The sequence below is a fragment of the Sphaerodactylus townsendi genome, linkage group LG15 (assembly GCF_021028975.2).
Source record: "Sphaerodactylus townsendi isolate TG3544 linkage group LG15, MPM_Stown_v2.3, whole genome shotgun sequence".
Lineage (NCBI taxonomy): Eukaryota > Metazoa > Chordata > Lepidosauria > Squamata > Sphaerodactylidae > Sphaerodactylus > Sphaerodactylus townsendi.
In genome coordinates, this window is record NC_059439.1 from 32144763 (window position 1) to 32285978 (window position 141216).

The following is a 141216-nucleotide window of genomic DNA, read 5'->3' on the forward strand; positions in this document are numbered from 1 at the left end:
ATCTGCTGAGTCAAACAAAAAATTAGGGCAAGAAGAAAAACACAGAGTGTTGAAACCTGTATTTACATGGTCCATGCAGTACTAAGGATGTATACAATAGGAAAAAAATCAACAAGGTGGATACTCATCAGCTTTACCAATGGATGATTCCAGTACAATCTATTTTAGCAGACTAAGACAGAAACAGAGCAGAAACAAAATGCAAATTGGTGGCGGCATTTGCTTTTGTTTGTGGTCTGTTATGTTTATTATAAAAAGGCATTTATTATCATTAGAATGCTGAAAATAAAAAAGAGAACTAAATAAGTGAAGGGGAATGCAAAAGATGCTCCAGCACCACAGCCTGGTCTGTGAGCATCTAGCATCTGTCTGTTTCAATTCTTTTCTTTGCAGAATGTATCAATAGTATTTTTGCCAATGTGCGGTAGTAGCATGCTTCAAAGCTAGTTTCAAATTTAATCTTCGTGCTTCCCAGATCATGTGAGGCCATGGCTGCACAAACTTGTACCTGGCGAGACTGGCCATAACACCACAGAGGTGAAGGTGTTTCCCCTCCTTTTGCATTTTTTCTTCTGAAGGTTTAGGCAGAGAGTGGCTTATTGCAAGGGCGCCCCCCCCCCCTTTGTTTTTCTTTCGTTCTTGGGAGGAGGACTCACCCCGGAGTTGTCGCTAGAAGATACTGGTATCAGAGCCGCATATTCATGAGAACTGATTCAAAAGCATAAAGAGAGGCCAGTAAAAATGTTTTAGCATGGGGCAAAGCAATATGCAGAGACCTCCAGTTGGGGAAATTCTGAAGTATCCCAAAAAAAATCAGCTCGGGCCGCGCACAATATCCATAGTTGTAATACAGTCTGGAATAAGCCACTGGGCATTGTGTATCTGCAAATTCTGAGCCAAATCCTTTTGCAATGCTATCGCTCTGTATACAAACAGGAAAAAGTCCTTATGAGGCACTTTGCAGCTCACGTATAGGAGCACTCACAAGGGCACGTTGACAGCCTGAAAGTTGCTGTAGCCGGCTGTTCATATTTTCAGAACAACCAAAGCTCTAGCTGATTAGCATTTCATATAGAGGGGTATAGCCGCTTGGCTTTTATAATTAGGAATCTAATTCCTAATATACCCAGCCATTTTTCAGGAATTTCAAGAGTTTTTTCAAGTCTCAGGTAACATTGAGTTTCTCCACTTCTAGTTGGTTCTTGAAGAGGTGGGGTGATAGCTAAGGACCTCTTCTTGCTTACTATAGTAGGGGAGAAAAGGAAACCACGAAATATATTGTCTAGGTGTCTGTGCTTGGGGAGACAGTTTGAAAACAAAATCTGTACAACTAAAGAATGGCTGCTTTGTTGCTGGGGACGTACTTTGAGAGACAAAGTCTGAGGTTAAAGATTAATAGGTTGAAACATGGTCATAATGTTTCTTTCCTTCAACTTCACAACAAGGGTGATCAGAATGCTGTCTGACATGCTTTGCTGCTCAGAAATATTGATTCAGGAGAATCTTCCCCTCCGCACTGAAGAGAAACATTCTTTTTTTCGACGGTGCGCCCAAAGGCTCCTCCTTGGCTGAAGGAAAAAAAACTGAGAAAACCAACTCAGAACGAGCTTGTAAGCGTCTTGGGCTCTGAGGTCTTACTAGAGCCCTGCCGTTCCTTTGGGAGAGAGAACAACTTTTAAATTCCTGGTTTTACACTGCCACTGGTAAAAAACACAGCAGGCTGTGTTGTGAGTTGGATCACCATAGAGCTTTGGCGGAGCTCTCACTGTCAGATAAAGGCTGACTAATGGAGAGAATTCCTCATGCCCCGTCCTGGCTCTGGTTTCTGTGCCCAGCAGGAGAGCCTATGATGGAATCTATAGAGGGTGTTTAGAACGCTACTGGATTTAAAAGAGCGGTTGTAAAACTCCTCCAGGTAGTGGTGGTAACTTCACCACCATCCAGTTCAGGAATCACTTCTTAGCTTGAAGTGAAAATAATCTTTCACCTTAGGACAATTGGTTTTCATGTCTGATACTTCTGAGCTTCGGCCACAGCAGATGAAGGGAAGTCTGGAGTTTCTTTTAACAACATCCAATATATACATATATTCTGCTGCATCTTGCTGAATCGGACCATGAGCAGCAGAGAGGCGTCGTTTTCCATCTGCCTCTCCCCAGCCCTGTCGGAGGAATTTGCTGGAAGGAGAGGAAGAGAGCATCCTCTTAATGACATCTTCCCCTGTTCCCTTCCCGTTTCTCCCACTTCCTGACTAATGATGAGGGAGCCGCGGGGCAGTCCTGCATTGTCTGAAAAGCGGACAAGCGCGGAGTCCCTCCCTCGCCCGGCTGAACTGACAACAGGGGAGCCAGTTCTAGAAAGGACTGAGGAGTGGGAAGAATCACGCCAGGATTAGCAAAAAAAGTCCGCTTTGGTGGTGGTGGGAAAAGCCCATCTTTGTCACACCCGGGGGCCAACCGAATATGAATTCAGGAGGGTGTTCGCTTTCACCATCAATAATGAGGATCCAGGAGGAGTCAAGTAAAGGCAGACTTTCGACTGACCTCCATAAATGTTCCTTAAGCAAATATGCTTCCTTTTTCTTTTGTCTGCGTTATTTAAAAGGATCTGATACAAGGACTGGATTGTATACAGATTAAAGGTGCCCTCTGGGGCCAAATATTTCCCGTCTAAGCGATAAAGAGTCAATCTTTCTGCCGAAGACATCTCAACTTTTCTTTGCCTTATGTTTCGCGCTGGGGGCTAATGCCCACTCAATTATAAATTACACAGGACAAAGGCTGATCCGTCGACTGGAGTTCAGCGTATCTTTCCCTCTGGTCTTGGAAAACCAAACCATAGTTTAGGATGAACTCTCCACAGCTCTTGCAGTCCTTTTTACTTATGTGGATTTTGACAAGAAAAATCCTCCCCAAATGTCTTAAACTGATAGTTAGTTTAGGTGATTTTCTTTCCTTCTAGGATCGTTACACTTTTGAGCCACAAAGGGGTCACTTTCTAACGTCTCGGTTGCAAAGGAATCAAGAGGACCTCGGATATCGAGGGCTTTGGATTTATTGCTGACAAGACAAAACAAGAGCTATTTTTATTTCAGACATAGACTACAGAGCATTTAGACTGACACACACAAAACACAGATAATACTAACACCTGTCTTGGCCGGAAGATGCTGGTTCCAGAAGAGAGGCAGGGGTGGGCCTAACCGGCAGCCGGCGGCTCCTCTGATTCTATCATACTTTTTCCTGGAACTGTGAGCCAATGTGGTATTCAAAGCCTTCCTACACACCACCCAAAGCAGGCCCGGACAAAGCGGTAGCGCTCCCGTTCAGGGGAGGAAGCAGAGAAAGACCACAGAGGACCCCAACTCCGGGGAAGTTTGAAGCACCATCTGTTACCACGGGAATGCGTGTTTACTAATAGTTAGCTAATAAGCTTAAGCGACAAGGACTTATTAAATAAATCATTTTGGCCCGGACCCTCAGAGGTCTGTTTTAGAAATCAGAGGTAGCCCTGGTATACAAAGTCACAGTTCTTATATAGGATAAAGACGGCTGATGCATCATAAATGTTGCAAAAGCCAAACCCTGTATCAATTCATGGCGTTTCAGTATTCCCATCATTGTTAATCCTTGTTTCATTTAAAATAGCATTCTTAAGAATATAGTTTCTCACATGAAAGCGGCTCTCTTTCTTTGCTTTAATTCTGCTTTTACATCGGTTATTTTTCTACACACACACTTTCTCATTTCATTTGCTTGCTATAAGTAAAAGTATCTTTTCTTTGGAATGTGGGAAGAGGTAATAGGGCTGTTTTGGAAAGCAAAGTACCTTTTACTATTTCTGAGCCATAATTCTGAACACTAAAATGTCTTCAAGAAAACTTGCTTAAGTTACATATAAGTATACTTCAGTTGAAATAATCATTTAAATGCTTTTATTTCTATTTTTTTTTTTTCTATGTCTGTGCTTTAGTTGAAGATATTATTTTCTTGAGCCTTTACTTGCACACAAGCATTAAAAGTATCTTTTCTGGAATGGGGAACATTGAATGCTTTTTCTTAACAAAGACAGTTTTTCATGATTCTGTGAAGTGACTTTAAGCTGTATTGCTGCCAGAATCTTTTTCTCGCCGTTATTTTCCTAGATAATGGGAGAAGGAAGAAATAACCTTCTAGTAAATCTAAAATCCATTTCCTTTTTTCTCTTTTCTCTCTCTCTTTCTCTCACTTTCCTCTCACTTTCTCTCCTTTCTATTTCCTTACTGTCACTCTTTTTCATCTGTGCCTACATTCCCACACCTCTTTTCCTAATTTCCTAATCACAACAGCAATGAGGTAGGTTATTGTAGAAACAACTCAAGCCAGTGCAAGTGGGTAAATCTCTCACAAATCACCCCCAGCAAAACATTTACCAAACAAATGTCAGCATCATCTCTCACAAAAGAAACCCTCCAGTGGAATCCACCCCAAAACAGCATCACTTTCAATGGTGTTTAAACTAGGGAGCCCAGATTCTTCTTTTAAAATCCACCCTAAAGAGGGAGAATCCTGGGGTTCAGTTAAAATAAAGTGAAAATGATACTGTTGAAAGTGAATACCTGAGCAGCATCACTTTTGAGGGTTGGAGTTCAGATGAAACAAATACCAGCTTCAGCGAATCTAGAGAATTGGGCACATTCAGACAAAAAAGTGTCGATTATGTCACCCAAATGAACAAAATGCAAGTAAGAGTTACTTGGGCAATTTGGAGGTATTTTTGGTGTTTTTTCAGCCTGTAGGAAGGGCATTTTTAAAGCTAGTGGCACCGTGAGTTCAGGGCATCATCCAGAGACTGCCCTGATAATAATACCACCGAGTTTGGCGATGTTTGGTTCAGGAAGCAAAGTTATGGATGCTGATAGGTCACCCTATCCCCATTGTTTCGGTGGGGCTAGCAGGAGATGAGGGCTACCCATTTTGAGACCATAACTTTGGTCATCTGAACCCTAACTTCCTGAAAGCAGGTGGCATCATAGAAACAGTTACCCGGGTGATACCCTGAAAGTTTGGTGTCACTAGCTTTAAAATTCACCTTCCACAAGCCCAGGAAATTTTACTTGAGATTCTTAGTTTGCAGTAGTGACGCCATTGCTTAGCCAATAGAGGTGCTAGGCAGAACTGCAAATTTTAAGATGAAGCACCAGACTTTCCAAAGGTGGCTACGAAGCCTACGATAATAGCATCCAGGCTTAGAGACCTTTGCTTCTGAGGGACCAATTTATGGGCCTCCAAGGCTTATTTTGTTTCAGCTCCTGTACATGAAGCCTGCTGGCTTAGTTCTCTCAGAACTTCTCAGCTTCATTACCACCCCAAAAGCAAAAGCTCAACAAGCTTGGATGCTGTGCCCAAAACCTCTTAGGCCACAGCAGAAGTCCTGGCGCCTATCTTCAAATATTTCAATGGTCAGTGCTTACACTCAGAAATTCCCCAGAATCTGCCAGGCTTTTCCAGCAAGTTCTGTATGGTGAAACATTATTTTTCCCACCATGAAAGGCTTCAATGGGGCTTTTCTGTTATGCCCAACTGGCTCTGTGGTACAAGTTTCAACAGGGGAGGCAATGTGGTAGTGGTCTTGCTGCTCTGGGTGGGGGCACTTATTTCCTGCAGGGCTGCTGGTGTGAGTCTCCTGAAAGGAACCAGCCAACTTTGCTAAAGTTTGCCAGGGATGGCTGAATGCTGGGCATCCGGGTTCATCTTCAACTGGTGCCCACAGCATTTTCCTCTCCCACACACATTTTAGCAAATTTTGTTGGTTCCTTTCCAGGCACCCTGGTAAACGGTAGAAAACAATTGGGATGAGGGCACCTTTGGGGTCATAACTGCCCTGGGGCAAATCACCAAACCTGGGTGGTATCATCCGTTCGATCTCTGGATGGTACCCACCAGTGCCATTGCCACTAGCCTTAAGAATATTGCCCCTGCGGGCAAAATGTAAACACTAAAAATTTAAAACACACAAGCGATTCTGAAATGGGGCACCCCCCAGAGTGACCCGAATGGGGGGCGCCTGGGGACATAGAATTTGCCCTGTCCTAAACGAGTATGCCACTGCGTATTATGGCTGTATTATGTGATACTTTGTTAATGTATACTTGCTGTGTGTTTTCTCTCTCAAGTTCAAGTAAGGATTCAACATGTTTTGCACTTCCTGAAATTAAGCGGCTGGTCTTTGACAGTCTTATTCTAATTTGATGCTGCACAATCCATTTCACTGCAACTTTGTGACAGGATTATATATACCAAATATACCTGTTGCCCTTCAGCATCTACGGTGGGCAGACTTCTTTGCCAGATTCAATTTCACCCTTCACTTTTCCTGGCAGGCTGTCCCTTGGAGTCCCAGGAGAACTATCATCGAAGGATTGGGTGGAAGCTTGCCTTTTTTTGCTGAATTGCTTATAACGAAATGCAGTTCATATTAAAACGAGCAATGCCTTCAAGGTGAATGCCGGGCAAGCAGCCAAACCTTTCCCATTTTTGGCCCAGGAGGTCATGGAGTCAGAGGAATTGCAAGAATAGGTGGGCAAAATCTGTTAATCATGTACCCCATCCAAAAAGCATTACATGAGATAAGTCCTCAAAGAAGCAAGCTGATAAGCAGAATTAACCGTGCGACTTTGGTGGGGAGATAGATTGTATCTGGCAATGAAGAACTTGCTCAGGCATGCAAGAAACTGGGACATAAATTCATGGGACTGTTCAAAATTGTACGTAAAATCAATTTATTTATTTATATTTATTTATTAAAATTTGGTATACGCCCCATCCTGAAGGGCTCTGGAAGCGATTGTACAACATCAACATAAAAATACAACTTAAGAGAGTAAATAACAACCAATAAATACCTAACATTAAAACTCAGCCCATAAAACCTAAAATATTAACCCAATTTAAAACGGAATTGCTACATAAAATTGAGCCACGGCTAAAACCCTTACTTAAAATGCTGCAGCTATCCAGCTGGACTTGCCAAAGAACAGGAGAAAGATCCACCCTGTGTTTCATTGTAGCTTATTGTGGAAGGCGAACCCTCCCGATATGTGGCATCCACGATGCGAGCCTTCCCCCCCATTCGGGTGGGGAGCGGAATCCACCTGGAAGTCAAGGTGGTCCTGGACTCCCAAATTGATCGAAAACAGTAATAGTACCTTGTGTCCTGGACTAATGTCCCTGCGGCTTGTAATGAGTGGGTGGACGCGGTCTCAACGTATAGTTTGATAGGGCACTGTCTAGGCTTTCACCTGGAATAAGACTGGGACTTGCAAGGGCAGGCAGGGAAGGGTCTTTGGCATCGAGATGTATGTTGGCTGCGTTTTACCTGCTTTCTCATTCCCCAGCATGTAACAACCCTTAAGGTGCCCAAGTGCTGGCTCAGACCTTATCTTTGGCCTTGAGAAAGTAACAAGTTGCATTCCAGGGCTGTTCTGTCTCACTTTGGTTTCTCTGCTTTGATATGGGAGGCAAGAAGAGAGGGGGGAATTCCCAGAGGGTTAAAAAGGTGTACCAAAAAGATAGTTCTCAGAACTGGCATTCTTAAGCCATGCCATCTGATAAAGCAGTGATGGTGAACCTATGGCTTGCGGGTGCCAGAGGTGCTTGCAGGCCCTCTGTGAGCTACGCACAAGTTAGATCATGTGGGGCCGGAAAATCACACACGCACAGCTTGTATCTAGGAGCTGTACCTGGGCCACTGAGCACGATGTGTGCGCACCACGGTGAGCAGGGAGGACACAGATGGCGGGCCTGGTGCCTGTGCTCTGGGTGGCTGCTGCCTGGGGTAGGGGGCACAGAGGAGGCAGAGATGCTAGAGAGGCACAGAGTGGTGCGCGTAGGACTTGCTGGAGGCTACAGCAGGCTGGCCCCTGCTCGAGCGGGTGGGGTGGAGGAAGAGGGAGACAACCGGTTTTTTCTAAACTAAAAGCTCAGCATTCAGGTTAAATTGCCGGGTTGGCACTTTGCGATAAATAAGTGGGGTTTGGGTTGCAATTTGGGCACTCGGTCTCAAAAAAAGGTTCGCCATCACTGTGATAAAGGCTATTGATTTGAAGAACACGGAGTCATTATTTGGGCCCAGATCTGGGGCTGGACAGTGACCCTACAGTACAATGGTCTTTTGATCCTCCGGGTGGGGAAACCAAAAGGCACCTCAATCTCGGGTCCTTTTCCCTCCTATTAAACTCCAGACCAGCTGATTGTGCAAAGATTTATTGTAAAAGTTCAAAACAAAGAAATAAAACATAAATGCGTTTAGAAATTTCTCAGCTGAATGCTTCTTGTGGATCTCTTAGGACCACTGCAGCCAAGAGGTTAACTTCCTTAAAATATCCCATGATAAAGTCATCATGCCGTTGTTCTCTTACTCTCCAAGAGAACTTCCCCGGTTGCCATGCGGCTACCCAAAAACCTTTGAAGTGCCTTTTGGTTTCCGCACCCGGAGGATCAAAAGACCATTTTATCAAAGACCCTTTTTTACCATGTAGGTGTGATTCTGCTAGATGTACAGTACTATTGCATCACATCATGCCACTCTGTGCTAAAATCTTGATTCAATACCAAGAAAACAGGACTATTATAACTCGCTGTACACTGGCCTTCCTTTGGCCCTGATCCAGAAATTAAAACTCGTTCAGAATGCGGCAGCCAGGCTCCTGTCAGGAGTGCGTAGTGGAGACCAGATTACTCCGGTCCTGTATCAACACCATTGGCTGCCGATTGAGTTCCGGGTCAGATTCATAGCAGTAAAGTAGGTGGAGTATATATACCTGTGGAATGTCCAGGATGATAGAAAGAACCATTTGCACTGGTTAAACGGCTAAATGTTATGAGAAAATGCTACTGTAGCACCATTGCCTTTGTGAAAACCACAACACCCATGGATTTTGGGTTGCTCATAAACTGTGGTTTCACTGCAATCTTGTTTGTTCCCACCAAGATCTGAATTGTTTGCATCTTTTCTTTTTTTGCTCCATCCATCCTGAAGACGAGTTCTGATACACGCAAAAACTTACTGACTACTTTGTGACATTTTAGTTGACCCTAATAATTAACCTCATATTACTTTAGGATCTCTCCTAATTCACCATCATGGCTGCCCAGGCTATTTTAGCTGCTCCTGGTATAACTGACAAGCTATTGGTTCTGGTGGGTTTTCTGGGCTGTGTGGCCGTGGTCTGGTGGATTTTGAGCCTAACGCTTCGCCTGCATCTGTGGCTGACATCTTCAGAGGTGTATCACAGAGAGAAGTCTGTTTCTCACTGTGTCTAAGTGAGAAGGGAAAGTATAGTGTGGTATATTGTCCATGTCCCAGGGTGGGGAACCAATCTGTGATACACCTCTGAAGATGCCAGCCACAGATGCAGGCGAAACGTTAGGAACAAACTCCAAGAGACGACGGCCACACAGCCCAGAAAACTCACCAAATTTTCAATTGAATCGACCATGGCGAATGGCTTCGACAATACATTGACAAGCTATTATTTTGAATGCCACTATTTAAAAATATGTTACATAGGTAGGCAAACCACCTCTGTCTATTGCCTCGCAAACCCTATGAAGTTTGACTGCAATGTGATAGTACTTTCCACTACTACTATAACTGAATAATATTAAACATATGAAGCCACCTGTATTTAGACTGTAGCTGCTCTGCAGTAACTCAGCCACCCCAATTTGTGTATCTTAAGGTCCCGCTCACCACAACAATTCTGGGCTCCTGGAAGATATGCATGTGTCCATAAGCATCGCAGAGCTCTTATGTGGCGATTACAAACATCATCAATTCTCACAAAATCAAAGATGTCATGGGTAAAGTAGTGGCAGAGTAATTTTCCAAGGTATATATAAGCTCTGCCCCTCTCTCTGAAAAAAAAAGTCCAATTACTGCATTTTGCTTTATTCATCACCCGGTACTTACAGTATTTTTCATATGTAGAAGAAGAAGAAGAAGAAGAGTTTGGATTTATATCCCCCCTTTCTCTCCTGCAGGAGACTCAAAGGGGCTGACAATCTCCTTGCCCTTCCCCCCTCACAACAAACACCCTGTGAGGTGGGTGGGGCTGAGAGAGCTCCGAGAAGCTGTGACTAGCCCAAGGTCACCCAGCTGGCGTGTGTGGGAGAGCACAGGCTAACCTGAATTCCCCAGATAAGCCTCCACAACTCAAGCGGCAGAGCTGGGAATCAAACCCGGTTCCTCCAGATCAGAATGTACCTGCTCTTAGCCACTACGCCACTGCAGAAGGTGAATTACGTTATCTTATTTTGTCCAACCTCACACCAAATCCTGTGCAATAGTAATTTATAGTTCCCATTTTACAGACAGAGGGGCGTACAGGGCACAGATGGGGTTAACAGATGGCCAGATTATCACAAGAAGACCAGTCTGTATAAATGATGAAATTTATTTATGCAACAGCTGCATGACATTTGAAAAAGCTTCACCCAAAGGACAGTAAAGCAGTACCCTACCCATTCATTGGCACCACTATTTTAAAAAGTATGTGTGCATTTAAGGACATCTGTGTGCAGAGCTGACTGTAGGGAAACAAGTTTTGGCGAACAAAAGATGGCAACGACCCTTACTTCAGAAGCAAGGAATTTCTTGTGCACGTTAACTCACAGAATGGCAATAAATAATAGTCTGCCTTCAACATAAACTAGGTATCCTTGTTCCATGTTCTATGTTGGGGAACCGTTCCCTACCCCATCATCTTCATTGTGATAATGTAAGATACAGAAGAGTTTGAGGACAATACTAGAAGACCACTGATTCTCCTAACCTACAGTTTTCCCAAATAAGTCCTGTTTCTGGCAAAGTGGAGGGTACAACTCACTGCATTTGGGATTCTTTGCTTTTCTTTGAGGCACTGTGTTACTTATCTTTTATTATATCTATTAAACCCTTTCAGTCACAAAAGCAGATTCGGCCTCACTTTCCAGCATGTGCTTCCTAGGCTAGTTTTCACTTTTAGTCTCCCATAGGGAAAAACAATCCCAGCTGAAAGCTATACCGATTACACTATGCTATGTTAATAATATTGCGGCTTAAGGATGCAGAGTCATTCATGAGCTACAGACAGACTGTGTTTCTAGGGCACTTGGGGGTCCAGCTGAAAAGGGTGAGCTTTGTTATTTCATGTTAAAGACTTCTTGGATGCATTCCAGTGCCTGCTGTTTGGGTCCAGTGCTGTCAGTCCTTGGGAAAGATCAACTTGAGGAAGAGCACCAGTACTTTTTTAGCAAAACCGTTGAGTTGAATTATTTGAACACAAACTTCCCAAACCAATCGAGGCTGTGATGCTAGCATCAGGCTAGATCGCCATGGTAAGGAGATAATACTTTAGAATACTGTTTAAAAGGGTGCCATTTCCAAGCTGTGTCTATATTTTGAAACCTTCTGTTTGAACTGACATCAGAAGAGCACAAGGAATAACAAAGTTTTTTTGTTTCATGATCACGACATCGCCCAAGCCCTATAGGTCGATGGACTGATCAAAGTGTTCTTGGTGACTGCTGCCTCCAGCTTCACAGGGGACCTTACAGAAAGGACACTGCTTCCCACAGCCAAACACTGCAGCAGAGGAATTTCATCCCGAGGCTTGAATGGAATGTCTGAAAGTATCTCTTCAGTGCTCATCTTAGAGAAGCTCTAAGAGATATCTTCTACCGCACAATAGCAAGGGATACAGGCCTGTATACTCGGCTGAGAAAGGATGCAGCATTGGTAGTATTGTTGAACAGGATGAGTTCCAGACCATCCTTGGAAATGACGAGCTCTTCACCCAATTCCTGGCAAAAATGCTCCAAGAATTCAGCCAAAGTCTCAGTTTGGTTTTCATATATCTCCAGAACTTCTATAGCTTTCTTCATTGCAGTAGACAGAATTCGACGCTCCAAGATGCATAGTCCTTCTCTCTGTCTGAAATGGTCTAAGAGGCGTGTCTGTATCCAAGATTTCACAAACATCTCATATGTGTTTATATAGTTGACATAGTCATCGAATTTCTCCTCTTCTAGTAATGTCCTCTGAACTGTGAACTGAAAGAAGCTCCTGCTTCCATACTGGAGGGATTGCTGGCTGCTGAGAAGATCATCTACTATATCAATCCCAAGTCTCTTGAGGAGGTGGTCCACCAGAGCTGGTCTCAGACACAGATTGCAAAAATCCTTGGCTCTTTTCTGACAAGCGTCCTTCTCATAGTACAGATCTTTGAAGGTGGACAAATACTGAGGTTTGAGCTTTTCTAGACATTGGTGAGGGTTGTTTGCCTTGAAGTATTTGGTATGCATCTCCTGAAAAGCATCAGCTGCTTCTCCTAGAATGAAATATTTCAGATCCATTTCAAAATGAACGGTACAGTGCTTTCGAAAATCTTTTTCTTCAAGCATTTGGTTGATCAGTCTCAGCAACTCACAGCAATACGTTTCATCATAGTCTCCTTTTGTGTTGACTTTCTCCATGACATAGCTCTCACAGGTGCAAATCAGGGATTTGACCTTCTCCTCTAGTTGTTGTTTATAATCAATGAATAGACCTTTTAATGTTCTCATGAATGATTTTTCTAGATGATACTCTTTCTAGCGAAGAATTTCTGCAGGGCGGCAAAGCTGGTGCTTCTGCCAGTGCTGGTTAGCCCGGCGACGCTTGACGAAGGTCGCTTTCTCTGAGCTGATGGTGAATATCTGCATAAATTTTACGATGCATGAAGTTACTAGCTGGCAATTCCAGTAAGCTCTCCTTCCACATTTTCTCAAATTCCTCTTCCAGTTCAAAAAAAGTCAGCTTGCACTCTTTCCTTTTACACTCTTCCAGGAGCTTGTTTACCTTCTCTTGCATGGTTTTCACATATGTAGCTTGAAGACTGTCTATCTTACTCCGTGCCTTGCGTATGAGAATGGCCTGCTGAAGCTTATTAAAACAATAGTTTTCCAGCTGCTTCTGGAGACCTTCAGCGCTTCTGATGAAATCTTCTCTATACTTTTCTATAAGATGCAGGTTCTGTCGGTCACTTTCAAAATAGTTTTGTATGCACTGTAATATCTTTTGCTGGCCATTGCACAATTTCTGATCAGCCTCGAGCCTCAACTTATCTAATGCATCGGAGTCAATATCTTCTAGAGACTGATTCTGAATTACGGTATCAGCTTTGGCTACATACAGATGCATCTCCTTCTGGAAATTCCATTCCCATTCTGAATACTTCACCGAGAGCTGGTTGTAAGCATCAGCTACGCAGACTGTTCGCGCCACGAAGCTGAAAGATAAAATTTTTCATGCTTTACAGCATTCCTGAGGCTTCTCACCCATTCAAGAAACTGGGGATGTCTTTGGAATATCTGTTTTGAAGGAGCAGGTCTTCATAAATTCTGAACAAGAGATCTTTTTCTAAATCTGACACGCCTCTCGCCAGGGTATCCATGTTTACTGGAGCCATGGGTGGGACTCCGTGCCACAAACCAGGGATGTACCAGGTGTGTTTTTCCGGATTGTAGTCCATAACATCTGAAAAGGAAACTTCCCTGAATTGTTTCTCCATTTTTGCTGCAGCTCTGGTCATTTCGTTGAGCTGTTCTAGGAGACGTTTCCTGTCCCTCATGTTTTGATCATGGGCCGAAACATCACTGACGTTCTGGTGGACGAATTGGCAATTGGGTTTGTGCCCAGTTTCCTCCATCCTCAGAAAAGCATGGACTACAATTTGTAGGATGTCCTTCATCTCAGTGGTATTCTCCATGGCTAGGTTCACAAGAGTTATGTCACTCAGTCCGATCACTAGGGTGGCCAACTCATTGTCATGTTCATAGCTGTCTTCCAATTTGGCCAGCTCGGGGGCTTTCAGGCCTTCTGTGTCGATCACCAAGATGAAATCACAACTGGAGTTCCTGCTGCTGAAGTTCCCCTTCTGAGACTCTTAGGAGGGTCATGAAGGCCCCTCGGGTACATCGGCCACTGCTGACTGCAAACTGCAGCCCAAACATAGTATTAAGAAGGGTGGATTTGCCAGTACTCTGGACACCCAGTACTGTTAGAACCTTCATCCTGGATTTGCCCCCTAATTTGGAATGAAGGGCAGTCAAAACATCAGTTATCCATTGCAGGGGGATGTTCGATGCATCTCCATCCATCAGCTCCATTGGAAATCCTTCCAGCATCAGGTCAGCAGCGATTCCTGGTAAGTGCACAAACTGTCTGTATCTTTCAATTATCTTGCCTTCCTTCATCATCATGTACTCTGCTTCATAAAACTGCCCCAGCTCACGCATGAAATGTTCCATGCCTAAGGAACTGGCGGAAATTAATTCATCCAGCTGTGCCAGCTGTCCCGGATCATTTCCAGAATTGTGATAAAGTTCCTTATACTCCTCTCTTAATTTTGACAAGTTTGCCCTAGCAACGGAATCCAGGTTGAACTTCAGCCGTTTCAGAAAATAATGTTTCTCCTTTGAGTGAAGGTGTTGCATTCCATTAATAAATTTAGTTATTCCAGTAGTGAGGTCACACTGATTCTGCTCGTAACGTAAGGCTATCAGTTTCTCTCTGAGCTGAGCCTTGTAATCTTCAGCGGAGGTATCCGCTTGCCTTTTCATCCTGCACAGTTCTTTCTCCACTTTGGCCAGGTTTTTCCACAAGTCCCCCTGAAGTTTCAGCATTTCCTTCTTGTAGACCACAACATCTTTTATTTCTTCAGTAATTTCACTGGCATGTAAAATTCCATTTTGACAGGTCTTTATGTCTTCATCAGTCTGGATTCCCAGCTCTTGGCTGACCTTTGCCATATCTTCTATACTGATCACCTTTTGTGGAGAGTTAACAATGTTCTTTATGGTTGACCGGAACTTCTTCACAAATTCTGTGGTATTTTTGTTCTTCTCTTTCACCAATTTTTGTGATTTGGTCAGGCTCAGCAATGGTGCAAGTTTGTTCAGGAACGTCAGCATTTCCCTTGATTTCTCACCATCAACATTCAAGACAAAATAATATTTAGAGGCCGAGCCCTGGAGAGTTGCCAGCATGCCATACTGTTTGTCAGACATGTTCTCTGTAATGATGAACACGGCTGATGAGACTTCTGTCAAAAAGCTGAACTGTGGCCAGTATGACTCAATGTCCCCCCGGAGATTCGTAAAGGCCACAGGCTCAGGGAAAAGATCTGAGTTTTCCCTCCCTCCAGGAAAATACCAGGAGATTTCTACCAGCCCATCACTGATCTCTCGTGGCACACTCCCACACTCCATATCCCTGTGAACAAAGAAGTCATGGTGTTGCTGAGGGGAGCTGAGGACCTCATTGAGAAGCTTAGATTTGGAGAAGCTGGATCTGCCCATCCGCACAAAAGAAATGGTAGGCATGGATGTTTGTACCAGGCTCTCCTCTCTGAAGCCTCTCTTCTCTACCAAGCAGTGAGGCCTCCATTTTCTCACAATGTCCCGTAGGGCCCACAGCATAAAGATGTGCTTGGGAGGCGGCAAAATCAAAGGGAGGGCAAACTGACACATGGACATTTTGAGAAAGATCTCCTGATGAAGGAAGCTATCAGAGCAAAACAAGACAGCACAAAGGACATCAAGGGGGTTTACAGAATCTCCAGAGTCCATCCCCCTCAGAAAAAAACCCTCATCATGAATATCAACCTCTTCATCTCCAGCTTCCTTATCCTTTGGTACAAGATCTGTATTTCTGGCTGTTCCACTGAGGGCTATCAGTTTTCTCAAGAAGTGCCAAGGTAAATCTTCCAGTGTCTGAGGAGGTATAGTTGTGAGGCTGTCTGGGTTGATTTCCAAGACTTCTCCCATGGTGAATTTCTTATTGCTTCTCTTGTGGAGACCCAACTTCATCAGGAAGCTCTCAACTCCTGTTGTGAAAAAGAAGGGGAGTTGTTACTTGTGAGGAATGAAAACTTTGTAAGAAGGAAATGTGCCTGGGGCAGGGGAAGGCTGAGCAAGAGAGGAGAAAGTAAGAAGCATTTTCAGATAGAATCAAAGAGTTGGAAGAGACCACAAGTGTTGGATGTTACAGCCTTGCATGCAGCAGCAGCACAGAATTCTGGGAGATCTTAGTGAACATTCTAAAAGTGACAGTTGGAAAACCGTTAGCTCTTTGCCTCTGCTGAGGAAAGAAGTTTAGTGTTCTGTTAACCAAAGCCATGTAAAAAGCCTCTGACTAAATGTTCAATATTGTAAACAATACTTGTTCTGGTAACCAAATTGTAACCAAACAATGAATGTATCTATATATAAGTGTTATGTTTATGTATATAGTCTCTTTCTATCTCAGTATAAGTAAAGTTCTCTTGTTTATGATTTCTGAGGTAAAAAGGCTGGCCTTTACCAAGTTAACTGCTCTTATCATAAAGTGGCACACAAATATAACATTAATAAAATTAAAAATAAAATAAAAAAGCTACATTCTGCTTGCTATTCTGCAAACAGGATTGTATATAAATATACCTGTTGACCTTCAACAAAGGCCATCAAGTCCAGCCCCCAAATAATTGTGAAAGTGGATTGAATGTGCATTATTCTGCATGTGCAGAAGAGCCCAAGGAAGAGAGGTGTGAGCAGTGGTGGGATCCAAAAATTTTAGTAACAGGTTCCCATGGTGGTGGGATTCAAACTGTGGCGTAGCGCCAATGGGGCTGGGCGGGGCACGACGGGGGCGTGGCTGGGCATTCCGGGTGTGGGCATTCCTGGGTGGGGCTGTGGCAAGGATGCAGCCGCTGCGCCAGTCCTTGGGCGGGAAACGAATGCATGCAGGCGCAGGCTGCCACGCACGCCGGTGCACCTCCTGCTACTGCTTCAAGTTCTGCACGCTACTGCTGAGAGGAGGGGCGTAACTAAAAATCACGTGGCAAAATCACCAATTAGTAACCCCCTCTCGGCACACACAAATAATTAGTAACCTACTCTCGGGAACCTGTGACAACCTGCTGGATCCCACCTCTGGGTGTGAGAGACGAAGCAGGAAGGAAGGAAGTTTCCCTCAGAGCTGCAATCTACACATAAAAGGGATCATGTCAGAGCAGTAAAGAAAGGATGCCCAGAATCTTGACCTCTCTATCTGGGAGATCTCTGGGAGATCTCAGTGAACATTTCCAGTCAAGTCCCCCTCTATCATCAAGGCAGGAGAGCACATAGTCCCTCACTTCCAATAACAACTATGTAAGAATGAATGTTAGCAGCTGTTTTACCAAGGGCAGGTTTACAGTATAATGCTGCTTCATTACTTGGGTTTTTATTGAGGAACTGCCAAGTTAATATTTGCAGTAGCTAACAGGCCCGGATAAAAATGTTTAATGGAATGGTATTTACCACATGATGCTATTTTTTTTGTATTATGTTGTATTTATGGGTTTTATTTTATGTATTTTATCTATGTTGTAAGCTGCCTTGAGCTCCAAAAGGAAGAAAGGGGGCTTATAACTGTTTTAAATAAATAAAAATAAAAATTTACTTGCATGCCAGAAATAGCTTCATTCCCAGACATTCAGCCTCTACGAAAAGGACAGGGCATTTTTCTCCAGGCAAGCTGGCAGTCCTAAGCTCAAATGTCCCCCCAATTATCAATTTTTGAAGTGAAAATTTCTCCACCTTTCAAAAACTGTAGCAGTACAGTTTTAAAAGCCGGATTCAAACCACCAATTAAAAGTTGCATTCAATCAGCTTTATGTAGAAAGTGTTAGGCACAGGGCAAGGCCCTGTCCACAGAGCAAAAGCTCTGACCGGTTACAAAAATAACCCTCCAAAAGCTTCTTCAGTGTTCAGAGATTTGTTGTTTTCATTCAATTCTGCGCAGAAGAGGGAACTCTCCTCTGTTAGCAACAGGGAAGAGGTTCAAGGGGCTGTTGCTTGCGTAACATAATTTATACCCTCTTACAAACATCCCTCCTTGTCTTCTGACCATTGGTTTGAGTCAAGAAGACGTACAGACCTGGTCATCTCATCCCACCTTTGACCACACCTTGCCCATTCCCATATTTGGTGAAACTTCAGTCAAAAACACCTTGCGTAAAAGGTTTCTAGAACAACTACTGGTTTCTATTTTACCTTTATCTGTATTTGTGAGCTTCTGCTAATTCCTCATCTCCTTGGTGGGGCCCTGTTTTCCCAAACCACCTGAAAAACTCAGGCTCATTCCGCACATGCAGAATAATGCACTTTCAAACTGCTTTCAATGCTCTTTGAAGCTGTGCAGAATGGCAAAATCCACTTGCAAACAGTTGTGAAAGTGGTTTGAAAACGCATTATTTTGCGTGTGCGGAAGGGGCCTCAGTGACAGGCTGCCCCATGAGTTTCGTTCCTTCCAACTAAAGTAAGCTTCTGAAGTGCTTGGTGCCCAGTGAATTACTCTCATATAACTTGTATGATTAAATACAGTGGCTTCAAACATCATAAACTATATGTCCATGTCAAAAGGAGTATTCTCCTTCACCAAGGCCTGGACTTTGTGAAACGTTGCATTCTTAATCAAATGTGCAGTCGAACTATTATATCACACCAACAATGATGCAAACTAGCTCAGGGAAGCTTTATTCTTTGAAACGTGGAGGCTAATGTTCATAGAATGATATTATTTGGAAATGTAAAAATAAACTTAACAAGGAAAGAAAAACCAGTAGCTGGATTTTGTGGCTAGATGGCTGGAGTGTCCTTAAAATTGATTGTGGTTTAGATTCTACAGCCTCCAGAGGGCGCCCAGAAGACGCTCCTGACCCAAAGACTGTCATTGTTGATTCTAACATTCCTTGTAAGAAAAAAGGCACCTTTTAATTAGGATGATGCAAAGTTTTTTTGAGCAGTTTTGTTACAGAAGCATATTTCAAAATCATACCACAATTCACGAAGTTATAGCAATCTTGTAGCAGCACTGCTTACTATGCAAACTGATAATGTTGGCATCATGGTTGGTGTGAAATAATCGTTAGATGTCAGACTGCACATCTGATTAAGAATGCAACATTTCTCAAAGTCCAGGCCTTGGTGAAGGAGAATGCTCCTTTCTACAAAGAACAGGGTGACTGATATAGTTTGGAAACAGGCTTCCTTTTTCATTTTCATTTGCACAATTATAAGAACACCTTAACAGGCTGGTTTTGGCGACCGGTGTGTAAGATCTGCATTTCCTAGACTAGCATAAAGGGACCAAGAACCATGGAGCCTGCAGAGCCGGCACAACATAAAGGCACAGCGTCAGACTAGAGTCTAGGAGACCTGAGTTCAAATCCCCACTCCACCATAAGGCACACTGGATGATGTTCAGCCAGTCATTCTCTAGCAACATAATCTATCTCACAGGGTTGTTGTGTTGATCAAACGTTGACTAAACAACCATGTCTACACCCTAAGCTTGGAGGAAGGTGGACGTAAAAATGAGAGGGGAGGGAGAATAAAACGAATGTGAGGATAGAAGCAGGAACGCCAACCAACACAAGAAATGCCAATGAAAGTTAGGCTCATTCCACACATGCAGAATCATGCACTTTCAAACTGCTTTCAATGCTCTTTGAAGCTGTGCAGAATGGCAAAGTCACGCACAAGCAAACCGATTTGTTAAGTGGTTTGGCATTATTTTCCGTGCACTGTTGTGGAAGAAGCGCTGAAAAAAGATATAATGTACCTTCAGAATCCTTGGCTAATAACTCTTCATTCCCTTTCTCCACTTCCACTTCCATATTCTCTGGCCCACTGTTGACCAAAACCTCAGCAGGACAACTATTTTCTTGCTGTAGGTGTGAGCATGCTAGCAGGGAGCAAGCAAAAAGAGTACATTAAGAGCTACAGACAGGTGAACTGCTCAGTTGGCCTACCCCCCACCCCCAATACACACCAGAAAACCAAGATTTTGGTCTGCAGTCTGGAGATCAGTTGTAATTCCTGGAGATTCCCATTACCCCCCTCCCTGAGGTTGCAGTCCTACCTACCAGGGATGGCGTTTTGTAGTACCCTAGAGGCCCTAACCATGGCTACACTACCAGGAGGTACATAACTTCTCATTCAAAACATTAATTCTTTCTTAACTTTATAATTTTATGTAATTATGACAGCCCAGAGGCAGCATTAGCCTCTGAATACCAGCCTGGGGAGGCATTATCAGGAAAGGTCCTGGCCCGCCTCTCCTGTTTGTTGGCCGCCCACGGCAACAGGTTGTATAAAAGACTTGCTTTGGGCAGAGTTCTGTTGCTGCCCTCACTATTGGATAGAGAGTTCTCTACCCTAATCACCGCAGCCAAGAAAAAGTGTCCCCCCCTGTATTTGCCTATACCATTTGACAGCGAGACCGCTTGGCACACTGCCTGTATTGCTTAATAAACCGGCGTTCAAGGGAGAGCGCAATGCTAAGCCAGGTTTAATGTTATGCCTTCTGCCTTGTTGCATGGCAGATTTAATAAGCAAGAAAAGGCTAAAAGATTGTGCCCATATAACGATGGCTCAGTTGAATCTCTGGCCCACCAATTACTACACTGTCGCCGATTCAAGGAAGTGGATCCAGAATCTGCAGATCTTACTCCTTTACATTTACCCCATCTCCCTGATTTAATTAGATTACACTACTTGTTGGACGTACCCTGATCCTTCTCCTCGCAATGATAGGGGCAGACTTTCTCCTGGAAATTGCCAAACGCCTGTTGATTTGTGGCCTAACATTTGCTTTCCTGCTTATTGTATATGCTTTTAAATCCATTCTTTATTATTGTTGTACTGTTGTCTATGCCAATAAAGGCTTGCTTCTGTTGCTGACCTCTGAGCGGATCCAGAGGGGATGATGAAAGGCCAAAAATAAATGTGCTGATGAGGGAAACCAAACATCAGCATTATACCAAAAAAAAAGGGGGGGGGGAGGGATTGGGCCTGTAGTTCATTAAAGGGTATGGTGAAATCTCACATGAAGGGAAAAAAATCACCCAAGTTGCATCAGTATGAGCCTGAAATGAAAGTATTGCTCAGAATTAACAAAGTTCTTCCAGGGTCACTTTGGCAAATGCAGAAGAGGTCAGATCCCCAATGTTGCATTTGTCCACGTCCATTCCTGGTTACGTGTACCTCCACCAGTCTTTCCTTCTTGCAGTTGTCTTTCCTGCTGTCAGAATTTATACTACAAGCTCCTTGGGGCAGAAATCTGCCTTATTCATTTATACCACACTGGAAAATACTTTGGGAACTGACAGGACCTGAACAAACCCAGCCAGGAAGAGGAGCCTCAGCCGGGTCAGACAGCTAATTCCCCACACAGTTTTCAGAGATTTGAAAACGGAAGGGAAGAAAGGTGCAGGCGGGTTGCGAGATTGAGCAGGAGAATTAAGACATCTCAAAAGAGCCGTGTCCTGCACAGAACAGCAGGAGGCGTCTTGCGGACGACTTGGCCAAAAAAAGTCCGCTATCGAGTGTCCTCCAAAAAAAGACAGCTTGAGGAAATAAGGTGTCCTGAGGACATCTTGGCAGAAAAGCTGTGCAGAGTGCCTTCTTAAGATGCCCCTTTTCTTGTGTCCTCAGGATGTCTTATTTGGGCTTTGTGGAACAGACCAATCGGCACCAAGAACAAAGACATGATGATTAGGAAAGGAGCTGATAATAAAACAGCAAGGATTGTCATGCCCTTATATATAGCAGTAGGTGCGAGGCACTTGGAGTCCTGTGTTGTTCAGTTCTGGTCGTACATCTCAAAAAGGATGTGAAGAGATAGAAAAAAAGTGCAGAGAACCATGGCGAGGATGATTGAGGGACTGGAGCACCTTCCCTATGAGGAGAGGCTGCAGCGTTTGGGACTCTTTAGTTTGGAGAGGAAGCGTCTGCGGGGGGATATGATTTAAGTCTATAAAATTATGCATGGGGTAGAAAATATTTGACGGAGAGGATTTTTTCTCTCTTTATCACAATACTAGAACCAAGGGGCATTCACTGAAAATGCTGGGGGTAAGAATTAGAACTCAGAAAACGAAACACTTTATCACACAATGGAGTTTGGAATAATAACCACAGGAGGTGGTGATGGCCTCTAACATGGATATAACTTTTAAAAGAAGGGCTTGGACGGATTTATGGAGGGAGAAGTCGATCTCTGGCTACCAATCTTGATCACTCCTTGGTCTGAGATGGCAAACTCTTAGTAGACCAAGGTGCTTAGGAGCAGCAGCAGCGACAGAAGGGCCTTGCTTGCACATCCTGCTTACGTAGGCTCCCAAAAGGCACCTGGTAGGAGGCCACTGTGAGTAGCAGAGTGCTGGACTAGATGGACTCTGGTCTGATCCAGCAGGCTGGTTCTTATGTTCTTATGATAGAGTTTGGTCATCTTGGTTCACAATCTTTACTTCTCTCCATCCCCGAGCTAACACCAAAGGTTATTCTATCCTCAAAAGAAGCGAGGTGCTGTGTTGTGTCCCGGGCACATGCAGCCTGGTGGGAACTACACTTCCTGAGTACCTTGCAAGCCCATTCTCTCTCTCTCCCCCCCCCCCCCCCGGAGGTCTCTGCAGGAGTTAGGGCTAGCAAGGTCTAATGGGGAGTGTAGTTTCCACCAGGCTGCTTTTTCAAGCTGAACTAAGATAAACAGGACACGGGGGCAGGCACCATTTTGCCCTGGGCACCATTTTCCACACCTACACCACTGTCAGCCAGTCATTTTCTAGCAGCCTATCCTACCTCACAGGGTCGTTGTGACGATCAAATGGAGACTAAAGAACCATGCCTACACCCTGAGCTTCTTGGAGGAAGGCTGACATAAAAATGAGAGGGGAGGCAGAATAAAATGAAGGTGAGGATAAAAGCAGGAACGCCAACCAACACAAGACATGGCAACGCGCGTTAGAAAAGATTCCTGTACCTTCAGAATCCACGGCTGATAATTCATCCTTCGCTTTCACCGCTTCTGGATTCTCTGGCCCACTGTGGACCAAAACCTCAGCAGGACAACTATTTTCTTGCTTTAGGTACGAACAGGCTAAGAGGGAGAAAGCAAAAAGAATGCATTAAGAGCTACAGACAGATGAACATTTCTGTTCAGTCGGCCTACCCCCCGCCCCCCATACACACCAGGAAACCAAGGTTTTGGTCTGCAGCCCGGAGATCAGTTGCAATTCCTGGAGATCCCCAGTACTCCCGTCCCTGAGGTTGCAGCCCTACCTAGCAGAGATGGCGTTCTGTAGTACCCTAGAGCAGTGGTGGGATCCAAAAATTTTAGTAACAGGTTCCCATGGTGGTGGGATTCAAACTGTGGCATAGCGGCAATGGGGCTGGGCAGGCCACGGCCGAGGCATGGTGAGGTATTCGAGGGGGCGAGGGCATTCCTGGGGCGGGGCTGTGGCAAGGACGCAGCAGCTGCGCCGATCCTTGGGAAGGAAATGAATGCACTTGGCGCGGGCGCTGCCACGCACGCCGGTGCACCTCTCGCCAGGCTGGTTCAAGCCCATTGTGCTACTGCAGAGAGGAGGGGCGTGGCTTCAGAGCCAAAATCACGTTGCTTGAAGTCCGCCAGTGGTAACCCCCTCTCGGCACACACAAATAATTAGTAACCTACTCTCGGGAACCCGTGAGAACCTGCTGGATCCCACCTCTGCCCTAGAGGCCCTAATCATGGCTACACTACCAGCAGGTACACAACTTCTTATTCAAACATCAATTCTTTCTTAACTGTACAATTCTATGAATTATAAGAATATGGTGAAATCTCACATGAAGGGGGAAAAAATCACCCAAGTTGCATCAGTATGAGCCCGAAATGAAAGTATTGCTCAGAATTAACAAGGTTCTTCCAGGGTCACTTTGGCAAATGCAGAAGAGGTCAGATCCCCAATGTTGCATAAATGCATTTGTCCACGTCCATTCCTGGTTAGGTGGACCTCCACCAGTCCTTCCTTCTTGCAGTTGTCTTCCTTGCTGTCAGAATTTATACTACAAGCTCCTTGGGCCAGAAATCTGCCTTATTCGTTTATACCACACTGGAAAATACTTTGGGTACTGACAGGACCTGTACAAACCCAGCTGGGAAGAGGCACCTCAGCCAGGTCTGATATCTTATTCCCCACACAGTTTTCAGAAGTTTGAAAATGAAGGGAAGAAAGGCGCAGGCGGGTTGTCGGATCAAGCAGGAGAATTAAGACATCTCAAAAGAGCCGTGTCCTGCACAGAACGTCTTGCGGACGACTTGGCCAAAAAAAAGTCTGCTATCAAGTGTCCTCCAAAAAAGACAGCTTGAGTGAAAATAAGGTGCCCTGAGGACATCTTGGGAAAAAAAGGCTGTGCCTTCTCAAGATGCCCTTTTTTGCATCCTCAGGAGCAGCAGTGGCGTAGGAGGTTAAGAGCTCGTGTATCTAATCTGGAGGAACCGGGTTTGATTCCCCCGCTCTGCCGCCTGAGCTGTGGAGGCTTATCTGGGGAATTCAGATTAGCCTGTGCACTCCCACACACGCCCCAGCTGGGTGACCTTGGGCTAGGCTTCACAGCTTGCCCGGAGCCTCTCTCAAGCCCCACCTACCTCACGAGGGTGTTTGTTATGCGAGGGAGGGGGAAGGCAAGGAGATTGTAAGCCCCTTTGAGCTGCTCCTGCAGGAGAGAAAGGGGGGATATAAATCCAAACTCTTCTTCTCTTCTTATTTATGCTTTGTGGAACGGATCAGGAATTAAATGGCTCAGATCCAGTACCGAGAGCAAGGAAAATGTCTGGTAATCCTGGTTCACAATCTTTACTTCTCTCTGCCCCCGTGCTAACACCAAACACCATTCTATTCCCAAAAGGGGAGGGAATTGATACAATTTACAGTCAAATCCTAGTTCAAAGCCCACTGAGTTCAGACACGTCCTGAAAGCAGACTGGTCAACCTTTGGGTGGTAGTTGGAGATCTTCTGCTGTTACAATTGATGACACAGATCAGAACACTGGGAGAAAATGGCAGCCTTGGAGGGTGGACTCTGTGCACACTACTGTGCACACTACATTAAGGTGACCAGATTGTCACCTTTGTAAACCGGGACCTGGGCGGGCGGGAAACGGGAGCGCCCCAGAAGGCAGTGCGCCCCAGAAGGCAGTGCGGCAGCCTTCCAAAAATTGGGACGGTTCAAAAAACCCACGGGACGCGGGACAAATTGTTTTAAGGCGGGACTGTCCCGCCAAAAGCGGGACGTCTGGTCACCATAAGCTACATCCCAAACTCACCATTTCCTGGAGGCCACAGATCTGGAGGCAGATCTGGAAAGAGGCTCCTGATGCCTTCTAGGAACCGGAAGCAGGTCTGTTCCCCCTTCAACTGGACTCTGACCAAGAGTTTGCGGACCTTCTCCTTTGGGTCCAAAAGCTTATCCAAAGTGTCGTATTCACCCTCTGAGATAATGCCCTGGGATGCTATGTCATCCAAGATGAGATCAGGCGCTCTTTGTAGGAAGGTGATGAGCTTGTCGCGGCCCCTCCGGATTGTCTCGAAGGCCATGGGTGGGGGCCGAGGCAGCTGCCCTGTTAAAAAGAAATGTAAGCACATATAGCTTTAAAGAATCTGTTTCCCTGGCCCCTTCTGCACACACAAAATAATGCGTTTTCAAACCACTTTCAAAACTGTTTGAAAGTGGATTTTGCTATTCCGCACAGCTTCAAAGAGCACTGAAAGCAGTTTGAAAGTGCATCATTCTGCATGTGCGGAATGAGCCCCTGTTCAGAGAACGGTCACCCTATTAAAACTGCTAAACTCTCAGGAACATCATCTTGCCCCTTTTTACAATTTGTTTAAAATAACATATTCTGTCTAATCCAGCAATTTAGATAAATCCGCAAGGTTATGCAGTTGCAAACTTAATGTGGTCGAAACCCTGACTCACCAACTCTTGCACTGCACCAGATTTGAGAACATCAGATCTAAATATACCAACTTACATTTTTTTTCTTCCAATCTGGGCTGCCTGATCTGACTAGGTCATCTCTATTGCTAAACAACTCGGACCCTGGTCTTTGTGAAGAGATCGCCAATTTCACTGTGGAGATAGTTGAGAGTTCCCAGTAGAACGTATTTGTTGTGCTCCCCGTGGGGCCTTTTATCTATCATGTATTCACGCAATTGTTCCCTATTTATGTAACTCTTTCTGACTATGCCAATAAAGGCTTATGTATGTAATCCAGGGATCCCCCAAACTTTTTGAGCCTGGGGGCACATCTGGAATTTTTACATGGGGTGGTGGGCGCAAGCACAAAATGGCCAGGGCAAAAGCCAGCTTTGAAGGGTGGACTCCACGGCATCATTCCCTGCTGGGATCTCCTGTAATAGCAGAAGCCAGCGTGGTGTAGTGGTTAAGAGCAGGTGCACTCTAATCTGGATAACCGGGTTTGATTCCCTGCTCTGCCACTTGAGCTGTGGAGGCTTATCTCGTGAACTAAATTAGTTTGTGCACTCCAACACATGCCAGCTGGGTGATCTTGGGCTCGTCACAGTTCTTTGGAGCTCTCTCAGCCCCGCCCACCTCACAGGGTGTTTGTTTGTTGTGAGTGGGGAAGGGAAAAGGAGAATGAGTCTCCTTACAGGAGAGAAAGGGGGGGTATAAATCCAATTCTTCTTTTTCTCAGGCTTCACTACCAAAACCTCCAGGTACATCCCAACCCAGACCTGTCTGCCTTACTGTCTTTTGTCCAGGTTTTCTCTCTCCCAGCATTACACATAAGTGTAAATCTGTCCCTTCCGTTCCCCTCTTCCGAGCACTGTTGGGTGCCTGCACAGAGCCATTTCCTAACAATGAGATGAGAGCTCTACCATTATTAAGGAACATTACCACTTCTGCTGGCACATGTTCTGGCTCCCCTGCCTTGAGGGCACACCCATAGGATAGATCAGTGATGGTGAACCTATGGCACGGGTGCCAGAGGTGGCACTCAGAGCCCTCTCTGTGGGCACGTGCAAACAGAGTTCATCATGTGGGAGGGAAATCAGCCCCCCACAATACTGAACACACATCTAGGCTGGTCTGGAGCCACTGGGCTCGATTATTAGCATTAAACCTAAGACCTACTTTTGGGGAAGCAGTGTAGGTAACCCTGTTAAGCGCTGTTAAACCCCACTGATTTTCATGCAAAGAACTAAAGTGCGATCCTTTACCTGGGAGTAAGCTCGGTTGCTGGCAATGGGGCTTGCTTCTGAATAAACCCTCCTAGGGTCACGATTCACCGGTTCGAAGAGTTGCACGGTTGCTTCAAAGCAAAGCCAACAACTACCACCAAGCTTACTCCCGAATAACACAAGCCTCGGAGCCAACTGTTTTTTCTAAACTGAAACCTCAGTATTCAGGTTAAATTGCCGTGTTGGCCCTTTGCGATAAATAAGTGGGTTTTGGGTTGCAATTTGGGCACTTGGTCTCGAAAAGGTTTGCCATCACTGGGATAGATCCATTCATCAACAGGACTTTGGGGACCTCTTGGAACTGGAGATGTCTTAAGGACCTGTATGGCGTTTTGATTTTACAGGGCAGAGCGCTGGTAAATGGGTATTATAACTGGCAGAGGGGTTTTTTTTACTAGCTGTATTTCTAACACCTTGGGCCCCAGCAGGTGGAAAAGTCATGGAAGGACTCCATTCCACCACCACCCCGGTAACCATCTCACTATAGTTGAGCACATACCTTGTGGGTCTTGGATTGTGAATTCCCACCTCCCTCCACTACCAGAGAAAGGACATTTTCCCCATGAAGGGGTACCCCTGCCAATGCGTAAACCTAAGCAGAGTCAACAGAAAGAGAAGGTGCGGCAGAGAAGAATTCCCATGAAGTTCGGTGATGTCTGGCTGGTTTTGTGTTTGGAAATTCACCAAGTCAAAACACTGGCAATGAGCCTCTCTCTTATATAAGCGAGTTTTGTTGTTTGTTTGCTGCAACAACTATCTCCCTGATGATCATACACAGCTACTGTGGCTCCAGGGAAAAGGAGTGTGTCTCACTGTACCTGCGGCTCTGGGAAGCAATACCAAACTGCTCCCTAACCTGTCACTGAATCTAGCAAGTCAAGCCAGTTGGGATGGGCACCTGGGGAAAGCAGTGTTCCCGGAGTCAAAGCAAACAGAAGTTTGTTTTCCCCTCACTCAACATTCTAGGAAAATGTTTTGTCTTCTGAATTTCTGCTTGGCGCTCAGCTAATAAAGGCACAGGTGCCTTGCTGGTGGGGGGGGGGGGGGGGGACGCTGGCAAATTTGCTAGGCAGAAACGAAACACAGGCCTGGCTTCCTACCGTTATACTCAAGAAAGATCTGGTTGGTTACCAGAGCTGGGTGGCATAACAGGCAGAGGGAAGGACAAGTGTCTTGGAGAACCGGGTTCAAATCTGTGGACAGCCACAGGAGTCAGCTGGGTGAACGTGAGCCAGCCACACGCTCTGAATCCAAACTATCTCACAGGGCACAGAGGTGGGATCCAGCAGGTTCTCACAGGTTCCCAAGAGTAGGTTACTAATTATTTGTGTGTGCCGAGAGGGGGTGACTAATGGGTGATTTTGCCACGTGATTTTTGCCTTAGTTACGCCCCTCCTCTCAGCAGTAGCGCGCAGAACTTGAAGCAGTCTAGCAGGAGGTGCACTGGCGTGCGTGGCAGCCTGCGCCTGCGTGCATTCGTTTCCCGCCCAAGGACCAGCACAGCGGCTGCATCCTTGCCACAGCCCTGCCCAGGAATGCCCCGCCCCCGGAATGCCTGGTTATGCCCCCGTCGTGCCACGCCCAGCCCCATTGGCGCTACGCCACAGTTTGAATCCCACCACCATGGGAACCTGTTACTAAAATTTTTGGATCCCACCACTGCTTACACCCCACTTTCCTCCCCAATGGAGAACCAAAGCATCTAATTTTTGTTTGTCTCTCTTCCTCCATTTTAAGTTCACAACAATCCTTTGAGGAGGGTTAGCGGGAGCAACCCAAGTGTACCCAGAGAACTTCACGGCTCTCCCGGAACCGAGCCGAGAACTCTAACCACTACACTGGAATTCAAATGGTTTAAAGTAAAATAAATACTCTAAGGTAAAAACATAAGTACCTATCACAGCTAGGTGTTGTTCAGAATTTATTTAACACCGGGGCCTTGCAGCAACGCAGCTACTGATTGTATTAAACTTATGATAAAATCCCTTTTGACTCAACAGGCACAAATTCATACAAAACCTTTTTGAAAGATCAGTCTCAAAATTCTGTCATTGTCACGCTAGAGAAACATGTTCTGTTTGGAAGACAGAATCCATGCACGTTATATCTTTCGTATGTACCCCAATGTTGGTGGGAAAGACAGACATTAAATACCAGTAGGGAATGAAAAACCCACCCTCAAATTTAATCCATGAGTTTATATTTCAAATGGACGTGAGGTTACAACTAAATGGAGCAACAACAGAGAAACAACATGGTAGGAGCATAGAACTTCTTGCTTTGAAACCCCCCTCCCAACATTTCATTACCTCTTTATTCTTGACAAAAAAACTAACAGCAACTTACCCAGTTACCTTCAGATGAGGAAATAAATGAAATCAGAACTCTGCTTTGGCATCAATCTGTAACAGGACATAAGCTGTATCATTTCCTCAGAAATGAAACAGAAAGCTTTCTTATTCCTAGACTTGTTACATTTCCTGTTCTCTTGTACCCCAGTGTTGGTGGGAAAGACAGACATTTAAATATCATTAGGGAATGAAAAACCCACCCCCAAAATTTAATCCATGAGTTTGTATCTCAAATGGAAATGAGGCTGTAAATAAATGGAGAAACAACAGAGAGCAACACTGTAGGACCATGGAGGTTCTTCCTTTGAAACCCGGCCCCTCCCAACATGTCATTACTGGTAGATCTTGTTCATTCAGGAACAAGATCTACCAGACCCCAGCCACATAGCCAGAGGTGGGATCCAGCAGGTTCTCACCAGTTCCCGAGAGTGGGTTACTAATTATTTGTGTGTGCCGAGAGGGGGTTACTAATTGGGTCCGCTTTTCCATCTCCACACCCTCGCCTCCCTGAGAGGCATCCTGCCTTTGAACGTGAAGGTTCCATATAGCAATTGCGACTAATAATGTAACTCCCTGATCTGGGTTAATCCCTTTCAGGTACTGCAATTCATTGAAAGGCCTTTCGTACCTTTTATCTCACCAGTCTCTATCAAAGAACCTGTGTGTTTCACCATTGCTGTGTTCAGATTTGTGATTTGGGGCATTTTCTATAATGATTTAGAAATGACCTGGTGCAAAAACATTTTTTGGGGTTATGGTGGGGTGGCTGCCCATGGGGGGGGGGCATCCAACTCATATTTTGCCCAGGGCTCAGGTTTGCCTAGGTACGCTTCTGCCCCCTTTGCTGAGGGGGGGCTGGCGAGGGAACCGGTTACTAAAATTTTTGGATCCCACCACTGCACATAGCCCGGAAAACCCACAACAACCAATTTTACTACTTCTTTATTCTTGACAAAAACTAGCGGCAACTTACCCAGTTCCCTTCTGGTGAGGAAATAATGAAATCAGAACTCTACTTCTGCATCGATCTGCTACAGAACATAAGCTGGAGCATTTCCTCGAAAATGAAACAGAAAGCTTTCTTTACTCTTAAGAGTTTCCAGACCTGATAGGTTTCCTGTTCCCTTAACAGAAGCCTGCTCAGCAGAAATTAACCCATTAAACTCTCGTGGCACAAAACTGGACCTAATAACTTATTAAATGCTACCTTATCCATCTAATGTAAGGAGGGCTAGTTTCAGGGGCTCAGTTTTGCCCTTCAGTGACTGGACACTTTGTAGATATGTCACTAGCAACACATGTACATACACACAAACACACAGACTTTTCCCAGGCTTGCAAAGGCTAGTGGTTTTTGTTGGTAATTCTCTCTGGTAAGAGACACCTTTTTCATCACAGCAGATAACATGGAGGCTAAACACAGCAGAACTTATCTAGGCTGGCAACAAAAGAAACGAGGACCCAATTCATAGTTTCTAACTAATAAGAGGAGTCTTTATTAGTGAACTCCATTCTGGATAGAACAGTCAAGAAATGGGTTATCTATCCTAATCTAGCTGGATGGAAAGAGATGTCTTAGTCTTTCTTCCTCCATTTTATGTTCACAACAATCCTTTGAGGTAGGTTAGGGGAGCAACCCAAGTGTACCCAGAGAACTTCATGGCTCTCCCAGAACCGAGCCGAGAACTCTAACCACAACACCACACAGGAATTCAAATGGTCAAAGGTAAAATAAATCCTCTAAAGTAAAATAAAAGTAAAAATATAAGTATCTACCACACCTAGGTGTTGTTCAGAAAAATTTTTTAACACCGGGGCCTTGCAGCAACGCAGCTACTGATTTTATTAAACTTATGATGAAATCCCTTCTGACTTAACAGGCACAGATTCATACAAAACCTTTTTGAGAAATCAGTCTCAAAATTCTGTCATTATCACGCTAGAGAAACACGTTCTGTTTGGAAGACAGAATCCATGCACATTATATCTTTCGTAAGTAAGAACATAAGAACATAAGAACCCTTTTGGGTAACATAAGTACCCCAATGTTGGTGGGAAAGACAAACATTAAATACCAGTAGGGAATGAAAAACCCACCCCCAAATTTAATCCATGAGTTTATATTTCAAATGGACATGAGGCTATAAATAAATGGAGAAACAACAGAGAAACCACATTGCAGGAGCATAGAACTTCTTGCTTTGAAACCCCCCCTCCCAACATTTCATTATCTCTTTATTCTTGACAAAAATTAGCAGCAACTTACCCAGTTCCCGCCAGATGAGGAAATAAATGAAATCAAAACTCTAGTTTGTCATCAATCTGTGACAGAACATAAGCTGTATCATTTCCTGGGAAATGAATCAGAAAGCTGTCTTAATTCCTAGAGTTTCCAGACCCGATAGGTTTCGTGTTCCCTTAACAGAAGCCTGCTCAGCAGAAATTAACCCATTAAACTCTCATGGCACAAAACTGGACCTAACAACTTATTAAACGCTACTTATCCATCTGTGAAGAAAGTGCATGTTCCTTTAAATTTACTGAGTGATGATTTGCCTTGCATATGTGGTTTTATGAGGCAACCATCTGCTCTTGGGTGCTGTGTGGTTTCCAGGCTGTATGGTCGTGTTCTAGCAGCATTCTCTTCTGACGTTTCGCCTGCATCTGTGGCTGGCATCTTCAGAGGATCTGAAGATGCCAGCCACAGGCTCAAGCGAATCTGTCTGGAGGCTGTCTGTTCTGGAACATGGCCGTACATACAACCACATACAACGCAATGATCCGACCGTGAGAAGCCTTCGGAAGCAATACATCACAGTCTTGCTGGAGTGCGTACACAATGTGACCCTTTGGCGCCCATTAAGGTTGTAAACTGTGGTGTTGTTCTTCTGATCACACTTGCCCTGGTCTTCGTCCCCATGTAGCAACAATAAATCCTTCCCCTCATGGATTGTGAGAAAGACACAAAGAAAGGCCAGAGCCGTTGGGGAGGCGAGCATCCCCCGCAAGGCCAGCGTTGTGATAGACAGCCACCTGTGGCTGCCTCAGTCATCCCTCTTATCTGCAGTTGCCAGCATCAAAGGAAACCAAAGGAAGAGAATGGTCTGTTAACATAAGAGAGCAGAGCCCCATCCCTGAGTAGGTGTGAATGCCTTCACCTGAGGGCATTCCTTTGATGGAAGGAGAAGAAACATCCTGACAGGTGGGCAAGAAAAAATATAGCCTCACCGGCCTGTCCTGTGTGTGTAGGGGTGGTTTCAACCCCAGGATTTTGCAAGAAGATCCTTGTTTAATGATTTTTGGAAAAACCCGGGTTGAGAGGAATATAACGGGCTTAAGTTGTTTGGGGGAAGAGACCTGTGTGAAGTTCTTCCACAAAATGTTGTTTGTAACGTCACAAAGATATCATACGTGTGCTGTGCGCAATTTCCCTGTGGGCTGGAATGGTGGAGAGCGAAGGGGAAGCTGGAAAGAAGGAAATTCGGAAATTCCCCGAGGGCAGCAATCTACTCCTCAAAGGGATCATGTCAGAGCAGTAGAGAAAAGGGTGTCTTGACCCCCTCTAGCTGTCTGATTCACTGATAACTCCCTCTCTGTCACTGAGGCAGGACAGAGCACAAAGGCCTTCCCTTCCAACACTTTTTGGGCGCCGTGCGTGTTACTTAAAAGGTACGCTTAGGGCAGTGATGGCGAACCTTTTTGAGACCGAGTGCCCAAATTGAAACCCCAAACCCACTTATTTATCTCATAACAAAGTGCTCCAGCATGGCAGAACATTTAACCCCTGAATACTGAGGAGTTTTTAGTTTAGAAAAATGGAGTTGGCTTTCCTAGGAAACGATGGCGTTACTCGGGAGTAAGCTTGGTGGTAGTCGATGACTTTGCTTTGAAGCAACCGTGCAACTCTTCCAACGGGTGAATCATGACCTTAGGAGGGTTTACTCAGAAGCAAGCCCCATTGCCAGCAACCAAGCTTACTCCCAGGTAAAGGATCGTGCTTTAGTTCTTCACATGAAAATCAGTGGGGTTTAATCAGTGGGGTTTAACAGTGTTACCTACACTGCTTTCCCAAAATTAGGGCTTAGGTTTAATGCTAAAAAATTGAGCCTAGCAACCCAGGCCAGCCTAGATGTGTGGGGGGGCACTCTGTTTGCGTGTGCCCACAGAGAGGGCTCACCCGTGCCATAGGTTCGCCACCACTGGCTTAGGGTTTCCAACAATTAAACTGATCCCTCTCTAGCTGCCCCTTCAATATCAGCTGGATTAGCGGCAAATACCAGAAGAGGTGATTTAACGCCGTGCCATGATAAACCTCACCCCTCTGTTTCCACAAGTTGTTAAAACCGCAAGAGATTTCCAACTGCCCAGCTGGTAAAATAAAGATCAAGAGAATTCCTCTTAACAAAGCTTCCCCACTGGTCCCTGCAACATTGTGGGAGCGCAGGTTGCCTACTCCAGGTTGGGAACTTCCTGGAGGTTTGAAGAAAAAAGAAAGAAGAAAAATTTGGATTTATACCCCCTCCCCTTTTCTCTCCTGCAGGAGACTCAAAGGGGCTTACAATCTCCTTTCCCTTCCCCCCTCCCCACAACAAACACCCTGTGAGGCGGGTGGGGCTGAGAGAGCTCCGAAGAACTGTGGCTAGCTCAAGGTTACCCAGCTGGCATGTGTTGGGGTGCACAAGCTAATCTGGTTCCTCAGATAAGCCTCCACCGCTCAAGTGGCAGAGCGGGGAATCAAACCCGGTTCCCTAGATTAAAGTGCACCTGCTCTTAACCACTACACCACGCTGGCTCTCAACCTCAACTGGGTGTCAGCAGACTCGTCGTCTGCATCTCTGCTTTGTAGCAATCTCCCAAAATGGCCGACCCTGCCAATTGCTATTTTACCACAGAGTTCTGTTGTTGAGACAGGGTGTACCATTCCGACTTGGCTGGAAGCAATTCATTCCCTAATTCAAAGGCTCTACTAATCACTCGAGTACGACCATCAGTCCCTTTTCATCCAGTGTGATCAAAGCAAATGCCACCTCGCACCTGGGCCAGGTAGCAAATGTTCTCAGGTGCAACAAGAAAGCTGGCACACCCTGCGGCTGGCATTTGCGATGCCAAAGAGCCTGGCGCTGTGTACTCTTCCGGGCTTGTCTCACACACAAAGCTACCGTGTGGTGCTGATACATCTTAGCTCTCATGACAGACCAATGGCGAGGGATTGGGGCAGATCTGCAGAACTGGATAACAGCTTGGAACAGTGGCGTACTGCCCATGGGGCCTGGGGGCATGGTGCCCCAGGAACGTGCCGGTGCAGGGGTGTGGCCGGGGAGAGGAGGGGGCATAACAGGGGTGTGGAGGGGCAGGGATGGGCAGCACCACAGCAGGGGGACAGGGAGCGTGCATCCCCCGGGCGCAGCTCCCCCTTGCTCTGCCCCTGCCTTGGAATGTTCCCCTGCTTGAAAATACAAGACGGCGAGGTAACATAATCTTATTTTGAGCTGTCACCCACCATCCTGGGAGCAGCAGTGGCGTAGGAGGTTAAGAGCTCGTGTATCTAATCTGGAGGAACCAGGTTTGATTCCCTGCTCTGCCACCTGAGCTGTGGAGGCTTATCTGGGGAATTCAGATTAGCCTGGGCACTCCCACACACGCCAGCTGGGTGACCTTGGGCTAGTCACAGCTTCTCAGAGCTCTCTCAGCCCCACCTACCTCACAGGGGGGGTTTGTTGTGTGAGGGGGGGGGGAAGGGCAAGGAAATTGCTCAAGCCTTTTAGTCTCTCCTTACAGGAGAGAAAGGGGGGATATAAATCCAAAACTCTTATTCTTCTCTCTTCATCCCTGGCCATCTTTCTCTAATTGTTCAGCCTGAGCAAATTCAACTTCTTTCTTCACATAAACGGGAGTTAATTTGTCAGTTGCAGGAATTAGTCCCCTTCCGTGCAGGCAGAATAATCCACTTCCTATCCATTTTCACAATTGTTTGCAAGTGGATTTTGCTATTCCGCACAGTTTTAAAGTGCATTGAAAGTAGATTGGGAGTGCATTATTCTACATGTGCGGAAGGGGCCTTGGCGTGGCTTGAACCTTGCGGCCAGACTGAGCAGATAATTCGCTGCTTTGTCCGCCAGGCGATCCCCTTTCTTTCGCAATGCTTGTGTCCTTTTGTGAATGCCCCCTGCAGTATATGATTGCTACTTCCTCTTAATAGCGGAGCCAGAGGTGAATTTGTCCCACTTCTGGACTGTGTCTGAATTAAAGATTAAACCCTGTTTTATTCCTGTGTGAGTTAGGTAGAAACCAACTGTATTAGGTAGGAAATAGGATTTGTAAGTTTCTCTGTACTTGTGACTGCATGGAACCGCCTTGGCCCAAGGCAGGAATCCATCTCGGCCTCACCTGAGCCCACCCTTTTCACGTGCAAAGGTCTATGATGGACGCGAACAAAGGAAGATCTCGGAGGAAGCGCCTCGCCCTGCCTAATCCCTTCAGCCCAGCGGGCAGATGCAAGGGGGCTATGCTATAGATCATCAAGCTCTATGCTTCCTGACCCCACGGACACCTGGGGAAACAGCTTTGTGTTTTCCACGTCCCAGTGGATATGCGATCATGCACCCTCTCGCCCTACTCTGGCGCGAAATCCCAGAAGGGGATGCCTATCGAACTCTGATTGGTTCCTGTATGTTGCAAACGAATTATTGGTTACTTTGAATTTTGCTAATGAATGGTGGTGGGCTGTCTTGTATTCTCCCGGGCTCCCGACGGGAGAAAGTGTATTTAAGATGTTGTAAGGCTGCTAGGCAGCGCCATGAGTCCTTAATGGAGCAGGAGGCAATTTACTGTTGTGACACTTAGGTCGGCATCTCAATAAAACCTTTCTTTATTATACTCGTCGTGTCGGGTCCTGTTTGGGTTCCTAGACGCTGCCGAGATCTGGGTACCTTGGAGCCTGTAGAAAGTTACCTGAGCAGCGCGGTAACACTCTGGCAAATGAAGAGCTTCCCGTAATGTAGTGACTAGATCCCCGTGTCATATTGCAGCCCCTCCCATAGTAAATACTCCTCTCTGAGCCCACAATTTCACCAATGCATTTGGTAAAACGCCAAATGCATAACAGGAATCAGTGTAAATATTTACTCTCTTGTCGCTACTTAATTCTAAAGCTCAGGAAAAAGCATTGCCTCCGCAGCAGCCTTTGCCAAGAATGTGGGAGGGTGGGAGGCTGACTCCACAATCTCACAGAGCTTTGCAACAGGAACTTTTTAAGGCCTGGGTTGGTTCCTCTTATCTTATTATCAGTTCCCACCCCAACTTTACCCTCAGGTGCTTGGCTAGAATTCAGATTGCCACCTTATCTCCATATGCCAATGACACCTGCATTCAGACAGTCATATATGCTTGCAAGTTCTCGGGTGCAGTGAGGACGTTGGCACAGCCGACAGCTGGCATTTGTGATGCCACGGGTGGCTCTATTAGGGGCCACGTCTCTCCTGTGCTGCGCCAACTGCACTGACTTCTAGTGGAATACCGAATCACCTTCAAGGTGTTGGCATCGACCTTTGAGCCCCTTTGCGGCTTGGGGCCCTCATACCTTAGGAACTGTCTCTCCCCTTACATCCCTACTCAGCCTCTGCATTCTGCAGAGGCAAATTTGGCCCCTCAGTGATGTGACTACCGTGTTTCCCCGAAAATAAGTCAGTGTCTTATATGAATTTTTGCTCCCAAAGATGCGCTATGTCTTATTTTCAGGGGATGTCTTATATTTCTGTGTTCTGTTCGTCGGGCATGCTTCCAAACAAAAACTTTGCTACGTCTTACTTTCGGAGGATGCCTTATATTTCGCACTTCAGCAAAACCTCTACTACGTCTTGTTTTCTGGGGATGTCTTATATTTGGGGAAACAGGGTAGCCTCAACCTGGGCCATGGGAATAGTTCCATGGGAATGTCAACTCAATGCATGGCAGCTGTGAAAAAGGCAAACTCTATGCTGGGGATAATTAGGAAAGGAATTGAGAATAAAACTGCAAAGATTGTCATGCCCTTATATAAAGCCGTGGTGCGACATGCACTAAGATTACCTGTGTCCCAGTTCTGGTGCCCGCGTACAAAAGGATATTGAGGAGATAGAAAAAGTTTGGAGAGGAGATGGCTGAGGGGGGGGATATGATTGAAGTCTATAAAATTATGCATGGGGTAGAAAATGTTGATAGAGCCAAATTTTTCTCTCTACTCCTGTCTACTAGAACCAGGGGCATACATTGAAAATGCTGGGAAGAAGTGGGACTAATAAAGGGAAACACTTCCTTCACTTAGTGTGATTGAATTGTTTGGAATATGCTGCCACAGGAGATGGTGATGGCCACTAACCTGGATAGCTTTAAAAGGGGCTTGGACAGATTTATGGAGGAGAAGTCGATCTATGGCTACCAATCTTGATCCTCTTTTATTTGAGATTGCAAATGCCTTAACAGACCAGGTGCTCAGGAGCAGCAGCAGCAGCAGAAGGCCATTGCTTTCACCTCCTGCATGTGAGCTCCCAAAGGCACCTGGTGGGCCACTGCGAGTAGCAGAGAGCTGGACTAGATGGACTCTGGTCTGATCCAGCTGGCTTGTTCTTATGTTCTTATGGGCCAGGGCCTTTACTGCCTTGGCCCCTGCCTGGTGGAACGCCCTCCCTTCCACCATCAGGGCCCTGAGGGACCTTGAGTGGTTCCGCAGGGCCTGCAAAACAGAGTTGTTCCACCCGGCTTTTGGTGAGGCTGGTCACTGATGTGCCATCCCTCCCCACCCCCTATGTACTATCATACCCGGTTGTTACTGTTGTTGTGCCCAGACGACCCCTCCCAGGGGCGGGAGATGGAGGCCTTCTTCTTCGTTGCCATCTGTTGTTTGGTTTTTACTATGATGCTATGTTTAATAACTTTAGGTTTTAATTAGAATGTAATTATAGGGTTTTTCATGCCAATTTTTTTTCCACCCAGAGCCCTCCGGCGGGAGGGCGGTAAAACAAGTCTAACAAATAAATCAAACAAATGAAGTTGTAATGCGCTGTCTAGCAGGGCAGAAAGATGGGATGTAAATGTTGGAAAATAAAAATAAAATAAATGTAGGAATCCCAGAGAGTCACAGAATGAGTTCTTGATTGGGGTGTGTAACAGCTTTTTTTAGGAGAACCTGGCTGTCTCGCCAGGAGAGGCACTTAATAGCATATGGTACCGATCGTGATTCACTAGGGCAGTGATGGCGAACCTTTTTGAGACCAAGTGCCCAAATTGCAACCCAAACCCCACTTATTTATCGCAAAGTGCCAACCCGGCAATTTAACCTGAATGCTGAGGTTTTAGTTTAGAAAAAACTGGTTGGCTCCCTCTTCCTCCGCCCCACCTGCTCGAGCAGGGGCCAGCCTGCTCTAGCCTCCAGCAAGTCCCACGCACACCGCTCTGTGCCTCTCTAGCATCTCTGCCTCCTCTAAAAGCCCCCCTCGGGCAGCAGCCACCGTGACCACAGGCACCAGGCCCGCCAGCAGAGTCCTCCCTGCTTACCACAGTGCGCACACGTTGTGCTCAGTGGCCCAGGCCAGCCTAGATGTGTGTGGGGGTGGTGTGATTTTCCACCCCCCAAATGACGAACTCTGTGTGTGCGTGCCCACAGAGAGGGCTTTGAGTGCCACCTCTGGCACCCGTGCCATAGGTTCGCCATCAGTGCACTAGGGTGATATAAGATGGAACCTCCTATATCTCTGGCTGCTTCAGGCGCTGAGAAAAAAGGGACCCCTGAATCTCATCAGATCTTGGGAGCTAAGTAGGGTCAGCCCTGGTAATTAACTGCACATGCTCAGAAGCTCTATTTTTAAACAGATTTTTAATCATTGTTTTGATATGTCTTTTAAACAAATGGGTAATTTGGAGAAGGTCAAAAGATATTCGTTAACCTTTTTCTCCCCTCTGAGCAATTATGGGGCCTCCTTGTGCAAGAGTCTTTATACCAGTAGATTCGTGTTTACAAAACAAGACACTCAAACCGCTGGCATTCACGGTCAGTTCAGACCTTATTATCAACAGTTGTTCTGAAAAAAACAATATAAAAACAGCCCCTTTCTTCACTTAATCATTAAAAGCTGCCTCGGTTTGTTTAAAAAATTTCAGATAATACGAAGGAAAACCTGAAAAAATAAAACAAAAAGCTGAAATGAGAAAAAAACTTATCTAAAAATTGGAAGAGCTTGTTCGTGGGCGTCAGCTCAACTCAGCACGAACCCGTTAACCTTTTTTCCCCTTTTATTTTTGACATATGTATCCCCTGAGGAGGCTCCATACAAAATGCATAGGAGTTTTCCAACAGATGGGAATGAAATTGTCTTCCTTCTGCACCATTGTTTTTCTTTGCTCCTTCCGCACACGCAAAATAATGCATTTTCAAACCACTTTCACAACTGTTTGCAAGTGGATTTTGCCATTCCACACAGCTTCAAAGAGCACTGAAAGCAGTTTGAAAGTGCATTATTCTGCATGTGTGGAATAGAGTCTCTTTGCTCCATTTCCACACATGCAGAAGAATGGACTTTCAATCCACTTTCAACCCACTTTGCAGCTGTGTGGAACAGCAAAATCCACTAGCAAACAACTGTGAAAGTGAATTGAACGTGCATTATTCTGCATGTGCGGAAGGGACCTCTGTGAAGAATATGTATTTTTGCGAAATTTCATGTATTAGCTTAGCATAAGAACAGCCATATTTTGTCAAGGATTTTTGTAAGAGTTGAATGGATCTCTCTGTGTCTGTTCTATTAGTAGATTCAGCCGGCAGTTTTGACGCCTAGCTGTCCGAGGTCACGATGACCGTGGAAGAGATAATTGAAGTTCCAACGTTCACTCGTTAGCTCCTGATTTATGGCACCTAACCTAAAATTCCTTCAGCTGCACTAATTAGTAGAGGTCTTTTGATTGGAGGGTTTGGACCATGTGATACCTACCTTTCCCTATAATGCTTAGATTATTCCAACTTAGAGATTCATCTATCTTTGCTTAGAATATTGGCTTGTCTTGATGTTCGATTTCCCATGCCTTTTTTGATTAACTTCTCTGTTCCTTGGCTAAGTATGATTTTTCCTGCTTGCTCCTATATAATGAAGGCAGTGCTATCTTGAACTGTATGGACCTGACAATATTGGCTTTTTTCTGTATTATTATTATTATTATTAGTTTCAGCTTTTCAAATTATTTTCTGCACTATTGGTGAAATTCTGATATTGTTGTTATTAACCTGCATTTTTTTTGCTGGAATAGATACAAAAATAATTTTTATTCAAGTGAACAGTGCCTTTTTGGTTCTGAAAAGAACTCACACATTGTGGGACTGAAGGGGAGTGCCCCTTTGAGTTTTGACAGTCTCCCGTAGTGTAGGAATTAAACTGTCCAACTAAGATCTGTTAAAAGGGTTGTGAAAGGCTGGGACTCTGCCTTGTGCGTAATTCCACTCTGAATGAATTTCTCCCCCCCCCCTCCGCCCCCTTCAAGAGCACTCCATGTTGATAAAGATCAGCCAGTGGCATTGTGTAGTATTGTTATCTTTAATTACTATGAAAGGAACCAATAAAAAAAACCCCACCACCGTGTTCGAGATGTTCACACCAAATTTTCTGTTACACTTCACTTTCCGTTGTGTGACCTGCATAAAATCCTGTGAGGTCTATTGTGTGTGTGGTTTGTTTTTCTTTTAAGCAGCAAGTTTCTCTGCGTAGGCAAAAGTCACTGAAATTAACAATAACTGTTCACATTTTTCTGATACTAACACACAAACACGCATGGGTACATGGGCAATGGAAGTTTCTGTAGCAGATGCAGATATTGCTTGAGTGGTTGTTTGTTGGGGTGAGCCAGCAAACCTAGCAGAGCCTCAAACATAGCACAGGAATGCCTGCACCATTGGATGCCCTCTGGGCGCGTCACAAGACCCCCATGACTCACGGTCACAAGATGCCCCACACAAAGGGACAAAGGGTCACAAGACCCCAGGTGTGTACTTGACCCAGACAGGAACGTTTCCTCCCGCACATGCGCAGCCCCCGTGAGTCATTGTATTGTGCCACCTTCTCCCGCTCTCCCGCCTTCCCCCAAAACCTAATAAAAGGTGCCAGGGACCCCAGCTCGGCAGATTAGCCCCGACTATCCTGCCGCTGGCTACTCTCCACCGGACCTTGATATTGCTGCGTCTCGCCTATTCCTTGCGTCGCCCGTAACAACTTCAGTTGTTTTCTTCCCTTCCATTCGTTTCCACAAGGAAAGCTAAATACACCCCTTAGCACAGGGCACAAGAATATCTGGAATTCGCTGAAAAACTGATGACTAGAAAAGCAACTTTCATGACTACTCAACAACAGTTTGGCGCTCCCTCTGTCCTCTTTCCATTACAGCTTGGAGGACCCCAAAGCTCAGGTTCTTCCAGAGACTAACTATACTAAAGAGAGCCAGCATCATAAAGCAGTTAAGAACCACGAACTCTAATCTGGAGAAACAAGTTCGATTCCCTGCTCCTGCACGTGAAGCCTGCGGGGTGACCATGGGCCAGTCACAGTTCCCTGAGAACTCTCTCAGCCCACGTGGAGGCCGGCAATGGCAAACCACCTGCAAACTACTCTTGCCTGGAAAATGGCCCGCAGACACACAAAGGCCCCTTCCGCACGTGCAGAATAATGCACTTTCAATCCACTTTCAATGCACTTTGCGGCTGGATTTTATTGTGTGGAATAGCGAAACCCACTTGCAAACAATTGTGAAAGTAGATTGCGTTATTCTGCACGTGCGGAAGGGGCTAAACATACTCCGCGTTCTCTTTTTGATTGCAGAGGGACCGCATCAGCACTTAACAGGACATATAGACTTGTGGGTAGAGATTTACTGGCCCAGTTTGAGGTTCAATCACACAATGGCATCGATTATATCACATGGATTACATTATATTACATTACATGAAATTTGGCAGCTTTTCACCCGTGTGAGGAATGCCCGGTGGCCACACAAGCCGAGGCAGGTTAGTTGCCTTAGCTCCCGTGCCCAAGGGGAATGATTCACGGAGCTCGTATCTTGCATGTGGGATCGTTCCCTCGCCTTCTAGGAAACCCTTGCCAAATGCTCTCATCAGGCAGCCATCCCTGCAACTGAGCCAGATCGCTACCGATATTGGCAGCCAAAATGCAATTTCAGCAGGAATTTTGACCTCGCTTCCCTGCGGGAGAACGATGTGATTTGCCAATTCGATAAGGCGAGGAGGCAACACATAGCGATCAGCGATATCTCACAAGGGAGAGGCTTTTTATGCGGTGACGAATGTCAGCTGGAACTTCTTCCAATTAAATGCAGTGACGGATGTCACTTGGAAGCTGACGCCCTATTTCATTTCGATTTGTGATACCTCAGGGGCTGGTTTCAGGGACGAGGCCTCTACAGGCAGAAAGAGACCACGGCCCACATTTTGGAGACTGGATAGTCTGGGCAGCCGATGTGGAATAGGGCTCATTGCTGGACTGGGGCCAGAGAGACCCCAGTTCGAATCCCTGCTCAGCCAAGAAGGGTGTTTAAGTGATCTTCAGCCAGTCACTTTCTCTCTCAGGAAAACTTACCTCACAGGGTCATCATGTGGATAAAATGTGAAGGTCAACAGGTATATATATAATCCTGTAAGCAGAATAATGAGCAGAATGTAGCTTGTGTGCCATTTTAAATAAGAACAGTTATCTTGGTAAAGACCAGCCTTTTAACCTCAGAAATCATAAACAAAAGAACTTTACTGATACTGAGAGAAAAGATAAACATAGCAACACTTAGATATCAATCCATTTACAGTTCATCATTTGGGTTACAATTTGGTTACCAGTAACCAGCATAATTTACAGTATTAAACTTTCAGTCAGAGGCTTTTTACATAGCTTTAGTTAACAGAACACTGAAAAACATCTTTCCTCAGTCAGAGAACTACAGTCTCCAACTGTCACTTTTAGAATGTTCGCTGAGCTCTTTCAGTACTGTATGCAAGGCTGTCAAATCCAACAAAATGGAGGAGAGGAGACCTACCCATGCTGACCTGAACTTCTCAGAGGAATGAATGGACAAACCTGTAACAGAGAATTAACCATTTACGGGTCTCTATGACCAGTGAACAGAAAAAAACGACAGATCGAATCTTTCACTTCGCTTATTTTACAACCAAATGACAAAAACCGCAAATCAGAAAACGGCAGCAGAAATCTCATCCAGGCCTCAGAAGCCTTGCCCCGTCTCATCAAATCTTGGAAGTTAAGCAGGGTCACCCCTGGTTTGTATTTGGAAAAAAAGATCACCAAGGAGTACCAGGGTTGTGACCCAGAGGCCAGCAACGGTAAACCACCTCTGAGGTCTCTTGCCTTGAAAAATCGGAGGGATTGCCATAAATCAGCTGCGATTTGACAGAAAACAATAAATAAAATATATCTATTACTCATTTAACAAAAAAAATGAAAAGGTAGTGAGTGGTGAGGAAATGGTAGGTGTAAGGGGGGAAATCGCCCAGGATAGAGCGATCTCATCAGATCTTGGGAGCTAAGCAGGGGCAGCCTTTGTAAATACTTGGCTGGGAATCCATGGGAATCCAAGGAAATCCATGGTTGCTACACAGAGCCAGGTAATGGCAAACCACCTCTGAACCTCTCTTGCCTTGAAACATCTATGGGGTCGCCATAAGCCATACATAACTTGAACTCGCTTTCCACCCACCAAGGGAAAATGTCACTGGATGGGGTAGAGGCAGTGGTAGGATCCAAAAATTTTAGTAACAGGTTCCCATGGTGGTGGAATTCAAACTGGTGTAGCGCCAATGGGGCTGGGCGGGGCATGATGGGGGCATGGTCAGGCTTTCTGGGGGCGGGGCATTGCTGGGCGGGGCTGTGGCAAGGACGCAGCCGCTGCGCCGGTCCTTGGGCGGGAAACGAATGCACGCAGGCGCAGGCTGCCATGCACGCCGGTGCACCTCCTGCTAGACTGCTTCAAGTTCTGCGCGCTACTGCTAAGAGGAGGGGCGTAACGAAGGCAAAAATCACGTGGCAAAATCACCAATTAGTCACCCCCTCTCGGCACACACAAAATAATGAGTAACCTACTCTCGGGAACCTGTGAGAACCTGCTGGATCCCACCTCTGGGTAGAGGGGTCAGAAAATGTGTGCCTTCCCACCTACACTGTAACTTTTCACTTTTTTATGCGGTCTTCCCAGAAAGATCGTACCAAAGCAGGTTTGGGAAAATGCGCTGTGACGTAGGCCGGCTCCCTGAAGGAGGACAAAGGCCAGCATCTATTGCAGCAAGCCATGCGAAGATGATGATTAGGCGCAATCACCGTTGAATGAATAATTCCCAAAGCATTTCGGATATCTCCATTGGGGGAGCATCCCTATCCCAAAACACTCAGCGTCAGTCATGATCCGTGTCACTGAGGGACGCATCCGAGGCGGGGCTCGGGAGTGCCCTGCCTCAGGTGGAGCACCGCATCATCCTACCTAAGAACTTTTTTCAAAAAGTAGATTTTGAAACTTTGTGGTCTGAGACCACTCAGCGAGAGAAGGTCGCCTTGATTTCAGAACAGGAACATTTGGGTTGGGGAATGGCCTCTGGCTCTTGCTCCAAGTGGGATAGCGCTCCCAACGCAACTGCACAGCTCTGCCTTCGCAAGAATCTTCCTGGTTTGGATTTTTCACAATCGCTTACAGACATATCATGATGCTGTCACTCTTTTTTTAAAAAAAAAATTTTCCTTTTAGCTCAGCATGAACATGGAAAGGAGCTTAAATGGGGCAAAGGGCAACTTAACGGAGTCACTGTGTTTATTTTAAAGAAGTCAGAAAACGCTCCTGAACTTGATTTCTTCTTACTCAATATATAATTTCCTGGAGCGAACAATTAAACAGAACGTAAAAAGACACACACTGTGATGTAACTTCTGGATATATGGTGTATGTTGCTGCAACCTGTGACATCACCTCCAGATTACATCACTTTTCACCCCTTTCTCTAGAAGCAGGGGATCAGAAGTGAGACCACTATAATGGGGAATATGGTCCCCCTGGTTGGTTTTAAGTTAATCACAGATTTTGCCATCCATTGTTTTCAAGCCCCACCTGATAATGTGGCGTTATTGAATGAGGAAAAGGAACGATCCCTTCCTTTGATTATTCTCATTGTTCCCCCATCCTACACTGCAACTTTTATTGCCTAGACTTTACTTTGCTTGCTGGTGCTTTTTCTCCCTTTTCCTCAATGTTTCTGCCTTATCTACCTCTCTCCAGAATGTGGACATCTCGGCCTACGAAAACCAGTGATTCTTCTGCCTTTTCTTTCACGTATAGGAAACTCAGCCTGTATTGGCTAGTGACTGCCCCATCAACCATGTATTGACTAGTGACTGTACCATCAACCATGTATTGGCTAGTGACTGTACCATCGACCATGTATTGACTAGTGACTGTACCATCAACCATGTATTGGCTAGTGACTGTACCATCAACCATGTATTGGCTAGTGACTGTACCATCAACCATGTATTGGCTAGTGACTGTACCATCAACCATCAACCATGCAATCTCATAGTGTAGGAAAGACCAAACTCTATATTCTCAGAAGGGTGTGTCTTTTCTCAGTAAACTGACACACCTTGTGAGTGACCAGGCTCCCGTCTATGAAGCAACGGGGACTTAACCATTTTAGAGTGCATGAGCACAGCATTGCAGTAGGGGGTGGGCTAGGTCCCCGTCACCAGCTTCTACCAGGGGTGGGGTGGGGGATGAGGGGAGCAGTGCCAGATTCAGGTTGGGAAACTCTGGGAGATCTGCAGGTGTATCTTGGGGCAGACTGTGACCTCAGTGGGATGTACAATGCCTTAGAGCAGGGGTCTGCAACCTGCGGCTCTCCTGATGTTCATGGACTACAAATACCATCAGCCCCTGATAGCATGGTCAATTGGCCGACGATGAAGCGAATCCATGAACATCTGGAGAGCCGCAGGTTGCAGACCCCTGCCTTAGAGTTTACCCTCCAAAGCCGCCATTTTCTCCTGGGAAACTGATCTCTGTCGTTTAGAGATAAGCTATAATTCTGGGGCGCTCCAGGTCTTAGCTAGAGGCTGGCATCATGCTGGCATCAGACAACATGTAGATTGGGGTGCTGTGTGGTTTCCGGGCTGTATGGCCGTGTTCTAGCAGCATTCTCTCCTGACGTTTCGCCTGCATCTGTGGCTGGCATCTTCAGAGGATCATCTTCAGAGGATGCCAGCCACAGATGCAGGCTTAACAGACTCCCTTAACCAATACAACCTGTGACACGTGAAAGCCTTCGACAATACATTGAACATGTAGATTTTTTTGTCTTATTTACAACATCCAGAAAACAGTGATGTAACACGAAATATTTCATGATTTAATAACTTTTAGATATACTCCACGATACAGACATTTTGGAGAACTGCGATTCGGTTTGGTAGGAAGAGACTAGGTATCTGCACACCCCTTGAACCTGATCATACTACTAGGGTACTTGTAAGTCTATGAGGATGCCCTCGGATATGGAGTATTTTTAGCTCCATGGGGGTGAAACCCAGAAATGGTTGCTACTGCAGGGCAATACTGGTATCCAACCAAACGCCAGTGCAAGGGGGAAGCCGGGGGGCTTTAGGGTGGGGAACATGGTGGCCACGGCCTTGGACTTATGCCGCTCATAAGGGTGGCATAACTCCATGTAGCCTTCTAGAGGGTTTTCAGGCATTCAAGGACTTGTTTTGTTTTAGCTGTTTCCAGAGGTGGGATCCAGCAGGTTCTCACAGGTTCCCAAGAGTAGGTTACTCATTATTTGTGTGTGCCGAGAGGGGGTGACTAATTGGTGATTTTGCCACCTGATTTTTGCCTTAGTTACGCCCCTCCTCTCAGCAGCAGCGCGCAGAACTTGAAGCAGTCTAGCAGGAGGTGCACCGGCGTGCGTGGCAGCCTGCGCCTGCGTGCGTTCGTTTCCCGCCCAAGGACCGGCACAGCGGCTGCGTCCTTGCCACAGCCCCGCCCAGGAATGCCCTGCCCTGGAATGCCTGGCCACGCCCCCATCATGCCCCGCCCAGCCCCATTGGCACTACGCCACAGTTTGAATCCCACCACCATGGGAACCTGTTACTAACATTTTTGGATCCCACCACTGGCTGTTTCCCCACACTACCTGAAAGCCTTCTGGAGGTGACAGGGTGGTGCAGCCATCCCAGGTCGCTTCATGCTTTGTACCGGGCTGTCTATCTGCCCTGCCTCCATTATACGTGCAAAATCCTGTCTGAATCCACCCTGAGCATGCCAAGGAAGAGGCTGGCAAAACGGCCATAAATCCTTCCTTCCCCCCCTCCTGTCAGGTCAGCAACGCTGTCAATTAATTGCCAAAGCATACCGAGTCCCAGTGATGACTAACAGCAAGTTCTTACACATGCACAGAAATGCCACATTGTGCAAGCCCGGCGAGGTGTGACGGGGCGGAGTGACCCAGAGCGCCTCCTCCCGCAATAGGCACGGGAGGCATATAAAACGGGGTCCCCGGGGAACTGGCAGACGAGAAGAGGACGTCTGCAGGGATGGCAGCCCAAAGAAACGGCGGAGAGTTTGCCGGCGCTGCTGTGCTGTTGATGTTGGTCGTGACAGGTGAGTTTCCACCGGGCAGAGCGCCAGGTTGACGGAGTGTGGACGACCCTGGGAAGGAGCAGGTGGACGGGATGGCAGGGTTGAAATTATGGATGGGGTGGGAATGTATTTCCAGCTGTCTAAGAAGAAGAAGAGTTGGATTTATATCCCCCCTTTCTCTCCTGCAAGGAGACTCAAAGGGGCTTACAATCTGCTTGCCCTCCTCCCCCCCAACAAACACCCTGTGACATAGGTGGGGCTGAGAGAGCTCCGAAGAGCTGTGACTAGCCCAAGGTCACCCAGCTGGCGTGTGTTTGAGTGCACAGGCTGATCTGAATTCCTCAGATAAGCCTCCACAGCTCAGGCGGCAGAGCTGGGAATCAAACCCAGTTCCTCCAGATTAGACTGCACCTGCTCTTAACCACTACACCACTGGCAGATAGACAGCTGGCTAGGTAGAGGTTGAAGACGATGCCGTCCTGTGCAAAATTTACTCCCGTCTGAGCGCCTGATGGAAATCCACCAACTCTGCTTGGCCAAGTTCCTTCTCGGCTTTATATCCATGTCTCAGATATTATCTGATGTGGATAAAATATACCTTCTTCTCAGATTTGGATCCTTACATGTCCTATAGGGTTGGCCTTTTCGCACCGGCAGCCTCGAAGATTCGATCTCAGACTATTTGGAAGGAAATAGTATGATCGAAATTTGCACAAGAAGTGTTAGATTCTAGCTCAGATAAATTGGAAAGGTGAATTGAGAGGGACTAAAGGTCCATATATTTCATTCTTAGTTGGTAAAACTTTTATTGTATATCATGTTAATGTATATGTTTTAATATTGTAAAATGGCTCTACAATAAAGCCTTGCTGTACTAAGTACAAACTCTGCTTAGGACTGAACTATGACAGGCAGAGAGAGAGAGAGAGAGAGCAGAGAGAGAGACGGCGGCCAAGAAACAGCTATGATGATAGATAAGCGCGGAGGCAGGTGGAAAGGCGTGAAATAATTGGAAGGTGGACAGGTAGACATTTGGAGTAAAGGGCTGGGCGGAAAAGGAGAGAGAATGTTACTTTCATAATGTAGGCAGAGAAGAAAGTGAAAATCTTGAGGCACCTTCAGAGCTCTTATATTCCAGCATTAAATTCTAAAAAGCTGGAGCAAAGATCTTGGAAATGTGCTGAAGTTTACAAAAAAACGTTTACGTGGCAGTGAAAGTTTGGAAGGTGGCCCAAGATTCCTCTTTATTCTTACTACAACAGAGCAAATGGGGCTACCCTCTGGTTTCTGGCATGGAAGCAGCTCTTTGCCCCGCAAATGAGAGGGACCTAGGTCTTGATATCGTTCCTGGCAGCCAGATTCTCCAAACTGGAAGGCTGTTTCTTGCTTACACTTGCTGTTGGAGACAAAGGATTCGGGGTTACCTTTGAACGATGAAAGTCCTGGCCAACGGGAATCCGAGAAGTTGATTTGTTTTAGTAGTAAATTTGCCCATGACAATCTGAATTATAGATATAGATAGATATAATTGTAAATACACACATAAATGCACACACACACATAAATCCACTCTGCCAAAGTTTAGAAAACAATTAGCAGTGATTATAGAGGACACACCAGTGAGGCTTCTGGTTAAAAACTCTTGGCTGATGAAGAAGAAGAAGAGGAGTTTGGATTTATATCCCCCTTTTCTCTCCTGCAGGAGACTCAAAGGGGCTTAGAATCTCCTTGCCCTTCCCCCCTCACAACAAACACCCTGTGACGTAGGTGGGGCTGAGAGAGCTCCGAGAAGCTGTGACTAGCCCAAGGTCACCCAGCTGGCGTGTGTGGGAGTGTACAGACTAATCTGAATTCCCCAGATAAGCCTCCACAGCTCCGGCGGCAGAGCTGGGAATCAAACCCGGTTCCTCCAGATTTGATACATGAGCTCTTAACCTCCTACGCCACTGCTGACAGATAACATCTGCCTCTCCTTCTTTCTGAAGAAGGGAACTTTGATTCTCAAAAGTTTATATTCTAACAATCTTGCTGGTTTCTAAGGTGCTATTGGACTCAAATCTGGTTCCTCTCTCTCTCTCTCTCTCTCTCGCTCTCTCTCTCTCTCTCATACAATCTCTTTTTAAGGAATTAAGCTCTGATTATATGGCATTGAGCTAGAGGGGAAGGAGGGTAGCGTTGCCAAATGACCAAAAAGAAACTCACCCTGACCTGCTCCTGTGCCTTGTCTCCAGCAAACACCATCACGAAATGTTCACAGACCTCTGAGTTCAGCATCATCACTAGCCAATGCCTGTGGATCAAGTTATTATTAAAAGCCCAGGAGCCAGGGCTAGTTGAAAAACTGGAAACCGGGTGGGGAGGAATCGGAAGGAAACACTTCCCTTCAGATCTAGTGTCACAATAGGACAGAGGAACGGCTGATGTTGGGGGTTGCCCCTATGATTCATATGAACTCCAAGCACAGGGGCACAGACCGCAGGAAGTGTTTTGGAGTGGGGGGGGGGCACTGTAGCCTTTTTGGGCAACGCAGTTCAATAGGTTCCTATCCCTGGCATAACCATGCAGAAAGAACTGACCAGAATCGTCATGGTGGCTACTTCGTTCTCTCTCCTTCCATGCCCTCAGCGGCTGTACAATGTGCAGAAATTCAACAGGTGTAGAGTATGTCATACACGGAAAGCTACTCTTGTTGAATTGTTCAGGAACCTCCCCAGTTTTGGTTGGTGGGAAGCTGTACCCCATAAAGCCTGCCATGAATAGGGCTGGCAAATTGCAGTATATGGGGACAGAAAAGGAATCCCCTCTCCCGTTTTGGATGGGCTGTTGATTCTACTAGGATCGGACCACAGTTGTTTGACAATGGAGGTGTTTTTTTAAAATCGTCATGTGACAGGATGAAATCCAACAGATGTAGCTCGCAGAATCTCAATTAATGGATGCAGCCTTATCAAAGAGAGCCATCAGCCAGGGCTGGGCAAGTTACCTTTCTCCTACCTTTGAGGTTCTCCATCTCCCTCCTCAACAGCCTAAAAGCTAAAGTTGCCAGCTCTGAGAAATGTCTGGGGAAGGTGAGATTTGGGGAAGGGAGGGACCTCATTGGTATATGACGCCATAAAGACCACACTCCAGGGCTGTTGTTTTCTCCAAGGGAACTGATCCAGGTAGCCAGGAGATGAGTTAAAAATTCCAGATCCCCGAGCCCACCTCGGGACTGACAATCTTACCAAAAGCTTTTTATTGGGAAACCTCTGAGGGCGAGAGGAAACCCAGTTGGGTAACCTGTGAGTTTTCTGTCACAATCAGGGCTTTTAAAAAAGGAGACTGCATCCTTCTCCCCCTTCGAAAAAAGATCCTGGAGCCAATGATCCCCACCTTAGCTGAAGCCCTTGTTCCAAATACCAGACGTGAACGTGTTTCGTGCCGATTAGAAACAGCGTTTCTCTGAACATGTGCAGAGTGTCCTTTGAGGAGCAGCAGTGGTGTAGGAGGTTAAGAGCTCGTGTATCTAATCTGGAGGAACCGGGTTTGATTCCCAGCTCTGCCGCCTGAGCTGTGGAGGCTTATCTGGGGAATTCAGATTAACTTGGGCACTCCCACACACGCCAGCTGGGTGACCTTGGGCTAGTCACAGCTTCTCAAAGCTCTCTCAGCCCCACCCACCTAACAGGGTGTTTGTTGTGAGGGGAAGGGAAAGGAGATTATGTAAGCCTTTGGAGTCTCCTGCAGGAGAGAAAGGGGGGATATAAATCCAAACTCCTCCTCCTCCTCCTCCTCCTCCTCCTCCACCTCCTCCTCCTCCTCCTCCTCTTCTTCTTCTTCTTCTTCTTCTTCTTCTTCTTCTTCTTCTTCTTCTTCTTCTTCTTCTTCTTCTTCTTCTTCTTCTTCTTCTTCTTCTTCTTCTTCTTCTTCTTCTTCTTCTTCTTCTTCGCCAACCTTGCCACCACCGGTCTTCACCCAGAAAGAGCGTTGAGGCCGGCTGATTGGCATCCAATGGTGTGCAAGACTCTGGAGGCAGCGCCTGTAACCTGTTTTCAACTCCTCCGTAAGAAGTCCTTAACCAGGAGGGGAAGAAATCATGACTGACAGGCTGTGATTAAAGGCGCCAACTGTCTGGACTCATGTACCAGACTAATTGCGGTGTGTCGGCACCCGTCTGTACACACAGAGAGGTTTCCTCCCCGCCATCCCAAGCTTCTGTACATCTCAGCAAGAAGAAGAAGAAGTTTGGTTTTATATCCCCCCCCCTTTCTCTCCTGTAAGGAGACTCAAAGGGGCTTACAATCTCCTTTCCCTTCCCTCCCCCCCACAACAAACACCCTGTGAGGTGGGTAAGGTTGAGAGAGCTCCGAAGAACTGTGACTCGCCCAAGGTCACTCAACTGGCATGTGTTGGAGTGTACAGTCTAATCTAGTTCACCAGATAAGCCTCCACCACTCAAGGTTGGAATCCCAATATTACTGGGATCCATTATCAAGATCTATGGGTCCCTCATACCATCGGGACCCATTATCCTCCTCCTTCTAAGGGGATTAGGTTCAGGTGGGATGCCATCTTGGGATATTATAACTGCTGTTTTATTATTATAATTTATGGATATTTATGATGTTTTTATGTGATTTTATGTTGTACACCGCCCAGAGCCCTTCGGGGATGGGGCGGTATATCAGATAGATAGATAGATAGATAGATAGATAGATAGATAGATAGATAGATGAATGAATGAATAGATAGATAGATAGATAGATAGATAGATAGATGAATAGATAGATAGATAGATAGATAGATAGATAGATAGATAGATAGATAGATAGATAGATAGATAGATAGATAGATAGATAGATAGATAGATAGATAGATAGATAGATAGATAGATAGATAGATAGATAGATAGATAGATAGATAAGAGGCAGAGTGGGGAATCAAACCCAGTTCTCCAGATTAGAGTGCACCTGCTCTTCACCACTATGTCACTGCTGCTCCGAGAGAAAGAGGCGGAAAAAGTATTCAGGCTGAGGAAAGCCCTATCACTTCTTTGCGATCTCTACAGTTCGGGCAGGTGTTCAAGGCACAGTAGCCCGGCCAGCTGCGGAGAAGGCAAGCGGTAGCTTGGGAAAGAACCTGGGTGCGGTAGCAAACGTCAAATTAAGGATGTTGACTGTGTGTATATGTATTATGTGGCACCTTGGCCCATTGCCTAATGGACCTGCTCCTGTTGGTTTTCTGCTCAAAAATAAAACGGGCACGGCAGCTTCCTTTTCGTCGGAGCAGCTGGGGGAAATTTATCTCGGCGGAATCGCTTGCCCCGAGGAAGAGGTTCTGAATCACTGTTTGCTAGAGAGCTCTGCTCACCAAGACTTTCTCTTGCAATTATGCAATCGTTCCTTGAGGCAGAAGGGAGATGTGCCTGGGTAGGAGATGGAATATCGTCACCCAACCAACCACAGATTCTTGGATATTTGGCCCAGTTCACACAGGACAGGAAATGAGGTGGCCCACACCTGAGGTGGTAGAAGAAGAGAAGAAGAGTTTGGATTTATATCCCGCCCCCCCATTCTCTCCTGTAAGGAGACTCAAAGGGGCTTACAATCTCCTTGCCCTTCCCCATCCCCACTCCAGAAACGCCCTGTGAGGTAGGTGGGGCTGAGAATGCTCTGAAGAACTGTGACTAGCCCGAGGTCACCCATCTGGCATGTGTTAGAGTGCACAGGCTAATCTGGTTCCCCAGATAAGCCTCCACAGCTCAAGTGGCAGAGCGGGAATCTGGAAGGGGGGATATAAATCCAACTCTCCCCTTCCCCTTCCCCTTCCCCTTCCCCTTCCCCTTCCCCTTCCCCTCCGCCTCCGCCTCCGCCTCCATGCCTCCCGCCCTCCGCCTCCGGCGTGGTCGGCATGTCAGCGTCCAGCGTCAGCGTCAGCGTGGTCAGCGTCGGCGTCGTGATCTTCTTCTTCTTCTTCTTCTTCTTCTTCTTCTTCTTCTTCTTCTTCTTCTTCTTCTTCTTCTTCTTCTTCTTCCTCCTCTTCTTCTTCTTCTTCTTCTTCTTCTTCTTCTTCTTCTCCTCCTATGCAGTGGCATAGGAGGTTAAGAGCTCGTGTATCTAATCTGGAGGAACCCGGTTCGATTTCCAGCTCTGCCGCCTGAGCTGTGGAGGCTTATCTGGGGAATTCAGATTAGCCTGTACACTCCCACACACGCCAGCTGGGTGACCTTGGGCTAGTCACCGCTTCTTGGAGCTCTCTCAGCCCCACCTACCACACAGGGTGTTTGTTGTGAGGGGGGAAGGGCAAGGAGATTGTCAGCCCCTTTGAGTCTCCTGCAGGAGAGAAAGGGGGGATATAAATCCAAATGACTACTCCTCTTCCTCCTCCTCCTCCTCCTCTTCCTCTTCTTCTTCTTCTTCTTCATCTTCATCTTCTTCACATGCCCACAATCACAGGTCTTTTCATTCTTGCCAGCTTTGTGTAAGATCCAGAAGCGAGACACAAGGAAATGTAACAAGGAAATGTAACCATTCTGAACTTTTTTTTTCTTTTCCCCAGGTCTTCCGCTAAGATCAAACGCAGCAGGTATGTGTTTTGAGCTCGACCCATCTCCCTGGTTGTTCTTTTCTTAAGCCTTCATTAACTAAACAGTCTAGTCAGGATAATAAAACACACAATTGCAGCTGAAATCCTCTGAACATTATTCGGAGAGGCAGGGGCCAGTATATTTTGGGACTTTGCTTTGTCTTGCGAAGTAGTCAAGCTTGGAGCTGATGAACACAATGCACATTTTACAGAATTCCCCCGGCCTGAACAAAGGAAGAAGAGGAGTGGTAGTTTGGATTTATATCCCCCTTTCTCTCCTGTAGGAGACTCAAAGGGGCTTACAATTTCCTTGCCCTTCCCCCCTCACAACAAACACCCTGTGAGGTGGGTGGGGCTGAGAGAGCTCCGGAAAGCTGTGACTAGCCCAAGGTCACCCAGCTGGCATGTGTGGGAGTGCACAGGCTAATCTGAATTCCCCAGATAAGCCTCCACAGCTCAGGCGGCAGAGCTGGGAATCAAACCCGGTTCCTCCAGATCAGAGTGCCCCTGCTCTTAGCCACTGCTCTTAGCCACTACGCCACTGCTGCTCCCTATATAAATTTTGTGACAGGGGAAGGGAAGGCAGATCAGGGCCACTGCTGAATATGCAGAGAGCTGGACTAGATGGACTTTGGTCTGATCCAGCTGGCTTCATAAACACAGGATAAGAGTATTATACCATGAATTATTTGTACCCTGTTCTTCCAAAATGGCTTAAAGCGGCTAAGAACGTTTCAATCCTATCGATAAGAATGATCAACCACAAATGAAAATCAGATGAGAATTCAAATCAGCAAAAATCCCAGTGGCCTGAAATTACACAGGACTCAAGGAACAGCGTAGCTCAGCTTGAGAGAAAAGTTCATCTCTGGCAACCGAAAGCTGGTGATGAAGCCGGACGTTAGAGGAGAGGGGAAATCCAGATGTAGGGGGCTCGTGTCAAGAGAACCCAGAGAAGGGATTCTGAGGCCCCTTCCGCACATGCAGAATAATTCATTCATTCATTCATTCATTCATTCATTCATTCATTCATTCATTCATTCATTTATTTAAATTTATAGACCGCCCAATCCCCAAGGGGCTCTGGGCGGTGCACAACACTAATCTATATACAATATGTAAGACGGAGCTATTCCACCGGGCTTTTGGAGGGGCTGGCCGCGGTTCTATTGCCCCCCACTGAAACCAGAACTAAGCTGCCTTTTCCATCCTGGTAGGGCCCTGATTCCATCCTGGGCCCTGCCTCTCCTCCCTTCTCCTTTGGCCTTTAGACCGGGCCCCTGTGTGTGTGTTTTTACGCAACCTTGTTGTTTAATCTGTATTTATTGTTTTAATTGCTGCTGAATTTTAATGTTAGATTTTATGTTATATTGATTTACTGTTCTGGAAACAGTCATGTTGTGAGCCGCCTCGAGCCCTTCGGGGATGAGGTGGCCTATAAATTTAATAAATAAAATAAAATAAATAAATATAAAACAAGGGTCACAATAGTGACCATATACACTAAAATCCATTAAAACCATTAAAACCATTTAAAGAGCGGTCAAAAACAATAACAATAGTAATGGCGTCCCGTAACCCAATTCCTTTCAAACCACCCCCAAAAAGAAGGGAGCGGCCGGACTCCGCCCTGAAATTAACAGTAAATATACAAAAATAAATTATAAAAGATAGGGAGCAAAAGGGCCAAGGAGCAAAGCAAGGAAGGGGGGCAGGGGGCACACCTCAGCGACTGGACACTCCAAAGGCCCGGCGGAACAACTCAGTCTTGCAGGCCCTGCGGAATTCACCAAGGTCCCACAGGGCCCGGACAGCTGGAGGAAGAGTGTTCCACCAGGCCGGGGCCAGGGCTGTAAAGGCACTTTCAATCCACATACTGTATGTAGAATTATTTATGCCTAATAAAGGTTTACTGTACTGTACTGTACTTTCAATCCACTTTCACTGCACTTTGCAGCTGGATTTTACTGTATGGAACAGCAAAATCTACTTGCAAACAGTTGTGAAAGTGGATTGAAAGTGCATTATTCTGCATGTGCGGAAGAATGAGAAAGCTTTTTAAAACTTGCTTCTGTTTGAGTATCCTGGCTTCCCCCTGGAGAATCCTGGCCATTTTAGATTGGAGAAAGAGGTAGGGGCTGTCTGCAAATTGTCTCTTGAGAAATTCTCTACAAGTCAACGCAAATGGGGTCTTCGGGGAAAACCGTTAATGCTCTTTTCAGTCTGTAAATATGAATGTTTCTGACCTCCTTTCTCTGCAGGTCTACTCTGTGGCAACCAGAGGCCAATTCCACGAGTGGCAGGCGGCGTGAATGCCCAGAGTGGGGAGTGGACCTGGCAAGTGAGCCTCCAGAACCGTGGAGAGCATATCTGTGGTGGAAGCGTCATCGGTCATCGGTGGATCCTGACCGCTGCTCACTGCTTTTTTGAGTAAGTCCTTTTTGCATGCCTTTCGATCCTCCTGGGGACTTGCCTCTTGGAATGCATTCATCCTGGGGTGCACAAGCTAATCTGGCTCACCAGATAAGCCCCCACAGCTCAAGTGGCAGAACGGGGAATCAAACCCGGTTCTCCAGATTAGAGGGCACCTGCTCTTCACCACTACACCACACTGGCCTCTTCCACACGTGCAGAATAATCCACTTTCAATCCACTTTGTAGCTGTGCGGAATAGCAAAATCCACTAGCAAACAATACATTTCTTAGAACCTTGCAATAGCAGCAACTGTTGTTGTTACTTTTGTTTAAAAACATCGTTGTTGATTTTGTAAATGAATGGTTTAATGATATGCAGAGACTGTTATCTGGCAAAATATTTTATTAATTCTTCTTCACGCAACGTGTGATTGGTGTTTGGAATATGCTGTCCCAGGAGGTGGTGATGGCCACTAACCTGGATAGCTTTAAAAAGGGCTTGGACAGATTTATGGAGGAGAAGTCAATCTATGGCTACCAATCTTGATCCTCCTTGATCTGAGGTTGCAAATGCCTTAGCAGACCAGGTGCTCAGGAGCAGCAGCAGCAGAAGGCCGTTGCTTTCACCTCCTGCATGTGAGCTCCCAAAGGCACCTGGTGGGCCAACGCGAGTAGCAGAGTGCTGGACTAGATGGACTCTGGTCTGATCCGACAGGCTCTCTCTTATGTTCTTAGGGCCATTGCTTTCACCTCCTGCATGTGAGCTCCCAAAGGCACCTGGTGGGCCACTGCGAGTAGCAGAGTGCTGGACTAGATGGACTCTAGTCTGATCCAGCAGGCTCATTCTTATGTTCTTATGTTCTTATGTTCTTATGGATTGAAAGTGCATTATTTGGTATGTGTGGAAGGGGCCGCTGACTCTCAATTGAGGCAGAATTTGAATCAGGGACTGTACAGCTCCCACTTCTAGCTAGGAGAAGACAGCGGCCCTCTTTAACAGCAGCAAAAGGATGCCATCAAAATGGTACCCAGAGACATCTCACTAGAGGTGAGTGGGAAAAGCGTGTTCCTAGGAATGATTGTTAATGGGGAACGACACCAGGTGAAGCACAATGCAGAGTAAAAATGGGGCCTGTGCAATGGTGGGATCCAAAAATTTTAGTAACAGGTTCCCTTGGTGGTGGGATGCAAACAGTGGCGTAGCGCCAATGGGGCTGGGCGGGGCATGATGGGGGCGTGGCCGGGCATTCCGGGGGCGGGGCATTAATAATTTCTCTGTTACTGTAAAAAACTGTTACTGTAAAAAAAAAGTTCCTAATTTCGAGCTGGTATCTTTCTGTCCATAATTTAAACTCATTCTAGCAAGTCCTATCGTCTACTGCCAACAGAAACAACCACTTCTCCTCTAATTGGCTGCCTGTCAAATACTTAATACTTTCAAATACTTAACTTTGTTTCTAAAAATGAAAAGAGAAGGAGACTTTCCTTAAACAAGGAACTTTACCATATTACTAAAACATGTTTTTTTTTAAAACAGCCCAACAGGGAGAATTATCTCCCGTTTTCTACCTTCGCTAACCAGCCACATAGGAAACAACAGGACTTTATGATTTTTGGACCTAAGGGAATTTCTGACGGAAAAGCGGACCCAATTAGTAACCCCCTCTCGGCACACACAAATGATTAGTAACCCACTCTCAGGAACTGGTGAGAACCTGCTGGATCCCACCTCTGGGCCTGTGCCTATCTATGCCAATTCTGGTGCTCTTTAGGGCTCCTCCTGGCATATCCTAGGTTGATCAGTGGGAGGACTAAAATGTTTCTCTCTTTCTCTCTCCGTTCCCCCGCACCCCCACCACCACCACAGGACGGGGTACAAAATAATCCCAGCGGATTGGAAGGTGATTCTGGGCCGTGTGAGACTGACAGGTGACCCATTCAGGGGTGAGGAGCGTGACGTCGCTGAGATAATCATCCACGAGAACTACACCAACTACATGAAAGGCTATGACATCGCCCTGGTGCGGCTGGCGCTGCCCGTGTGGTTCGGCCGGGATATCTCGCCCATCTGCCTGCCCCGCGCAGACCACCAGTTCGCCTTTGGGACGCAGTGCTGGGTCACCGGCTGGGGCGACATTGGCATGAACAGTGAGTGAGCCAGCGGTGAAGTCGGGGAGGGGGTGAAGTTTGCGGAACGGTGGGGATCGGAATTGGCAACTCATCTTCTACCACTCAGCCTAGTCAAGTTTGAGGCGTCCCCTGAGGTTGAAGGAAGCCTTCGACCTTTGGAGAGCAGTAGAGAGCAAGTCAGTGTTCCTAGAAGAGCCAAGCAGAGACCACCTCCCAAATCAATAATGTAAACTTGGAGGTTTGGCTAAAAAAGAGGGTTCGGTTTGCATGCCTTGATTTAGAAGAAGTTGGATTTATATCCCCCCCCCTTTCTCTCCTGTAAGGAGACTCAAAGGGGCCTACAAACTTCTTTCCCTTCCCCCCACACAAAAAACACCCTGTCAGGTAGGTGGGGCTGAGAGAGCTCAGAAGATCTGAGACTATCCCAAGGTCACCCAGCTGCAGTGGTGGGATCCAAAAATTTTAATAACAGGTTCCGACGGTGGTGGGATTCAAACAGTGGCGCCTGCCAAGCATTACAGCATCTCTCCAGTCCCTATTGGCTCGCAGGGAGGTTGCTTTGTAGCAATCGCAGGCTTCTCGGGTACCTACAGAAAAAATTAGTAACCACTTCTAGAGAAGTGGTGAGAACTGGTTGGATCCCACCTCTGCCCAGCTGGCATATGTTGGAGTGCACAAGCTAATCTGGTTCCCCAGATAAGCCTCCACAGCTCAAGTGGCAGAGCGGGGAATCAAACCCGGTTCTCCAGATTAGAGTGCACCCACTCTTAACTACACCACATTTTTAGCCTGTCCCTCCTCCAAAGGGTTGAGGGTAGCCTAGACGGTTCTCTCCGTGCCTCCCTTTTATCATCTCCTGAAACCCACAGAGAATGACAGGTCCAAGGTCACCCAGGGAGTTTCCTGGCGAGTGAGGGATTCGAACCTGGATCTCCCAGGGCTCAGTCCAACACTTCAACGGTTTGCCCCGTTCTTCACCACACTCTGTCTTTCCTCTTTCTGTGGAACTTCTGATCCGGTGGGAAAAAAAACTGTGAAGAGCAGCAGTGGCGTAGGAGTTTAAGAGCTCGTGTATCTAATCTGGAGGAACCAGGTTTGATTCCCAGCTCTGCCACCTGAGCTGTGGAGGCTTATCTGGGGAATTCAGATTAGCCTGTACACTCCCACACACGCCAGCTGGGTGACCTTGGGCTAGTCACAGCTTTTCGGAGCTCTCTCAGCCCCACCTACTTCACAGGGTGTTTGTTGTGAGGGGGGAAGGGCAAGGAGATTGTCAGCCCCTTTGAGTCTCCTCCAGGAGAGAAAGGGGGGATATAAACCCAAACTCTTCTTCTTCTAATCCCTTGTGCAATTGACAACTTCCTGACTCTAGCAATGGATGGGAGAATTGAAGGTGCCGGCCCGGGCATGGTCTGAGAGCTCAGGAAACAGCAGTGTAGACTGAGGTGAAGCAGCTGTGAATGTGGTCCATCCCAGACCTCTGGCAACCCCCTTGTCAGATCAGGATAGCACCGTAACGCATCCAGACACGGCCGTGAATCCGGAGGAGGATTCTAAATGTTCACTCTCCTCTTCTCACAGCTTCTCTGGCAGACCCCATGCACCTGCAGGAGATGGCCTTGGACCTCCTGTCGAGGGACACCTGCAACTGCATTTACAACAACCTTCGGGACCGGAAGATCGTCCAGCCTGCTTTGCCGCGTATGGTGTGCGCCGTGACCCCTGACCGCACGAAGGGGCCCTGCAAGGTCAGTGGGGAAAAAACCTAAACAAACCTTGTGCGGTTCTGTCACAGAAGAGAGAAGGGTGTCTGGTGTTTTGTGTTTTGTGCTGGTGGGTTCGCAGCTGGAGCTAACCAAGAACAAACCTTCACTTCCTTTTTAACCCCCCCTCCCAAGTTTCTAGTCCTTAAGGTGGCAGAGGTGTAGGCTGTGTCTGGGGAAAGAATCTGAAAGAGGATTGGGAACGGTTGCCAGTCCACAAATGTCAAACTCGCAGCCCTCCATACGAACATAAGAACATAAGAACTAGCCTGCTGGATCAGACCAGAGTCCATCTAGTCCAGCATTCTGCTACTCGCAGTGGCCCACCAGGTGCCTTTGGGAGCTCACATGCAGGGTGTGAAAGCAATGGCCTTCTGCTGCTCCTGAGCACCTGGTCTGCTCAGGCCTTTGCAATCTGAGATCAAGGAGGATCAAGATTGGTAGCCATAGATCGACTTCTCCATAAATCTGTCCAAGCCCTTTTTAAAGGACACCTAGAATAGGTGTCAAACTCACGGCCCTCCAGTTGTTATGGACTACAGTTCCCATCATCCCCTGCCAGAATGAGCAATTGGCTGTGCTGGCAGGGGATGATGGGAGCTGTAGTCCATAACATCTGGAGGGCCACGAGTTTGACACCTATTCTAGGGGGACAAAATCAGGAAACCAACTTACCCATGAGGCTGCAGTTCATATATTACACATATATGAGAGGGAGAGAATTGTCTAGGCTACCCTCAACTCTTTGGAGGAGGGACAGGCAACAAATGTGGTGTAGTTTAGAGCAGGTGCACTCTAATCTGGAGAACCGGGTTTGATTCCCTGCTCTGCCACTTGAGCTGTGGAGGCTTATCTGGTGAAACAGATTAGCTTGTGCACTCCAACACATGCCAGCTGGGTGACCTTGGGATAGTCACAGTTCTTTGGAGCTCTCTCAGCCCCACCCATCTCACAGGGTGTTTGTTGTGAAGGGGGAAGGGCAAGGAGATGGTAAGCCCCTTTGAGTCTCCTTACAAGAGAGAAATGGGGGGATATACATCCAAACTCTTCTTCTTCTCCCAAAATTACAGCTGCTCCCAAGAGTATGGAGATCAGTTCCCCTAAGAGAAAATGGCTGCTCTGGAAGGTGGACTCTTTGGCATTAAATCTCCTCTCCTCCAACCCTCCCCAGGCTCCGTACCCCTATTTGCCAGCAATTTCCCAATCTGGAGTTGGCAGCTCCACTCCTAAGAAAGGAGTGATTGGCTAGCAGCTGTGCCAGGGTGCACCAAATGCTCTAAACTCCTCCCTCTTTTCCCCAGGGTGATTCAGGCGGCCCGCTGGTTTGCCTGGAGGACAACCGATGGTTCCAGGCTGGGATCATGAGTTTCTCCATGGGCTGCGAACAACTTTATAGCCCCATCATCCTGACAGAGACCAGGGCTTACGCTGGCTGGATCCAGAGGCACGTCTTGGGGGCTTCATTTGCTAATCAGGCCGAGCCCCGGCCCAATACAACGGACCAATACTTGTGTACAGGTATGGTTCCTTATCAATGCCTATTTACATTCTGTGATTTTTAATAGTCCAAGCATCAAGCGTGGAACCCAGACACCTTCTCTCAGGGTCAGGGAAAGGCACACAGACTGAGGATTGTGGATTCGTGGATCTATGCCAAACTACACCCTTTTTGTAGAATATTCCCATTTCCCCAGAATGTCTTAAAAGCAGCTTGTAGAAGAAGAAGAGTTTGGATTTATATCCCCCCTTTCTCTTCTGCATGAGACTCAAAGGGGCTTACAATCTCCTTGCCCTTCCCCCCCTCACAACAAACACCCTGTGAGGTAGGTGGGGCTGAGAGAGCTCTGAGAAGCTGTGACTAGCCCAAGGTCACCCAGCTGGCGTGTGTGGGAGTGCACAGGCTAATCTGAATTCCCCAGATAAGCCTCCACAGCTCAGGCGGCAGAGCTGGGAATCAAACCCGGTTCCTCCAGATTAGATACACGAGCTCTTAACTTCCTACGACACTGCGTAGGAATCGGAATAGATTTTAAGGAAACGTTACTAGAAAATTATCAGTCGTATGGAAAAGATACTCTGGGAAGAAACCCCACACGTCTAACAAAACAGTAAACTTTCTAAAGTATGATTGCTCAGTTCCAAAGCAAAGCCGTAATAAACCGAATGGTCGAGTTTCTCCCCCTTGTGGCAGATGTTTGTATTGCCCATACAGCCGATAATTGAAACTGCTTAATTTGACACATGATGGAGTCGACAGGAAGATTGAGAAGGGAGGGGTCGTCTCGATATCGACCTCTAGCATTTTGAAGCACTTCAAAGGGAACTAGCACAAACCTGGAACATTAACAGCAAACTAGGGCAGCTGACCAAGTATAGCCTGTTTCCTGACATTCAGCAGGAAACAGGTGGCAGTATTTTGCCCCAACTGGAACGTCTGGCTAGTCTACAAGGGCCGCCCCATGTAAATACCCGAACAGTAGTCAAGTGGTGGTATCAAACCCATTTGAGGCAGCCCTCTTCTCTCCATTTGTATATCAATGGGTTTGGGTTCTCATCGCAGTTTACGGGATCTGGTTGGCTGTGGGGAGTGGCAGGGAAAGGCATTGCTTCATATTTTACACTGATTTCCAGGTTGTGGGACGCTGAAACGAGACGCTCCTGGCTCAGGGGCAGAGGGGCTCTGGCCATGGTATGTGAGCCTGGAGTTCAACGGGCAGCATGTGTGTGGAGGCACCTTGATCTCGGAAAACTGGGTCGTGACGGCTGCGCAGTGCTTCATTGGGTGAGCAAGGAATGCTGGGTGGGGGAAATGAGGCATGATGGGTAAATAGCAGTAGTCGTGCCACTCTGTGCTAAAATCTTCATTCCGTGCCAAAAAAAGCCAAATTTTGCAACTTTGAATTGAATTGAGCACTTACCAGGGATGCTCTAGGCCAGAGTCTCCATGGTGGTCGATATCAACCTTGGGGGGGTTGCTGGGACTATCCAAGGGGTCAATAAATGCCTAGGGGTCAAAAGGGGATCTATAAACACTGGGGTCGATTTTGAACCGTTGGGTTCAAAAACTGACACTTGTTTAAGAAATAAAAATGCATTAAACAATACAATAAATTTAAACAACAATTATAGGAACAGACACATAAACTGAAGAAGGAATAACAAGCCATAAAGGTGAAATGAATCTGATCAAGAGACAGGAATGAAGGGAAACGGTGAAGGAGTTTATTCCTTTAAAACAAAGAGATTCATTATTGATAGTAATTATTTGGTCATTTATTTATTTTACATGCCTGAGGGTTGGTCAAGGATTCCATGTGGGGGTCAAGGGTCTAAAAAGTTTTGGGGACCCTGCTCTAGACCAATCCTACATTTGGCAGGGGTTTGGACTAGATGGCCTCTGTGGACCCATCCAATTTTATAATTCCATGATTCAATTATGGAGCAGCAGTGGCGTAGTGGCTAAGAGCAGTGGCTAAGAGCGAGTGAACTCTGATCTGGAGGAACCGGGTTTGATTCCCAGCTCTGCCGCTTGAGTTGTGGAGGCTTATCTGGGGAATTCAGATGAGCCAATACACTCACACACACGCCAGCTGGGTGACCTTGGGCCACTGGCGTAATGCCCATTGGGCAAGGTGGGCAGCTGCCCAGGGCATCACCTTGTGGGGGGGCATCAAAATGCTGGGTTCGTTTTTGGGTATTTTAGTGGTTTTTCATTTTTGGCCTGCAGGGGGCGCAGTTTTTAGGCTAGCGGCACCAAAATTTCAGGGTCTCATCAGGAGACTGCCCTTATGCTACCCCCCAAGTTTGGTGAGGTTTGGTTCAGGGAGTCCAAAGTTATGGACTCCCAAAGGGGGTGCCCCTATTCCCCATTGTTTCCAATGGGAGCTAATAGGAGATGGGGGCTACAGTTTTGAGGGTCCATAACTTTGGCCCACCTGAACCAAACTGCACCAAACCTGGGGGGTATCATTAGGGCAGTCTTCTGATGAGGCCCTGAAATTTTGGTGCCGATACATCCAAAAATGCGCTTCCTGCAGGAACATCCCAGAAATTTGCCCAAGAATCTTTGTTCTGCATTGAGTTTTCTGTATTGCTGTCCATGGGGGTTGCTGGCTGGGGGGGGGACATTTCTGAAGGCACAGTCTCAAAACTTTCAGGGTCTAATCATGAGACTGCCCTGATGATACCCCCCAGGTTTGGTGCAGTTTGGTTCAGGTGGGCCAAAGTTATGGACCCTCAAAACTGTAGCCCCCATCTCCTATTAGCTCCCATTTGAAACAATGGGGGATGGGGCACCCCCTTTGGGAGTCCATAACTTTGGACTCCTTGAACCAAACCTCACCAAACGTGGGGAGTAGCATAAGGACAGACTCCTGATGATATGCTGAAATTATCGTGCTGATATGTCTAAAAAGGCACCCCCTGCAGGCACCAATGTCCTGGTGCAAAAAAAAATTTGGTCGTGGTGGAGTGGCCGCCCATGCGGGGGGGGGGGGGCATCCAACTCAGGTTTTGCCCAGGGCTACAGTTTGCCCAGGGCTGCCTCGTTACGCCCCTGCCTTGGGCTAGTCACAGCTTCTCGGAGCTCTCTCAGCCCCACCTACCTCACAGGGTGTTTGTTGTGAGGGGGGGAGGGCAAGGAGATTGTAAGCCCCTTTGAGTCGCCTGCAGGAGAGAAAGGGGGGATATAAATCCAAACTCTTCTTCTTCTTCTTCTTCTTCTTCTAAAGCACGGTGGTGTACATTTGCATCATGACTTCTGCCTCTCTTTTGCAGGCGTCAAGAACCTGCGGCCTGGAAGGTACTGCTGGGTGAGAAACAGGTTGGGTTAAAACGTGGGTGGCAAGCCAGGAGAACCCTCAACCACATTGTTCTTCACGGCGCCTACTTCAACGCGACAGAAGGTCATGACATTGCTGTGGCCCAGTTGGACCACCCCGTCGAATTCAACGACCGCATCCGGGCCATCTGCACCCCATATGAAACCCACAAGTTCCCGTTCGGCTCTACCTGTTGGACCCGGGGGCGGATAGTTGGTAAGCGGAGTGGGAGCAGGACAGAATGTGTCCATTCTGTTCTGGAGGGAACCAGATTTAATCCCGGAATGAACTGATCATGTTAAGCTGATTTATGAAACTGAGGCTCCTTCCGCACATGCAGAATAATGCACTTTCCAACTGCTTTCAGTGCTCTTTGAAGCTGTGCGGAATGGCAAAATCCACTTGCAAACAGTTGTGAAAGTGGTTTGAAAACGCATTATTTTGCATGTGCGGAAGGGGCCTGAGTTGTTTGCAGTATGTTGGATAACAATAGGTTACATCCTAAAAATATACAAAGCTTGAATGCATTTTAAATCATTGAAAATATCCTTAAAACTGAACATGTTTCGTGCCAAAGGCCTTCCGCAATGGTAAAAATTGCAAAACGCACACTTCATAAAATGCAATCATTCAAAATATCACAAACATAACAAATCCGACCCAGCTGTATAAACCCCTATGAATGCATTTACTATGTTGAAGCCATAGACTGTAACATTACACTCATGTAAACACAAGCCAAAACAGTAGAGTACAAAATAAAACTTGAAATAAAACTTTAAATACCACAGCATGAATACCATAGTTCTTACATCTGGTTCAAATCTCTTAGCCAGCAAGGTTGGAATTATAAGGTGTGTTTATAGCCACCTTCAGGAAGCTGTTTGTCACAAGATGCAAAATGAAACCTAAATCATCTCAACAATGAAAGGTGGAATGTGTAGCTAATTAATTTTTATGTTTTGAATTATTGCTTTTTATAGTTTGTGTACTGTAGAGCTGGAAAGGAAAGGGCTATAGAGACAGCCCCTTTACACATTTATGGATTTATGGATTCCATCGCGGCCCCGGCCTACTCCCTCCCTTTCGTTTAGCCTTAGACCGGGCGCCTGCTTTTAAACAACTTTTGTTTATAAAACCTTGGTTATCTTAATTTATAGGTTTTTGCTGTTTGTAATCGCTGCATAGGTTTTAATGGGTTTAGTGTTTTATGTTGTTGATTTTATGCTGTTGATTGCTGTTCGGTAGAACAGTTGTATTGTGAGCCGCCTTGAGCCCTTCGGGGATGAGGCAGCCTATAAGTCCAATTAATAAATAAATAAATCACCTATCACAAGGGAAGATTGTGAAACCCTCCACATATCAACCTGCGTATCCTGGCCCTGATATGTTACAAGCATAGTGTATATTGCATGGCAGAGCAGATCATTATAGGCTGCTCAAATGAGTGAGCCAAGCCACATTTCAAGGAAAGAGATCCACTTTCTCCTCCTCCTCCCTTTCTCCTTTAGGATCCCTAAGGAACTTGGCATGGGTGGATATTACCAGCCCAAATAGGGTCATTTGGTTAGATCCAAATGACAGATCCTTCCATTACCTCCCCCCCCTCCACTTCATTTGGATACATGTCCACTGTATGTTGCATTCTGCCTCCCACTGTGGAAGTCCCTGATGCTTCAGAAGAAAAGGACAGGTGGCAAAGAAGTCCGCAGAGCTGAAATGGTGGCACGATTTGGAGCTACACCCACTAACCAAAGACATTTCTCCATGTTTGTCCAGATGAAACCCATGCGCCAGGTACTCTAGGGGGTGTGGAGGTGACAATCCTTGGTCCCCGAACATGCAACTGCCGCTACAACGTGACCAGCGATCCTGGGCATGAAATCCCTATCACCTCCGAGATGCTGTGCGCAACGCCCTTCAAACGCACCATGCGTTGTGAGGTAAGAAACCATCCACTGAGCTGGCGATCAGGAGAAAGCAAAGGGATGTTCTTGCCAATGGGACGTCTCTTCTTCTTTGTTTTATTTCATTACGTTTATACTCCGCCCAATTCCTGGGCTGAGGGCAGCGTGCAAAAATAAAACAAAACCAACGCACTGTAAAATCACAAGGTAGTACTACAATGCAGTGCAATCTTCAACAATAATATATTTGCTTCTTAAAACCAGATACAGATGGCCGCATTTGTAATCCCTAGGTGCAGTGGTGGGATCCAAAATTTTTAGTAACAGGTTCCCTCGCCAGCCCCGCCCCCCAGCAAAGGGGGCAGAGGCGTACCTAGGCAAACCTGAGCCCTGGGCAAAACCTGAGTTGGATGCCCCCCCCATGGGCAGCCACCCCCCCACGACCCCAAAACATTTTTTTTGCACCAGGTCATTTCTAAATCATCATCACATTATAGAAAATGCCCCAACTCACAAATCTGAACACAGCAATGGTGAAACACACAGGTTCTTTGATAGAGACTGGTGAGATAAAAGGTACGAAAGGCTGAGAATCCATGAATTGCAGTACCTGAAAGGGATTAACCCAGTTCAGGGAGTGACATTAGTCGCAATTGCTATATGGAACCTTCACGTTCAAAGGCAGGATGCCTCTCGGGGAGGCGAGGGCGCGGAGATGGAAAAGCAGACCCAATTAGTAACCCCCTCTCGGCACACACAAATAATTAGTAACCCACTCTCGGGAGAACCTGCTGGATCCCACCTCTGCCTAGGCATAACATTTCTCTCTCCCTGCTATCCACTATTTATTAAGGGAGGAGATGGCGGGAAAGGCAGAATGATCCAACAAAAATTCAGGTGATGCTGATAGTAACAATATATAACACTTGTTGTGGGTGTGGGCGGCCGGCTACAACAGGTGGAATACTTACTCGTGGAATAATCTCAGCAAGGAGATCCTCAAACTTCCCCTCCTTTCCCAAGCCGGGGGATACAGAAACCACACTGTGGAGCTGTCCAGACTTGCTGCGGTGCTGAAATTATTATTCTTCAACTGCATTAAATTTGATGGCTCCTGCTATCCAGAGAAATTCCACTGAGGAACTTGGTGGCTTCATCCGCCTGTTCTCCCACCTCCTTCCATCCCCGGGACAACAGAACAGAACCCAGGAATTCTCCTTGCACCACCCCACTCTGCTCCTAGGATGACAGTTTCGGCTTAAGGAGTTCCTGAGAGCCAGCGTGGTGTAGTGGTTAAGAGCAGGTGCACTCCAATCTGGAAAACCAGGTTTGATTCCCCCGCTCTGCCACTTGAGCTGTGGAGGCTTATCCGGTGAAACAGATTAGCTTGTGCACTCCAACACATGCCGGCTGGGTGACCTTGGGCTAGTCACAGTTCTTTGGAGCTCTCTCAGCCCCACCCACCTCACAGGGTGTTTGTTATGGGAGGTGGGAAGGAAAGGAGATTGTAAGCCCCTACAGGAGAGAAAGGGGGGATATAAATCCAAACTCTTCTTCTTCTTGCCACCTTATCTCCGTTGAATCCAACTTTCCCACCGGAAGAATAGTTGGTTTTTATCGCCCACTCTTCTCTACCTTGAAGGAGTCTCAAACCTGCTTACAGTCACCTTCCCCTCCCCACAACAGACACCATGCGAGGTAGATGGGGCGGAGGGAGTTCTGAGGGAACTAGGATTAGCCCAAGGTCACCCAGCAGGTTTCATGTGCAGGAGCAGGGAAACAAATCCAGTTCATCAGATAAGAGTCCACCATTCTTACGGAGGAAATCAAACCTGGTTCTGCAGATGAGAGTCCACCGATCTTTATTACAACACCACGCTGGCTCTTTGGTCTTGTGCTGAAAATCATTAGGAGCCGTTCGACTCAGTGGTCCTACTGGCTTTTAACATGGAAGTGAATGTATACCTTATGTGTATTGACCATTAAGGCCCCTTCCACACATGCAGAATAATGCACTAATGGTAAAATCCAGCTGCAAAGTGCACTGAAAGTGGATTGAAAGTGCATTATTCTGCATGTGCGGAAGGGAGACTACTGAAAAGAAAAGCTACTATTGGCGTCGACTGTTCCTATGAAAAAGGGCTATGTAACCTCCAAAATGCTGTGATTTAGATATTAGTCATTTCAGAAGATATTATTTCCTGCATCCCTAAGTATTTGCACAGTGGCAGATAGGAAGGCGTTCCAAAGAGTGATCACTACTGCTCAGAGGATTATCGGCTGCCCTCTCCCCTCCTTGGAAGAACTCTATAATTCCCGAAGCCTAAAGAAAGCCCAAAATATTCTGAGAGACCCGTCTCATCCAGCACACTCTCTTTTGGAACTGTTACCATCCGGCAGATGATACAGGTCTATCAAAACTAGGACAAAGAGGCTTAGAGACAGCTTCTACTCTAGACCTGTGGCTATGCTAAACTCCGTGGCTTCGTGTTGATGCGTTTGGGGCTGTGTAGGGATGGGTGGAGGAAGGGGAAAGTGAGGATGGGGTATGAGTCTGAAATTGCGTGCATCGAGGAATGCTGCTGTAAATTTAGTTGTGCGTGCACAATGACAATAAATGCTTATGCTTATTTGCACACACAAATTTTGCACCTGAGTCGTCAACTTTCCAGCATCTGTCAAACTAAAAGGACCCCTCTTCTGCTTTTGGACCTGCAGGAGTCTGTCGGGGAACCTCTGATTTGCAACGAAAAGGGCTCCTGGTTCTTGGCGGGAATCTCCAGTTTTGGCAAGGGTTGTGGGACCGTGATCCGCCCGGGCGTTTACTCGGCAGTCGCTGCCCACCAGCAGTGGATCATGGAAACTGTGTGGTCTGCTTACTACAACAAGCAGGTGCCTCCGGTTCCAGTTGCAACGGATGACGATAGCTGCCCGATCCTTAAGCCTGCAGGTAAGATTGAGAAACCCACTGAATTCTGAACCTCCTAGCACTGGGGGCTTATTTATTGGAGTTGCAGAAAAAGAATGCAGACCCTGCCTTCCTCTCCTGTAAGAAGAATAGTTTGGATAGATATCCCCCTTTTCTCTCCTGCAAGGAGACTCAAAGGAGCTTACAATCTCCTTTCCCGTCCCCCCTCCCACAGCAAACACCCTGTGAGGTGGGTGGGGCTGAGAGAGCTCTGAAGAACTGTGACTAACCCAAGGTCACCCAGCTGTGTTGGGAGTGCACAAGCTAATTTTGTTCACCGGACATTCCTCCACAGCTTAAGTCGCAGAGCAAGAATCAAACCTGGTTCCCCTGATTAGACTGCACCTGCTCGTAAAACACTACGCCATGCTGCCTTGAAGCAGCTTACAAACTCTTCCTTGTCCCCTCCTCACAACAAGACACCTTGTGAAGTTGATGGGGCTGAGAGAGGTTCAAAAGTACTGTGACTGTCCCAAGATCATCCGCAGGTTTCATGTGGAGGAGTGGGGAATCAAACCCGGTTCTCCAGATTAGAGTCTGCCGCTTTTAACCACTACGCCATGCCGACGGTCAAAGAGCATTGCGGCGCAGTGGCTGCTGCTTCTCCAGGTTTGCCTGGGGAAGGCAACTGGCATTGCCCAATAGTATTCTCCCCAGCAGAGGTGGGATCCAGCAGGTTCTCACAGGTTCCCGAGGGTAGATTACTAATTATTTGTGTGTGCCGAGAGGGGGTTACTAATGGGTGATTTTGCCACGTGATTTTTGCCTTAGTTACGCCCCTCCGCTCAGCAGTAGCGTGCTGAACTTGAACCAGTCTAGCAGGAGGTGCACCAGCGTGCGTGGCAGCCTGCGCCTGCGTGCATTCGTTTCCAGCCCAAGGACCGGCGCAGTGGCTGCGTCCTTGCCACATCCCCACCCAGGAATGTCCCGCCCCTGGAATGCCCAGCCACGCCCCCACTGTGCCCCGCCCAGCCCCATTGGCGCTATGCCACAGTTTGAATCCCACCACCATGGGAACCTGTTACTAAAATTTTTGGATCCTACCACTGCTCCCCAGCCTCCTCCTATTGCTTTAAAGTTGATAAAACATCTCCTCCCGAAGCAACACAGAGAAATGAGTTTGCTCTGCCTTTTTCTTCTTCTGCAGGAGCAGGAAACCGATAGCGAGACGCGTGAAGACCAAACTGGAGACCCGAGACTTGGCGGGAGCAAAATTCTGCTTCTCTCCTCCTGCCTCTTGCCTACAGAGACTCTGGAAAGCGGCGGTAATCTCCAGCAGCCATGCGTCGGACTCCTGGGAAGGCGCTCTGGGTAGCTTCCGGCCCAAGATCCAGTCCTTACAATTTCAGAAGCGATTAGGTGGCCGTTTTCTGCATTTGTGGAGGGGAGGCAGTTATCAGGCCTGATTGCCACGTTACCCAAAAGACACCAGAGACCCTCCTAGATCAAGCTCAGCGGGGCGCGGGGGGGGGGGGGGAAACTCCCCCAACTGTGACTGCTGCTCAAGTTATCCCCTTCCCCATTTTACAGACAGAAAAACTGAGGCTCATCTACTGCTTCCATGGAGTATGAGTCGGTGCAAGAGTCTGTCTACTGCCGAGGCATATTGTGAGGGATAGAATTATATTGTATGATGTAACCCCGCTCCCATACCTGTCTGCTCTCATGGGAAAACCAGACCCGATGAACCAGCCTCGGGGGCTTGCCTCGAGGTGATCTGAACTGGTTTCACACTGACGTTTAAGACCGAATTGTTATGTATTGATCCACTGAGCTCGCCTTTTGCAAGCGCAAGGATGTGTTTCAGCTGCCCCTGAAAACTTTGTCCCCAAGCCGGTTCTAGTACACCCGGAGGCAAGAGGGCACTCACAAATCCAACAGTCCAACCCCGTCTGCAGCCCAATTGCTCTGTGCTGGAGGACTTGGTCAGGCAGACAGACTAACACTACACCGTTCATTCCTATGTATGTATTGACGAGTCACAGCTGACTTATAGCAACCCCCAGCAAGGGGCTTTCGGGACATGCGAGAAACAGGGGTAATTTGTTATTGCATTTCTCTGCAAAGCCTTCCTTGGTGGTCCCCCATCCAAGTACTGACATTGTTTAGCTTCTGGAATCTGATAGGATCTGACTACACCAGGGGTCGGGAACCTTTTTTACTCAAAGAGCCATTTGGCTCGCTCGCCCCCCACTTGCCCCCAGCCCGCTTGCCCCCACTAGCCCGCCCGCTTGCTTGCCCCCCCGCACGCCCCCTCCTCTCTTGCTCGCCCCCCCTCACTTGCCCGCCCGCCAGCTTACCTGCTTGCCTTGCCCGCCCGCTCCCTTGCCCGCCCGCTTACCTGCTTGCCTTGCCCGCCCGCTCACTTGCCCGCCCGCTTACCTGCTTGCCTTGCCCCCCCCCCCCGCTCACTTGCCCGCCCGCTTACCTGCTTGCCTTGCCCGCCCACTCACTTGCCTGCCCGCCCGCCCGGCCACCTGACTGCTTGCCCCCCTCGCTTGTTCGCCCCTGCCCGCTCGCTCGCTCACCCCCCCACTCACTTGCCCGCCCGCTCGCTCGCCGCTTACCTGCTTGCCTCGCTTGCCCGTCCGCCCCCGCTCACTTGCTCTCTCACTTGCTCACCCCCGCTCTGCTCGCTCACCCGCTTACCTCGTTTCCTTTAATTTCCGGGAAGGGGCAGCCACGCAGGGAGCCTCACAAGAAGCTGTGAAGAGCCGCTTGCGGCTCCCGAGCCGCGGGTTCCCAACCCCTGGACTACACCATGCTGACTCCACCACCACCACCACCCCCCCGCATTCTGTCCTTGTAAAGATGGCTCCGAGTCTACTAAATTTCAACTTCCTAGATCAACGCGGAAGCATCTTAAAAACTTTAGCACCTCTATCAGTGGTCAGACCCCCTGTGCTACTCAAAAGTTTTTAGTGTTTAAACATTTCAATGACTCTGCCTGACTGGCAGGCTGAGACACAGGGACTTGCCTGGGGCAGCCCCCTCTACAGGATTCTTGGCTAAAAGGCTTCAGAGCGGAGATGTAGATGGAACGCGTGCAGCCGCATCTGAGCCCAACACTCAACCCATACCCTGCGCCGGCTGCTCTCAAACCTCAGCAATTCTTACACATTTATTGCGGCTCTCAGAGCAACGGCTGACGGGGCAAGGCCTGGAAATCCAGACCGCGTGTTGTGGGTTCTTCGACCATCTTGTTTTGGTTGATTTCAAACTGTAAGACTGACATATCTCTGATTGCATGCGTGTGTATATATTTATTTTCATGCTCACTGTACGGAATAAATTATTTGAAGGAAACGAGCTCTCTGGAGACTTTCACGTGATCGATGGTTAAGGGAACCTAAAACCAGCGTTGCTGCATACCAGTTAGCTGGGAAATGCTCCAGGTGACCAGAAGTACAAAGTTATAACGAAGGATCCACCAGTAGCTACTAGCTGTGGTGTTTAAAGGGAGCATCCATATTTGGAAGCAGGGCCGGAGGCGACATCAGCAGAAGGCCTCTGTGGGCTGTTTTTGGATTTCTAGAAGACCTGGTTGGCCACCAAGTGAGACAGGACACTAGGTTTGCTAGTCTGATCCGATAGGGCCTTTCCTATGTTCTTCGGGGCCACTCCCGCAAAGCATTCATGTTGTGGTCTACAAGATGCACCCACCAAAACTGTAGGTGGGCTGATTCTCGGAGCAGTAATGACCGCTCGGTGCATCTCAAAACACAAAACAAGGCCAACTGCTTGGAAGCAAAGCAGTTTTGGGTTTTAAGACCTGAGACAGACAAGTGGCTCGGCCCCATCGGAGAATTTCTGAGGGTGGAGAAGGGGAGAACCTTCACCAATCCATTCTTCCCCCCTGGAGATCTCTGGCTCCTTCTCTCAAACTGGGGCTCGACTATCCCACGGGAGCGACCTTTCAGGGGGACCGTTGGGGCAGTCGCAAAAGGAAGGAGGTCTGAAAGTTCCACTCAATGGAGATCCCGCCCACCTGAGGACCCAAGCCAGACACTTTTATCCCCTTTGCTCAGAATCCACTTCTGGTAACCTTGATAAGTTGATGTGGCTAGATCTGGAAATCACTAGGCTTGAGGGGGGAAAAAAACTCCTGTCCAGATTCTTGATTAACCTCTCTGCCTTTAAGAAGATACAACAGGAAGAGTTTGGATTTACACCCCACCTTTCTCTCCTGTAAGGAGACTCAGGGTGACTTACAAGCTCCTTTCCCTTCCTCTCCCCACAACAGACACCTGGTGAGGCAGGTGGGGCTGAGGGAGTTCCAAAGAACTGTGATTAGCCCAAGGTCACCCAGCAGGAATGTAGGAGTACAGAAACACATCTGGTTCACCAGGTAAGCCTCTGCCAGTCATGTGGAGGAGTGGGGAATCAAACCCGGTTCTCCAGATTAGAATTGACCTGCTCTTAACCACTACACCATGCTTAAGGCCTTGGAAAGGTAACATGGACAGCTCAGCCAGACAAGCAGGATGAAGGAACTGTGTCTACCATATCCAAAAGGTACAAGAGTGCGCCGACAGGTGTGAGGACTGTTTTGGGGTTGGAGAGACGGGACTCCCTCGCAGCACCTGGTGCTGGAGGAAAAAGCTCCTGAGCGGAAACTTCATCCTTGAGACCAGCCGTTTCCACACACCTGCTCGTTTGGCACGAGATCCGGCTTTCTAGGCACGGTGGCAAAGGCCCTTTGCTGGCGTTTGACCCAAAGAGAGAAAACCCTAGATGTTGCAATGACTATGCCCGGCCCACTCGCCTGGAGTCTCTCTCCTGCAAACTCTCCTCTTGGGTCAGTTACTCTACCGGCCCGCTGTGACTATCTGACTGACACCAGGCTTTCAATTTGGGTCTCTCTCTTGCATTTAAAGATAGCCCAAGTCTGGATAACCAAGCGTTGCGTTTCTGGAGTTGATATGCCCTTGGGTGCAGCACACGTGAGGAAAGAAAACAAGAGAGAGGAGAAGAGATGGCGGGTCTTTTTTAAGAAACAAAGAACAATTTATTTGCAGAATTATTCAGTGTCTCACAGCTCATGTATGGACACCAGACACTGCAGGAAATGTATTTTGTCCTTTGGGAGGGGGGGATGGACAGAGAGTAGACACTTGTATCTCTGACCAGGGCATGGTTTGGTAGGGTCGTCTAGGGGAGCCAAACTCCTAAGCAGGGGAACGAGCCCCAGTGGATATAGGGCAGGTGCCGCTTCCTCCCATACATAAAAAATACCCTAGTTGTAGGAACACATCCACTAAAGGACATTTAGTTAGATACTGAATTATGATAGTTTTTCAGGGGGGGGGGGGAGAGGGGGAAAAATACTGCAACCTTCTGGAAAATCGATGAGGGGGTCCTTCCTTACCCAAGAGCCCAAATGTACATTTTTGGAGAACAGGGGCATAAAACAGGACTTGAAAATGTAGTACATTCGGGTGTCAAAATAAAAACCTGGGGTTGGGAGAGAAGGCGTTTCAGCAGGCTATTGAAAAGAGATCTAAATATACGACCCCCAACCCCCATTAATTTTTTTTATTACCCAGCTATGTTAGAAACCCTATAAAATGTTCACCACAAATGGGAGACATGTCAACTACTTAAAAATCGCTAATCTTTCAATCGAGTGGAGTTGCTGAAGGATTCGGAGGGCTTCCGTTCTGAAGGTCTCAGCCCACGAGAAGCTTATCTGCAACATGCTAAGAAGTTCGGCAGAGTTGGGTTAGGGGGGGTGACTAAACTGGCTACAGACCAACAATGGAACTTCAAAATCCGTGCCCTCCCCCCCCCCCCTTATCTCCCATTACCAGAAGAGGAAAATTGGCAACTGAAAAATTCTAAACTTCCAAATGGCAGGGTTTTTTTAAAAAAAAAAATCCTTGAAAATTATTCTGGGCCCTCGCCCCATGCTCTAAGGGCTGATTGATACAATCGCCACTGTTCTGTCGCAAGTTTTAGATGTGGGGAGAGCCAACCTATCCGTTCGGAACGTTTAGGTAAAAGAGCCCTGTTAGGACTGTGCCGCTTTACACTGGAAGGGAGCGTGTGTTTAAACATTCTGTCCATTGTTTTAAAAAGAATCTTAATGAAGTTAGAACACAAACTCTTTGGGGAGGAGCATTCTAGCTTAGCGCATCTGTCAAAAGTCTAGGGGTGTCACGCCAGAGGGAGACGTCATGAAATCGTCCCGGCTGACATGGTATAGCCGACAGGACTCTAGCAAGAGATTACTCTGAACCGGTTTTAAATATTGAAGGAGTTGTGTAAAAAAAAAAGTGATTAAGGAGTTGGTCCAGGAAAAGCAACCAAAAATATAAAGACTTTCCCTCCTCTCTTTTTACCGCTATAAAATGCCTGCCAGTGCTAAAGGCCGGATTGCCCACAGATACAGGCAGATTGGTGCCAGCCCTCAACCCTGGGGAAGGGCCTCCCACAACAAAGACAGCGTGCATGTAGAGCTCAGAAACAGGCACCGGCAGGCAAATCCCCCCCCCCCCCAAATCCAACGGGTCAGGATTGTAAAGAATATGTGCAGTCGGTATTGGAAGACAAATGTGTCCCTTTTCCCGTGCCACTGCGTGGCTCCCGTGCATCACGACATCTTCTGCAGAAAAGAACTGACAAATTGCCTCTAGAATTGCTTCTAATTAACAGTTTCACCTTTTAGTTAGTATCTTTAAAAACTTTCGAAACAGGGAGAAAAACAGGTCAAGTTTGGGGGAAAATTTTCAACAGCGCTATTTTCTTTCCCGCCCCAGGAAACACAGCGATATCCCCACAGAAAGAGGCAGCGATCCCAAGAGTAAAAATCCGCTCTGCAGGGACAGCTATACCAAGTTCACCCTGCCCCAACCTTTTTGTTGAAGTAGTTTTTAAATACCATCGGTGGATAAAACGTGGGGGGCGGCTACCCACCTGGCTTCCAAAACAGACTTAACCTTTTTTTTTTTAATGAAAACTTAGGGGGTTTAAGCACATGCTTGAAAGGTTCCAAGGTGCCAAAACTCAAATGGGATCCAAGACTCCCCACCCCTCCAAAAAAAGGGGTATAAATGTTACCATAGGGAAACATTTACCAGGGACACAAAGGAGGTCTAATCAGAGTGCTTAATGCAACATTCCACTAAGGGAAAGAATTCAGCCCCCAAATGAACATTCGACCCAGAACAGGAAACCCTGCACCAATTTTTTGTTCTGTCTTTTCCCCCAACCGCCGTGCCTTTTTATCTCCAGATATGGTGCTGGATGCCGTTCTCCCCCGGCCTCCCTTTAGCGAGCGGCAGCTGTTCCCACTAGACATCTCTTCCCATCTAGCCTGCCCTATTTTCCTTGCAGTCTGCTCAACCGGCCACATTGTCCTGGGCACACGTGCCAACGCACTCAGCTCGCATCCCCAACGGGAACGTCTCCGGCGGCGGATTGCCCACCGTCCGTGGCGTGCGTCAGCTGATGCTGCCGAAAGCTGAGCCGGAGGGAAAAAGTCTTGGAGCACACCGCGCAGGCGAAAGAGGTCCCTTCCTCTTTTGGGCCACTGTGGATTTTGGAGTGGGCGGCCAAGCACCTGGCAGTCCGAAAGGCTTTGCCACAGTGCGGACACCGGTGGCGCTTCTTGTCCAGGTGGACGTGGAGGTGATTTTTGAGGGTCAGGAAATTAAAGAATTCCTTCTGGCAGGTGGTGCAGCGGTAAAGGCCGACAGCGTGGGCATTCTTGTGGTTGAGAAGGCTGCCGGCGTGGCGGTAAGTCCAGTCGCGACTGCTACATTTGTAGGGCCGCTCCTCCTCCTCCGGTGGCGTGCTCGCGTTTGGATAACTGGGGGAGGAGGAGGAAGAGTCCTCGGCATCTTCTTCCTCCGTCCGATGACTCTTGAGATGGTGCGTCAGATCCCGAGACGTCCGGTAAGCCTTGCCGCACTCTGAGCACTCGTAACGTTTCTTGGCGTGCACGCGGGCGTGGTTCCTCAGCGAGGTGCGGTTGGCGAACTGCTTGGAGCACGAAAGGCAGCGGAAAGGAGGCGCATCGCCCTGACTGCCCCCCCTCTCCCTTTCAGGGGCCCGCTGGCTCCTCTCAAGCTCCTCCGCCGGAACGCTCCCGACGCAGGGGTGGGGGCGGCGCTGGTGCCGCACCAGCTGCCGCTGCCACTTGAACGCTTTCCCGCAATCCGGGCACTGGTGGCGTTTGACTTCGTAGTGGACCCGCTGGTGGTTTTTGAGCGACATCAGGTTGGGGTAGGCCTTGCCGCACTGGGGGCAGGCGAAGTGGCCGGTCTTGTGGCTCTTCCGGTGGTTGAGCAGGCTGCCCGCGTGGCGGTACGTGCGCCCGCAGTCCCCACACCGGTACGGGCGTTCTTCGGGATCCAGACGATGCTTGGTGGCATTCCCAGGGTGGGACGAATTGTCGCTTTTGTCGGCCCGCCGGCAATTTGGAAGCCTCTTGTAAGGCTGACACAAAGGGTCCCGTTTTCGGTCCCGGTGGACCCGCTGGTGGCTGGCCAGCTGCTTCTGCAGGCGGAAGGCTTTGGGGCACTCCAGGCACCGGTAGCGTTTGGTCTCGAAGTGGGTGCGGTTGTGGTTCTTGAGGGCCATGAGGTTGTAGAACTCCCTCTGGCAGACGCCACAGTGGAATAGGCCAGTCTTGTGCGTCTGCTTGTGGTTGATCAGGCTCCCGGCGTGCTTGTAGCTGCGCCCGCAGACTTCACAGCGGAAGGGGCGCTCGGACGGAGAACCCTCCTCTTCGGTGCCAGGGCTCCCATCTTCCCGACCTCCTGTGGGGGCCGTTCCTTCCTCTTTCACCACCACCGTCTCCATCTCTGCCTGCTCCTCTTCTGCAAAGGGGAGCCCTGGATGGGTCTCCCAGGCTGCTTTCTCATCACGTCCTTCCTCGCAGACGTCAGACATCTTTTCCACTTCAAACCAGCTAGAGTTCAACGCTGCCTCTTGTTCTGAACTTTGCTCTCCCCCAGGAGACAAAATTGAGGAGGTCCCTGGTGGATCTGAGCCCCCTTCATGCACCAAGGCTTTGCTATCAGGGGGCTCGCCTTTTTGAGCACCAGAGTCGGGTCCATCTTCGAGGGAAACCGGCTGCCGGATGTCTGGCGTGCTGCCGTTCAGCTTGCATTTCGGATGGTTCCTGAGGTGGTTCCGGTACATGGACAGAGATTTGGGGGAGGTACTGCGGAGCAGATGCGCGCTACCCTGGTAATCTCCGGGTGATCACCTGGGTAGGATGCTTCTTGTGGTTGACCAGGAGAAACTGCCACCATACACGGTAGAGTCTTGCCCGCACTGGCGCGCTTAGAATACGGCCGGTCATCCGAGGGTTCGCGGGCAGCGAAAGTAATTTCCACCGGTGACAGGCGCTGCTGGTCCTCCTCCAAGCGCAGAGGCCGTCGCAGCTGGATAGACGTATCCGCCAGGGCCGCGGCCTTCTCTTCCTGATGCCCCTCGCTGTGTTCTTCCAAGCTGGTCATGTCGTCGAACGTCTGGCCGCAGTAGCCGCAGATGTGGGAGAGCAGCTGTTCCTCTCCTTGGTCCCCGGCCTCTTCCGCCTGCGCCTCAGCAACCGTCTTCAACTCCACGTCCTGACCATTCGCCTGCCTTTCACCCTCTTCGTGCACCGAGCTGTGATGGTGCTGGAGGTCTTCCTCGCTCGGAAAGATCATGCCGCACAGGCTGCAGAGGAAAGGTTGTTCCTCGGCGCTGTCATTTCCACCGGGCCTCAACGCCGTGGCTTTGGCGTGCCCGTGGAAGTGGTTTTTCAGAGCTAAAAGATTGGGGTATTCTTTGGGGCAGAGGGAACACTGGTAGATGCTGGACTGGTGAGTGTGTTTGTGGGCTTCCAAGTCACTGGCTTGGTCGAACGCCACTCCACACTGTTCGCAAAGATAGGGGAGCACGTCTGCGTTTCCCGGTGATGGTGACGGAACGTCCAACTGCGGCTGCCAGCAGTTCACGACGGCCTCGTCTTCCGGAAAGTCGTACCTGTCTTTGTACTCATCCCCCGGGGCCGGCAACCCAGGCAAAGCAGGTCTGTTCTCTACCTCGGCGTCTTCATCCTCGTTGGCCGTCACCGCCGGTCCAGAGTGGCCCCTCCTCGGCCTCTGATGCCCCCGCAGGTGACTCTTCAGCGAGGCGACGTTCTGGAAGTGCTTGCCGCACACCGAGCAGCTGAAGTCCCCCGTCTGGTGGGTCTGCTTGTGGTTGATGAGGCTTCCCGAGTGGCGGTACGACTTGCTGCACAGGTTGCAGCTGTAGAGGCGCTGGACGGGCGCGGGAGACTCAGGCCGCTGTGCTGCTCTGTCGGGCCGCTCCCCGTCACCGCTGTGCTGTAGGCTGTGGTTCTGCAGGCCGGCTGCGCTGGAGAAAGCCGTCCCGCACTGGTGACAAACGTAGGGCGTGGCGGAAGAAGGAAGGACGTCTTCGGCCACTGCCGCCCCGTTCTCCAGGGCTTCCACGTCCTGCCTGATGGCCTGAAGGAGATCAGCCTCCTGCGGATGGAACCCCGCAAGCCCGGGGACGGCGGCCGCCTCTATGTCCTCGCTGCAGGGCAGGTGTCGCAGCTGATGGAGCTGGAACTCCGCCTCCTCCTCGAAGCTCTCGCCGCAGCTGGTGCAGGTCAGGCAATCGACTGGCTCCCTGCCGCTCAGCCGGGCCGCCCGCAGGTGCACCCGGACGTGGTTCCGCAGCGCCATGAGATTGGTGTACTGCTTGGGGCAGATGGAACACTGGAAGACCCCCGTCTGGTGGGTGTGGCGGTGGTTGACGAGGCTACCGCGATGCCGGTAACTCCGCCCACAATCCTCGCACCGGTAAGGCCGCTCTTCCCCCCCGCTGCCGCCTCCTTCTTCTTCCTCTTTCAGGCAGGAAGCTCCTCCCCAGACGTCTGGCAGCTGGACGGGGCAATCCCCGGGCTCCCTGGGGCTGTCTTCTCCTGGCTGCGAGTCCGAGATGCCGCAGGGATGCTGGGAGGCCTCCTCCGGCACAGGCAACCCGAGCCTGGCTTTGAGGTGGACCCGCAAGTGGTTTTTCAAGGCAGCTAAGTTGTAGAGCTGTTTGGCGCAGATGTTGCAGCTGTACACCCCGATCTGGTGGCTCTTCTTGTGGTTGATGAGGCTCCCGGCGTGTCGGTAGGTCCTGCCACAATCCTCGCAGCGGAAGGGCCGCTCCTCCAGCGAGGGGTAGCCTTCCTCGCCTTTCAAACTTGCTTCCCAGATCCCGTTGGAGCCAGGGGGCAGTTGGGAGGGGGTGCTGCCCCCACCCTCCTCGTCGTTCGCCTCCTCCGGGTACAGGCAGCTGTGCCCTTTCAGCTCCTTTTCGTTAGCAAAGGCACCGCCGCAGCGGACGCAGAGTTCCCCGTCCGGGTTGCAGCGTTCCCCACCTCCTGCCTTGGCGGCGTCTTTGAGGCTACAGGGGGCGCTGTCTCCGAAGTCGGCGCCTGCAGGGGGAGGCTGATAAATATCCAGCTTGGCCGAGGTCTCGATGGAGTCTTCTTCCCAGATGCCGTGCTCCGAGCCGTCCCAGGTGAGCCGGCCGGCAGCTTCGCTCTCTTCCCGGTCGTGGGCCATCTGGTGGCTCAGCAACTCCGAAGGGAGCCGGAAGGCTTTGTGGCAGAACCGGCACTTGTAAGGCCGGTACTCGGAATGGAGGCGCGTGTGGCTCTTGAGAGCCATGAGGTTGGAGAATTCCTTGTAGCACATGGTGCACTGGTACGCGCCCAGAGTGTGGCTCTGCTTGTGATTGGTCAGGCTGCCGGCGTGCTTGTACGCCTTGTCGCACTGGTTGCATTTAAAGCGCCGCTCGTCTCCGGCGGCGCCCTGGAGCCCTGCCTCCTTCTCCCCCTGGTGCGTCCGGAGCATCTCCTCTTTCCCTGCACCCTTCCGTATGGAGAGCTCCAGGAGAGAAAAGTTGGCCGGTACCACCGAATCCGCAATGTACTTCTCCAGATTGGTCAGCAGGCTTCCGCCGCCTTCCGCTCCAGAGTAGGTATCGGCGTCAGAAGAAGAGGTGTCCTGGCCCCTTTGGGAGCTGCCGCCCCCGCTGTTATTCTCCTCCTCCTCTTCCTCCTCCTGGTCTTGGGCGGCGTGAGCCATGCAGCGGTGGCTGCTGAGCTGGGATGAGGTCCGGAAGCTCTGGCTGCAGTCCCGGCACTTGTGACGCTTCTCCTCCGTGTGGGTGCGCAGGTGGCTCTTGAGGGCCATGGGGTTGGAGAAGTCCTTGCGGCACAGCAGGCAGGGGAAGAGGCCCACCTCGTGGGTGCGCCGGTGGTTCACCAGGCTGCCGGCGTGGCGGTAGCTCCGGGGGCACTGCTTGCACTTGTACGGACGCTCCTCCCGCCCGGCGGACGGTTCGCCGGCCAGGGCGGCATCTCCCTCGGCCATCGCTCACATCAGAAAGGGCCTTCCTTTGCTTCTTGCTCTCTGGGTTGAGAAACCTAAGGGCCTCCTGGCGGGCTACGAGGTCCCATGGCAGAACCTCAGGACTGCGTACCCAGATAGGTTTTTCTTCCCCAAGAGTTCCAGTGTCAAGACCTAGGAAATCAAGACAGAGAGAGAGAAAGGTGAGTGCAATCTTTATTACCAGGTCAAGCATCACTGGAATGAGAAAACTGGGAATCGATCCTACAGATTAGATGCACCCAGAATAGAAAAAGAAGAAGAGTTTGGATTTATACCCTCCCCTTTCTCTCCTGCAAGGAGACTCAAAGGGGCTTACAATCTCCTTTTCCCCCCCTCACAACAAACACCCTGTGAGGTTAGTGGGCCTGAGAGAGGTCTGAAGAACTGTGAGTAGCCCAAGGTCACCCAGCCGGAGTGCACCAGCTAATCTGGTTACTCAGATAAGCGTCCATAGCTCAAGTGGCAGAGCGAAGAATCAAATCTGGTTCTCCAGATTAGGGCGCACCTGCTCTTAACCACTACACCACACTGGCTTGAGATGTGAATACTTGTAACAAATAACTTGGAAAACTGGAAGGGGGTGGGGAGGAAACCCTTACTTTTTCCCTGAACAATCCTGCCTCCACTGGTCCAATTTGGAGAGCACCGGGGGGGAAAAAAGTCTTACGAAATGTTTTCTCTTTAAAATTGAGTAAAATTCCTCCTAGATGTACAGCCGGCAAGAGGACCTTTTCAGTTCTGCCAATGGAAATTTTTGAAGCGGAGGAGTGCTGGGAAAAAGTCCCACGAGTCGTTTTCTCTTTTTGAGAGTGAGAAAAAAACTTGGTCTTACAAACTCATCCGTTTGCTCCAAATGTACAGCAGGTAAAAGTCTGATGAATCATTCTAATGAATACCTATCAATTTTAAAGGATCATAGAGTCATACAGTTGGAAGAGACCTCAAGGGCCATCCAGTCCAACCCCCGGCAATAGCAGAAGAAGATGCCTAAAAATTTCTAGATTGAACCAGTTGGGCTCTTAAAATGACCAAGATGTCGCCCAGGCAAGAGCAATAAAGGTGACAACCAGGAAGACCGATTACTTTATTAAAAGGTTCGGATAGATTTGTGAAGGAGAGCGCCTTTAACCACCAAAGTGATATCCCCAGATAGAGGCGGCAAACCTTTCAATACTAAGATACAGCAGCAGGGGAAGGCCACGTCTCTATACATGCTTAGGGGCCCTCCAGGGTAATTGACTATTGTGTGAAACAGGATGCTGAGTTACACAGACTCACTGAATTCACCATTTATTTGTTTATTTCATTTATATCCCACCTTACTCTCCCAATGGGGATCCAAAGTAGGTTTCATCCATTCCATCTCACCCTTACAACAACCCTTTGAGGTAGGTTAGGCTGAGTAAGTGCACCTGGCCTAAGGTCACGCAGCTAGCTTCCATAACAGAGTGGGCATTTGAACCTAAGCATCCCAGATTTGACTCTCTAATGCATGATGCTGGAAGGGGATGGTGGGAACTGTAGTCCATAACATCTGGAAGGCTGCAAAAGAAGGCTATCAACAGCATGGTGTTGTGGTTAAGAGCAGCGGACTCTAATGTGATTTCCTGAACTGGATTTGTTTCTCCGCTCCTCCACATTAAGCCTTCTGGGTGACCTTGGGCTAGTTATCATTCCAACAGAACTCTCTCAGTCCCACCTATTTTGCAATGTGTTTGTTGTGGGGAGAGGAAGGGAAGGAGCTTGCAAGCCACTCTGAGACTCCTCACAGGAGAGAAAGGTGGGGTATAAATCCAAACTCCTCTTCTTCTAATAGCTAAATGGAACTTCCACATGCAGAGGCAGTGGATCTTTGAATAATAGAATCAACCAGGGAATAATCGTTGCCTTCGCTATTTGCCTGGGAGTGCCCAGAGGAAAGAAGCAAAATGGCAACCGAAACAGAGCTTGGTCCAGTCCAGAAGAGAAGCTTTTCATCTTCCAACAGCTGCTCCCTTGCGCCTCTTTCACAAGGCTGTTATGAAAGAGGAAAGCATGGAAACTCTCCTGAATCTAAGTGCAAATTTGAGCCCCAGCACCCAGCCTGGGAAGTAAGTGACACTGAGTGAGAGTCAAAGCAGGGCAGGCCTCTTGAGAAGGGCCTTAAGGGGGTTATGGTGTTTACAGAAGGGTTCACTTTATCAGAATTTTCCTGCCTGTGCTGGAAAGATTTTACAGGCCAGATGAGGAGGAAAGACTCATGGTTCTTTTTGCAGTTCTAGAGGAGAATGGAGTCTAGTGAACTGGGAGACGAGAAGATGGGTAATTTCAAGATTCACTTGAACAGGAACGAAAAACTGGGGCACCTAGTTCTGATCCATGCCCATAACAGAGCAATTTCTACTTTTGCAATTGCTGTTTCCTGATATTCGAAGATGGGTATTCTTAACCCAGGTGAGGATTACCGTACAGAGACAAAAACTGCTTTAGACATACACTTCTTTGTTGTTTACATAAGACAACACACTCTGTTTCTGTATAAACAAGTCTGCTCAAGCACAAAGTTACGGTACGACTTGCAAAGGATTTTGTTTGCTTACCTCTCAGGTCATGCAGAACCACCCAGATCGAGCACAGAACTTTTCCGGCAGAAGAAGCAGAAATGAACTTCCTTCCCCAAAGGCAGGAAGTAAAGTCCAAGATGCAGGCATAGTGCTTTGGATTTTTAGAAAGTTCAGAAAGAGGAATGAATTTCCTACATTTGTTCCACAAATGTCATAGGTAGTTTCACAGGCTTCAAACCTCTAAGTGTATATTTTGGATTTCTGAGGGGAAGGGGGGAAATGCAGATCTTCAGGACTCCCTTTGGAGCCTCATCTTCACTTCAGAAGGTGACATGAAATAGTCCAAGGTTTAGAAAGACACATGAACCCTGAGGAGAAAGAACCTTGGACCTTATTCCAATACAGATTACAAAAGTACTTTATAATAAGTCAGAGGACCAAAGTTGAAGAAGAGACAGGGGTTTCGACTTCTGTCTCCTATTAGTTCAAGTACGGGAAGTTCTCAGGTGGAAAGACCAAACATTATTTCATATTAGGCTCACCCCTAAAGTCCAGCACAGAGACAGTACTTTGTCCATCTATGGCAGCTGAGCCGCTCAGAAGCGGGCAGAGTTCTTTTGCGGTCTGTTTGCACCCAGGATCCAAATGCATCCAAAACGGAGTCTGGCTTTTGATGGATCGGCACCTAAGGAGCAATCGGAGGTAAAACTTCACCTAGGGGAGAAAGTTCGGGTGTTGAGGCTTCTGGCACAGGCTCAAGAGCTGAGGTATCAAGTTATCTGGTCCCGGCTTGAGGGTGAGTCCAGCTGCAGAAAGTGAGCGAGGGAAGTCTAGAAGGCATTCAGGCTCCAGCTCTGAGGTAGAGGTCAAATCCCACGTTGCTGCCTCGGCTTCCTGGAAAGACACACACAGCCCTCCTCTTCTCAGGGAGGTCAAGGCAAGGAGGAAAACAAAAACATGGGAAGGAAACTCTGGCTGCCCAGCCCCTTCGAGGCACCTCTGGCTCCCCGGAGAGCCTAGCCTGGCCCCCTCAGGCGCCTGCCACTGCTACCTCAGGGGTCTCCCACTCGGGGGTCGGCGCCCCCCAGCCCCCTCCGCCCTGAGCTCCGAGGGTCTGCGCTTGGAGAAGTCACACAGACTAGGGCAACAACAAATACTTCCTTTTGTTGCTAGGAAACAGGAAATGTGCGCCGTCGAAACAGGTCCCCCTGCAACCTGAGAGAGGCTTCACTTCCTGCGGGCTTGGATAGGAAGAAAAGGCGGCCCTTCCAAAAGCTGCCCCCCCGGATTGGAAACAAAACACGGGGATTAGAAAGGCACAATGGGTTTTCAGGACTTCCGTTGAGAAGCGGAAGTCGCCATCGACAGACGGTTCCCCACAGACTCAGGACCGTGCCCGCTCTAGGCCTGGGCGACTCTATGGTATAACAGTCTCTGCAACTGAAGGCGTTAAAAAAAAACAAACCCTAAAGCGCCGGGAAGGACCGCGACGGGTCACGTGACTTTCGTAGAGCTATTTTTCCCCGCCCAAAACTGACCTGGTTTTGCGCTCGAGCGGCCGAGGGACGTCCCCACAGCCTGGACTCTATCGCCGCGCCACTCTGCGGCCTATAGAGTCCCGGTCAAGGAGGGCTGGCAGTTTTGACCGGAAGTTTGGGCTGGGCGCCGCTCTAGCCTTTCCTTAGCTCTACGTTCCGAGTCTGGAATGAGACTCAAGAGATAGGCGTCGCAACGACAACAGCGCTCCGCGCTGGACTGTGCCTTTAGTTCCGTTTAGGCCTCGTTTGTTTGTTTTCCCCCAAGTTTGCAGCCGCTTTTTAATGGGCGAGTCGCCCTGGAGGAGCCCCGTGGCTTTGATCCCATCTGCGCATGCAGAATAATGCACTTTGGATCCTCTTTCACAATTGTTTGCAAGTGGGTTTTGCTATTAAGCACAGTAAGATCCAGCTGCAAAGTGCATTATTCTGCATGTGCGGAAGGCGCCTCAGACTCAAGAAATAATGCGGAGGGGGGGGGGGATTGGCTCGCTGCAAAAAAGAAAGAATGCTTCACCCTGTTACAGAAAGTAATTATTTATCCTGGATTAGTTGGCTAATTCAAGCTTATTCTGACTCCTTTACCCCTTTAAAAAACCCCAACAACTTTTATTAGATTTTACAATCTACAAACAAACAGTATAAATTATTTCATTTACTGGACAGACATTACCAAGTGTCCTCATGACTTTCTCAACATTAACACTTTGGAAAGTTCTTGCTATTGGCCATAAAGAAGTTGTAATAAAACATCCCTTTGGAGAGAGGGGGGAAAAGTCAGAATCACCCACCTTGTCCATTCCTTTCCCTTCCCACCATCTGTGTTTGAAACCTATAAGGTAGCCCCTTGTAGGAAAGGATTCCCTTTAGTGCCGGAGCCATCACTTCAGACTTTCTTTTGAGTACTTGAAGCGTTACTTAAGCATTCAACCTTCAGACAAACCAAAGGAACCACAGCGACCTGGACTATTTTGCGATCGATTCCTGAAGGGGTGAAATCTCCAGTGCAAAGGATGATGGGAAACAGGGTTCATTCATAAAGTGTTACAGGTGTTATTAGTGTGCTGTGCAGAAACCACACTAGAATACAATTTTCTGCTGTGTCTTTCCCCATCTACCTTTTCCAGCTGTTACCAGCTCTTGCCAGCTTGTGGTCATCGCTGTCCAAACATTGTCACTACCCATCTTGAACCTTGTTTGGGTAGATCCCCAATAATATTGAATTCTGGATTGAGTCACCGCTTGTAGTTTCCTGTATTTGTGAGAGTTTTGAATGCTTTAATGTCGTATTCTTTTTTATAATTGGTACATACATAAAGGGATATTCAATCTAATAAATACAAATATTAACCTGGCTGCCTGGTTGGTCCACCTGGATGAGGGAGCTCTTTCCAGAGTCTCGAGATTTTGGTTCTTGTGGGTTTTCCGGGCTGTGTTGCCGTGGTCTGGTGGATCTTGTGACTACGGCCACACAGCCCGGAAAACCCACCACAACCAGTTGAATCCGGCCGTGAAAGCCTTCAACAATTCATCTCGAGATTTTGTTCGCTGCAGTTGGTGACCTGCTTCCCCTTTGCTCGCCATGGTCATTTGAGGAGTGCCCAGCTGGGCCAGTCAGTACTATTTCTCCTGTCCCATGGAGAAGATGCTGGAAACGGGACTCAACAGCTGAAAGTGCATTATTCTGCATGTGCGGAAGGGGCCCCAGAGTCCACACTGCAAATGAATTCCTCCCCGAGTCTGCCTTTGAAACACTTCGCTAGCAGAACCTCAGCCCTCCTTAGTAAGGAGGTTTGGTGCAACTTGTTCCTTTTTATAGCCCTCAATGCATTTGGTGCAACTTATTCCTTTTCTCCAAGAGTTCCCTGCAAGACTGCCTTGCACAAATGCCACACCTGCTCCGGCGCAACAGCGAAGCCATTCCTCTAAGGTGTCAAACTTGCGCCCCTCCAGCGGTTATGGACTACAGTTCCCATCATCCCCTGCCAGCATGATGCTGGCAGGGGATGATGGGAACTGTAGTCCATAACAGCTGGAGGGCCGCAAGTTTGACACCTGTGCTCTAAACCATAGGTGTCAAACTCGAAGCCCTCCAGATGTTATGGACTACAGTTCCCATCATCCCCTGCCAGCATCATGATGGGAACTGTAGTCCATAACATCTGGAGGGCCGCGAGTTTGACACCTGTGCTCTAAACCGGGCTCCATGCGGGTTTTTTTTAACCCGGCACTGCCACACTTCCTCCGGGTGCAACCGCGAATGTCCTCCGCGCGGCTGCCACGCTTCCTGCCCATCTCTTCCCCCCTCCCTGGAAGCCAACTCCGCTGGGGAGGTCCTCTTCGCCCCCCCACCCCCACCCCTCCCCCTAAAATGCAACCCTCTCCCCGCGCTCCGGATCCCGAGCGCCGCAGCCCATGAGCGGGAGCGGGAAGGGCGCACCCTGCCGGCTCCCTGCCTCCGGTTCCTCCGCCGGCTCCCCTCCCCCCGGGGTCCTAGTGCACCGCGCCATGGCTCTGCAGAGGAAGGGGAAAGCCCAGAGACAAAGGAAAGAGCAGGTAAGGGCAGGCACTTGCAGGGGCAGAGGCGCATTTTGCAACGCTGCGGTTTTGCAACGGTCCTGTTGCATCGCTGCAGACAAACCCGGCGCGCACGTTTTGGCTTCTGCTTGTATTGTACTTTGGGGGGGCGGGGGTAGAAATCCCACCTCGACAAATGGCCTCGAAGGGGTCGAGTTTTTTTTTTGGGGCGGGGCGGTGATGGATCTCCCTGCCATACCAGCCATTGGGAGCTGGCGGCCCGGAGGGCTGCCTTCGCTAACATCGAGTGGCCCCGACAGAATATCCCGGGTGACCAATCGGACCAGCTGAGATCGTGAATACTGCCCCAAGCCTCCCACAGTGCGCCGAGGATGGTTCCACCCCCTTCTTCCCTTTCTAAAAACTTTCCCTTCTGTCCCCCCTCCCCCCTTTCCTAGGCTTAGATTGATTGTAAATGCCTCGGGGCAGCCCCCTGGGTGTAGTGAATGAATGAAAGAGGACAGGAATCCAGAGGTCAGTTAAAGACTGTTTAACAACGAATTCTTCTCTCTGTACCGTTGGACGTGATGCTCGCACTGCTCATTCGCAGGAGGCTGCAGGAGACGATATCCGCAGGGAACAGGATCTTTTGGGTAGACTCCTGCATTACTGTTTTGCATTCGACCGATGGGGCTGGAGAACGGTACTCTTTCGTCCACGGTTCGAGTTTGCAGAGGGCTGTTTCCGCTTCCGTCCGTGCAGGGTCTTTGGGCTTCAAACCTTTTTTAGAACTGGTTGAGCACAAGGCTACGTTCCATGGACGCCAAAACAGGCACTCGGCGCATGCTCGAAGGAAACTCCCAGATGCATAGCTTAATGTTGTGTACTCTGAGGGCTCGAAATAGTTCCAGCCCAAAGGAGAAAGGAAGGGTTTCTCTTACCCAGCAAATCTCTTTCCTGTGCAAACTACCTTTGACGATATGTGGTCCCTCCTGTGTTATTTCTGTTGGCCTTTTACATCCCTGCCTGCTATTTTTCTCTCAGAGATTGGGGATTATCATCATCATCATCATCATCATCATCATCATTATTATTATAATATTTATAAATTGCCCTCCCGAAGGGCTTCGTCAAAGGGGACATCGCTCCCAAGTTTTTTTATTAAGCAGCATCTGGTATTTTCTTTCCCTCTTCTCAGACTTCTTCCTCCTTCCGTCTCCCCTGGATTCTAAATCAGCCATTTTGAAAACGTCAGCTTTTAGCCTTATAAACCAGCAAAATTCTAGTATAAGTCCTGGCGGAGCAGAGAAAAACAGGACTGTTCTTTCCCTTCCAACGTCTCTCTGTGTAGGTATAAAAGAATAAAAAATACATTTAAATGTACACTCTTTGCATGGCCTCTGCAGACAAGGGTCTCTTTCTATATGAAAGGAACATTCCTTATTTCAAATTGTGTCATAGAATCATAACGTTGGAAGAGACCCCAACGACTATCAAGTCCAATCCACCTGCCATGCAGGAACACACAATCAAAAGCACTCCTGTCAGATGGCTATCAGCTCTCTTTAAAAACCTCCCAAGAAGACTCATACCACACTCTGAGGCCAGTGAATTCCACTGTCCAATAACCCTTACTGTCCGGAAGTTTTTTCCTGATGTTTTATGGAATCTTTCCTTCCCCTTGAACCCAACATCCTAGTCTCTGGAGCAGCAGAAAACAAGCTTGCTTCTCCTGTACTGACATCCCCTACAAATATCTAAACATGGCTATCATGGCACCTCTTAGCCTTCTGCTTCGCAAACTAACATCCCCAGCAAAGCGGTCGTTTACCCGAATTGTTTTGCCTTAAGCTTTAATCCAGTCAAACATGCTGCCTTCCTGTTGCAAGGACTGATAGCTCAGTCCAGAGAGCCAACGTGGTGTAGTGGTTAAGAGTAGGTGCACTCTAATCTAATCTAATCTGGAGAACCGGGTTTGATTCCCCGCTCTACCACTTGAGCTGTGGAGGTATCTGGGGAACCAGATTAGTTTATTACCTCAATACGTGCTAAGGTATGGGCTATGATCCTGCAGTTCAGATACTCTCAGCCCACCCTCACAGGGTGTGGTGTTTGTTGTGCAGGGAAGGGGGGGAAGGGAAAGGAGTTTGGAGGCCCCTTTCAGGCCCCTTACAGGAGAGAAAGGGGGATTTAAATCCAACTCCTCTTCTTCAATGTTGGATGTGTATCTGCCCTCGTGTGCCAGGGGTTGCTATCACGGCAGGGCCGGCCCCGTGACTTTAATTTCCGTGTTTGTTTCAGGCACCGCCCTCTCCAAAGATAGTCCAGGAAGAGGAAGTCGTGAAGGTGAAGTTGGGAGGAGGATGAGGAGGAAGAGGAAGGCTGGCGGCTACACATCAATCAGGCGAGCTGGTACTGACTTGTAGAGCGTTCCCAGCGTTACCCACGGGTGCTCATCACCTGAAGACCCACGGCCAGCGCTGGCAGCCGAAGCTCCGGTTAGCGGCTTCGTCTGCCCCAACTGCAGGAGGAGTTCCCGACCGTCGCGCCAGCTTCCGCCAAACACCAGCTCAGCCACCAGAGCGGGCGCCGCGTCAATGCCCCTCTGCACCAGGCCTGCAAAGGCGGCTCAGAGCTGCGCGCAACCGGTACGCAGCCACAGCCCGTGAGAAGCCCGCTGTGTGCCACGAATCACGGCAAGGCCTTCACATGCAGCGGTCTGCCTCCGGTCCACAGCCCCGGCACACGACCTGCCCTTCTGATGCCACAAGAGATTACGGCACCCTCTCCAAGCTGCGGATTCACCAGCGCTCCCACACGGCAGTATTCCGCCGCAGCGAGTGCAGCAGAAGTGTTTGCCGACCCCTGGGTGTTCGGAGGCTTACCGGCGCCTTGCGCCGCCCGTCGCCCTACCGGAGTGCGGGTCTGCAGCAAAGGCGATGCGGAGCTGAAAGACCTGAAGAACCACGAAGCAGCTCCGACGGCCCTTCCTGTGCCGTGCGGAAGGCTTCTCCCTTTCGTCCTCGCTGGCGCAGCGGCATTACGCCAGCCCACAAGCCGTACCGCTGCAACCTCTGCGGCAAAGGCTTCACCCAGCTGTCTTCCTTCCAGAGCCACCAGCGCACCCACTCCGGGGAGAAGCCCTTCCTCTGCCCACAGTGCGGGCGCATGTTCAGCGACCCCTCCAGCTTCATGGTGTCCAGCGAAGCTTTTGGGGCCTCAAGCCCTCGCCTGCACGACGATACTGGGGAAGGCTTTCCGCCAGCCGGCCGACCTGGCCATGCACCAGCGCATTCACACCGGCGAGAGGCCCCACAAGTGCTCCCAGTGCGACAAGAGCTTCGTGGCCTCGTGGGACCTCAAGCGCCACCTGCTACAGTACTTTTCGAGGTGTGGCGCCCACAGTCGCGGCGGTGTGGGAAGAGCGCGAGAGGGCCAACCTGGCGAGCACTACGGAGTCCACTCCGGAGGCCCTTCAGGTGTCACCCGGCAGCTGCGGCAAGGCCATTGGTGTCCTCCAGCCTCCGGGCTTGGCGCACCCACAGCAGCGAGGAACAGCGGGCTCAGCCCATGCCTCAGCAGCCAGCCCAGCCCAACCAGTCCATTGTAGCCGCCGATTACCGTGCTGATTTCTGGCGGGGAAGTCTGTGAAGCTTTCCTCCACTCAGGAGCACAAAGCCGCGAGCGGCTGGTCCACCACGGGCTGAGTGCTTTCCGATTGCCGGAGTCGCGGCAAAGGTTTCTTCGGGCTCACGTGGCATGGCGCCCCATCCTCCGGGATCGCCCCCACGGCTGCCCCACTGCTCAAGGCTTTCACCGGCACCGGACCTGCGCAGAAGACCCGCACGTGGCTCTAGAAAACAGGGCCCCCGAGGACACCGTGGTGACTGCGACCATCCGACCTCACGAGCGTATGCCCGCATCCATCACCCGGCGGTAGTACAGGAGACGACAAAGAGGCCCCCATCGGGCTGGCTGTTTGCAGGAAGCTCTCACGGAACCATCTTGAGGTCCGCCCCCCTCCCCCCGATGCGATTAGGTGGTATAGCTTGCCTGTACTGTAACCTCCCTTGTGGTAATCATCTTTCTTGCCTCTTCTAAAAACGTGAAAGCGGACAGCCCTCTGTTGGCTCCCCTGTAGAATGGCTCTTTTCCCAGCCCCAAAGCCGCCAGCCACCAAAAGGTGATACGGCTATCCTAATTACTTTCCGCAAAGGCGGCTGGCTGCCCATCTCCCAGCGATCCTCCTCCTCCCCAGTGTTAAACACTTTGTCGCAACTGGGCTTTGGTAAAAAAAAAAAGGAGGTGTTGCGGGGGGAAGGTCATCTTTGAAATATTATTGAAAATTGTCCCTTCCCGGCCCTGTTGGAACAATGCAACTCTTAGGCGATGTGCTTCGCCCTCTGCAGGCTGAAGCCACTTCTTGCCAGCTGGAATTAGCGCTGGATCTGTTACCTCCATCCGTTAAAAATCTGCACTGTGTGTGTTATTGTGGTTTTGGAGGTGGCAGGGGTGGCTCGTTTGGAAGGGGAGTCTGGCGGGAAGAAGCAACAATGCCCCCCCTTTTTCTTCCAGGACAATTATCTTCATAAATCTGTCTTACGCTACCCACGCTTGTATGAACAGTTGAAATAAAAAGGCCTTGTTTATTCACAAGATAGTGAAGCGTGGGAGTTTTAGTGACGAAGGTGTGGGTAAAGAGTAGAACCCAGCACCTTTCACCAAAGCCCTTGGCCTTCTACCCAGATCTTTCCTATAGTTCCATTGCCCACGACATTATTGCTGTTCGGTTAACAGCCCTGGTTCTTCCATTAGCCTTATTGCAACATATTTGTGGCTCTGAAGCTTTCGACGCCCATTGGCTGGACTTCTCTGATGTCGTGGAATGTTCAGCGAATCAAGCGGGCTGCAGCTCAACTTCTCTGAAGAAAGTGGAGGTTGTCAGTGTGTCGGGGATTCAAACTTTGCATCATGAGTGGTTAAGAACTGGTGAAAGGGCCTAGGATGGAGGGAAGGGGAGCCTAGGAGCAACGCAGCACATGGAAGGGGACAGCGTGGCCTAGTGGTTAAGAGAAGCTGACTCAACTCAGGTGAACCAGGTTTGTTTCCCCCACCCCCCTCACAGGAAGCCTGCTGGGTGATCTTGGGCTAGGCATAGTTCTCTCAGAGCTCTCTCAGCCCCACCGACCTCACAAAGTGTCTGTTGTGGGGAGGAGAAGGGAAGGCTGGGGTCTGACTGTTTAGGATGGCACTTTTAGTCTGTCTTGGTGCTTCCTGCCTCAAAACCCATGTGCATCAGCTGCGTGAGACAGGGAGACTCAGTCGGCTAAATATTCCTGATCTATGTACCAGTGGTGAAACAGGTTGGCCTCTGTGTCTGAAGGGTCTGTATTGTGTAGTGGTTAGTGTTAGACAAATAGTGTTAGACAAATATCACCCACACTCACAACACTGGGGTGCCTTTGGGTCAGTGCTGTCTCTCCACGTAACCTACCTTACAGGATTGTTGACAGGATAGAAATGGAAATTGGGAGATCCTTGATGCTAGCTGCTTTGGTTCCCCTCTGAGGCAAAGAAGAAGAAGAAGAAGAAGAAGAAGAAGAAGAAGAAGAAGAAGAAGAAGAGTTTGGATTTATATCCCCCCCCCTTTCTCTCCTGTAGGAGACTCGAGGGGCTTACAATCCTTGCCCTTCTCCCCTCACAACAGCTTGCCACCATGTAAGTGGGTGGGGCTAGAGAGAGCTCAAGATCGTGAGCTTGGCAGAGTCCTTGGCTAGGCAGGCTGAAGGGCTAATCTGAATTCCCAGATAAGCCTCTACGAAGCTCAAGCTGACAGAGCTGGGAATCAAACCCAGTTCCTCCAGATTAGGAATGCGCTGCTCTTAACCACTACACCCCTGCTGCTCCCTGAAGGGGAATAAAATAAATCAGTGTCCACGGTGAACGCTTCATATACCACCTGTCTGTAGGCTCCTGAACGCGGAAGTGTAAGCTTTACAAAAGATTCTCTCTCTCTTCCCTTTGCTTGTTCTCCCACAACAGTCTGAAGCAACTATGAGTTTGCTTCCTGTGGTTGCTCTGAGCTTTGACCACCGAGTGTTCCCCCTCTTCCTGAGACACATTTAGGTGAACAGGGGTTTGTGTGTGGTGTGGTGTGGGGGACTTGTGACTAAGCATATGACTGACAGGAACCGACCCCCACGACCCCCACCTGAGGTTAGGAATTCTAAAAGGGGGGGGGAAAAGTGGTGAAATTGACAAACCATTTCTCAGCAGCTTGTCAATTTCCACCCCTGGGAGGAGTAATACTGAAACTGGATGGTAAAAGGTTAGGATGTTTTAGAGGACTCTTCTTCCCCCACCCCACTCCACCCCCCACATATTCCACTCTGTGCAAACAGTGGGGGATGAAAGGTTACAACCACATTTCCAAAAGGAATGACTGAGCACATGAAGGACGGGAAGGCTGAAACGAAGGTTGAAATGTGTTTTGTTGATTTCCGCTTCCTTTGAGCTCACCCACCAATTTTAGGCCCTTCCCATGCACAAACATCGTTTCCAAATACTTTCATGCCTGTTTTAAAATTGGATTTTGCCAATCATACAACTTCAAAGAGCACTGAAAGCAGTTTGAAAGTGCATTATTATTCTCATGTCTTGAATAGGCTCAGAGTGGCCTATAAGCACATTTGAACCCAGCACTCACAGCTTTCTGGTCTTTGCTACGGCAGGAGGGAGGCTTCAAAACACTTCTGGAGAACATGGGTAAGAAGGCAATCGGCAACTTCAATCATTCAAGGTAGCAGTTGACTTTAGGGTTGTGGATCCTCTTTTTGGTTTTTGCAGGAGCTGAGTGCCTTGAAACAGCTGCAGAAATTCAACAGGTGGCATAGAAAGAGTCAGGCCTGGGGTTCACCTAGCCTGGTATTGTCTACTCCACTGGTGGCGAACCTGTGGCACTCCAGATGTTCATGAAGTACAATTCCCATCAGCCCCTGCCAGCATGGCCAGTGGTCATCAGCAGGGAGGCTGACAGGGTGGATCATGAACATCTAAGTCTGGAATACTCCCTACAGATTGGCAGCCCGGCAGCTCTGGAGGAGGTCCTTAAACCTGTTGCCAAGCCCAGCTGTAGCTTAGAAGTAGTGGCTAAGAGCAGGTGCACTCTACGTTGGAGGAGGAACGAGGGTTGGATTCCCAGCTCTGCAGCTTGAGTTGTGAGAGAAGGTATCACAGGGAATTCAGATTGAAAGCACCAATACACCACTAGCTGGGTGACCTTGGGCCTGATCCTGACTGCAGGGGTGCTCTCAGCCCCACCTACCTCTGGGGTGTTTGGCGAGAAGGAGCAAAGGAGATTGTAAGCCTTTGAGGTCTCCTACAGGAGAGAAAGGGGAATCAAACTCTTCTTCTTCTTGGGACTCTGCAAAGCAAAACATAGGCCCACTGCCTTGTTTACCCACAATATTTCCACATGCCAGGGAAAAGCAACATAATTCACCTGTCTGCAAATTTTAAACATATAGGGTTCACTAGACACATTGCAACAAAGCACTGAGAGCTAGCCGAGGTGCTGTGACCTCGAGCTGTTCTTGCGTCCCCACCCCAGAGAGCTCAGGAATCACCTTTGTGTCCCTCTCTCGGCTTGCCCCTCCACCCTGTCAAGCTGAGACTGGTTTCTCTTTCCTCCGTCCTGAAGTGTGACATCCTGTTGTTCATGCACAAACACTCATACATGCAGACCTGTTGAAGGGACTCTGCACCAGACGCTTCCTACCTTCTACGGCCAAAGGTATGTCCTTTGTAGAGAGATATAAAAGGATCCTGGGTTTTTTTAATCTGCAGAATATATAGAATTGAGAGTCAGGTTGGAAGGCATGCCCCTGATTATGTAACTTTGCTGGAAGGAGGGAAGAGGGAGCCTTAGGAGCAAGGCCTGCTGGATCAGACCAAGACCAGCCAGCTTTCTGCTGCAGTGGGCCACCAGGTGCTTTGGGAGACTCGCGTGCAGGATCAGAAAGCAATGGCTGCTGCTGCCTGTTACACTTCAGGCATTGCATCTCAGATCCAAGGAGGATCAAGATTGGTAGCCATAGATCGACTTCTCCTCCATCAATCTGTCCAAGCTCCCTTTTAAAGCTATCCAGGTTAGCGGCCATCACCACCTCCTGTGGCAGCATATTCCAAATACCAATCATGTGTTGTGTGAAGAACTTTCCTTTTATTAGTCCTAATTCTTCCCCCCAGCATTTTCAATGTTTGAAACCATGCAGGGTTTGAACCCCCAACTCCCTGATGTCTGAAAATCCAGCTCAGCCCTACAGGCATTCTCTACACACTTTCAAACCGTTGAGGACTAGGACCTTGCTTTGTTTTAAAATGATTCTTGAGATGCTGAATTCCTGGCTTGGCTGTGGCTTCTTCCATGATGTGAGCTCTGTGTATATTCTTAGAAAGCAATCAAAAGTGTGTGTGGGGGGGGGGGGGGGGGAGGAGGAGAATACATAATGTCTCTAGAAACAACCTTGGTTGGACCTCTGTGGAAGAGCTTCTGTTTCTCAGTGCGAACTGAGAGCCAGCGTGGTGTTGTGGTTAAGAGCAGGTGCACTCTAATCTGGAGAGCAGGTTTGAGAGTACTTGGTGTGAGCTTATCTGGTGAACCAGATTGAAAGCGTACTCTCAACATGCCAGCTGGGTGACCTTGGGCTAGTCACAGTTCTCTCTGAATTCTCTCAGCCCCACCGATCTCACAGAATGTTTGTTGGAGGGTGGGGGGGGGAAAGGAGATTGTCAGCCCCTTTGAGTCTCTTTGCAGGAGAGAAATGGGGGCGGATATAAATCCAAACTACTACTACTCCTCTTCCTCTGTAACAGATGTTTCCAGCTTGAAAAAGTTAACAGTAGCCCTCGAAGGGAGGAGGAGGAGGAGGAGGAGGAGGTGGAGGAGGAGGAGGAGGAGGAGGAGGAGGAGGAGGAGGAGGAGGAGGAGGAAAAGAGGGCGGCCGGCCAGGCCGAGCCGCCGGACCCATCTTCGTCCGCCCTGCAAGCAGCAGGGCGGGCGCATCCCTTGCCCGCGGCCGGCCTGGCCGTGCCGCGGGCCCAGCCTCCTGCCCGCCTCGCTGGTTGCGAGGCGGGCGCTTTCCCGGCGGCCGGCCAGGCCGAGCCGCCGGACCCATCTTCGCCCGCCCTGCAAGCAGCAGGGCGGAAGCATTCCTTGCCCGCGGCCGGCCTGGCCGTGCCACGGGCCCAGCCTCCTGCCCACCTCGCTGGTTGCGAGGCGGGCGGTTTCCCGGCGGCCGGCCAGGCCGAGCCGCCGGACCCATCTTCGTCCGCCCTGCAAGCAGCAGGGCGGGCGCATCCCTTGCCCGCGGCCGGCCTGGCCGTGCCGCGGGCCCAGCCTCCTGCCCGCCTCGCTGGTTGCGAGGCGGGCGCTTTCCCGGCGGCCGGCCAGGCCGAGCCGCCGGACCCATCTTCGCCCGATGCATTCCTTGCCCGCGGCCGGCCTGGCCGTGCCGCGGGCCCAGCCTCCTGCCCGCCTCGCTGGTTGCGAGGCGGGCGCTTTCCCGGCGGCCGGCCAGGCCGAGCCGCCGGACCCATCTTCGTCCGCCCTGCAAGCAGCAGGGCGGGCGCATCCCTTACCCGCGGCCGGCCTGGCCGTGCCGCGGGCCCAGCCTCCTGCCCGCCTCGCTGGTTGCGAGGTGGGCGCTCTTCCTGCGGCTACTTCCTTGGATACTTTTTAAAACAGCCTGTCAACACTAACTCCCATGGAGGGGGAGGGGGATTAATCATTAACAGACATGCTGGGTCAGTTGAAGTTGAAGTTAATCATTAACCGGCAGTTTGCAGAACTAAGGGAGAGTCATCAAAGGAGTTGAAGTTAATCTTTAACAACCGGTTCCCCGAACTGAAGAAAATGTAACAACAAATGGTTGCTGCAGCCTCCAAAAATCGGGACTTTTCTAAAACCCCTCGGGACGAGGGACTAATCGTTAAAAAGCGTGAACGCCGAAAACGGGACTAATGGTCACACTACAGTACTTGGAAGGAGTTGCAAAGAACTAAGTTTAAACAAAAACAGTTTACTTCTCTTAACAAATAACACTTTTAAAACATTTTTATTTATTTATTTATTTATTTTATTATTATATTTGTAGACCGCCCCATCCCCTAAGGGCTCTGGGCGGTGGACAACAGTCATAAACAATTCAAAAATAACAGTTACATTTAAAATCAATAAATACATAAATTACATAAAAATTACAGCGTTCCATGTAAGTCTCATGACGTCCAGTATTAAACTATCAATAGATAAAAAGACCCCTCCCGGAGAGGAGGCGGTATAGCTGTTATAGGCTCCCAGGATGATAGAGGGAGGACACAGGAAGGGCGCACACCATCAACGGCCGGCTTCCCCAAAGGCCCGGTGGAACAATTCGGTCTTACAGGCCCTGCGGAACTCTCCAAGATCCCGCAGGGCCCGGACAGACGGTGGAAGAGTGTTCCACCAGGCTGGAGCCAGGGCCGTAAAGGCCCTGGCTCGGGTGGAAGCCAGCCGTATCATTGAGGGGCCGGGGACCACCAGTAAATTGGCCTCTGCTGAACGTAGAGGCCGTGCAGGGACATATGGGGTAAGGCGGTCCCGAAGGTACGAGGGCCCCAGGCCGCGCAAAGCCTTAAAGGTTAATACCCATACCTTGTGGATGATTTAACATTTACACTTTACAGTCCTGTTAAGTTTGCCTTTTCGAGTCCTTCTATTTACAGTCTACTGATATTGCCGAGTCCAATTCTTCTTGGCTGGTGGTTGGTTTTGAAGACTTCATAAGAACATAAGAACATAAGAAATAGCCTGCTGGATCAGACCGGAGTCCATCTAGTCCAGCATTCTGCTACTCCCAATGGCCCACCAGGTGCCTTTGGGAGCTCACATGCAGGATGTGAAAGCAATGGCCTTCTGCTGCTGCTGCTCCGGAGCACCTGGTCTGCTAAGGCATTTGCAATCTGAAATCAAGGAGGATCAAGATTGGTAGCCATAGATTGACTTCTCCTCCATAAATCTGTCCAAGCCCTTTTTAAAGCTATCCAGGTTAGTGGCCATCACCACCTCCTGTGGCAGCATATTCCAAACACCAATCACACGTTGCGTGAAGAAGTGTTTCCTTTTATTAGTCCTAATAGTCCTAACTTCAGAGGCTTGGTGAACGGGATTCAAGGTGTTGAAGGTTCCCAGAAAACTCTCAGCATTTACATACACAAAAACCCTGAAACAATAAATTCTAACGTTTACAATATAGCAAAAAAATAAACTCCCTTCCCACTAGTTCCCCACAACATTGCAGTTACCTTAAACAAGGTGTTAAGGGCTTAATAAAATCAATCAAGGTCCCAGCCTGGTAGCCTCGCTTCTTCCAACCTCATGAGTTCTGCAGCCTTCTGCTTCTTTTCAGACTCCACCCCTTTCTGGGTCATCCCATTCTTACACAGGGGTTACAGCGGCAGATGGGGAAACGTTCCGATTCAACCAGCAATTCCCAAACTATGTATTGTTGAAAGCTTTCACGGCCTGAATCACTAGGGTGTTGTGGGTTTTCCGAGCTGCACGTCCGTGTTCCAGTAGCATTTTCTCCTGACGTTTCAGCTGCATCTGCCTCTTCAGAGGATGCCAGTCACAGATGCAGCTGAAACGTCAGGAGAAAATGCTACTGGAAGTGCTGAGGAACACCTGGTCGCAGCCCAGCCAGGTAAGTGGGGTGCGGGGGGGGGGGGGTGCGGCACCTGGAGCAGGTTTTGCCCCAGGCGCCATTCCTCCCCCCTCCCCCACGCCTCTGATCCAAGGTCACCTACCAAGCTTCCACGGCAGAGTGGGGATTCAAACCTGGGTTTCCCAGATCCTAGTAGTCCAGGGGTCTGCAACCTGCGGCTCTCTAATGTTCATGAACTACAAATTCCATCAGCCCCTGTCAGAATGGTCATGCTGGCAGGTTGGATATGATCTGAGAGGTTGCAGACCCCTGTCCTAGTCCAGGGGCCTGCAACCTGTGGCTCTCCAGATGTTCATGAACTACAGATGTTCATGAACTACCAGGGGCTGATGGGAATTGTAGTCCATGAACATTAGAGCTCTGCAGGTTGCAGACCACTGTCCTAGTCCAACACTTTAACTGCTTTATCCAAAAATAAGACGTGGCAAGATAAACAGAATGAAATTTTGAAGATATGGATAACATACGTGGACTGGATGAAAGAAGCTCGAGTCGATGAAGAAATATGGGAGAAGAGGCTACAGAGAATGAACTTACTGCTGTTTGTGTGACAAAACTATGAAGAAGTAATGGGGGGAAGGAGAAAAGGGGGGGAAAGTATCATTTGAAAATGTATGAAGAAAATTCAAATGATACAATTAAAAAATTAAAAAAAAACACTTTAACTGCTACACTATACTGGCTCTTCCATTCTAAACAGTGTTTTAATGTTTTCATACCTTTGAACTTTATTGTGAGGAAGATTCCAGAAAAGACCCTTTCCTTTCCTTTCCTGATGGGACTTCCCGTCTCTATTGCAGGTTCCGCGTCGGCCACCATCAGCCACTCAGCCACCATTTCAGACGAGCTCTGAAGGTCCTCCCCCCCAAATATCACCGGGCGACGCTCCTGGAGTACCACCAGCTGATAGAAACCTACGGGACTCACTTCATCACCAAGCTGCACCTGGGGGGCCGTGTGAGGGACGTGACCGCCGTCCGAGAATGCGAAACGGCGCTGGACGGGATGAACGCCGAGGAGGTCAAAGACTGCCTGACCGTGGAGGCGTCCGCCAAGATCGGCGAGAAAGCGAAGATGGACGCGTCCTACCAGAAGTGCGAGGAGATGAGAAACAAGCGCGGTTTCAAGGGGAGCTTCCACCAGATGTACACCGAGCGCCACACCGAAATTGTGGGCGGGCGCAGCCACGCGGACCTGCTCTTTTCTGACGCTGTGAGGAAGGACACCTTCCAAGCCTGGGTAGAAGGCCTCAAAACCATACCTGGCCTGGTCTCCTATTCCTTGTCCCCTATCCATACCTTGGTGGCCAAGGAGGACTCCAGGAGGGAGAGCCTGCGGCAAGCGGTGAGTGAATACGTGACCAAAAGAGCTCTGTGGAGAAACTGCACCCACCCTTGCCCCCATGGGACGCAACGCAGCGCTCACGACCCCTGCTCTTGCGTGTGTCCCGACAACGGCAACACCAACTCCATGTGTTGCTCAAAAAAGCGGGGACTGGCCAAGGTGACGGTGACTATCAAACGTGCCTCTGGTCTTTGGGGGGACTGTTGCACCAGCACCGATGCCTACGTTAAGCTGTTCTTCATGGGGGAGGAGAGTCGGACCCCGACGGTGTGGAACACGAACAACCCGGTATGGGACATCCATTTTAACCTGGGGAACATCCAGTTGCTGGGAGAAACCAGCAAGCTCCGGGTTCAAGTCTGGGACGAGGACCACAAGTATGACGACGACTTGTTAGGGGCTTGCGATAAGAGCCTGCAATCTGGGGAACATCAAGAGGTCTGTTACTTGAACCACGGGCGCCTGGATTTCCAGTATCACTTGGCTTGCGGGCCTCACCTCGGTGGTCAGCATTGCATGGATTATATCCCTCAGCAGCCGAGATACAAGGGTGCTTTCTTGCAACGAATGGGCGAAGGGGACGCTGTGACAGAGAAAAGGACTCGCCGTCCTGTGCAGGATGGCCCAGGCTAGACTGATCTCATTGGATACTGGAAGCTAAGCAAGGACAGCCCTGGTTAGCATGGAGGGGAGGCCATGAAGGAAGTCCAGACTTGCTACGTGGAAGCCAGCAATAAGAAACCACCTCTGTCAATCTCTTGCCTCGAAAACTCTACAGGGTTGCCGTAAATTAACTGCGACTAGAGAACACTTTCCACCCCCGGAGCTCGCCCTCCCCGCCAGATTTTCTCCAGCACAGAGACTTTGGACTCAGCTGTTGTCCGTTGCTAAAGTACAACCAGGTTCTCCAACCCACCGGCTAGCGTTTCACTAGCCAAACCCGTAGCCACTCACCAACCAGCCGTCCCTCTGACAAAGCTTAAGCCACAATAAAGGTCTATTCTGGCTTCCTTGTTTTTGTCTGCTTCTCGGTCTGTTGTTATGTGGAGAGAAGCTGAATTCTCACCCAGATTCACAGGCCTAGTTCATCGATCTCAGGCCTAGTACCCATGGGCTCCATAGCACCTTCGAAGCAACGGGCCAATTCTGGCTTCTGGCCACTTAGAAGAAGAAGAAGAGTTTGGATTTATATCCCCCCTTTCTCTCCTGTAGGAGACTCAAAGGGGCTGACAATCTCCTTGCCCTTCCCTCCTCACAACAAACACCCTGTGAGGTGGGTGGGGCTGAGAGAGCACCGAGAAGCTGTGACTAGCCCAAGGTCACCCAGCTGGCGTGTGTGGGAGTGCACAGGCTAATCTGAATTCCTCAGATAAGTCTCCACAGCTCAGGTGGCAGAGCTGGGAATCAAACCCGGTTCCTCCAGATTAGATACACGAGCTCTTAACCTCCTACGCCACTGCTTAGTGGAAATACACTGTGCTTTAAAAGAGCCCCTTTTCAGACTGCAGGGAGCACTCATTTGGAAATACCGTTGTTCTTTCCACATAGCTGGGCCTGGGGGCCCCTGCGATCTGGAAAACTGTGTAAATTTTGGGCCTTGGGCTAGTCCCAGTTCTCACTGAACTCTCTCAGCCCCACCTACCTCACAAGGGGTCTGTTGTGGGGAGAGGAAGGGAAAGGAGCTTGTAGGCCACCTTGAGTCTTCTTACAGGAGAGAAAGGTGGGGGTTTGAATCCAAAATCTAATTTTTCTTCTTCTTGTGGTTCAACAAAGGCCAGCAGCCACATGTGCCGGAGTAGCTCTCTCATCAAGGCAAGCGGAAGAGAGCCTTGAAGAGCGCCCCTTTGATTTGTGTCCAGCATTCCAGAAATCCCAGATACCCTCTTGACCCCGTTTTGGAGGGTTCAGTTCAGTTAGGTCAATATTATCAATAAACTGAATTGCGGATGAAGTTGGGAAAAGGTGTTGTGATGAAGGCCACCTGAGGGATTCTTAAGATTCTTGGCACAGGTAACATTTGAGCAAGGGAGATCCTCATTCACAGCGTGGTGTAGTGGTTAAGAGCAGGTGTACTCTAATCTGGAGAACAGGGTTTGTTTCCCCGCTCTGCCGCTTGAGCTGTGGAGGCTTATCTGGCGAACCAGATTAGCTTGTGCCCTCCAACACATGAAGCCTGCTGGGTGACCTTGGGCTAGTCACAGTTCTTTGGAGCTCTCTCAGCCCCACCCATCTCACAGGGTGTTTGTTATGGGGGAGGCGATTGTAAGCCCCTTTGAATCTCCTTACAGGAGTGAAACGGGGGATATAAATCCAAACTCTTCTTCTTCTTCACAACCATGTTACCCTTTAAAGCCACTGGTGTGAGAAAAAAAATCCTATTTGTTTTGGCCTCTGACGCGCACGGTTTGTTTCTCAAGAAAGGGGATCCTTTGACTCCATGACTAAAAATTGCTTGGATGGGACCTCTCTGACAGTCTGGCCTCCGGCCTGTGACCCTCCCTCATGCATCCGAGGCCTTCTGAAAAACATAAGACTTTAAGGGGTAAAAAAAAAATCTCTTGATGTGAAAAACACACCCACCCGTCCTTTCTGGAGGGACCTCCCTTTCATGGCATGTATTGTTCCTCCCTCTCGTGGCATGAATACTCAGCCTCCTACGGAGAGAAGAACCGTTTCTGGGACGTGCTAACTTGGGGGGAATCCTTTACAGCTCAAGGTAATGAAAATACTTCCCGAAATACAAAGACTGTCAGAATTGGGACTGTAACCGCTCTGTTTCCAACGCCTTAGTTTGAGGAAGAGGAGGATACAACTGTTTATATGCCAGCCAGATGCTTTTGACATGGGCAGGCACTCTCTGGATAGTGCTAGGAAGCCTCAGTGTGGAACGCACTTCTCTTATGCCCCCCATTCTTCAAAGAAATCTATGGGGAAAGCTTTGACTCCCTCCCCTTGGCTTTCCGACTTTCTAGATAATGAAAGCCATGTGTTAGGGAGCTGAATCTGACCCAGGCGGTGGGAGGCAGCTGTGATAACAGCGTAATGGTCTTTGCGAGCAGTCCTGCGAAAAAGTACCCGGCTGTCGTCAGGAAAGAGTAGAGTAAAAATGTCAAGGCTTTGTGTAGTGAATGAGAAAGTGGGTCAGCAGCTGTGGAGAGTAAAACGGGTAAGAGACGCAGCCGGATAAAGCGGAGCTCGAGACAACCAAAACAAAACAGAGTAAAGCGATGCTGGGAATTGGCCAGAGGAAATGGCACAGTGGTGACTCACGGTGGTGGTCCAGAGGATTTTTATATCAGGGTGTGGTATAACCTGATCTAGGGTGCTAAGCAGGGTCAGTAACTTGGATGAGAGACCACCAAGGAAGACTCTGCAGATGAAGGCAACGGCAAGGCATCCGTGCTTCTCTCTTGCCTTGAAATCCCTTTGCATAAGTCAGTTGTAACTTAATGCTGCTTTAAATTTGTATGTACTTCACATGGGAAGGTTGACGCTCAGACCATGCGAGATTAGGTTGCCTACGGCCATGATTTTCGGTTCCTGTGTTTGATTCCCCAGGTGTATCAGTGATCCCCACCTGCTGCGTCCTGAATCCCTGTAGACAAGCTATTTTTACTGCCTTTTGGAAGCACCTGTTGTTGAGAAGCAAACCTTTATTGGCATAGACAGCAGTACAACATTAATAAAAAAATGGATTAAAAAGCATATACAATACAGGAAATAAATGTTAGGTCGAAGGAAATCTACTGGCGTTTAGTAATTTCCAGGAGAAAGTCTGCCACTATCATACAGAGAGAAGGATCAGGGTTGTCTGACAAGTAGTGTAATCTAATTAAATCGGGGAGATGGGGTAAATGTAAAGGAGTAAGATTCACATACTTGGATCTGATTTCCTTGAATCTGAGACAGTGTAGTACCCTGTTTCCCCTAATATAAGACATCCCCGAAAAATAAGACATAGTAGAGGTTTTGCTGAAGTGCGAAATATAAGGCATCCCCCGAAAGTAAGACATAGCAAAGTTTTTGTTTGGAAGCATGCCCGACGAACAAAACACAGGAAAAATAAGACATCCCCTGAAAATAAGATATAGCACATCTTTGGGAGCAAAAATTAATATAAGACACTGTCTTATATTCGGGGAAACACGGTAATTGGTGGGCCAGAGATTCAACTGAGCCATCATTACACGGGCACAATCTTTTAGCCTTTTCTTGCTTATTAAATCTGCCATGTAACACGGCAGAAGGCATAACATTAAACCTGGCGAGCATTATGGCTCTCCTTTGAGCAGGGTTTATTAAGCAGTACAGGTAGTGTGCCAAGTGGCCCCGTTCAACTGGGAGAGAAAAATACAGGGGGGAGCAAGTTTTCTTGGCTGCGGTGATTAGGGTAGAGAACTCTCTATCCAATAGTTGACCTTTTAATTTCCTATGAGCTTCTGAATAGGACAAAGGGCAAAGTGAATCCACTGACAGTCCAATAGAGGCCATTTTTTCTTCAATTATGGAAAACCAGGGGTTGGAATGGGTGTCAGAGAGCAGACAGTGGACCAGGGAATTACAATCTGAGAGAAAATGAATTCGCAGCCAGAATCTAAAAGCCCTCAGCCAAGTGGCTGATTCCAAGGAGTTTTGATCTAACTCCAGACAAAGGGCTGCATAGGGCACGCAATTTGGGAGTCCAGTTATCTTGTGAAAAAAATTGGATTGAAGAGAATTCAAGGAGTGGTTAATAGCTTGAATCCAAATTGGGACTCCGTAAAGCAATCTCGAGGCGACTTTGGCATTGAAAAATTTGAGGGCAGGAGGGATAAAGGAGTGGCCACTGCTGTAAAAGAAACGTAGTAATGCTGACATACTGTTAGATGTAGCTAGGAGAGCGGCCTTCCTCTGGGTTGCCCATGAAAGGTTAAAGGAGAATGAGAGGCCAAGGTATTTATAGCACTTAACCTGTTCAATTTGGGAAGCACCTGTTGTTAGTCCACCTGTAGAGAGCGAAATTGTCACATGTTCTGCCTCTTTTTTCAAGCATGCTTACAGAAACCACATCACAGTGCCAGAAAGGTTTTGGGGAGTTAATTAAGTCAGGCAGAGGCTAGAAGAAACGGGCTGAAATTCATGTCTTGAACCGAGGACTCGTGTATACCATCTCTTCAGGATTGGATCCACATTCTATTTGAAAGGGGGAAACCTGGACAATCGTACAAATTGACACGTCCCATGTATTGTTTACCTGTTTATTTTCTTTATAACATGTGCTGCTGTTGCACCCCTTCTGTGAGATGCCCGGGGCAGGTGCCCCCTTGCTCTCCCTAGATCAAGCCCTGCCTCTCACCCTTTCTGTTTAAAAACAGGCACCCTAGCCCCAACCTGCACGAAGGTTGCCAATGGGAAAGGACAGAGCGAGAGCTTGTGAACCTGTCTCTCGGTGCCCATTCTGTGAGGGAAAATCTCAATGGCTGGTGAATTAGTGGCTCTTGTCTGCAATTTGGCAAGGACGAGCCCTTGAGAGAGGGCTGCAATTTCAGATAATTTCATCCTAATTAGATGGAGTGGGGGGGGGGTGAACACCCCAAATGTGTTGTGCTTTGCATTTCCTCTAGAATCCGGTGACTTTCTCCTCTGGTAGAAATTTGGCAAAGGCTGATTCCGCATGGGCCAAAAACAGCGGTGTGAAAACAGTATAAACCCTTTTACACCGTTTTAAACCCCTTTACACCATTTTCACACCATTTTCACACTGCTGTTTTTGGCCCATGCGGAATCAGCCAAAGTGAATTCCTCAGGTGAAGGGGTAAAACCCCAAAGATTTTTATCCCACTTGGGCCTTTGTGTGTAAAGCTGTGGGCAAAAAGCGTGTGTGTGTGTGTGTGTGTTCTACTGAAATCAACTGAAAGGCCTACTAAATTGGATAACAAAAACACGTTGCATTGGGATAGCGAAGAATCCAAGCCAAACCCATGTAGAACATCTGCATATGTCCTTTTTGAAGGGTAACCGGTATATTTCGAATATACAATCCTGTCAAGCATAGTAACGAGCAGAAATGTGGATTGTGCGGCACGTTAAATAAGAATAGCTCTCTCCCAAAAGACCAGCTGTTTTACCTCAGAAGTTCATAAACACAAAGAGTAACTTTACTGTAACTGAGAGAGAAAAATAGGCAATATGTACATATCAACAAAGTACCGCATATATATAGTTCCATTCATCGTTTGTTACAGTTTTGGTTGTGCTAGTAAGTTTTTACAGTATCTTTAGTCAGAGCACTTTTACATAGCATCGGTTAGCAGCACACAGAGAAACCTCTTTTCTCTCAGTCAGTCAGGGAACAACAGAACACTACCAACGGTTTTTAACTGTCACTTTTAGAATGTTCGTGCAGCTTCCCAGAATTCCCTGCTGCTTGTGCTGCTGCTGCGTGTAGGCTGACTATTCCAACACTTTTTTCAAACTCTGGTCCAGAGAGAAATGACCTTGTGAATTGTTAGTCAGTTTCACAATAAAAGCTTGGGGAAAGTAACCTAGGGCTGGAACGACTGCCAAGCCAAACTGAGCGTGTAAAAAAATACCAGTGCACAATTGTGGGCCAGCACTCACAAACAGCAAATGAGCTGGTGCGGAGTTGCCTTGCCCTTGGCTGTGCAATTGCCTATCATCCTCAGTGCTGAATTTCTTCCCACAAACATGTTGCCCAAGACCCTCTCAGATGGAGATGCCAGTGGCAGAACTTGGGACCACGAATGCCCCTCCCCTCCAAAACTATCCCCGCACACAGAAAACTAGGATGTCAAGGAACAGGCAAGGCAACATCCTACTGATTTTCAATGCATAGGTGTGTGGGAAGGCAGTCACAAACTGTCTGCAGTCTTCATCTCTGCAGTCCAAGGGAAATTGTGAGAATTAGGTCAATGTCAGGAAATATTGGACGGACGAGGTGTGCAACAGCTTCTAGACTTCCTGCGGCAGGGTATAGTGGGGAAACAGTTAACCCTCTGGATGGAGTTTTATGTCAGCTTGTACCAGGGCTTAAAACGGGCTAGGAGGAGCCCTTAAAACAGCTATTTATTGTCTGTGTTCACATCCCTGTGAAACGTTCTGTGCAAACAACGATCCTGAGCTGCCAATCGATAACCGCCTTCTATTCGTGTTTTCCCTTGCTCCAATCGCATTTGGGAACACTGTAGCAGTCGTTCTCCCCAAAAGATGGATGCATTTCACTGATCCCATAGCCTGGAATCCAGACATCTCACCCCCACCCCCTTCTTTGGAAGACAGGTACAACTTGCACAGATTTGAATGAAAGGGCTGTTTTTGGCAAACAAATGGTACCCGATTTGATTTTCGTTTGGGCTGGGGATCAGTGTTAGAATATCTGCTCTGGCAATTGTGGGTTTCCTGGGCTATGAGGCCATAGTCCCGTCGTGTCTGTTCCTGACGTTTTGCCTGCATCTATGGCTGGCATCATCAAGGACGCGTCATGCTAAGATGTGCTTCTCTGTGCATGGATGCAGGCATAACTTTAGGAGCAAAAACTACCAGACCTTGGGCACATAGCCCAGAAAATCCATAACAGCCAGTTAATTCTAGCTGTGAAAGCCTTTGGCAATATAATATTTGCTCTGCAAGCCAAAGGCTCCTTCCGCACATGCAAAATAATGCGTTTTCAAACCACTTTCACAACTGTTTGCAAGTGGATTTTGCCATTCCACACAGCTTCAAAGAGCATTGAAAGCAATTTGAAAGTGCATTATTCTGCATGTGCGGAATGAGCCATAGATTCCAGGTGGAATCTCCAGTTAAATGGATCAATAGGTGATGAGAAACCCCTTTACCCAAGAGCTGGAAAGCTACCACCAATGAGCAGGATATACCCGTGGTCTGAGTATAAGGCACCTTCATATCTTCTTGATGGTGTGGCCTGTGTTTCTCTTCCTAGGGTGACTGAACAGCAAAGAAGTTCCCAAGGGTGACTGGTCCCATCTGATACATCATGCCGAGATGGCCCCTGTTCGTAGTGGCTTGCCTTCCTGTTATGTGGCTCCTCCCACCAAGAGGCTCCGCCCACTGCCAACGGTTCCCCAAGTCCACTTGTGAGCGGCACACTGCCTTTGTGCCTGGATATAACTTGCTTGGGGAAGGAATTGACATCACCACACTGCAAAGAAAAGGGGCCTATTTGGTGGACACCAGCCGATGGCTGGACCCAAACGATACCTGCGTTCTGTGCCGGAACCCCCTGATGGACGGCCAGCTACAGCGACTTCCTCTGGCCGGCGTGGACTGGCGCGTACACTCCTCGTGTCACCGTCAGGTGAGCAGTTCCGTAGAGCACTCTGACGTGGACGTGGCAAAAGCGATGGCTGGGGAGGTGAAGAACAACTGGAAAGTGGAGCTGAATTTGCCCAAGGAGCTGGAGTCTGTTGCCAAAGGCCAATTGGTGCTGGTTGGGTCTCGGTCTCAAATGGTCGTTTATGCCCACGAGAAAGCCCAGGAGGACAGGTATAACTTCGTGAGGCATGAGGTCTCCTGTGAGTATTACCGGTGAGTTTGGCTTCATGGCAGCCCGGGAGATGCATGATGGGAAATGGGATCAACAACAAAGGCGAGAGCCAAGGGGAGGATGCTGGATATGGGTATTGGGTTCATCTCAGGAGCCAGAGTGGTGTAGTGGTTAAGAACAGGTGCACTCTAATCTGGAGAACCGGGTTTGATTCCCTGCTCTGCCACTTGAGCTGTGGCAGCTTACCTGGTGAACCAGATCAGCTCATGCACCCCAACACATGCCAGCTGGGTGACCTTGGGCTAGTCACAGTTCTTCGGAGCTCTTCCAGCCCCACCCACCTCACAGGCAGAGGTGGGATCCAACCAGTTCTCACCACTTCTCTAGAAGTGGTTACTAATTTTTTTCTGAGTGCCGAGAAGGGGTTACTAAAGCTACCTCCCTGCCCAATAGGGACTGGAGGTGCGTGTGTGCGGCGGCGCCACTGTTTGAATCCCACCACCATGGGATTTTGGATCCCACCACTGCTCACAGGGTGTGGCGGAGGAGGGAAAGGAGGTTGTAAACCCTTTACAGGAGAGAAAGGGGGGCTATAAATCCAAACTCTTCCTCCTTCTCTTCTTAAATTAGGCGAGGTCACTTTCTGGGTATGAATGTTAGAAGAAGAATGTGTGTGACCGATCATTTGTGCATAGATGGGCTCTTGGAATTCACTGCTGCATTGCTGGAGTCTTGATTCTGATTCGTCCTTTACCTCTCGCATAAGGACCCAAATACCTCTGCTGCAGAGGTGGGATCCAGCAGGTTCTCACCAGTTCCCGAGAGTGGGTTACTAATTATTTGTGTGTGCCGAGAGGGGGTTACTAATTGGGTCCGCTTTTCCATCTCCGCGCCCTCACCTCCCCGAGAGGCATCCTGCCTTTGAACGTGAAGGTTCCATATAGCAATTGCGACTAATAATGTCACTCCCTGAACTGGGTTAATCCCTTTCAGGTACTGCAATTAATGGATTCTCAGCCTTTCGTGCCTTTTATCTCACCAGTCTCTATCAAAGAACCTGCATGTTTCACCATTGCTGTGCTCAGATTTGTGAGTTGGGGCATTTTCTATAATGTGATGATGATTTAGAAATGACCTGGTGCAAAAAAAATTTGGGGGGTCATGGTGGGGTGGCTGCCCATGGGGGGGGGGGCATCCAACTCAGGTTTTGCCCAGGGCTCAGGTTTGCCTAGGTACGCCTTTGCCCCCTTTGCTGAGGGGGGGGGGGGCTGGTGAGGGAACCTGTTACTAAAAATTTTGGATCCCACCACTGCTGTGCTGGTCCCTAATCTTCTGCTCTTATTTTTACCCTGAGCAGGCTGAGGCTCCTCCCGAGACCTTCCTTGCTGTCCCCTCACTTCTCCCACGATGTACAGAACCTGCCAAGTAAACTTGACCCTGATGAGTACCAGCATTTCATCGACACCTACGGCACACACTACATCAGCCAGGCACAGCTGGGAGGCAGGGTACGGAATCTGCTGGCCGTTCGGACTTGCAGAGCGGCTTTGGCAGGTATAACGGCGTCTGACATCAAGGACTGCCTCACCTTGGAAGCCTCTCTAGGCCCTGACTGGATATCCCATTCGTTGAGCATCAAATGCCACGAGCTTCGGAGGAACCAAGCCAAAGGGGTGTTCAGGGAAGCCTACGGCCAGCGGCGCACGGAGGTCGTGGGAGGGAGCAGCCAAGTGGAGCTGCTGTTTGCAGAGCCTGGGGAAATCCTGCTGTTTTCAGAGTGGATGGACAACGTCAAAACGCATCCTGGTGTCGTTTCATATTCCCTCCTCCCTGTCCATACTTTGCTGGATCGTGGAGACCCACGGAAGGAACTGCTGAAGGAAGCCGTGAGGGACTACATAGCTCAGAGGGCCCTCTGGAGGAACTGCACGGATCAGTGCCCCGACGGGAGCTACCCTAGTCCAAAAAACCCGTGCCAATGCCTGTGCCATCCTGATACCATCACGGACACCGCATGCTGTGCCCGGGAGCGGGGCCTTGCCCGCCTACATGTCCACATCCAGAATGGATCAGGCCTGTGGGCCGACCACTTCTCTGCCACCGATGCCTACGTCAAAGTCTTCTTCCAAGGGCTGGAAATGCGGACGAGTTTCATCAAGAACAATAATAGTCCCTCGTGGTCAGAAACCCTGGTCTTTGGGCCGGTTAAACTGACAGGGCTCAACTACATCGAAGTGCAGGTCTGGGACAAGGACGTCTGGCACGATGACCTCTTGGCTACTTGTTATGAAGGTTTGGCGACCGGAGATAAAATCTGGAAGAGATGTTATCCAGCTCATGGACGTATAGAGTATTACTATGTGCTCAAGTGCGGTCCCGGTTTGGGAGGCCCCAGTTGCCATGACTACGTTCCTCAGAAGCAACATTAACTGTTCAGTGCTATCCAGTAGCTCAGGCCCCCAAAAGCAAGACTAGAAAAGTTTCTTATACATAATGATGCTGCATCAGGAGAAAGCTGCGTGAGAGTTAGAATGCAGGATTGGGAGTCCACGAAGGGAGTCCAGACTTGCTACGCGGAAACGGGCCACGGGAAACCACCTCTGTCAATTGCTTGCCTCGAAAACTCTACAGGGTTGCCGTAAATTAACTGTGACTAGACGACACTGTCCACCCCCGGAGCGCGCCCCCAGATTTTCTCCAGCACAGAGACTCTGGACTCAGCTGTTGTCTGTTGCTAAAGTACAACCAAGTCCCCAACCCACTGGCTAGCGTTTCACTAGCCAAACCCGTAGCCACTCACCAACCAGCCGTCCCTCTGACAAAGCTTAAGCCACAATAAAAGGTCTTTTCCGGGTTCTTTTGTCTGCTTCTCAATCTGTTGTTATGTGGAGACAAGCTGTATTCTCACCCAGATTCACAGGCCTAGTTCATCGACGTCAGACATAGTACCCATGGGCTCCATAACACCCCTGAAGCAACGGGCCAATTCTGGCTTTCTGGCCACTTAGTGGAAATATACTGTTTTAAAAGAGACCTTTTTTATATACTGCAGGGAGCCCATGTTGGGAAATACAATTGTCCTTTCCACATAGCTGGGGCTGGGGGGGGGGGGGGGCTGCGATCTGGGAAACTGTGTAAATTTGTTGCCCCTCCCTTTGTACCAGGGAACATTTCTGAGTTTCTAAACTTTTCCTGAGTTTCTAAAGTTTTTCTGTGTTGCCTGCTGGCCTTCGCATGTCGTCTGCGACTTCTGCCAAACTGCCCCTAAAATGCCCATTTAATTTCTCAAGCTGACCTGCGATAACATCAAAACCGCAACGGAGAAGGTGGGATCAACAGTTAAGGCAAGAGCCAAGGGGGAATGCTGGATATGGGTATTGGGTTCGTCTCTGGAGCCAGCGAGGTGTAGTGGTTAAGAGCAGGTGCACTCTAATCTGGAGAACGGGGTTTGATTCCCCGCTCTGCCACTTGAGCTGTGGAGGCTTATCTGGGGAACCAGATTAGTTTGTGCAGTCCAAATCCCAGATGCCCTGCTGACTTCGCATGATGTACCTGCGATACATCAAAACCGCAACGGAGAAGGTGGGATCAACAGTTAAGGCAAGAGCCAAGGGGGAATGCCGGATATGGGTATTGGGTTCGTCTCTGGAGCCAGCAAGGTGTAGTGGTTAAGAGCAGGTGCACTCTAATCTGGAGAACGGGGTTTGATTCCCCGCTCTGCCACTTGAGCTGTGGAGGCTTATCTGGGGAACCAGATTAGTTTGTGCAGTCCAAATCCCAGATGCCCTGCTGACTTCGCATGATGTACCTGCGATACATCAAAACCGCAACGGAGAAGGTGGGATCAACAGTTAAGGCAAATGGTAAGAGCTGTAATGGAAAAATGGCAACAAGATGGAGTAAAAGACACAGATTCTATAAAACAAATAATAGATAAGATAAATAAGATAAAAATTGAGAAATATGCGGAATTGGAGAAGAAATTAATATTAAAATGATATAGAACACCGAAACAGTTGGCATATATGATAAAGGGACTCAGCCCGAAATGTTGGCACTGTGGGGATAAAAATGCAATTTACAGCCATATGTGGTTAGAATGTCCAGCGGTAAAACACCTGTGGGAAAATGTTATAATGTATATGGAAAAATATGTGAATGTAAAAATAAAGATAAGTATAGATCTATTATTATAGGCATACTGGATTATACAATAATAGAATAAAGAAAGAGAATGCTATTTAAACTTATGATCAGAGCGGCCCCTGCAGTAATAGCATGAGGGTGGAAGGACAAAAGAATCTGGACAATACAGAAATGGTTGGAATATACATGGGAACAAATACAATGGGAAATTTTTGACATAATGTCAAGAAACCAAATATGGCAAGAAAAACAAAAAGATATGAAGTGGATCTGGACTGAATTCAAAGACGGGTTAAACGAAATTGGAATCACAGAAGAAAACTGGAAAAGAAGATTAGAAAGAAAGGACCTGCTGCTGCACATTTAAAGAAGAAAAGAATAAGGGGGAGGGGGGGAAAGGGGGGGTAAAAGGATATGGAAGATGAAATATAAAGATGTATAATATAAATCTGTAACAATCCAAAATATCAATAATTTTTTTTAAAAAAAAGCAAGAGCCAAGGGGGAATGCCGGATATGGGTATTGGGTTCGTCTCTGGAGCCAGCGTCGTGTAGTGGTTAAGAGCAGGTGCATTCTAATCTGGAGAACAGGGTTTGATTCCCCGCTCTGCCACTTGAGCTGTGGAGGCTTATCTGGGGGACCAGATCAGCTTGTGCAGTCCAAATCCCAGATACCCCGCTGACTTTGCATGTTCGAGGGTTCGGAATACTTCACTTTAGAATGATGGGGGTTATCTTACAACAACCCTGAAAGGGAGGTCATTATTATCAGTCCCCCAAACTGAATTGCGGATGAAGCTGAGAAAGGATGGTGTGATGAAGGCCACCTGGTGGATTCAAAGCACAGGTAACATTTGAACAAGGGAACTCCTGAGTCACAGTTTAGCCTCTTAACAACCATGTTATCCTTTAAAGCCACTGGCGTGGGGAAAAAGAAATCGTATCTGTATTGGCCCCTTACGCACAATGTGTTCCCAAGAAAGGGGATCCTTTGAATATCAATCCATGACTAAAAAATTGCTTGGATGGGGACTCTCTGACAGTCTGGTGGCCCTCCCTCGTGCATCCGAGGCCTGCAGAAAAACATAAGACTTCAAGGAAAAAAAATATGTTCATGTGCAAAACCACACCCACCTTTCCTTTCTCAAGGGAACCTCCCTCTCATGACAGGTATTGTTCCTCTTTCTTGTGGCACAAATTTTCAGCCTCCTATGGGAAGAAGAACCGTTTCTGGGACGTGCCAACTTGGGGGGGAATCCTTTACAGCTCAAGGTAATGAAAATGCTTCTCGAAACACAAAGATTTGTCAGGATTGGGACTGTGATCACTCTGTTTCCAAAGGTTTGGTTTGAGGAGGAGGAGGATACAACTGTTTATATGCCAGCCAGATGCTTTTGGCATGGGCAGGCACACTCTGGATAATGCTCAGTGTGGAACGCACTGTGTGGAACGCAGCTCTCTTATCCCCCCCCCCCCCAAATTCTTCAAAGAAGTCTATGGGGAAAGCTTTGACTCCCTCCCCTTGGCTTTCTCACTTTCTAGATAACGAAAGTCATCTGTAAGGGAACGGAACCTGACCCAGACGGAGGAAGGTGGTTGTGATAACAGCACAACGGGTAGGCTGTTGTCAGGAAAGGGTAGAGTAAAAATGTCAAGTGAATGAGAAAGTGGGTCAGCTGTTGCGGAGAGTAAAAAGGATAAGGGACACAGCGGAGCTTGAGAAAGCCGAAACAAAAAAGAAAGTAAAGCCATGTTGGGAATTGGCCAGAGGAAATAGCACAATGGTGACTCACCTTGGTCTGGAGGATTTTTATATCAGGGTGTGGTCTAGCCTGATCTTGCCAGATCTAGGGTGCTAGGCAGGGTCAGTAACTTGGATGAGAGACCACCAAGGAAGACTCTGCAAAGGAAGGCAACGGCAAGCCATTTGTGCTTCTCTCTTGCCTTGAAAGCCCTTTTCTGGGGTCGCCGTAAGTCAGTTGCAACTTGATGCTGCTTTACATTTGTACGCACTGCAGGTGGGAAGGCCGACGCTCGGAGCATGCGAGATTAGGCCGCCTACTGCAGTGATTTTCAGTTCCTGTGTTTGATCCCCCAGGTGTATCAGCGATCCCCACCTGCTGAGTCCTGAATCCCTGTAGATAAGCTATTTTTACTGCCTCCTGGAAAGACCTGTTGTTAGTGAACATGCGTAGAGAGCGAAGTCCGACATGGGAGGGTGTCAATTGACCTGGGTACCACCCATTAGATCATGTGGGGGGCACAAAATCGCCCAACCCCTCCCATGGAGAAGCACCCCCGCCCAGGCCAGGAGCCAGCTGCGGGCCCGCATGTGCACGCATGCAGGTATAATGTTAGGAGCAAAAACTACCAGACCTTGGGCACATAACCCAGAAAACCCAACAATAGCCAGTTGATTCTAGCCAAGAAAGCCTTCGACAATATAATATCTATTCTGCGAGCCAAAGACACCAGGTTGAATCTCTAGTTCAATGGATCTGTTAATAGGTGATGAGAAATCCCTTTACCCAAGAGCTGGAAAGCTACCACCACAGAGCAGACAAAACGGAGCTAGATATACCCACGATCTGACTCAGTATAAGGCACCTTCATATTTTCTTGATGGTGTGGCCTCTGTTTCTCTTCCTAGGGTGATTGAACAGCAAAGAAGTTCCCAAGGGTGACAGATCCCATCTGATACATCATGCCAAGATGGCTTGTGGCTTGCCTTCCTGTAATGTTGCTCCTCCCACCAAGAGGCTCCACCCACTGTGAACTGTTCCCCAAGTCCATTTGTGAGCAGCACACTGCCTTTGTGCCTGGGTATAACTTGACTGGGGAAGGAATTGATGTCACCACAATGCAAAGGAAAGGGACCTATTTGGTGGACACCAACCGATGGCTGGACCCACAGGATACCTGCGTTCTGTGCCGGAACCCCTTGATGGACAACCAGCTCCAGCGACTTCCTCTGGCCGGCATGGACTGGCGTGCACACCCCTCGTGTCACCGTCAAGCGAGCAGTTCCGTAGAGCACTCTGACGTGGATGTAGCAAAAGTTCTGGCTGAGGAGGTGAAGAACAACTGGATAATGAAGTTCAGTTTGCCCAAGGAGATGCAATCTGTTGCCAAAGACCAGGTGGTTCTGGTTGGGTCTCGGTCTGAGATGGTCAGTTATGCCCACGAGAAATCCCAAAAGGACAGGTATAGCTTTGTGAGGCATGAAGTCTCCTGTGAGCATTACCGGTGAGTTTGGTTTCATGGCAGCCTGGGAGATGCATGATGGGAAATGGGATCAACAACAAAGGCGAGAGCCAAGGTGAAATGCTGGATATGGGTATTGGGTTCATCTCTGCCTTAAATTGGCCGAGGGCACTTTCTGGGTATGAATGTTAGAAGAGGAATGTGTGTGACCTATCATTTGTGCACAGATGGGCTCTTGGAATTCACTGTCGCATTGCTGTAGTCTTGATTCTGATTCGGCTTTTACCTCTCGCATAAGGAACTGAAGGAATGTAGACATTCTGCCGGTCCCTAATCTTCTGCCCTTCTTTTTACCCTGACCAGGCTGAGCCTCCTCCCGAGACCTTCCTTGCTGTCCCCTCACTTCTCCCATGATGTACTGAACCTGCCAAGTAAATACGACCCTGATGAGTACCAGCATTTCATCGACACCTACGGCACACACTACATCAGCCACGCACAGCTGGGAGGGAGGGTACGCAGCCTGCTGGCCGTGCGGACTTGCGCAGCAAACCTGGCAGGTATAACGGCATCTGACATCAAGGACTGCCTCAGCTTGGGAGCATCTCTAGGCCCTGAGTGGATGTCCCATTCGTTGAGCAGCAAATGCCATGAAGTTCGGAGGAACCAAGCCAAAGGGGTGTTCAGGGAAGCCTATGGCAAGCAACGCATTGAGGTCGTGGGAGGGAGCACTCAGGCGGAGCTGTTTGCAGAGCCTGGGGAAATCCTGCTGTTTTCAGAGTGGATGGAGAACATCAAAACACATCCTGGTGTCATTTCATATTCCCTCCTCCCTGTCCATACTTTGGTGGATCGTGGAGACCCACGGAGGGAAATACTGAAGGAAGCCGTGAGGGACTACATAGCTCAGAAGGCCCTCTGGAAGAACTGCACGAACCAGTGCCCCGACGGGAGCTACCCTACTTCAAAAAACCCGTGCCAATGCCTGTGCCGTCCTGATGCCTTCACTGACACCACGTGCTGCCCCCGGGAGCGGGGCCTGGCCCACCTACTGGTCCACATCCAGAGAGCATCTGGCCTGCCGGGCAAATTCTTCTATGGCAGCGATGCCTATGTCAAAGTCTTCTTCCAAGGACACGAAAGGCGGACAATCGTCATCCCGCACAATAACGATCCCGTGTGGACACAAAACCTGGACTTTGGGCCAGTTAAACTGACAGGTCACAACCCCATTATGGTGGAGGTCTGGGACAGCATGCACTGGGGTCATCATAAGCACTTGGCAACTTGTTATGAAGATTTGGTGGCTGGGGGTACAGTGTGGAAAACATGTAATGTGGGTAAAGGACATATGGTTTATTACTATGTGTTAAAGTGTGGTCCCAATTTGGGAGGCCCCAGTTGCCATGACTACGTTCCTCAGAAGCAACGTTAACCACCCAGTGCTATCCAGTAGCTCAGGCCCCCAAAAAATAAGACTAGAAAAGTTTCTTATACATAATGATGCTATATCAGGAGAAAGATGCATGAGAGTTAGACAGAATGCAGTCCCAGGCTGAGGGCGAATTGGACAGAGCCTTCATGTGACTTCACTTGTTCAAGGGCTTTGGGGAGACCTGGCCACTGTAGCCAGCGCCTTTCCCACTGGAGTCCTTCCAGTATGCAATTGCTAAAGGAATAAAAACGTCCTCCATACTACATTTTCAAAGTAGATTTACTTCCCTTTTTTATTGCCCCCCAAAGACGTAAACATTGGAATCAAGTAGAAGAAGAAGAACTTGGATTTATATCCCCCCTTTCTCTCCTGTAGGAGACTCAAAGGGGCTTACAATCTCCTTGCCCTTCCCCCCTCACAACAAACACCCTGTGAGGTAGGTGAGGCTGAGAGAGCTCGGAGAAGCTGTGACTAGCCCAAGGTCACCCAGCTGGCGTGTGTTGGAGTGCCCAGACTAATCTGAATTCCCCAGATCAGCCTCCACAGCTCAGGCGGCAGAGCTGGGAATCAAACCGGGTTCCTCCAGATCAGAATGCACCTGCTCTTAACCACTATGCCACTGCTGTTGTCAAAACGTGAAGGGTTATTGGATGATCAAAAAATTTTTACTTTCTTTTAAACAATGCAAATGAAGCTTTCTGTGAATTGGTAGCCAAATTTCCCTTAGATGTAATCAATGCTTCGGTGGGAATATGGGACCATTAAGAGTCGGTGAGAGTCTGATTGATTTTATATACAATCATATATTTTAGGCTGTGATTTTGTAATTTTCATATGCCAATAAAGGCTTTGCATGCAAGTAGATTTACAGTGTCATGATTCCAACTCCAAAATCTCTGAGACCTCAAAGCCGTCTAACAGAGAAGTCCCGCACAAAACTAGCAATTTCCCAGAGGTGTATGCAGGACACGCTGGCAACTGAAACCTACTGTAGAAATTGCACATGCCTGTATTATATTTTCAAACATGTGTGAAACTGCAGTTATGGAAAGCAGCAACCTCCGGGTGAAAATGTGGGATGAAGCCACAGGTATGATGACGACTTGTTAGGGGCTTGTGATAAGAGCCTGAAATCTGGGGAACATCAAGAGGTCTGTTACTTGAACCACGGGCGCCTGGATCTCTAGAACCTCTTGGATTGTGGTCCTCACCTAGGTGGTCAACACTGCATGGATTATATCCCTCACCAGTCAAGACATAAGGGCGCTTTCTTGCAACGTATGGGCAAAGGGGACGCTGTGACAGAAAAAAGGACCCACCACTCTGAGCAGGACGTCTGAGACTAGTCAGATGTCACTAGATATTGGAAGCTAAGCCCTGGTTAGCACTTGGATGGGAGGCCACGAAGGAAGTCCAGACTTGCTACAAGGAAGCAGGCCATGGGAAACCACCTCAGTTAATCTCTTGCCTCGCAAACTCTACAGGGTCACCAAAAATTAACTGTGACTAGGGAACAGAACAGCTTCTACCCCTGCAGATTTTCTCCAGCACAGAGACTCTGGACTCAACTGTTGTCCGTTGCTAAAGTACAACCAGGTCCCCAAACCGCTGGCTACCGTTTCACTAGCCAAACCCGTAGCCACTCACCAACCAGCCGTCCCTCTGACAAAACTTAAGCCACAATAAAGGTCTTTCACGGCTTCTTTTGTCTGCTTCTCAATCTGTTGTTATGTGGATAGAAGCTGAAATCTCACCCAGATTCACAAGCCTAGTTCATCCATCTCAAACCTACCCTGTTTCCCCAAATATAAGAAATCCCCTCAAAATAAGACGTAGTCGAGGTTTTGCTGAAGTGCAAAATATAAGACATCCCCCGAAAGTAAGACGTAGCAAAGTTTTTGTTTGGAAGCATGCCCGACGAACAGAACACAGAAAAATAAGACATCCCCTGAAAATAAGACATAGCGCATCTTTGGGAGCAAAAATTAATACAAGACACTGTCTCATTTTCGGGGAAACACGGTAGTACCCATGAGGTCCATAACACCCACTTGCTTCTCCCTCGAAGCAATGGGCCAATTCTGGCTTCTGGCCTCTTACTGGAAATATGCTGTGCTTTAAAAGAGCCCTTTTGGGGACTGCAGGGAGCCCATGTTCGGAAATACAACTGTCCTTTCCGCACAGCTGGAGCTAGGGGCCCCTGCAATCTGGAAAACCGTGTGAATTTTTTGCCCCTCCCTTTGTACCAGGGAGCACTTCTGAGTTTCTAAACTTTTCCTGAGTTTCTAAACTTTCCCCCTCTGACCTTCGCATGTTGTCTGCGACTTCTGCAAAACTGCCCCCCAAAACTCCCATTTAATTTCTTATGCTGACCTGCTGCGATACATTGAAATCACAATGGGGACAGTTGTGATGTGGAAGAAGGAACATCTGCGGCTGTCCAGAGGGGCCAACACTTTGTGGTTGCCTCTTTGGCTGCCATTTTAGGATTCATTCTACTTTCATGGTAGCCCTTTTGTGGTGGTTCCATTACCCTTTCTCACAACTCTCCTGCACTGCAGGAGGTTGGACTTGATGGCCCTTGGGGTCTCTCCCAACTCTGTGATTCTGTTCTAATTCTTAAAGTGGGAAGTAGTGCTTAAAAGTGGTGGACTCTACTCTGGGGATCCCCACTCCTCCACATGAGTGATAGACTCTAATCCAGTGGTGGGATCCAAAAATTTTAGTAACAGGTTCCCTCGCCAGCCCCCCCTCAGCAAAGGGGGCAGAGGCGTACCTAGGCAAACCTGAGCCCTGTGCAAAACCTCAGTTGGATGCCCCCCCCCAATGGGCAGCCACCCCACCACGAACCCCCCCCCCAATTTTTTTTGCACCAGGTCATTTCTAAATCATCATCACATTATAGAAAATGCCCCAACTCACAAATCTGAACACAGCAATGGTGAAACGCACAGGTCCTTTGATAGAGACTGGTGAGATAAAAGGTAGAAAAGGCTGAGAATCAATGAATTGCAGTACCTGAAAGGGATTAACCCAGTTCAGGGAGTTACATTATTTATTAGTCGCAATTGCTATATGGAACCTTCACGTTCAAAGGCAGGATGCCTCTCGGGGAGGCGAGGGCGTGGAGGTGGGAAAGCGGACCCAATTAGCAACCCCCTCTCGGCACACACAAAACATTAGTAACCTACTCTCGGGAACTGGTGAGAACCTGCTGGATCCCACCTCTGCTCTAATCTGTGGAACCAGGTTTGTTTCCCCGCTCCTACCTACCCATGGGTGACCTTGGGTTAGTCATAGTTCTCTCACAGCTTTCTCAGCCCCACCTTCCTCACAAGGGGTCTCTTGTGGGGAGAGAAAGGGAAGGAGTTTGCAAGCTACTTTGAGAAAAGTGGGGTATAAATCCAAACTCCTCCTCTTCTATTGTGTGCCCGCATCTGTGTCGGATGCTAACACTGTATTAAATGGCATTATTTGGTCACACATTGGGTTTCGACTAAGCCATGTATGTGCCCAACGATTCTGCTCTTTAACTTGCTCTTCTTTGGGGCTCACCGAAGGCCAGCCCACGTGTGTCTGAGAAGCTCTCTCATCAAGGCAAGAGGAAGAGAGCCTGAAGAGCTCCCCTGTGATTTGTGTGCAGCATCCCGGACATCCCAGATACCCCGCTGACTTCGTGTTTTGGAGGGTTCAGAATACTTCACTTTGGAATGGTGGGGGTTATCTCACAACAACCCTGAAGGGGAGGTCAATATTATCAATTCCCCAAACTGGATTGAGGATGAAGCTGGGAAAGGGTGGGTGGTGTGATGGAGGCCACCTGAGGGATATGATTGAAGTCTATAAAATTATGCATGGGGTAGAAAATGTTGACAGAGAGAACTTTTTCTCTCTTTCTCACAATACTAGAACCAGGGGACATTCATTGAAAATGCTGGGGGGAAGAATTAGGACTCATCAAAGGAAACACTTCTTCACGCAACGTGTGATTGGTGTTTGGAATATGCTGCCACAGGAGGTGGTGATGGCCATTAACCTGGATAGTTTTAAAAGGGGTTTGGACAGATTTATGGAGGAGAAGTCGATCTATGGCTACCCACCTTGATCCTCTTTGATCTGAGATTGCAAATGCCTTAGCAGACCAGGTAATCGGGAGCAACAGCCGCAGAAGGCCATTGCTTTCACATCCTGCAGGTGAGCTCCCAAAGGCACCTGGTGGGCCACTGCGAGTAGCAGAGAGCTGGACTAGATGGACTCTGGTCTGATCCAGCATGTTCTTATTCACGGCACAGGTAACATTCGAACAAGAGAACTCCTGATTCACAGTTTAGCCTCTTAACAACCATGCTACCCTTCAAAGCCACTGAAAAAATGAATCTTCTCTCTTTTGGCCCCTGATGCACGATCTGTTTTCCAAGCAAGGGGATCCTTTGAATCCGTGACTAAAAACTGTTTGGATGGGAACTCTCTGACAGTCTGGTCTCTGGCATGTGACCTCCCTCATGCATCCAAGACCTGCTGAAAAACACAGGATTTTAAGGGGGGGAAATTGTTGTTGTGATATCATAAACACACCCACCCTTCATTTCTTGAGGGACCTCCCTCTCGGGGCGTGCATTGTTATTTTTTTCTCACTTAGCGGGCACAAATTTTCAGCCTCCTACAGAAAGAAGAACCATTTCTGGGACAGGTCAACTTGTCCGGAATCCCTTACAGATCAAGGTAAATTTTATTTATTTATTTGTTTGTTTGTTTGTTTGTTTGTTTGTTTACTTATTATTTTTACCCCACCTATCCTCAAAGGGCTCAGGGTGGCAGTAACATCATAAAACAGTATTACAATTAAAAAATGAAATAATAATGAAACGTTGATGAAAATACTTCCCGAAACACAAAGACTGGCTGAATTAAGGCTGTAATCGTTCCGTTTCCAATAGCTTGGTTTGAGGAGGAGGATAGAACGCTCCAGTTTATTTGACAGCCAGATGTGTTTGGCATGTGCAGGAACACTCTGGATAATGCTTTCGGAGGAACACCTCAGTGTGGGAGCACGCTATAGCTCTCAGTGTGGAATTCACCGCTAGTCTTCAAAAGAAATATACGAGGGAAAACTTTGCCCTCCCACCCATTGAAAAACTTGTCCACACTGTCTAGATAATGGCAGTCATATGTAAGGGAACTGAACCCAACCCAGATGGAGGGAGGCAGATGTGATAATAGTTCAATGGACTTTGCAAGCAGTCCTGTGAAAAATTACCTAGCTGCAGGTAGAGTAAAAAATGTCAAGGTTTGTCTAGTGAACGAGAAAGTGGGTCAGCAGCTGGGAAGAGACGCAGTAGAATAAAGAAATGAAAGTAAAGCCATGTTGGGAATTGGCCAGAGGAAATGGCACAATGGTGACTCATTGTCGTCTGGAGGATCTTGCCATATCTGGGATGCTAAGCAGGGTCAGTAACTTGGATGAGAGACCACCAAGGAAGACTCTGCAGATGAAGGCAACGGCAAGTCATCCGTGCTTCTCTCTCGCCTTGTAGAAAGCCCTTCGCTGGGGGGGCTACTGGGGATTACGGCGACTTCGATGCTGCTTTACATTTGTGTGTGCTGCAGAGATGGAGAAGAGCTGACAGCCGCTCAGAACCATCTGGCAGATTAAAGGCCGCCTACTGCAGTGATTTTCAGTTCCTGCATTTGGTCCCCCAGGTGTATCGATGACCCCCACCTGCTGGGTCCTAAATCCCTGTAGATAAGCTATTTTTACTGCCTCTTGGAAGCACCTGTTGTTAGTGAACATGTGTAGAGAGCAAAGTCTGACATGCGGGGGGGTGGGAGATCAATTAACCTGGGCACCACCCATTAGATCACGTGGGGGGTGCAAAACCGCCTGGGCCAGGAGCCTGTTGCGGGCCTGCCAAGCGCCCCTCGGCCTGGCATCGCCAGCCTGCTCCTTCAGCCAGTGGAGGAGGGCATCAGCGGTCTTGGGCAGCCTGGTGGGGTTGGGCCAAGCGCACCCGGCAGGCCCACAGCAGGTTCCCTGCCTGAGGGGGTGGGCCTCTCTGCGGGAAGGGTGTGGGGGGTGATATTCCGCCCCCCCACGTGATAGAATGGGTGGCACTTGGGTCAATTCACCTCCCACGTCCCTCTGGCAGATACGCCCCTGCAAAGTCGTCACATGTTCTGCCTCTTTTTCCAAGCGTGCTTTCAGAAACCACATCATGGTGCCAGAGAAGAATACAGCTGCGGTGAAGATTATGCCACAGCTCTAACCATTGGTTCATGCTTCCCTACGGCATGCCTCCAGGAGTTCAGCTCATGTTTCCTGGCCTCTGTCCGATATTTCCTAACATTGTGCAACAGCTCCTAGGCTTCTTGGGGTGGGGTATAGTGGGGAAACAGTTAACCCTTTGGATGGAGCTTTATGTCAACCTGTACCAAGGTAACCCTTGAGACAGCTATTTATTGTCCATGTTCACATCCCTGCTAAACATTCTGTGCAAACAAAGATCCTGAGCTGCCAATCAATAACCACCTTCTATTAGTGTCTACCCGTGCTCCAATCACATTTGGGAACACTTGTAGCAGTTCTCCCCCAAAGATGGATGCATTTCACTGATCCCATAGCCTGGAATCCAGACATCTCAGCCCGACCTCCTTTTTGGGAAACAAATGATCCTCGATTTGATTCTTCCTGACACTCTTGGCTATGGAAATCCTGATCATTAATTTGAGATGCATGGAGGCAGGCTGAGTGTTTTGGGTTCCCCACTCACCCACCCCACGCACTTTTATCAAGCATTTTTCACAGTTGGCTGTGGAGATAGCATCTAGGGCTCAACTGAGATTCATCTTAATAAATTAAGGTGTCACTACTTTGGATGTGTGAGCAGCGTTGATCTGGAAAAAATGCCACCGTATTTGGGACTCAACAGATGCCCACAAAAAGAAAATCTAGTTGAGTGGTCTTTCAGATGTCGCAGGGAGCTAGGCAAGAGAGGGGATATAACTCGCACAGCATAGCACATGCTTTACACGCAATAAAGGTTTGGATTCAAATTCCAGCCTCTCTATTTGAGCCACTCAGAGTGTTGGATCCAGGATGTTTGGATTCGAATCCTCACTCTGCCACGGAACAGAAATGCTAGGGTGATGGTCCTGGATCAACCTGGCTGAACCAAACCAAAAGCTGTATAAGTGTGTGTGAATAAGAGCTTGTCGCATAAGTGTGTATGAGTCAGGTGTATGAGTTGTACATGAGTTTGGGCTGTTTCTCAGTATTAGAATATCTGCTCTGGCAACTGTGGGTTTTCTGGGCTATGTGGCCATAGTCTGGTAGTGTCTATTCCTGATGTTTTGCCTGCATCAATGGCTGGCACCTTCAAAGATGTGTCATGGTAAGATGTGCTTCTCTGTGCACAGATCCAGGCATAACATTAGGAGCAAAAACTACCCAGGCCTTGGGCACATAACCCACAAAACCAACAACAGCTAGTTGATTCCAACCGTGAAAGCCTTTGACAATATAACATGTACTCAGTGTGTCAAAGGTTGAATCTCTAGTTCAATGGATCAGTTAATAAGTGATGAGAAACCCCTTTACCCAACCCCTTTACACCACAGAGCAGACAAAACTGAGCTTCATATACATGGTCCGATATAAGACACCTTTTGTCTTCTTGATTGTGTTTCTCTTCCTAGGGTGATTCTCTTCCTAGGGTGATTCAGCTGCAAAGAACTTCCCAAGGGGGACAGACCCCACCTGATACATCATGCCGAGATGGCCCCTGTTCATCGTGGCTTGCCTTCCTGTTATGTTGCTCCTCCCACCAAGAGGCTCCACCCACTGCCAACGGTTCCCCAAGTCCACTTGTGAGCAGCACACTGCCTTTGTGCCTGGGTATAATCTGCTTGGGGAAGGAATTGACATCACCACACTGCAAAGAAAAGGGGCCTATTTGGTGGACACCAGCCAATGGCTGGGCCCAAACGATACCTGCATTCTGTGTCGGAACCACCTAATGAAGGGCCAGCTACAGCGACTTCCTCTGGCCACCATGGACTGGCGCGTACGCCCCTCATGTGACCGTCAAGTGAGCAGTTTCGTAGCGCACTCTGATGTCCATGTGGCAAAAGTTCTGGCTGAGGAGGTGAAGAACAGCTGGAATGTGATGTTGAATTTGCCCAAGGAGATGGAGTCCAAAGGCCAGGTGGTTCTTGCTGGGTCTCAGTCTCGGATGGCCATTTATGCACGCGAGAAATCCCAGCAGGACAGGTATACCTTTGTGAGGCATGAAGTCTCCTGCGAGTATTACTGGTGAGTTTGGTTTTGTGGCAGCCCTAGAGATGTATGATGGGAAATGGGATCAACAGCAAAGGTAAGAGCCAAACAGGGATGCTGGATATGGGTATTGGGTTCATCTCTGCCTTAAATTAGGTGAGGGCACTTTCTGGGTATGAATGTTGGAAGAGGAATCTGTGTGACCCATCATTTGTGCACAGATGGACTCTTGGAATTCACTGCTGCATTGCTGTAGTCTTGATTCTGATTCGGCCTTCACCTCTCACATAAGGAACTGAAGGAATGCAGGCATTCTGCCAGTCCCTAATCTTCTGCCCTTCTTTTTACCCTGAGCAGGCTGAGACTCCTCCCAAGACCTTCCTTGCTGTCCCCTCACTTCTCCCGCGATGTACAGAACCTGTCAAGTAAGTACGACCCTGATGAGTACCAGCATTTCATTGACATCTACGGCACACACTACATCAGCCAGGCACAGCTGGGCGCGAGGGTACGCAACTTGCTGCCTGTGCGAACTTGCGCAGCGACCTTGGCAGGTATAACAGCGTCTGACATCAAGAACTGCCTCACCTTGGAAGCATCTCAAGGCTGGATATCCCATTCGTTAAGCGACAAATGCCCAGAACTTCAGGGGAACCAAGCTAAAAGGGTGTTCAGGGAAGCCTATGGCCAGCGGCGCACGGAGATAGTGGGAGGGAGCAGCCAGCCAGAGCTGCTGTTTGCAGAAGTCCAGCTGTTTTTAGATTGGATGAATAATGTCACAATGTATCCTGGTGTCGTTTCATATTCCCTCCAACCAATCCATACTTTGGTGGATCGTGGAAACCCACGGAGGGCAATACTGAAGAGAGCCGTGAGGAAATACATAGATCAGAGGGCCCTTAGCAGGAACTGCGTGAATCGGTGCCCTGACGGGAGATACCCTAGTTCAGAAGACTCTTGCAGATGCCTATGCCGTCCTGATTCCTTCACTGACACCACATGCTGCGCCCGGGAGTGGGGCGTTGCCCACCTACAGGTCCACATCGTGAAGGGATATTCCCTGTGGGGCGACCCCTTCACTGCTGCTGATGCCTATGTCAAAGTCTTCTTCCAAGGATGGGTAATGCGGACAAGCCCCATCCAGGACAACAACAATCCCTATTGGTCAAAAACTCTGGACTTTGAGATGGTAAAACTGACCCAAGGTGGCAATATATTGAAACTCGAGATCTGGGATCAGGATATCCATTACGATGACCTATTGAAAACTTGTTATGAGTATTTGGTGGCTGGGGGTAAGAAATGGAAAACATGTCATCTGTCTCAGGGACGTATAGAGTACTACTATGTGCTGGAGTGTGGCCCTGCTTTGGGAGGCCCCAGTTGCCATGACTACGTTCCTCAGAAGGTCTAACCACCCAGCAGAGGCGTACCAGGGGGATATGGCATCTGGGGCAACATCTGCTCCAGGCGCCCCTGCCTCTCCCACTTACCTTTGGAAGTTGCAGGAGCCAGGCTGCAGGGAGGGTGGGGCTCAATGGCAGGCAGCTTGGGCCGGCCCGCCGCCTTGGCGCCCACCATCACGCCCCATCCCACTGGCCACCCTGCAGGCTGGCTCATGCGGCTTCCAAAGGTAGGGGGGGCACATTGGTACCTATGGGAGGGGGGAGCTGGCCTGCGGCTACAGTGCACAACTCACACCCCACCATGGGTGGGGGGGAACGACTGCCGGGTTACCCCATATCCCCATTAGCACTAAGCTACTGCCACCCAATGCTATCCAATAGCTCAGGCCCCCAAAAGCAAGACTAAAAAAGTTTCTTATACATAGTGATGCTACGTCAGGAGAAAGCTGCTGGAGAGTTAGGTAGATAGAATGCAGTCCCTGGCTGAGGGCGAATTGGACAGAGCCTTCATGTGACTTCACTTGTTCAAGGGCTTTGGGGAGACCCGGCCACTGTAGCCAGCGCCGTTCCCACTGGAGTCCTTCCTGTATGCAAATGCCAAAGGAATAACATCCTCCTCCGTACTACGTTTTAAAAGTAGTTTTACTTCCCTTTTTTCTTGCCCCCAAAAGTCCTCCATGAGACGTAAACATTGGAATCAAGTGTTGTCAAAATGTGAGGGGTGACTGGATGATCAAAAATTTTACTTCCTTTTAAACAATGCAAATGAAGCTTTCAGTAGCCAAATTTCTCTTACATGTAATCAATGCTTCGGAGTGAAATATGGGCATGTAACCATTAAGAAGTGGTGAGAGTGATTGATTTTATATACAATCATATATTTTAGGCTGTGATGTTGTACTTTTTATATGCCAATAAAGGCTTTGCATGCAAGCAGTTTTACACTGTCATGATTCCCAATCCAAAATCTCCGAAACCTAGAGCCACCTAACACAGAAGTCTTGCACAAAACTAGCAATTTCCCAGAGGTGTATGCAGGACACGCTGGCAACTGAAACCTACTGTAGACATTGCATGTGCCTGTATTATATTTTCAAACGTGTGAAACTGCAGTCATGGAAAGCAGCAACCTCCGGGTAGAAGTGTGGGATGAAGCCACAGGTATGATGATGACTTGTAAGGGGCTTGTGATAAGAGCCTGAAATCTGGGGAACATCAAGAGGTCTGTTACTTGAACCACAGGTGCCTGGATTTCTAGAACCTCTTGGATTGTGGTCCTCACCTAGGTGGTCAGCACTGCATGGATTATATCCAGTGGTGGAATTCAGCTGGTTTGCACCTCTTCGGCAGAACCAGTTGTTAAAATGGTGCTTGTAAACAACCAGTTGTTAAATTGTTTGAATCCCACCACTTGTTAGGGTTAGGCGGATAACCTTACCTAGGTGGTCAACACTGCATGGATTATACCCCTCACTAGTCAAGACATAAAGGTGCTTTCTTGCAACGTATGGGCGAAGGGGATGCTGTGACAGAAAAAAGGACCCGCCGCCCTGAGCAGGATGTCTGAGACTAGTCAGATGTCATTAGATACTGGAAGCTAAGCAAGACCAGCCCTGGTTAGCACTTGGAGGGGAGGCCACGAAGGAAGTCCAGACTTGCTACGAGGAAGCAGGCCATGGAAAAACACCTCAGTTAATCTCTTGCCTCGCAAACTCTACAGGGTCGCCAAAAATTAACTGTGAATAGGGAACAGAACAGTTTCCACCCCTGCAGGTTTTCTCCAGCACAGAGACTCTGGACTCAACTGTTGTCTGTTGCTAAAGTACAACCAGGTCCCCAACCCACTGGCTAGCTGCTTTCAACTAGCCAAACCCGTAGCCACTCACCAACCAGCCGTCCCTCTGACAAAACGTAAGCATAAGCATTTTATTGTCATTGTGCACGCACAACGAAATTTACAGCAGCATTCCTCGATGCACACAATTCCAGACTCATACCCCATCCTCACTTTCCCCTTCCTCCACCCATCCCTACACAGCCCCAAACACATCAACACGAAGCCACGGAGTTCAGCATAGCCACAGCTCTAGAGTAGAAGCTGTCTCTAAGCCTCTTTGTCCTAGTTTTGATAGACCTGTATCGTCTGCCGGATGGTAACAGTTCAAAAAGAGAGTGTGCTGGATGAGACGGGTCTCTCAGAATATTTTGGGCTTTCTTTAGGCTTCGGGAAGTATAGAGTTCTTCCAAGCCACAATAAAGGTCTTTTACAGCTTCTTTTGTCTGCTTCTCAATCTGTTATGTGGAGAGAAGCTGAATTCTCACCCAGATTCACATGCCTAGTTCATCCATCTCAAACCTAGTACCCATGAGTTCCGTAACACCCACTTGCTTCTCCCTCGAAGCAACGGGCCAATTCTGGCTTCTGGCCTCTTACTGGAAATATGCTGTGCTTTAAAAGAGCCCTTTTTGGGATTGCAGGGAGCCCATGTTCGGAAATACAATTGTCCTTTCCGCATAGCTGGAGCTAGGGGCCCCTGCGATCTGGAAAACTGTGTAAATTTTTTGCCCCTCCCTTTGTACCAGGGAGCACTTCTGAGTTTCTAAACTTTTCCTGAGTTTCTAAACTTTCCCTGTGACCTTTGCACGTCGCCTGCGACTTCTGCAAAACTGCCCCCCAAAACTCCCATTTAATTTCTTATGCTGACCTGCTGCGATACACTGAAATCACAATGGGGACAGTTGTGGTGTGGAAGAAGGAACATCTGCGGCTGTCCAGAAGAGCCAACGCTTTGTGGTTGCCTCTTTGGCTGCCATTTTAGGATTCATTCTACTTTCACGGTAGCCCTTTTGTGGTGGTTCCATCACCCTTTCTCACAACTTTCCTGCACTGCAGGAGGTTGGACTTGATGGCCCTTGGGGTCTCTCCCAGCTCTGTGGCTCATTCCGCACATGCAGAATAATGCACTTTCAAACTGCTTTCAGTGCTCTTTGAAGCTGTGCGGAATGGCAAAATCCACTTGCAAACAGTTGTGAAAGTGGTTTGAAAACGCATTATTTTGCGTGTGCGGAAGGGGCCTGTGATTCTGTCCTAATTCTTAAAGTGGGAAGTAGTGCTTAAAAGTGGTGGACTCTACTCTGGGGACCCGCACTCCTCCACATGAGTGATAGACTCTAATCTGTTGAACCAGGTTTGTTTCCCCACTCCTACCTACCCATGGGTGACCTTGGGTTAGTCATAGTTCTCTCACAGCTTTCTCAGCCCCACCTTCCTCACAAGGGGTCTCTTGTGGGGAGAAAAAGGGAAGGAGTTTGCAAGCTACTTTGCCACTCATTACAGTTGAGAAAAGTGGGGTATAAATCCAAACTCCTCCTCTTCTATTGTGTGCCCGCATCTGTGTTGGATGCTAATGTAACCCCCATGCTCAGAATAGGTTGACCCAGAAAGGGGTGGAGACTCAAAGCAGCAGAAGGCTGCAGAGCTCATGTAGTTTGGAGGAGACAAGGCTACCAGACTCGGACCTTGATTTATATAAGCCCTTAACATCTTGTTAAGGTAACTGCAATGTTGCTGGGAACTAGTGGGAAGGTAGTTATTTATTTTTGCTATGTTGTAAATGTTGGAGTTTATTGTTTCAGGGTTTCTTTTTGTGGTTGTAATGGGTGAGAGTTCTCCTGGAAACCTTCACCATGTTGAATCCTGTTCACCAAGCCCTTGGAGTCTTCAGGAGCCAACCCACTTGCAGGAAGAATTGGACTTGGCAATATCAGAAGACTGTAACTAGAAGGACTTGAAATGAAACCTGTACAGGACCTTGAAGTGTGACGTTAAATGTTGATGTTTAATGTTTTATGTTAAGAAAGTAAACCATTTTGTTTTTAAAATTTGTTGTTGCAAACTCATTCCAAGTTCTGCCCCACAGAACCCACAGTTAACACTGTATTAAATGGCATTATTTGGTCACGGGTTTCAACTAGGCCTCGTGTATGCCCAACGATTCTGCTTTTTAACTTGCTCTTCTTTGGGGCTCAACGAAGGCCAGCTCACGTGTGTCTGAGAAGCTCTCTCTTCAAGGCAAGAGGAAGAGAGCCTTGAAGCACTCCCCTGTGGCTTGTGTTCAGCATCCCGGACATCCCAGATACCCCACTGACTTCGCGTTTTGGAGGGTTCAGAATACCTCACTTTGGAATGGTGGGGGCTATCTTACAACAACCCTGAAGGGGAGGTCAATATTATCAATTCCCCAAACTGGATTGCGGATGAAGCTGGGAAAGGGTGGGTGGTGTGATGGAGGCCACCTGAGGGATTCACGGCAGAGGTAACATTCGAACAAGAGAACTCCTGATTCACAGTTTAGCCTCTTAACAACCATGCTACCCTTCAAAGCCACTGAAAAAATGAATCTTGTCTCTTGGCCCCTGATGCACGATCTGTTTTTCAAGCAAGGGGATCCTTTGAATCCATGACTAAAAACTGCTTGGATGGGAACTCTCTGACAGTCTGGTCTCTGGCATGTGACCCTCCCTCACGCATCCAAGACTTGCTGGAAAACATAGCGTTTTAAGGGGAAAAAAATTGTTGTTGTGATAAACACACCCATCCTTCATTTCTTGAGGGACCTCCCTCTCGGGGCGTGCATTGTTTTTCTCACTTGGGGCACAAATTTTCAGCCTCCTACAGAAAGAAGAACCATTTCTGGGACAGGTCAACTTTTCCGGAATCCCTTATAGCTCAAGGTAATTTTTTTATATTTATTTACTTACTTACTTACTTACTTACTTACTTACTTACTTTTACCCCACCTATCCTCAAAGGGCTCAGGGAGGCAATAACATCATAAAACAGTACTACAATTAAAAAATGAAATAATAATGAAACATTGATGAAAATACTTCCCGAAACACAAAGACTGGCTGAATTGAGGCTGTCAACGGTCCATTTCCAAAAGCTTGGTTTGAGGAGGAGGATAGAACGCTCCAGTTTATTTGACAGCCAGACGTGTTTGTCATGGGCAGGAACACTCTGGATAATGCTAGGAAACCTCAGTGTGGAACACAGCTCTCTTATCCCCACCCAGTCTACAAAGAAATATACAGGGAAAACTTTGCCTTCCACCCCTTCGCTTGTCCACTGTCTAGATAATGACAGTCATATGTAAGGGAACTGAACCCAACCCAGATGTAGGGAGGCAGCTGTGATAATAGTGCAATGGACTTTGCAAGCAGTCCTGTGAAAAATTACCCAGCTGCAGGTAGAGTAAAAATGTCAAGGTTTTTCTAGTGAACGAGAAAGTGGGTCAGCAGCTGCGAAAAGTAAAACGGGGAAGAGATGCAGTAGGATAAAGAAACGAAAGTAAAGCCATGTTGGGAATTGGCCAGAGGAAATGGAATAGTGGTGACTCACTGTGGTCAGGAGGATCTTGCCAGATCTGGGATGCTAAGCAGGGTCAGTAACTTGGATGAGAGACCACCAAGGAAGACTCTGCAGATGAAGGCAACAGCAAGTCATCCGTGCTTCTCTCTCGCCTTGAAAGCCCTTCGCTGGGGACCTGGGGTTACGACTTGATGCTGCTTTACATTTGTGTGTGCTGCAGACGGGAAGGCTGACGCGCTCAGACCATGCGAGATTAGGCCGCCTACTGCAGTGATTTTCAGTTCCTGCGTTTGGTCCCCCAGGTGTATCGATGACCCCCACACAGTGGTGGGATCCAAAAATTTTAGTAACAGGTTCCCATGGTGGTGGGATTCAAACAGTGGCGTAGCGCCAATGGGGCTGGGCAGGGCACGGCGCGGGCGTGGCCGGGCATTCCGGGGGCGGGGCATTAATAATTTCTCTGTTACTGTAAAAAACTCTTACTGTAAAAAAAAGTTCGTAATTTCCAGCTGGTATCTTTTTGTCCATAATTTAAACTCACTCTAGCAAGTCCTATCATCTACTGCCAACAGAAACAACTACTTCTCCTCTAATTGACTGCCTGTCAAATACTTAATATTTTCAAATACTTAATTTTGTTTCTAGAAATCAAAAGAAGGATACTTTCCTTAAACAAGGAACTTTCCCATATTTCTAAAACATGTTTTTAAAGCAGCCCAACAGGGAGAATTATCCCGTTTTCTACCTTCGCTAACCAGCCACACAGAAAACAACAGGACTTCATGATTTGTGGACCTAATGGAATTTCTAACGGAAAAGCAGACCCAATTAGTAACCCCCTCTCGGCACACACAAATAATTAGTAACCCACTCTCGGGAACTGGTGAGAACCTGATGGATCCCACCTCTGCACCCACCTGCTGGGTCCTAAATCCCTGTAGATAAGCTATTTTTACTGCCTCTTAGCAGCACCTGTTGTTAGTGAACATGTGCAGAGAGCAAAGTGTCACATGGAAGGGGGGGTCAATTGTCCCGGGCACCACCCATTAGATCACATGGGGGGGTCCCCGCAAAAACGCCTGGGACAGGAGCCTGTCACGGGCCCGCAAGGCACACCTCGGCCTGGTCTCGCCAGCCTGCTCCTTCAGCCAGCATCACCAACATCTCATAACAACATGTCCTCTGTTTCTCTTCCTAGGGTGATTCAGCAGCAAAGAAGTTCCCAAGGGGGACAGACCCCCACCTGATACGTCATGCCGAGATGGCCCCTGTTCATAGTGGCTTGCCTTCCTGTTATGTGGCTCCTCCCACCCAGAGGCTCCGCCCACTGCCAACAGTTCCCCAAGTCCACCTGCGAGCAGCACACTGACTTTGTGCCTGGGCATAACTTGCTCGGGGAAGGAATTGACATCACCACACTGGAAAGAAAAGGGGCCCATTTGGTGGACACCAGCCGATGGCTGGACCCAAACGATACCTGCGTTCTGTGCCGGAACCCCCTGATGGACGACCAGCTCCAGCGACTTCCTCTGGCCGGCGTGGACTGGGGCGTACACCCCTTGTGTGACCGTCAAGTGAGCAGTTCCATAGAGCACTTTGACGGGGACGTGGCAAACGTGCTCGCTGAGGAGGTGAAGAATAACTGGAAAGTGGAGCTGGATTTCCCCGAGGAGTTTGAGTCTGTTGCTATAGGCCAGGTGGTTCTTGTTGGGTCTCGGTCCGAGATGGTCAGTTATGCGCACGAGAAAACCCAGGAGGACAGGTATAGCTTCGTGAGGCACGAAATCTCCTGCGAGTTATACTGGTGAGTTTCGTTTCATGGCAGCCCTGGAGATGCATTTATTTATTTATTTATTTGTTTATTTGTTTATTTGTTTATTGTTTAGTTTTATATACCGCCCTATCCCCGAAGGGGTCTGGGCGGTGTACAACAAAATTCAATCATAATACAACTAAACACAATCAAAACTAAACAATTAAATTTCAATACAAATAAATTACTAAATCCCCTTTTAAAAACAGCGGTGGGTACAAAATTTAAACTCGAAGTCAAAGGCGCTCAGCAAAACCCATTTTTTAAAACCCTCCCCAAACGGGAAGACTGCTGGCTCCGTCAATAAAAAAAAGATATAAACAGAGGCGAGAACAGAAGGGGGCACCATTCAACGGCTGGTTACGCCAAAGGCCCGGTGGAACAACTCAGTCTTACAGGCCCTGCGGAATTCACCAAGGTCCCGCAGGGCCCGGACAGCTGGAGGAAGAGTGTTCCACCAGGCCGGGGCCAGGGCCGTAAAGGCCCTGGTCCGCGTGGAGGCCAGCCGTATCATTGAGGGGCCGGGGACCACTAGCAGATTGGCCTCTGCTGAGTGCAGAGGCCGAGTAGGGACATATGTGGTAATGGTGGGAAATGGGATCAACAACAAAGGCAAGAGCCAAGGGGGAATGCTGGACATGGGTATTGGGTTCATCTCTGACTTAAGAAGAAGAGGAGGAGTTTGGATTTATATCCCCCCTTTCTCTCCTGTAGGAGACTCAAAGGGGCTTACAATCTCCTTGCCGTTCCCCCCTCACAACAAACACCCTGTGAGGTGGGTGGGGCTGAGAGAGCTCCGGAAAGCTGTGACTAGCCCAAGGTCATCCAGCTGGCGTGTGTGGGAGTGTATTGGCTAATCTGAATTCCCCAGATAAGCCTCCACAACTCAAGTGGCAGAGCTGGGAATCAAACCCGGTTCCTCCAGATCCGAGTGCACCTGCTCTTAGCCACAGCTCTTAGCCACTACGCCACTGCTGCTTCCTTAAATTAGGCGAGGGCACTTTCTGGGTATGAATGTTGGGAGAGGAATGTGTGTGACCTATCATTTGTGCACAGATGGGCTCTTGGAATTCATAAGAACATAGAACATAAGAACAAGCCAGCTGGATCAGACCAGAGTCCATCTAGTCCATCTCTCTGCTACTCGCAGTGGCCCACCAGGTGTCATTGGGAACTCACATGCAGGATGTGAAAGCAAGGGCCTTCTGTGGCTGTTGCTCCCAAGCTCCTGGTCTGTTAAGGCATTTGCAATGTCAGATCAAAGAGGATCAAGATTGGTAGCCATAGATCGACTTCTCCTCCATAAATTTGTCCAAGCCCCTTTTAAAGCTATCCAGGTTAGCGGCCATCCCCACCTCCTGTGGCAGCATATTCCAAACACCAATTCACTGCTGCATTGCTGTAGTCTTTATTCTGATTTGGCCTTCACCTCTCGCATAAGTAACTGAAGGAATGCAGACATTCTGATGGTCCCTAATCTTCTGCCCTTCTTTTTACCCTGACCAGGCTGAGACTCCACCCAAGTCCTACCTTGCTGTCCCCTCACTTCGCCCACGATGCACAGAACCTGCCAAGTGAGTACGACCCTGAAGAGTACCATGACTTCATCGACACCTACGGCACACACTACGTCAGCCAGGCACAGCTGGGAGGGAGGGTTCGCAGCCTGGTGCCTGTGCGGACTTGCGCAGCAACCTTGGCAGGTATAAGAGTATCTGACATCAAGAACTGCCTCAGCTTGATAACATCTCTAGGCTGGGTGTCCCTTTTGTTAAGCCGCAGATGCCGTGAGCTTTTGAGTAACCAAGCCGGAGCAGTGTTCTGGGAAGCCGATGACCAGCGGCACATAGAGGGAGTGGGAGGGAGCAGCCAGGAGAAGCTGTTGTTTCCAGGATTCGGGAAAGCCCGACTGTTTTCAGAATGGAGGAAGAACATCACAATGAATCCTGGCGTAGTTTCACATTCCCTCCTACCCATCCATACTTTGCTGGAGCGTGGAGATCCACGGAGGGAAATGCTGAAGAGATCCGTGAGCGACTACATAACTCAGAGGGCCCTCTGGTGGAACTGCATAAATTATTGCCCCGACGGGAGCTATGCTAATTTGAGAAAATATTGCAAGTGCCTGTGCTATCCTGATGCCTTCACTGACAGCGCGTGCTGCCCCCGGGAGCGGGGCCTTGCCCACCTACAGGTCCACATCCGGAAAGCATCTGGCCTGCAGGGCGACCCCTTCCCCTTCTCCGCCAGCGATGCCTTCGTCAAAGTCTTCTTCCAAGGACGGGGAAAGCGGACGAGATTCATCACGGACAACAACAACCCCAATTGGTCAGAAACCCTGGACTTTGGGCCGGTTAAACTGACCGGTCTCAATTACATTGAAGTGCAGGTCTGGGACAAGGATGTCTGGGAAGATGACCACTTGGCAACTTGTTATAAATCTTTGGTGGCTGGGGGTACAAGCTGGGTAAAATGTCACGCGGCTCATGGACATGTAGATTATTACTATGTGTTAACGTGCATGGCCAATTTGGGAGGCCCAACCTGCCGTGACTACGTTCCTCAGAGGCAATATTGGGTTTCAAAGTAGTTTCACTTCCCTTTTTTATTGCCCCCAAAAGGCCCCCATAAGACGTCAACATCGGAATCAAGTGTTGTCAAAATGTGAGGGGTTATCGGATGATTACTTTCTTTTAAACAATGCAAAGGAAGCTTTCTGTGAATTGGCAGCCAATTTTTTCTTACATGTAATCAATGCTTTGGTGTGAAAAATGGGTATGTAACCAATAAGAAGTGGTCAGAGTCTGATTGATTTTATATATAATCATATATTTTAGGCTGTGATTTTGTACTTTTTATATGCCAATAAAGGCTTTGCATGCAAACTGTCACGATTCCCACTTCAAGATCTCTAAAACCTCAAAGCCGCCGACCGAAAAAGTCCTGCACAGTGATGGGATCCAAAAATTTTAGTAACAGGTTCCCATGGTGGTGGGATTCAAACTGTGGCATAGCGCCAGTGATGGAGAGCTGGGCGAGTACGGCGGTCAGTGACACACCTGGCATTCTGGGGTGGCGGGGCATTCCTGGGCAGGGGCGCTGTGGCAAAGGACTTACAGCCGCTGTGCCGGTCGCTTAGGCGGGAAGCGGCGAATGCCGCGCAGAGTGCGAAGGCTGCCACTGCCATACGCCGGTGCACCTCCCTGCTAGACTGCTTCAGAAGTTCCTCGCAGCTGGCTACCTGCTGGGGAGGAGGAGGGGGCATAACTAAGGCAAAAATCACGTGGCAAAATGGCCAATTAGTCACCCCCTCTCGGCACACACAAATAATTAGTAACATACTCTCGGGAACCTATGAGAACCTGCTGGATCCCACCTCTGGTCCTGCACAAAACTTGCAGTTTCCCTGAGATGTATGCAGGACATGCCAGTAACCGAAACCTGCTGCAAACATTGCACATGCCTTTATTATATTTTCCAACATGTGTGAAACTGTAGTTGTTGAAACCAGTAAGCTCCGGGTAGAAGTGTGGGATGAAAACCACAGGTATGACGATGACTTGTTAGGGGCTTGTGATAAGAGCCTGCAAGCTGGGGAATAACAAGAGGTTTGTTACTTGAACCACGGGCGCCTGGATTTCCAGGACCACTTGGCTTGTGGGCCTCACCTCGGTGGTCAGCACTGCATGGATTATCTCCCTCAGCAGCCGAGATATAAGGGTGCTTTCTTGCAACGAATGGGCAAAGGGGACGCTGTGACAGAGAAAAGGACTCGCCACCCTGAGCAGGATGGCCCAGGCTAGGCTGATCTCCCTTTCCTCATATATTTTTATACAACTTTTCATTATACCGTGTTTCCCCGAATATAAGACAGTGTCTTATATTAATTTTTGCTCCCAAAGATGCGCTATGTCTTATTTTCAGGGGATGTATTAGGAAAACAGTGTATTTTTAACAGGGGTTTGCAGGGGTTATCTCTTTTTCTCCTTAAGGCTACTAGGAGCTGAGACTGCTGGAGGTGGGGCTTAACAGGGGTTAACAGAGGTTACTCTTTGTCCTGGGCTGCTAAAGGTGGGGCTCCTGAGGTGAGTCATTCAGTCTTTAGTTCAGTCTCTGGAACCAGCTGGCCCGGCAGCGCCCTGGCGTAACGCGCGCAATTTCTTTCTCTTTTCTTTTTTAAAATAAATAAATTAATTAATGAATAAGGACATTTCTTGAGGGATAGTAGGTACAGATAGCTCCAAGGGGGCACTGACTAAAAGTTTAATATCTAAATATCTAAACAA

General features: G+C 48.5%; 7 protein-coding genes across 9 annotated transcripts; 5 read left to right on the plus strand and 2 right to left on the minus strand.

Moving 5' to 3' along the window:
* Window positions 1-11122: 11122 nt before the first annotated feature.
* On the minus strand, window positions 11123-50404 carry LOC125444318 (up-regulator of cell proliferation-like). The gene is given in 16 exon segments (XM_048516746.1): window positions 11123-11143; window positions 11445-11527; window positions 11530-11614; window positions 11617-11682; window positions 11721-12611; window positions 12679-13296; window positions 13299-13376; window positions 13379-13930; window positions 13932-15886; window positions 19648-19770; window positions 22849-22965; window positions 25177-25470; window positions 29462-29517; window positions 30440-30494; window positions 49545-49621; window positions 50323-50404. Coding segments are annotated over 12 exon segments (4860 nt in total). The 5' UTR covers window positions 25448-25470; window positions 29462-29517; window positions 30440-30494; window positions 49545-49621; window positions 50323-50404.
* PRSS53 (serine protease 53) lies at window positions 48064-72923 on the plus strand. The gene is made up of 11 exons (XM_048517018.1): window positions 48064-48141; window positions 54658-54684; window positions 56946-57114; window positions 58967-59247; window positions 60811-60977; window positions 62294-62510; window positions 63624-63774; window positions 65769-66028; window positions 67592-67755; window positions 70438-70669; window positions 71835-72923. The coding sequence occupies exons 1-11, from the start codon at window positions 48075-48077 to the stop codon at window positions 71849-71851; spliced, it is 1752 nt and encodes a 583-aa protein (XP_048372975.1). The 5' UTR covers window positions 48064-48074; the 3' UTR covers window positions 71852-72923.
* A 2749-nt stretch (window positions 72924-75672) lies between these two features.
* ZNF646 (zinc finger protein 646) lies at window positions 75673-87258 on the minus strand. The gene is given in 4 exon segments (XM_048517017.1): window positions 75673-79978; window positions 79981-83211; window positions 85659-86516; window positions 87161-87258. Coding segments are annotated over 2 exon segments (4992 nt in total). The 5' UTR covers window positions 83062-83211; window positions 85659-86516; window positions 87161-87258; the 3' UTR covers window positions 75673-78067.
* A 6175-nt stretch (window positions 87259-93433) lies between these two features.
* LOC125444319 (perforin-1-like) lies at window positions 93434-103787 on the plus strand. Its single transcript, XM_048516747.1, has 7 exons — window positions 93434-93716; window positions 93816-93962; window positions 94421-94614; window positions 96521-96598; window positions 96751-96833; window positions 97416-97466; window positions 102237-103787. The coding sequence occupies exons 1-7, from the start codon at window positions 93434-93436 to the stop codon at window positions 103411-103413; spliced, it is 2013 nt and encodes a 670-aa protein (XP_048372704.1). The 3' UTR covers window positions 103414-103787.
* A 6112-nt stretch (window positions 103788-109899) lies between these two features.
* LOC125444544 (perforin-1-like) lies at window positions 109900-120369 on the plus strand. Of its 2 annotated transcripts, XR_007246224.1 has the most exons (4): window positions 109900-110058; window positions 110720-111324; window positions 112641-113773; window positions 120131-120369. XR_007246224.1 is itself a non-coding variant. In XM_048517021.1 (3 exons), the coding sequence occupies exons 2-3, from the start codon at window positions 110774-110776 to the stop codon at window positions 113710-113712; spliced, it is 1623 nt and encodes a 540-aa protein (XP_048372978.1). In that variant the 5' UTR covers window positions 109901-110058; window positions 110720-110773; the 3' UTR covers window positions 113713-114136. The 2 variants fall into 2 exon arrangements, 1 of the variants encoding a protein (XP_048372978.1); XM_048517021.1 differs by lacking the exon at window positions 120131-120369 and having other exon boundaries at window positions 109901-110058; window positions 112641-114136.
* LOC125444542 (perforin-1-like) lies at window positions 115990-139810 on the plus strand. 2 transcript variants are annotated; one of them, XM_048517020.1, is made up of 3 exons: window positions 115990-116701; window positions 118080-118675; window positions 118997-120118. In XM_048517020.1, the coding sequence occupies exons 2-3, from the start codon at window positions 118134-118136 to the stop codon at window positions 120066-120068; spliced, it is 1614 nt and encodes a 537-aa protein (XP_048372977.1). In that variant the 5' UTR covers window positions 115990-116701; window positions 118080-118133; the 3' UTR covers window positions 120069-120118. The 2 variants fall into 2 exon arrangements, with proteins under 2 accessions (XP_048372977.1, XP_048372976.1); XM_048517019.1 differs by lacking the exons at window positions 115990-116701; window positions 118080-118675; window positions 118997-120118 and adding exons at window positions 134404-134480; window positions 136316-136921; window positions 138437-139810.
* Window positions 124710-129817, plus strand: LOC125444545 (perforin-1-like). Its single transcript, XM_048517022.1, has 3 exons — window positions 124710-124790; window positions 127778-128376; window positions 128698-129817. Exons 2-3 carry the CDS (start codon window positions 127832-127834, stop codon window positions 129752-129754), a joined length of 1602 nt encoding a protein of 533 aa, XP_048372979.1. The 5' UTR covers window positions 124710-124790; window positions 127778-127831; the 3' UTR covers window positions 129755-129817.
* Window positions 139811-141216: the final 1406 nt, after the last annotated feature.

Bases quoted from the DNA above. Each gene is read 5' to 3' on its own strand.
- PRSS53 (XM_048517018.1), top strand. From the start codon at position 48,075: ATGGCAGCCCAAAGAAACGGCGGAGAGTTTGCCGGCGCTGCTGTGCTG. The intron at 54,685-56,945 runs GTATGTGTTTTG...CTTTCTCTGCAG, and splicing joins GCTAAGATCAAACGCAGCAG to GTCTACTCTGTGGCAACCAG. The intron at 67,756-70,437 runs GTAAGAAACCAT...TTGGACCTGCAG, and splicing joins AACGCACCATGCGTTGTGAG to GAGTCTGTCGGGGAACCTCT.
- LOC125444544 (XM_048517021.1), top strand. From the start codon at position 110,774: ATGCCGAGATGGCCCCTGTTCGTAGTGGCTTGCCTTCCTGTTATGTGG. The intron at 111,325-112,640 runs GTGAGTTTGGCT...TACCCTGAGCAG, and splicing joins GTCTCCTGTGAGTATTACCG to GCTGAGGCTCCTCCCGAGAC.
- LOC125444542 (XM_048517019.1), top strand. From the start codon at position 136,371: ATGCCGAGATGGCCCCTGTTCATAGTGGCTTGCCTTCCTGTTATGTGG. The intron at 136,922-138,436 runs GTGAGTTTCGTT...TACCCTGACCAG, and splicing joins ATCTCCTGCGAGTTATACTG to GCTGAGACTCCACCCAAGTC.
- LOC125444545 (XM_048517022.1), top strand. From the start codon at position 127,832: ATGCCGAGATGGCCCCTGTTCATCGTGGCTTGCCTTCCTGTTATGTTG. The intron at 128,377-128,697 runs GTGAGTTTGGTT...TACCCTGAGCAG, and splicing joins GTCTCCTGCGAGTATTACTG to GCTGAGACTCCTCCCAAGAC.
- LOC125444319 (XM_048516747.1), top strand. From the start codon at position 93,434: ATGGCGCCCCATCCTCCGGGATCGCCCCCACGGCTGCCCCACTGCTCA. The intron at 93,717-93,815 runs GTATAGCTTGCC...GCTCCCCTGTAG, and splicing joins CCCCCCGATGCGATTAGGTG to AATGGCTCTTTTCCCAGCCC. The intron at 93,963-94,420 runs GTAAAAAAAAAA...CCTTCTACCCAG, and splicing joins TTTGTCGCAACTGGGCTTTG to ATCTTTCCTATAGTTCCATT.